Source organism: Polypterus senegalus, chromosome 13, assembly GCF_016835505.1.
Source record: "Polypterus senegalus isolate Bchr_013 chromosome 13, ASM1683550v1, whole genome shotgun sequence".
Classification (NCBI taxonomy): domain Eukaryota; kingdom Metazoa; phylum Chordata; class Cladistia; order Polypteriformes; family Polypteridae; genus Polypterus; species Polypterus senegalus.
In genome coordinates, this window is record NC_053166.1 from 125,402,264 (window position 1) to 125,546,442 (window position 144,179).

At 37.8% G+C, this 144,179-nt stretch overlaps 4 protein-coding genes across 9 annotated transcripts; 2 read left to right on the top strand and 2 right to left on the bottom strand.

Moving 5' to 3' along the window:
• Positions 1 to 8,622: 8,622 nt before the first annotated feature.
• Positions 8,623 to 50,770, bottom strand: LOC120542280 (RNA exonuclease 5-like). The gene is made up of 19 exons (XM_039774617.1): positions 50,001 to 50,770; positions 49,765 to 49,880; positions 47,830 to 47,956; positions 45,897 to 46,008; positions 45,637 to 45,792; positions 41,608 to 41,696; positions 37,829 to 37,944; positions 36,575 to 36,713; positions 35,956 to 36,050; positions 29,230 to 29,332; positions 22,322 to 22,464; positions 22,107 to 22,230; positions 20,829 to 20,912; positions 20,157 to 20,294; positions 16,077 to 16,169; positions 13,953 to 14,172; positions 13,310 to 13,518; positions 10,348 to 10,457; positions 8,623 to 9,095 (listed from the first exon to the last, which is right to left on the bottom strand). Exons 1-19 carry the CDS (start codon positions 50,133 to 50,135, stop codon positions 9,020 to 9,022), a joined length of 2,385 nt encoding a protein of 794 aa, XP_039630551.1. The 5' UTR covers positions 50,136 to 50,770; the 3' UTR covers positions 8,623 to 9,019.
• A 103-nt stretch (positions 50,771 to 50,873) lies between these two features.
• eri2 (ERI1 exoribonuclease family member 2) lies at positions 50,874 to 58,968 on the top strand. The gene is made up of 9 exons (XM_039774618.1): positions 50,874 to 51,040; positions 52,471 to 52,538; positions 52,637 to 52,717; positions 52,990 to 53,117; positions 53,226 to 53,376; positions 55,005 to 55,105; positions 56,178 to 56,259; positions 56,663 to 56,751; positions 56,971 to 58,968. Exons 1-9 carry the CDS (start codon positions 51,018 to 51,020, stop codon positions 58,258 to 58,260), a joined length of 2,013 nt encoding a protein of 670 aa, XP_039630552.1. The 5' UTR covers positions 50,874 to 51,017; the 3' UTR covers positions 58,261 to 58,968.
• A 6,121-nt stretch (positions 58,969 to 65,089) lies between these two features.
• Positions 65,090 to 95,743, bottom strand: acsm3 (acyl-CoA synthetase medium chain family member 3). Of its 5 annotated transcripts, none has more exons than XM_039776539.1 (14): positions 95,697 to 95,743; positions 89,092 to 89,322; positions 88,075 to 88,285; positions 87,754 to 87,961; positions 84,005 to 84,148; positions 79,080 to 79,236; positions 78,876 to 78,955; positions 77,281 to 77,404; positions 74,958 to 75,038; positions 73,673 to 73,774; positions 73,005 to 73,132; positions 71,858 to 71,957; positions 71,646 to 71,765; positions 65,090 to 65,653 (listed from the first exon to the last, which is right to left on the bottom strand). In XM_039776539.1, the coding sequence occupies exons 2-14, from the start codon at positions 89,314 to 89,316 to the stop codon at positions 65,555 to 65,557; spliced, it is 1,779 nt and encodes a 592-aa protein (XP_039632473.1). In that variant the 5' UTR covers positions 89,317 to 89,322; positions 95,697 to 95,743; the 3' UTR covers positions 65,090 to 65,554. The 5 variants fall into 5 exon arrangements, with proteins under 5 accessions (XP_039632473.1, XP_039632476.1, XP_039632474.1 ...); XM_039776542.1 differs by lacking the exon at positions 95,697 to 95,743 and adding an exon at positions 92,524 to 92,590 and having other exon boundaries at positions 88,237 to 88,285; positions 89,101 to 89,322; XM_039776540.1 differs by lacking the exon at positions 95,697 to 95,743 and adding an exon at positions 92,524 to 92,590 and having other exon boundaries at positions 89,101 to 89,322.
• Positions 94,803 to 112,431, top strand: thumpd1 (THUMP domain containing 1). Of its 2 annotated transcripts, none has more exons than XM_039776543.1 (5): positions 94,803 to 94,913; positions 97,793 to 98,009; positions 100,563 to 100,743; positions 103,101 to 103,349; positions 111,470 to 112,431. In XM_039776543.1, the coding sequence occupies exons 2-5, from the start codon at positions 97,812 to 97,814 to the stop codon at positions 111,787 to 111,789; spliced, it is 948 nt and encodes a 315-aa protein (XP_039632477.1). In that variant the 5' UTR covers positions 94,803 to 94,913; positions 97,793 to 97,811; the 3' UTR covers positions 111,790 to 112,431. The 2 variants fall into 2 exon arrangements, with proteins under 2 accessions (XP_039632477.1, XP_039632478.1); XM_039776544.1 differs by having other exon boundaries at positions 97,811 to 98,009.
• The last annotated feature ends 31,748 nt before the right edge of the window (positions 112,432 to 144,179 follow it).

The window sequence follows — 144,179 nt, forward strand, 5'->3', positions numbered from 1 at the left end:
CCTACTTAATTTTTGTCAAGTGTTGTGAGAATTACTTATATCATTTCATAATAGCCCTTTGCCATTTCATTAAGCAGGTATAAGAATGTTAGAAATATTATCAAACCTGCTTAATTTGAATTAGTGTCATAAGAATAATATATCAGGCATGTGCCACCCTGAACTCCTGTTTGAAAATATTGTGCATATTATACACTCAAACTTGCTTAATTCTAATCAGTGTTAAGACAATCATGTAATATATTGTCTATTGGGCCTCAGCCATCCTGAATTGCCCTATGCAGGGCTGAGAAGGTTATGCATATTATATTATCCAACCTACTTAACTATCATGAGAATGATAAAAAAAAATACAATATTCATTTCTGGATTCCACTGAGCAGGTTTGAGTGTTCCCTTATCCATATTTCATGATATCACCCTCCTGTCTTTTTTTCTGGTTTCAAGTCACCGCACAAGCCTGCTGATTACTGCAAGAGCAATAAGGATTTTTAGGGGCATTATGATGGTGTACCTGAAACACAACTGCCCCTAAAAGTCCCTCATTTTCCCTGCTGAATGTGAAGGCACACCCTTGCCCCCAGAAATGAAAGGGTGTGATTTACTTTTTAACGAAGTAAAGCGATTCTTTTTTCCAACACGATCAAATTAACGCGCGTTGCCTCGAGGCTAAAAGGCAGATCAAACTGCACTTCCCGACCGTGTGAGATGTCAGGGCGCTGCGCTGCGCTACTCTACCCGCCGAGTCGGCCGCCCGTGCCGGAGTGCCCTGCGCTGCGCTGCGCTGCCCTCCTGTCGGCGCACCACTTAGCCGGCGAGCCTCGGGATATCTTTCAGTTTTGTCAAGCAGCGGCCACCAAGACAAATTGTGAGCTAAAAAGTCCTTTAGAAGACTTGAAAAAGGGACGATACCCTTTACAATCTCGTACTCTGAAGAGAGCCAGATGGTCCTGGTTATATTTAAGTGAACAACCGTAGTGCGCGCCTTGGGGGGGTTGCGCAGCAACAACTTGACTGACCAAAAAAAAAAAAGCAAAACCTAATTTAATACATAAAATTGAACTTGACAAAGACTCACTAAGTTCAATGCCGGAGATGAACTTATAATAAAATGGTAAGTATCATAATCAAGTTGCCTAATACGGACAAACGGTGGACATTCTTACATACTTTAAAACGACTTTACAAGCTGGTCCTATTCACTAATAAATACTGCCTGTACTTACATCGTTAATAAAAAAAAGAACGATTCTCTAATCGGGAAACGTCGAACTAGGCGCCCTCGCGTGTCCCGATCCCCAGTACGGCGCTTCATCTTCCGCGGGACATTGGCCAGGTACGAGCGCTCCACAACGAGCGGGTCGATCGCCTCTCGTGGATCATCGTGAGCACCAGAAGCGGGACTTTGCGGGCCAGTTGGATTTGGATGCAAACTCATCTCGCCCCCAAAATCCCGAGCCTGAAATCACAAGAACGTGTAACGAACTCCAAGATGGGCCACGGTTTCTAGATCTGAGGTGCGAAGTCCGGCTTGGAATACAAGAAGAAGAAGCAGCAGCAGCAAGAGCAACCACCGAGCCGCACCCCACCCTCCCATCCAGCGGTGCTCCGGGGCTTTTGAGGGGCAGCGTACGAACAAGTCGCCTGGTATCGGGCAGGCGTTCATTTTAAAGTGACACGGTCGAGTGTGGAACATTTCCAGAAATGCCAGCCATCTCCGAGCAGCCTTCAGATCTCTCACACAACTGTTAATGAAGACATGTGAGATAGCGCGAATGATGCTGCTCAAGTAAATGAGGATTAAGGGTCGCAGTTTGTCACTGCAGGCCGTTTATAGTCCCTTCGATTGAACTTTAAGAAAACGTCTTCCATTTAAAAAAAAAATAATAATTTGGAGAATTTAGGTGGTAAAGCAATACACTACAGGAGCCGCCAAGCCCCGCACGTGAACAACGAGGGAGCGCCACAAAGATGTTAAGAGTGAGCACAGTTGGAAGGACATTTTTAGATGGCTACTGAACAACACTTTGTATATTAGAAAATGTATATTTTTTACCTTGCGATAAACATAAGATTAAAGTGCGATCTGCTAGATGACGAAGAAGCGTCCGGAAATCGAGACGTCCCGAACTTGCCGCCGCGCAGAGGCTCAAACCAAACCCTAAACGAACGAGTAAGCAACCCCTCCCAGAAAAGCACCGGGCGACGCGTCCCGCGTAACGTCTCCTCGCCAATACGCCAACGATGACTTCAGGCACCCGCCGTGGGCATAGACGGGTGCGTGACGATCCACCCGAAATCTTCAAACCTGGTGGGAAGGGATTTCTTCCAGGGGTTCAAGCGAGACACGGAACAGTTTGGTGCGGGTGCGAATCGTATCAAATTCCAACAGGTTTGCAAGTTCCATTTTGTAATTAACAGGCGTCGCCTTTACTAAAACGCACGTAGGAGCTCGTGCTTGCCTGGTGTTGGAGCGGCGTCCCGGCCGGGATTGACACCGGTGAACGTGAATAGGAGCTTTGGAAATGGGTCGTTGGATGTTGACGATTTTAGAAGTATCTATTTTGGCTTAAAGTCTCTAAATTATAAAGACGTAGTAGACTCAAATAGCTGCCAATGCTTGCATATAAAAAAAAAATATGTAGCTGCCCCTAACCAGTTTAGGCCTCGTCAGAGCTGATGAGTTTGATCCACTCACGTGATTATCGCTCATCGTTTGCGGTGTCCTCACATTAATCCAGCCTTATTCAGGGCAGCCGCTTGGCAGCCTAACCAGGCGGCATTTGGGGCGAAGCAGAAACCTGCTGCCTTATTTATTAATTGTTCATTCATTTTCAGGTGAGCATGGTGAAAGGTGAAGTACAGGGTGTGCCAGTTCAGCAGTGGGCACACATCCACATACTCCTTGTACTGGGGCCAATCTAGAGTCCTCTCTCAAGCTGACCTCCATAATGTTACGACAGAGGTGGAACTGGACCACAAGGAAAACGTGCCTACAGCGGAGAGACAGTGGCCAGGTTGGGATTTGGGACAAGATAATTACATGTTTTACAGTGGATTGCAGTTTTCTGTTCCTTACATGCATGGTGCCCACTCACATTCGCCCACATCGGGGCAAATTTTGGAATAAACAGTTCATGGAACGAGCCGGGGGACTATGTGGTAAGACATTGGGAGAATGTGGAGGGAGACCACAATAAAATATAACATTGTAACAAGAGCTGCTCGGGCCACAAGGCACCCACACTGCCCACTTGTAAGAACTATGGAATGGTTTTACTTCTGCTGACAGTTCATTGTTAGTCTCATAAGTTGTAGTCAGAACAGACAGATATGAAAAAAAGAGAGACAATGAAAGGTGCCAACTGATAAATACAAAACATTATAAAAGATAGACAATTAAAGGCACTATATAATACAAATAGTTGAACAAATACATAGAAATATGAAAGGCACCATATAATATAGACAATATGTGAGAAATATAACACCTTGAAAGGAAATATATAATACAGGTAGTAGCTAGAAAGACATATGATTGATACTGCATGAAAGACACCATAAAAGATACTGAAAGGAGATACAAAATAAAAAACTGGAATAGACAGATAGACAATGAAAGGCACTATATAATACAAAGATATGAAAGGTGCTATGTAATAGATACTGTATGAAGGGCACTACTAAAGATAGACAATGCAAAGAGTTGAACAGAAAGATAAGAAAGGCACTATATAATAGACATTACAAGCTGTATTAAAGACAACAGAGGTACTGTATGTACTAGAAGGAGGCCCACAGTGAAGTCGGCCCGATTGTATTTCAAGCTCCTCCTGACTTTGAGTTGTCCACCTTACAGTCTGCTGTCGCTAACTCACTTGGATGTGTTACTGTGGTGCTAACCTAGTGATCCGGAGTCCATTTTGATTGATTGCTAAACTGCAGCGGCCTTGATGATTCTAATCAGCCAGCACTGACTAAATAGTTCATTTCTCTGCTCTTGTCGACTTTATGCTCCCACCTTTCAAAGACGGTGGTCACTGTCCAAAACACACTTTCACTTATTGCTTTTCTTTGTCTAACCGGCAGCAAGTTGCCACATTTTCAGGGTTTTCTAATCACCATTGACACATTCTTCTGCCATGTCTATCATCTTTGGTAATTGGTATAACCTTCCATTCGTGTTTTAGTGTTTCCAGAAGCTGGAGTCCATACTGGCAGCATTGAGCACACAACTGGTCGCCAGTCCTTTGAAGCGCCCAATCCCACACTCGCCCAGAGCCACTTACTCCATTTGGAGTTGTCAACCTGCCCTCATGGGACTCCTGTGCGAGTCTCCACGTTGAGCTCCACACTCATGATGGTGTCCAGCCAGCTGTGGCCACCTCTTCTAACCATCCTGGGAGGAAATGTTGGCGTCACTGTGAGAGAGCGAAGACTTCCTGCAGCCGTCTCTCACCTGCTTTTAAGGACTGCCACAGCAGCATCCAAGAAGCTTTGCTAAATGCCAGTTGGCTCTCACTGGGCTGCCATCTCTAATGAGCCGTGATGTGGTCTCATTCTGTAACTGCAAAAGCACCAGGCAACATTAAACAGAGAAGGCTGCAGCCATCTTGAATGCCTAATGGAGCTTCCAACTGCTGCCTTGAGTGACAGGGACAGTGACAGGAGTCTGACGTTAAGAGGGGGATGGATAGTGTAGGTAGGCAGAAAGAGTGGCACTTTAGGAAAGACACTATAAAAACCATATAATGCCAAGAGTTGAATTGACAGACTGATGGACAGAGTGAAGATAATATTTAATACAGATATGAAATGCACTATACAATAGATAGTGTATGAAAAACATGATAAACGATAGTGAAAGGCACTATACAAGATAAACGGGCAGAATATCCAATGAAAAGTTCGACAGATTGACAAGAGTGCTATAAAAGTAAAACAATGAAAGGCACCATGCAATACAAACAGTTAAGACAGATGTGAAAGGCACTATATACTAAATAGATACTGTATGAAAGGTGGCTAGCACAGTGGTGTCACTTCTGTCTTGTAACAAGCAGGCCAGGGTTCACGTGCTGGGTCCTCTCCGTGTCTGCGGAGTCCAAAGACTTACAGGTTAGGTGAACTGGCGATGCTAAATTGGCCGTGTGTGTGTGTTCACCCTGCTGGCACCCTGTTCAAGGATTATTAATGCCTTTGTGCCCGATGCTTGCTGGGTTCAGCTTAGTTTCCACACAACCCAGCTCTGGATAAAGCGGGTTTAGGAAATGGATGGATGAAAGGCACTTTAAAAGATAATAAATGGAAGGCACTGTATAATTACAAGTAGTTGAATAAAGAGCTAGACAGAAGGATAGGAAAAGAGCTATAAAATACAGACAATGAAAGACAGTATGTAACACACATATGGAAAACATAGAAATAGACAATGAAAGGCACAATATAATATAGATAAAGATAGGCACTAAACATTGCAAATATTTGAACAGATCGTGGCATGAAGGGTGCAGTACAGTATATTACAGATAAATATGAAAAACATTATAGATGAAGCATATAATATAGGTAAGGTAACTAGAAAGCTAAAAAAGGAAGTATATGATACATACGGTATGAAAGATGCTATAAAAGGTAACCCATGAAAGACACTATAAAAATGGATAAGAAAAGCACTGTAAAAGACAAGGACATTTACAACATATTACAAACAGATATGAAAGACACTAAATAATAGATAGTGTGGGAAAGGCACTATATAATAAAAATAGGTCAATGCATAGATTTTAAAGGCATAAAAGATAAAGAATGAAAGGTGCTATATATTGAAATGTTTGTATTAATGGCTTGAATTCAGTATCTTAAATAATGACTGAAAGGCACTATATATCTATTCAACTATTGTATTTGTATCACATTGTGACTTCCATTATCATTTATACTGCCTTTAATATCTATGTATTCACCTTTTTGCATTATATATGCAAGGCACTAAATAACAGAATCAAATGAAAGGCGCTATATAATACAAAAAGGTGAATTGAGATATGAAACTTGCTATATGATAGTAAGATATGAAGAGCACCATAAAACATGGCCAATGGAAGACGATATCTATTATACTTACTGTGGACAGAACTTACAAATATACCGCGGTCCTTTAGCCGTCCGTAACATTCACTGATGGACGAGTTTATTTCTGTTATCTTTAAGATTAACACTAAGAGACACACAGCGAAACAGATGAATAGACAGATGTGAAAGGTGCCAAGACAATAAAAAGAACCACACGGTACACTGAGACAAACATGAAAGACTCTATAATCTTAAATCGGAGAGCTACTGTGCAATGAAAGGCGCTATATAACACAGATAGATTGTATTCATGGACACACACACATACAGCTCATCCTAGCCGTCGCCGGCACATCGTTTCATTCGCGTGGCTCTCTAACCTGCACACAGTGACAGCTACTGAGACGGGCACAGGAGTCGGACCTTCCAGGCCAGACGCCACCGTCTCCTCCGACATGACCAGCGAGCCCCAGGATTCCGAGAGATTCCTACTGCCGTCCCTAACATTCGGGCAGGTTCTGAAGTGTCTCATGCGAATGGCACAGAGTGCCAGTCGTCACCGCCGCCGCCGCCGGTGGCTCCCAGGAGTTCTCAGACACAAGCTGTCTGACTACAGCAGCGGCGCACAAGGCTCGCTCTTCTAATTGGATTACGGAGTCGGCAGCCCGTTCTGTAGAACGAAACACGGAACACGCCCTGGCCCAAAAAGGCATCGCTTGAAATGACTGCCAGACGTTAACGTGCCGTGCCGCACACACACACACGCGCGCGCGTGCGTTTTCCGGTCATGCCAGGTGCAGCGGCAGACGCGGCTCTGCTGAGCGCGGTCCTTTTCTAATAACCGTAATTCACATCGCTAAGAAGCTCCAGGGAGATCGCGGCCAACTCACCGTGCTGCTGCGCTCAGTGTCCCCCTTCCAGTGAGGCTGCGCGTCTTCATTTCGTCTTTTGTTTCTTTAAGGGGCTCTGCGTGCTCCTACTGGTTTGGGCTGTCTTGTCTGGCAACCCTGACTCATTGCAATGTAAGGATCTTCAAATATTTCTTCATGGTCACGCCACAGGCTATCAAGAGGCCAGCAGAGGGATGGGGGGGTAGAGGGGTGTGTGCCGGGAGGAGGCGGGGGCACTGGGGGGGGTTCCACATCCAAATATCGGTCATGCAAGTGCACCGCACTGCAAGAAAGAGAAAAGCGAAGCGAAAGGAACAGAGCCCTCAGGAGGGGCGTACAGCCAGCCAGTTGCAACTTGGCGATCCTCACACAGGTCCCCACACTGGCAGTAAATCTCATGACAAGGGTGACTGCCAGGCGCCAAGGCTGAAAAGAATCGTTAAAAAAAGAAAGAAAAACTCCCAGAACCGTCGGCGCGTGGCGACAGCGTTTTTCTCGCGCGCATAAATGAAAACTTTACAGCGTATGCCTCGCTCTGTATATGGAGGCACACGGTCCTGACCAGCACTATTTTCCTAGAAATCACCTCCAAATATAGCAACGGGGAAGGGACATTCCTAGAAATCCAGGGAACGTCAGAGCGGTGCTCATCTCACAGAGCTGCCGAGTTCTACCAGGCGGGGGCGCTGCCGGCACTCGGAACGCTGACTGAGCCTAACGTTGTAATGCCTTTCATTCCAACAGCATCAGATAATGGTCAGTCATGAAACTGAATCACTTCGGAAAAATGTTTCTGGAACCCCGCGGAACTTTCTTTTATGCGACGTGCGTTTCCTAATTGAATATCTTTACCATTTTAAGCTCAGTGTGGCTGGAGGAGTGCCATTATTAAAGCGCAGGTCCGCGTCACATTGACCAGAAGTTACGGTGTGGATCACACCGGCTGAAATAAACAATCCCAACTTTCTTACTGACATCATACAAGCACAGAATACTTTACGGGGTGGGGTTACGTTAAAAAATAAAAACGACAATTCTTCTTCGATTCGTACAATTAGGCGACTTGCGCTCAAGCTGTCCACTTAAAACAAACCCATCGATACGTTTTCCTCACTCTCTTATCGGAAGTAACAGCCATGAAAAAATATCAGACTTTCCCCAAAGTCGTCTGGATTTCATTTTAAGAACACAAAGCAGTAAAACATAAGTGTATTAGAAGTTTAAACTTTGAAGGAGTTTAGAACAGATTGACTTCCTAACGCCACTGTTTATCTAAATTAAAGCGAGTATGCGATCCTTCAAGTTAAAGAAAAACATTTTTACAGTCTCCACAGGCTGCATGTGTTAAATGCCCATTAAAACACCCATTTATCGCGGCTCACAATTGCCTACGCATACGCCAAAATATGAACCCCCCCATTTCGTAATAAGGACCTTAAATGACCTGCAGTCAGCGTCACGGGCTGGAGCGGAGTTTGCTGCCACCTGCTGGTCACGAGGCCGACACGACGTCAGCGATGAAGAGGGAACACGACAAGCGAAACGAGGCTCACATTGTGATCTCTTCGCACTTATCGAAGGTAGCACATTTCAAAGGTAACAATCTGTCAGCAATGCAAAATGAAAACTAAACAGAAGTCCGTTATTGAGTTTTCTTTTTAATTCTAATTCGATTCTTCCACACCGACCACAAGAATTCCTCTCCGAGAGTGAACTTGATAGCTGATGGCTGGGCGCTCGCTCGCGCACGCACGCACACACACCTCAGCATCTCCGGGTTGGCTGCGCCTACAGTGGCTCGACACACTTTTATGACCTTCTCTCCGTGCTCTGCCTTCTGACTTTCCACAAAGATTGGAGGAGGAGGTTGACCTCAGTTGTTTTTCCTTTTATTATTTGTAGTCAAATATAAAAAAAATGTTGCATAATTGAATAAAAGCAATTTTGGCAATAATTCCGACATGCACAATAAAGTTAAACTAAATAAATAGTTGATCATAAAAGTTTTGTCCTCTAAGCCGAAGGTCCCATGATGTAACAACCAAAAGTCTTCTTCATGACGTCCCTAATGCATTGGACGGGAAGCGCTTTATTGAAGTCATACAAAGGCCAGGCAGACTTCCATTAGATCTGCGAAAAAAATAGGCGAATTAATATGCAATCACCAATGGATACATCTGAAAACAATAAGGCGAAAATGGGGGTGGTTGGAGGGCTGTGATAATCAGACATTTAAGTTCATGTTCGTCCTGGCCATGGTTCAACAAAGAGTTTGCATATTCACCAATAGAGATTTTGACAGTGTGCTGACCTTACAATATCTCAACCATATATTTGACTTGCGCTTAGTTCTGTAAAAGCTAACTTGCTTGTATGGAATGTTATTTGCTTTTAATAAATTCAATAAAATGCTAAAAAGAAATCTCAATGAAAACTGAACTTTCAGGACAAATTTCCTGAAGTGTAAATGTGACAAATTTCCTGAAGTGTAAATGTGACAAATTTCCTTTATCAAAATTGGTCCCCTGTTTCATGTGCACATATACACAGGAGGACATGACTTATCAGTGTGGCTAAATACACCTAAAAATTATAATATGTGCATGTTTTTGTACGTTTGGAAATTACAGAGAACCATCAGATAAGGTCACAGGTGTCACTGGGACAGACATATGTGCCTCATGAAATATTTACCTTCTCTTCTCCAGTTTACTGTAATAATGAGCCCCAGATGCTAGAGAAGAAAAGTCCCCCTTAACCCTTTATATACAAAATATGGAGTCTGTTTCAACCTAACTGTATTGTTTATGCATAACCAAGAAGCTACCTTGTAGTTTTATGAGCACGTGGTGAATACACAAAATGTTGAGGACCAAATGCCCATCACTTTCAATCATGTAGGGGCTGCAGGGAAACTGCCATCGAGTTCAATCAGGATACAAATGGTTAAGTTTGTTTTTCCTGTGTAGCTTTGGGATGGCAGCAGCAATCAGACAGAGATTTAGAAAAGTGCATTTGGTTCTTCATTATGCATGTACAAACACAAATGGGCTCTTCTTTATACAGTGTTTTTATACACTGAATATCATCCCAAGGGTTTGATCCATTGACTTATTTATACAAATAGGTATAATTTACATTTTTTGAATAACTTTCGCACAAGACGGTTGAGTTTCTCATGGTTTGTACAGTGAGTCAGGCAGTTAGCCACTAGGCCACAGTCTGAAGTTTAGAACTTTCACAACAGCAAAAAAATAAAAAAAAAAAACAAACAAAAAAAACAACAACTAATAAATGAATTCCAGCAAGGAGTAACCAGCTGCAACCAGGGAAAAAATACATATAGGAGTGAACTACAAAAATACACAATATACTGCATTACCTGTCATGCCCTGGAAATAGCAGCAGACAAAATGTTTTGATGGGAAGCGACTTGAAAATTTTCCCCACCTTCTTGTCGATTTTTTTCATTTGCCTAGGAATGTTTTCCTCCTGTAGAGAAACATCAGCTTCTGTCAAGACTGAGAAAAAGTGCACAAATCTGTTCAAATAATTAGTCCAGCCACTACCTTTCACACTATGTTTTCACAACATCTGTGAACACCTTTAAGGGCAGCCACTTACCAGTGACAACGATGAATGACCGATGGTGTCTGAAGAGCTGCAGATCTTCCACATATGTAACATAGGAATCTCATACCTGCTTGACGGGCCATTGTCAGGGTGCAGTTGGCACGTTATTGCCATGTCCTTTGTCATAGACAAATGTTTGTGTGTGTGTCAGGTTGACGGGCCATTCTAAACTGGTCCTGTAGGAGTGCACGTGTGTGAACCATGTGATGGACCAGTGCCCTGTGTACTGTAGAGGTGGTCAATGGGATAAGCTCAGACCACCCCACAACACTGAACTGGATTAAGTGCTTTCATAATGTCACGTGGTATAACACCAAAGAACAAATTTGAGGTGTACTGTGAAGAACTGAAGCTGCAAGAATAATTCTAAGTACATCAAAGCGCTTCTGAATAATGATGTCTGTCATAACACACTATTTTATACACTTACTGTACACTACCACATTTATAAAACAAATTAGTAAAAATAACATCTGTAAGTATTTCATACCTATCTTCTGTACCTTTTCCCTTGTTTTAATCATTTGAAAATGTCACGTTTTCACTAATTTGCTAGCTATGGTTATCACTTTGAAAAGCAATAGAAGGATATTTTCCACTTCAATGTTTATTAAAGAAAGGACTTCTTTCTTGGTCATTATGGCTTCTCATTCTTATATTGTTTAAAAACTGTCTGCTTTTAAAACGGTCCGGCACTGGTGAGACCCAGACAGACTGATAAGGCGCTATAGGGCAGATTGATGGACAGTAAAGGCACTATATGACAGAAAGTTATGGAGGTCACTATAAATGACAGAGAAACAAGCAGGGCCTTGCAAATGTATTTAGCTCCGTGACCAATTCTTGTAATTTTACGACATCACAAATCCTTCAGTGAAATGTTGATCTCCATGCTATTCTAATTTCAAAGCATTGTAAACTCAAAATTTGTTAATTTAAGCTAATAGATGCTTGTGCAATTTTTAAATACTGCCTCAGTTTCCTAATCAAACTGATATCACGGCTTGGGATGTTTTAGGACATTCATCTTGTTATATTCTTGAGCCACTCAAAGGTTACCATGATGCCAAAGCACAAGGATGAAGATGAATTCTTGCACATGCTTCTGTTCCTAACAGACTCTCTTGTCGTGTTTGCACCATTCACTCTTCTCTCTGTTGTGCCCAGATGTCCAGTCCTTGCTGACAAACTGCAGCCCCACAACATATTGGTGTTTTCTGAGGTGTAGGCAATGTTACACTTGTGCCAGACATATTTCCTTCAAGTTTGGTCAAAGGGCTCCAACTTGCTCCAATGACACCACAGACCCATTTCCCACATTACAACTGGGTTGCTTCCACGCTTTTTGGCAGACTCCAGCCATGGCTTTGCACATTTTTTTTTTTTATTTGTAATGGCTTCTTCTTCATTTCCCTCACATACAGGCCTGTCTTATGTAGAACTCTTGCTATGGCCGCTGGTGCTCTTGTACTCCATTTTCAGCTACTGAACTCTGTGGCTCTTACAAAGTGACTGCTGGCCTTTCTGTGGATTTTCTCAGAGTCTTTTGAGGAGTAGTGTTTTCTAAGCAGCACGTCAGCGGCTTCACATACCTTCTATTGCTGGACAACTAGAGCATCTGAGCATTTGGATTTTGCTTTTCTGCATTTTTTTTAATGTATGCAGTTGTTTTATTTTGTGTAACCTTTTGAATTCTCTTTTGTCTGCATCTTCACAGCTGTCTTTCAAATACACAACATGAATCCCATAACTGTGGGGTTTTATCCAGAATATTTTAACGATACACTGGTACTGTAAGGCAATTGTGTCAGCATTAGCAACTGTTTTTAAGCTGTGTAAAGTCAAGAACTTCCACAGTACAGAGATTGGAAACTTATGCAACATATTATTTTTCTAACATAAAGTAATGTCACGTTAAAAAAAAAAACCAAACTAATTTTGAGTTTTGCCACTTTGCAATTAAAATATCATACTGGAGGCGGCACGGTGGCGCAGTGGTAGCACTGCTGCCTCGCAGTTAGGAGACCCGGGTTCGCTTCCCGGGTCCTCCCTGTGTTGAGTTTGCATGTTCTCCCCGTGTCTGCGTGGGTTTCCTCCCACAATCCAAAGACATGCAGGTTAGGTGGATTGGCGATTCTAAATTGGCCCTAGTGTGTGCTTGGTGTGTGGGTGTGTTTGTGTGTGTCCTGCGGTGGGTTGGCACCCTGCCCAGGATTGGTTCCTGCCTTGTGCCCTGTGTTGGCTGGGATTGGCTCCAGCAGACCCCCGTGACCCTATTCGGATTCAGCGGGTTAGAAAATGGATGGATGGATATCATACTGATCAAAATAGTATAAGATTTGTTATTCAGTAAAATTACAGTCTGGAAACATTTGAAAGGCACTATAAAATTATAGCAACCACTTAATACCCTTCAAGGAATAAGAGAATAGGACCACCCCAGCAGTAAGAAGGCTCATCAGAGGATGCACTGTAGACATTCAGTGATGAGAGTGTACCTCAGTGTTACCTGCACAATGCCAGGTCTACAAGTGCAATCTAAACTTTTCCTTCCCTCTGTGCCTACTGTCAAAAGACTGGCAGGTTCCACTGGATGCACTGTACCTTCAAAGTAAGCTAATCAGGGAACTGCATTTTTGCACTTTTAAACTCTCAGTATAGGAATCTATTCAAATGTTTTTCTTATCTTTTTTTTTTTTAAGTAAACCCACCAGATGGAGCTTTTGATCATTGAATCTTGATATCACATTTGGCAGCAATGTTCTTGTAGTACTGGAGATCTGTAAAGTATCATGGGAATTATGGTTGGTCCAAGTGTGCAAGTAGAAAGGTGTGTAGGCCCAGCACTTCTTTATTTTCCTTTTGTGCAGAAACACCTCAGATGAAAGAGCTGAAGTTGACCCCAATGCTGTCTGGTACTCTGGAGAGAGAACACAATAAAAGAGCAGGTAAAATGGAGTACTAGAGAGTACTAGAGCAAGTGCAGGTTCTGGGATGTTTCGGTTATGCCAGATGTGTAACTCTACTGGCTCTAGTGTAAAACACTGGAATGGTTTGTGTAAGCCTGACTGTACAATGTATGTTTCTATGCTTGTGTCTTTGGCTGCCAAGTGGATTTTCAAATTGTTCTAAGAGTGTGGTGTAAATGGCACAGATTCAGACTGCATATGCGTTTAATTAAATATTAGCAAAAATTCAAAGTGGAATACAGAGTTGATTTCAGGTTAAGTGTTCATGACACAAAGGTGTTTTTAACAGTAGAAATAATCATTTTTGCAGATTCGTATTTAGCCAAAGAACTGATATACTGTGGTTCTGCACTACTGGCATGAGCAATGTGGCTCTGCTACTTACTTATAAGGCCATACTTCCGATGCTTCCCTGTTAACTGGTCCCTTGGTAGAAAGACACCTTCAATCTGTCCAAATGTGCTGAATTTATGGTGAAGGTCAGATTCAGTTAATTTCTTGGATACTCCAGACACAAAGATGACATTTTCATTTCTTGCCTCCGACTCCAGCTCTTTCAGGACAAGGTCATAATCTAGTGTTGCGGTTGTTACTGGCCTCACTACCTGCAGCAGACAAAGAAATGTAAAGTGAAACGGAGGTGACATGGGGATCTGCAGCAATGGGGGAGAAGCTGATAGTATGATACTGGTATAACAGAATATCCAATTTGCTGGCCTATAAATCAGTGCCTACCATGGCTCTAAGAGCTGTACATTTAGGAGAGATCTTATAATCATTAAAGGTAAATGATAACTAAATTTCTTTTATTTCTGTTTGTTGCAGGCACAAAATCTGATTAAGACATAGTCATGAAAACCATCATCCATAAAAGGACTAACAATAGCTCAGAAATATAGTTTGCAAACTTCTTTCGACTTAAAAGCTTCATGTCTATAATTTAAAAACATAATTCCCAGAAAGTCAAAGTTAAATGTAACCTTACTAAAAACCGACAGCCACTATCACTGAAAATTTATAGTCATTTTGTTTATATGTCAATTTGATAAATCTCTGGCAGTGCTTGCTGTTTAATGATTGGCAGAATTTCAGATGCAACAAAACTAACTCAGATTTTTTTGTGGTGAAGACTAAAGCACATATGGACAATGTTAAGTAGTTTATTTTTTATAAAATGCTTAATTCATTAACCAGTTATGTATGTCCAAGCCAGGGGTTGAAGTCACCGAGATCTTTGCATACCAGCAGGTATTAGCTTATAATTTCAGAAGCCAAGTAAAATAATACTGGATTTGCCTAGATTATAAATCTGCTGTACATCATATTCTGTAACCATGCCATTTACAATAATTTAAAATACAACAAGAGATTACTGTGTGTCACATATATCGTATCATATATGACAACTACTGTATAGCTGTTACATTAACGCCTGCTCTGGCATGATTTATTAAGACTAAAAAATCTAGCTCATTGGCTCCCAGAATTGTTTTCATAATGTGAACACTATTGATGCTCCAGGATCCAGATTTACACGTAACAAAACCATCAAGAATGAACAGTGAATAGATATAAATAAGGTTTAGACATCTGTTACATGTTGGAAACCGATGCAAAATGGATATGACCAAGTGGACAGTCTTCTGCTTGGTGATTTTATTAATTTTTTTTCTTAAAAATGGCTGGCAAACACTTTCATTTGTAACATTTCTCTGGAAAAAATGTTAGTACTGTACCATTTATGATATAGCACCATTCCATCCATCCATTACCCAACCCGCTATATCCTAACTACAGGGTCACGGGGGGTCTGCTGGAGCCAATCCAAGCCAAGGCAAGGCAGGAAACAAACCCTGGGCAGGGCGTCAGCCCCCCTCAGGGCGATATAGCACCATTCTCCGTGGTAAATGTTTCACCACAATGGACCAGAAATATAAGTACGCATTAAAAATAACATTATTCTTCAAATAAAACGTGCTGATCTGTTGTACTTTGTAATACCATTGTCGTGTCACTTTACTGCACACTGTCTTAATTATTTGCATCTAACGGTACACATTTTCTTGCTGCATGACATGTTGTGTATTTGCAATGTGGTCCTGAAGACTCACAAATTCATCTCATGCTGTACTATTTAGTTGGATGGGATGGCAATAAAGACACTTAAACCTGAACTTGAAATTTTTAGGCTTGGGGGCCCTTCTTTAATTGATATTATAACATGCCTTCTAATTTGTTACCAATTCAACTATTAAGGAATATATAGTCCTGGATTTAGAAGAAAAAAGTAGTTTAAATGTTTCATTATCCTTAGTGTAACACAATGCAACATTATATCTAGCAAACAGAGAATAACTAAAATGATCCATGAACTGGGAATTGCTATAATACAGCACATATTATGAATAGATATCTAATTGAAAAGGAGCCTGTATATTTTGAAGCATGCATTTTCTTATTTCCACATTTTTGGGAAACTGAAAAATCAACACACCAAGTGGGTCAGTACCTTTATAGTGCTGCCATCCAATTCATAGCCATTCAGAAACTCCATTGCTAGATGTGCTCCTTCTAGCACTTCATACTCGACACACACAAAAGGCTGAAGAATAAAGAAGCATACAATAAAATTGCCATTTAACATTCATTATCTAGCAAGTCAATCCTATGTGGACTATGGCCAGCCAGTCATCCTGGCCAATTCACCCAGGTGGAGCTCTCCCTGCAGCATGGAGGTGCCCCGAATGCCAGCAGGGAATTCTGGACATTGAAGTTTTCATTCACAGACCTCCTGGATACCACAGGGTGGCCCAGAGAATCATATGTGCCCTATAACCTGGAAGTACTTCTTAGTCACAGCGACAGGGGAGATGACGTACTTCCGGGATGAAGAAGAGGACTTTTTATCTGACCCGGAAGTGATAGGAGGTCACGTGGACTGAAGGATCGAAACACTTCCGGGTCAGGCAATATAAAAGGACAATGGGAAATCCCATATGTCGAGCTAAGCTGGGTGGAAGGGTGGCAACGCATCTGGGAGTGGTGGAGTGTTATTGATTATTGTATTGGAGATTTACTTGTATGAGTATTGTGGAGAGGAGGGTGCTTTGTACACTGTTAATTAATAAAAAGTCAACATATTGGACTTTTACCTGGTGTCTGGCATATAGTCTGAGGGTTCAAGAGGACGATAGCGCCCTTTATCTGTCACACCTATAAAAATATATTACGTTTTGCTTTGAAGCATAACAACACCTTTACCTCTCAGACAGAAACTAACACCCATGCTATGCTACCCATTTACCAATGGCATAGCCACCATTAAGGGCCAGATGTGCAAAATAAGTAATAAGCTTCCCCCAGTAATTTAACTTATTATTAAAATGCTTCTAACAACCATCAACTTTGTTTTCTTAAGCAATTCCTTTTCAAACGCTCTATCATATGCTCAGTGTAATTACTTATTTAGAAAAATATTGCTTCTTGAAGTCTGAGAAGTTGTTTTTGTTCCAGGAACTGCCAGGCTGTTTCTGGTCAAGGGTCCTTTAGACTGTTGGGTGAACTTTCCAGGTTAGTGATGAGGCTTGAAGATCATCGCCCATACTAAAATGAAGACCACCTGTCATTTTTGATTACCATTACTTTCCCTTAAAAGTAGCCACCACACTAAAAAAATAATAAAAGAAAATGTATTGTTTTATAAAGCATTGCACTGCATATTGATTTTCACCCACTGCTAAGGATGACCCCACTAAATTCAAAAAAACCTCCAAAGAAGCTTAAATGTGCTGCATGCACTTCACAAAAAAGAAGCCAGCAGTACGATGCCTCTGTTTCAAAGAAGAGCTTGTGCAGAAAGAACAGGCATGTATCTAGAAGATCACTTCTTCAGCTCTTTGCTGTCCAGAAAACACCTGGCTGCATGGTAGTTAGCGCTGCTGCCCGTGGTTTGTTCTTTTTCACGTGAAAGCCGTTTGATTCCAAACTTGTGGTGTGGCCATTTCACTGTTCATAGCCAAAGGAGTTTCCTGAGCAGCAGGTGGTTGTAAGGCTCCTCACTTAACTTGAGAATTTAAATCTGTATTGCTGTATTTTGGCAAATATCAGAGGGTATCACAACAATCTGAAGCCAAATGAGACAGACCAAGCACCACCATACCAGTGTTTGATTGATTTCTTTTGTGTTATTACTAAAACAAGTGCTGACATTATTGGTTAGGTAAGTTAATGTTTATGTTAAAGACATCTGCACACATATACAAACATTGTAGTATGGCTCCACCATACTTTTCATGCCAAAAACACTACTGGTAGCCACAGAGCAACAAATTGAATTTGTGAGAGATAAATGTCCAATATGAACAAGTGCAATTTTGTTATAATAATAATAATTTTATGATATTAATAATAGTGACTCTGTAGTAAAGTTGCTTTAATAGACATAATCTCCAACTGTAAATATCAAATAGACTGAAGACAGATTTTTTTTGTCATATGCATCAGTATATTTTCATTATACAATTTAACAGTATAGTGGACACTTATTTCTACCTGTAAGCTTGGATCCACCCAAAATATTTCTAAAGCCTTTTTATGTCATTATGTCATTCCAGCATTGCGGTCATTATACTGGTGACACTGGCTCATTTGAACAGGGAAACAGGATACGAAATGTAGCATGTACCCTAACTTGTTATTACAGATTAGAATATGGGTGAGATTTAAAACTATAGAATAAAAACTTATATTTCTGAATATTTATTTATTTACTGTTTAAGTGAAACAGACTATAAATGCTTTAGTTTTGCCTCCCTCTGCACCAGTTTGAGGATGCGCTTGAGCACAGAGAGAAATATGTGTTTTAAGCTGCAATAAATCTGTAGAGGCAAAGGTGCAACCACAGACTTGATTATTTTGCTTTTAGATGTGTCTCTTTAGGCAGAAATATGAAATCAAAATCTATTAAGAAAATGCATATAGCTTTGAAGATGACATGAGAAAAGAATCAGTTAAACAGACTGAAGATAGACTGGTCAATGTAAAATCAAATATGGAGGTGTTCAAGTTAAAGACCTTGCAAAAGGAGCAAGCAATCACAAATGGCCAATTCACCCAAGTATCATCAATGCTGCAAGAAAAAACATAAATCAGTAAAACAGCAGCAAAAGAGATTATGATGGGCAATCTTCAGAATACAATCATGAAAGTATCAAAATTACTGGGAGACACCAATGCTCACATGGGGAATGATGGATATGCAGCAGCTAGAGGGTATAACTGGGAACAATTTTCAGCGTGGTCAGAATCCAAAATGTTAACTCTGTGTTACTGAATTACTATTATTGGCATAGAATATATTATACAATTGGGATCATAGGAATACATTCTGGAATTCTTGTGTAAACAGAGTCCAAATAACAGACCTGGAGGACCCCAACAGGTACTGAATGTCTGCATATATACAGCACTGAAACATACATATGTCAAAACATCAGAGCATTTTAGTAATGCAAGCATTACTATTAATAAACACAGGCTTATTTTGTAACCTCTACTGTACTGATACTGTTAAAAGATAATAGCATTCTTAAATGTTTATATTACATTAATGTAAGAATTTTTTAGAATTAGAAAAACCTAAGACAAAGAATATTCAGTTAAAAAGATGTCTGCTAGCTAAAATCGAAATAAAATCACAAAATTAAAAGGATGATTTTCTTCTGTGGGTCTTTTTAAGTAATCACAGTTCTTTCACAGATACAACACTTTATTAGCAAGTTGTCAGTTGACTACTTTACAGCCGAGAAGGCAGGACATGGATTATTATCACCTGATCTTTATTTTTTATAGTACTACTCTTAAAAAGAACAGTTATTTGTCCTAATTACTCACAAATGCCATCTTAAAAGATGCGTCAATTAATACAGAAGAATGTTATTCCCCTGTGTGTTTAGTTTGTTTGACTAATTGTTAAAAAAAGCATTTTCTCATGGTTGGCTGCAGTCATGTTCTGCTGGTAAACTGATGCAAGTACGCATGCGTTACACAGTAAATACTGCATATGTGTATTAATATTGTTTTTTGTGTAATTTACTCTAACATGTGTTAACAGCTTTTCAGAAATGGAATCCATTCATTTTATATAGTGCCAATGAAGTGAAAAGCCAACCAAATCACTTCCACAATGCAGTCTTAAAAGTTTTCATATTTACAAAACAGGATAGTATGTTTTGAATTTAGACAAAAAAAATAGTTTAAAGCAGTACTTTCCTAGTTGTTGTTACTTTATTTACTCTATTCAGTCTGCAGTTACAGCTCTCACACTACATTTACCCAAAAATTACTGAGACAGAAGGCCATGAGAGATGTAAATGATAACACTGTTTAAGAATGGATATGCTCTGTTTTAAAGGTGAAGATTTAAAACATGAATATACTGCAGTTTTTTGAGTTTCAATGACCTAAAGTACAAGTTTTTAAGTTATCTAATGATTTAGCCCAAATGTACATATTTCTTAATATATTTTTATTACACACCTTTAATGTAAAAGAAAATGTAAAGTTGATATAAATAAAACTATTACCATACCATAAGAGTCCCATGAATTATATTAATGGAGGTTATTGGACCACAGGACAGAAAGAGCTTCTTCACATGTTTCATTTCAAAATCCTTACCAAAGGGTCCTGCATAAACTGTGCACATCTGTGCTACTTTGTCCACCATCTGCAAGTTAAAGAAGAGGTAACATTAAAACAAAGTTAAGCCAGATATATATCATTGCCTGATTCCTCTTAGGTAACTTGGCCACACTGTTGTTCAATAACATTTTAGGTTTCCCCTTCTCGTTTGTCAGTGTGCCAGACTTCACATTTATACTACAATTCATCCTTTTTTAGCACAAGAGTGTTCAAAGGTTGGAGAAGCAACTTATTCAACTGCAGTTCTGTTTGCACTGTATATCAAATCAAACTGAGGGACTAAAGTTTGTGGAGTTGCAATCTTCTGTATTAAAATGCTCTCCAACAGGACTTTAGCCAAGTACAAAATTAAAAAATTAAGAACTATACAGTACATTCCAAAATAAAACAGTGAACAGAAAAGTGAAAATTAACAACTGTGCTGCCTGCAATATAATAGCAAAACAGGAGTCATTGTTAAGTGACTAAACCATCCTTCCATCCAAAGCAATGAATCTTTGCTTTATTAAAGAAAAAAGCAATATTTAAAAAATATTTTGCAAATGCTTATTCTGCTTACCATTTGCTGAGACTTCTCATAAGAGGAAAAATTCACAATGCTAAAAAATCTTGATGGGATTTCTTTCATGGCTTCTTGCAAAACCTGTTAATGAAAGCATCTTTACTGCTGCGTTATTTTGTATAAAATAAGAAACTACACAAATGGTGGAGTATTATACAGCCATTTTCTAGGCCAATTAATTTTCAGTTAATTCAGATGTAACATTTCAACCAAAATACAAATTTTCTATTTACAAGATCAGAGAAATAAACTAACTAAGTCCTTGTGCTCTATGAGTCTGATTTTTGGTCTAAAGGGTGTTTCCTGCCTTGCACCCATTGCTGCTGGCATAGGTTGGGTCTTGTTACACCTCATAACTGGAAAAAACAGGTTAGAAAATGAGTAGATGAAATATTGGAAAAAAAGATAGAAGTAGAGTTTGCCAATTTACTTATTGATTTATAGCTTTACCAAGTGAAAGTCCTAATTACACAAGCACAGGTATTTCAATGAACCTATTGTCAGCAAATCCTGACTAAGCCAAAGGGAGGGTTTACCTTTTTTAAGGCAGAGGGAGGTGGTTTGGCATTAGGACATTTTCCAACCACATCACAGGTATAAAACCACTGTCTTTTCTCATTGCATTCTTTTAAAGGAACACTTTATTTAGACCATATGCCAGACACAGATGTACAGGATGCATGGTAGTTGCATGCTCAAATATTGTTATAATGCTTAGTGTCATAACATCATCAAACCTACTTCATCCAATTCAGGGTAACAAGGGTCTGAAGCCTACCCTGGCAGCACTGTGTGCAATGCAAGAAACAGCCCTGGGCATTGGAAAGCTCAGTCAAGCACCCACTCTTACACTTGCATAGGACCAATTAGGAGTCTTCATGTATTTGTTCAAGCTTAAGCTTATTGTATATTATGTTTGCATGCTTGCAAGTTTACATATTTTATACATACAGAGAGCAAGTCTGTGGATATGTCATCCACAAAGGATGCTTTGTTTTTTATTTTTTTCACTTTCACCTAGAATGTATTATACTGAAACAATACCAAAGCCACTTTACATTATTGTTTTAGCTGCAAGGAACCATTCAGGGTTCCAAGGAGAAATCATGCCTTAGTGAACATGGGACTCTGGTAAGACAGGGAAAAGCTTGCATTGGGGTAGTTGAGCAGACCAATAAATTGTTAACTTTCTTTTTTATCATGGCAAGAGCATTAGTGTGTTTACCAATGGCCATAATATTTTGGTGTTTTTACATATTTATTTAAATGTCTTACCTCCTTTTCAGATGTGCACTCAATTCTGTCCAATTTTCCCTCCTGGCAAGGTAGCTTATTACCGTGACCTTTTTTAACAATATAAATTCCTGGCAAATTCACTTTGTGGAGAGAATCTAGGAGGCTAAGCCAAAACAAAACAAAATTGTAATTTGACAGTATTAATAAATGCATATTTCTACATAGCAGCTACAGTATTTTGTATAATATCATACCTGTTACTTTCAAGCCCATTGTCAAGTGTTTTTTGATGTCTACTGAAAACTTCTGGCTGAACTGCTTCTGTGTACACAAAGGATGGGTCGTGTTCAGAGTTCTGATATTTTCTTAGCAAGTCATCTAGCATTAGTTCTGCCACCTATAGTAATAACGAAAATTACTGCTCTTGTTCAAATGTTCAGGCAATATTATATACTTATATTTTTTCAGGTGTATAGTTGCTTAAATAATACACATTACATTCATCCTGCATTTAAAACTGTTCTAGAGAAGCTGTTGGAGTTTTGTCAGAAGAATCAGAAAAAAAATAGTGAACAGAAAAAGATTCAATCATTCTGGCTATTGATCAGATTTGTGTGATTCTATTTTCTAACCCTGCGTTAAGTAGCACACGCATGTGGATACCTGAAGTGTATTCTGCTAACATTGATCACAAAAGGAAAAATAGACCTGGCCAGTCACACTCATGTGCTCATGCACATACTGGCATTATTTAAAGTCACTGATCAAATCTTTAAATTTTGATGAAAAAAACGGAATGCATGTACAGCACAAACCACATTTTATTTTAGTGAGAAATTATTTTCTTTCCCTATCACATAGGGTTATAATAAAGTCACAGTCCCTTGTGTGAGTGTGTAAAACATGACAAAAAGAGTTGGGCATCTGGAAGTGCAACTGGTCATAAAAATGTTTTACCGCAAACCTCCCAAACAGTAGCTTGCAACCATCCTACCTGGAGAAACCCAGAAAATGGCTGTTGAACCAGCAGAGAATTTCTTTAAAAAGAAATCATACTATCACAATGCAGGTCTCCCACTGTAACTGCACCTTTCATTTTTTTTGTATTTGGTATTTTCTGAGAAGAAATTGTCTTTTTGCATGACCTTTGGAGGTCAGAGTGCAAGGTCAGACATTGTACTGTACATCACCCTGGAGCAACTTTCAGGTTAAGGACCTTGTTCAAGGGACCAATGGTTCATGTTACACACTACAACAAATGAAATTATAAAGCACATAAGAATAAAAAAAAAACAATACCTCAGAAGAAGAACTTTTGTAAATTTATGCCTTCAAACATTATGGAAAAATCAGACTTTTTTTAGTGAGCTGCTGATAAAAACATTCAAGTCACATTATATAACCACTTTATGAAAATCAAACACACAATGAAGGGTTTTGTTGAATATCTCATGATTGGAAAAGTGGTTAAAGATAGATTAATCAATCTACTCAAATATGGCTCTATCTTTCATTTTGTATCATTCAGGTGTTATAAGGAAGAACATTAGCATATTCAAGTCGACTGAAATGAAAATGTTGTATGATTTCCAATTGCTTTTGCATGCTTGTAAAGCTGGCATAAATCTCATGTCGATGAAAACACACTGCCACACCAAAAGCGTGTCAGTGGAAATTAATGTAAATGTAGATTTTGTGCAGAGGAACAGTAATCTGTAAATCTGTAGGTACTAACATCATCCAAAAGGAAAAGTAATTTTACAACAAAAACTGTAAAAATTTTAAAACAAAGAAAATCAGAAATTAATTGTTGAAACCGCAACTCCTACAGTCATTAGTTGTTTAACTCAGTCAACTGGCCGTTTTACCTTAAACAACTCCAACTGTAGACACTGATCAGCGAGGTACTGCAGCAGTTACTTTTGAAAATGAAACGGAGTGCCAGCAATATGAACTGATGAGGGGGTTATTACAGAAAAAGGTGACACAAAATAAGTCAATTAACCTGGAAATATATACAGGTTGTACCTAAACATGCTCTCTGGTATAAAGGCAGAGGATTAAAATTAATGTTAAATCATTTTCTGCTTTTGGAAGCAGTACTATTTTCACACAACTATTTGCCCTATCAGAAATGAACCTAAAAATGCTCATTACTCTCTGTTTCTATTTGCCTTTAGTACTTTGTTTGTTTAAATAATTGAAATTGTTTTAATTGTCACATACCAAAAGTGTGCTTTTTATGTGTTTGGTATATTTGCACATCTTTTTATCATTTAAACTTCTTTTGTTTTAGGACTAAGCACAACAAATGCTTAATGTAAAATCTGTTTATTCAAAACAGATTAATGAAAGCAAAGCATGTGTGTTTAGCATTTTAAAGAAAAAAATCTAAGCACAATCCAGTTTGCTATTAAAGAATAGACTAAAAAGTGATTTTTTTTAGAGACAGAAAGAAATCTGTATATAAAATCATCTGCCAAAAAGCTTTACACTGTGTAAATGATTAAGATAGTATTTTTTTTAAATGCACAGCAAGTACTTATTGTTCATAAAAGATTATTAATGAAAACATTATTTCCCCACCCTCAATAAGACAAACAAGTAATATGTATAAAATGATGAAGGTCTTGCAGTTTTTGTTAGGTATCCATCCATTTTGAAAACCCACTTATCCAGGTCGGGGTCTTGGAGAGCTAGCGCCTATCCCTGCAATCATGGGGAGCAAGGCAGGAATAACACTGAGAGAGGGTGCCAGTCCACCACAGAGAGAGTAAGGTGTTTCTTCTTTAATATGTAAAGCATCGTTTTGATGCTGCATAGGATAAAACGTGTTTTGCATAACTGAAGTAAAGTAAAATTAACATGGTGTGGTTTATTTGTACAGCTGCCGTTCTCTGTATGTAAAGCGCAATGATACAATTCAAATTTACATAAAAGTCTAATCTAAATGTAAACAGTGTCCACCTTTGGTAATTTAGAGCATTTCAAATAAATTATCTATTCTTTACTAATTATATAAACTTGCGCATAATCTACTATAGTAGTTTAATTAGCTCAGTGTTACCCGGCATCTATCCAGTGTACCATGCTATGCAAAATATATAATTAAGTTTAATTCAATATAGCAGTTGTGAAGTGTATGTAAGAAAATACTTATCTAAAGTATCCAAACAACTGGAAATAGATCAAGAATAAATTTGGGTGTTGATAAAACAGAACAAAAAAGGAAATCTTCTTAGCAAATTTCTTTAACATGCCATAGACAGGAAGGAAGGGGTGGAAAGATAAGAAACACAGATTTAAGCTCACACTGGAAATATAGATGAGGGTGCATTTTCATTTTTTGAAGTCTAGGTAATCAAATGGTCCATCATGAAGGAAATGCATCATAACTTTACTTGGTGTGGAAGACAAAGCAAAATAAACTTGCTCGACTCTCTAAAAGGAAAGAGCTAGGCAGGAAAAAAGATACAATATTTTTCTGTTACATTGGAAGAAATATATGATTCATTTTAAAAAGCAGTTAACACTTTGAAAGTATGTAGCTCTATCAATGGCAAAATTAACCAAAGCAATATATCAAAGTACATTTTATTAGTTGTTGCATTAGTGCTTTGTGACGCTTGTTGTTAATTCTCAGCATACTGCAGGAAAACTATTGCTACTGCTCATTGCCATATTTTCTTTTTTTAAAGGGATGTGTTTTGACAATGGATGGATGGATGGATGTGTACTTAGTAAGTGGTTACACACCTAGTGCACATTTTCTGATTTTTTACACAGTAATATACGACTACAGGACAAGTTTTGAAGTACTTCAGTCTAGTGCAGCTCATCATTTACTACAGGCTTTGTCTTCTTTAATAAAATTGCTTAATTATTTTTTGCAAAATAATTTTGTTTATATTCATATGACCATTACTTCACAAGGCAAGAGCTACAGTGCTACAGTTCAGCTTGCATGACTATGCAAGAGTTAAAAGCTATTTGTATTATTTCTGCTTGCACGTATCCCAGTTATGTTCTCTTAGGGGTGCATTAATTGTCATTGGCCATTACTTACACATTTTTGTTTTGTTAAGGTGTCAAGGTGTCCTGTGGTATCTGACACCAAGATGTTAGCAGCAGATGTTTTAAGTTGTAAGGTGGAGCCTCCATGGATTTGCCTTGTTTTGTCCAGAACATCTTACAGATACTCGATTGGCCTAAGATCTGGGGAATTTGGAGGCCTAGTGAACACTTCGAGCCTTTTCAAACAATTCCTGAACGATTTCTGCTGAAAGAGACAGCTGCCATAATGGAATACTATTGTCATGAAGGGGTTTACGTTGGTGTGCAAAAATCTGTAGGTAGGTGGTACGTGTCAAAGTAACATCCACATGAATGCCAGGACCCAAGGTCTCTCAGAAGAACATTGCCCAGAGCATCAGACTGTCTCCATTAGCTTGTCTTCTTCTCACAGTGCATCCTGCTGCCAACTTTTCCTCTGGTAAAATAAGCACACTCACCCGGTCATCCACGCTAAAATAAAATATGATTCATCAGACCAGGCCACCTTCTCCCATTGCTCAATGGTCCAGTTCTGATGCTTGTGCTCATTGTAGGTGCTTTCAGCAGTGGACAGGGGTCAGCAAAGGCACTGTGTGATGCACTGTGTGTTCTGATACCTTTCTCTCATGGCTAGCATTATGTTTTTCAGCAATTTTTGCCACAGTAGCTCTTTTGTGGGATCTGACCAGTGTGGCTAGACTTTGCTTCGCATGTGCATCAATGAGCCCTGAGTGCCCATGACCCCTGTCATCATTTCACTGGTTGTCCTTCCTTGGACCACTTTTGGTAGGTACTAACCATTGCATTTCGGGAAAACCCATAAGACCTACCATTTTGGAAATGCTCCTCCCCAGTCGTCAAACCATCACAATTTAGCCCTTGTCGAAGTTGCTCAGATCCTAATACTTTTTCTGCTTCTAACAAATCAGGGATTGGTCATTTGCTGTCTAATATTTCCCCACCCTTAACTGGTGCCATTGTAACGAGATAATCAATGTTATTTACTTCACCTGTCAGTGTTTTTTTTTTTTTTTTTTAAAAGTTGTAGCTGATTGATGTACCTTTTAGTATATCTCAATTTAGGTTAAAAATTATGTGCGCTATGTGCAAGCTTGTACTGTATGTGCTTTTTTTTCCCCAACATTTCATTAATATTTTTACTTTTTTGCTCTAGGTGTGTGTGTTCAGCATGAAGTGCTATCAACTCATCTACTGCTCTCTAAAAGAGTGTTTCTCGAGCACTGAGTTGTGGGCTGTTGCTGGTCGGTCATGAGCTGATATTATTTATGTTAGTGAGTAGCTTTGGAATCACACTCTATCTCCCCCCTCCTGCTCTCATGATCACGGTCGATTCAACAAAGGGGCCAATCCCTGTTGAAGATACTTGAAAATAGTGGGTCATGACACCAGAAAGGTTGAGGAACATTGTCCTAAAAGATGTAAATGACAAAGGCATTTTTAAACGAATAGGAAAATTGAAAACACTACCCTTTACAAAATCAGGGTTCACTGTGAGTGCTCAGTGATGTAATTAAAGAAAAAGTGAAGCTGGACATACTGCCTCTTTTCTACCACTGACTGCCTCCAACAAAAGTCATTAAATGTGACATGGCTTTAAGAAACTGCAAAAAACACAGAAAAGAACCCAACACTTAAAGTGAGACAAGGAATGCAATGACATAGCGCTGACACAGACAAAAAAGACCACGTGGCAAAGACAATGAGTACACTCCAAGTTAAGCAAAGCTCTCTAATTAAATCCAGACCATGGAGCCCACACAGCATTGGTATTGTAAAGCTGCCTTATCTTTGTCAGGATAAAGGAAAACTATAAGTACAGTAGCATGTAAGCAGGAAGTTAATAACCCAGTTTTTCATATTTAACTGGTACTGTATAACAAGCTCATGAATAACCATGTCAGGTAATCTTCCATCTTTAACAAGTTTTCAAATAATTTAGTAACAAAAGGGCGTTGAGTTGCACACTTGTGGTTCAGTCTTCTCTCACCAACTGCTGTGCATTAGAGCAAGGCCAAGCTGACCGCGATCTCACACTAAAATTCCAGGAAAGAAATAATAAACAAAAGCACTTGTAAAAATCAGGGAACTCGAGAGAGCCTGTAAATAAACTAAGAGCTGCCTCTTCAGTGGTAAAGTTTGTCTGTCCTGTGCCTCTTCTTTTATGTCAATATATACATGAGGTTGCAATATTCTATAATCTTTGTGTTTATAAATAAATTGTACTGTTCTGTTTCTTAAAATAAGGGTAATTTATCTACCTCATAGCAAGTTTTTAACAGCTGAAAACTCCCACCTGTACAGAAAATTAAAGAAAGTAAACTTGGAGCCAATAATGAATGAATTGATTAACCACAATTATTCCATTGCTTTTTCCTATATGAGAGTCTAATTGTGGCACTCTGCACAACCATCTTTAGGCATTATGCAGCAAGTAAGTAAACTAAGGGACTTCATTGTCAGCTGTTAAATTCTATCAATACTCTGTGTATCTGTTTTTTAGAGTGCTCTGTCCTATGCTCAATGTACATGTCTTAAAACATGCACAATCAAGACAATATGTGACTAAAGAAGTAAACAAAGCAGTTGGGGGTCAATTAAACATTTGTGCAGCAGGTTTATTCAGACTTTGTCATTAAAAAAAAAAAAAAACACTTTATAAGATCCTTAATCTTAGTCTGATGTTATTCGTTTTTTTATTATCATATATACTGTATAACCAATTTCCTGGCACCACAGCTTTGCAGATATTAACGTCAAGAATACACAAATCCCGTAGCTGGTCACTACCAGTTTGGAGTTTACATATCTAAGGAGGTATTCAAATTGTTTCCTTTTACATCACCAAAGACATGTAGGTTACAGTAATTGGCGTTTCCAAACTGGACCCAAATTAGTGCGCATGGGTGTGTGTGAATGAGTCTTGTGAAGGACTAGCATCCTCTCTATGACTATTTATGGCCTTGTGCCCAGTGCAGCTGAGATTGGCTATGCTACACCCAAACTCCTGATTTGGGTAATTCAGGTTTGAGAATGTTATGTTGTAACTAATTTACAATTTAGACATAATAAAATTAACATTTTGACATACCTTTTTGGGTCCTTCTCTTATAAAATACTGAGCCAATCCAAGTGCTGCCATAGCATCCTCACATGGATCATGACCAGTTCTTGCTTCACACTGAATTCTCCATCTGCCATAATATATAAATAAACCAACAACTTACAAACCACATACATAATTCATATATGATCCTGACATTTGTAAGAATACTGAAAAATCCTTCCGTATTCTCATAAATACGCACGTACAAAAGTGAACACAAAAATTATATACCTACTTAGTAGGGGGTTCTTTTATAATTATACATTAAATATACAGTAATCATCAATTGCGGTATTGAGATTCAAAATATAATTAATACTCCTCTAAATTAAATTTTCTACATTTGTAGCACAGATTTTGTGAATGTATTTAACTAATTAATTGATAAATGAAGACTCTAGATTTCAAAGTTACGTTGAAAAGTTAGTATTGTGGTGTAAAGTCCTACCTCACCTTGTACACACTGCCTTAGCATAGAAGACAAACAGATAAATGAACAGACTGACATATAGCACTTTATTAATTCCCAGCGGGAAATGTGGCTTTCTACAAAGAGTCAATTAAGTAAATAAATAAATTGACTTAAATGATTTATAATGACTTATAGATTAACAACAACATAAAATCATAATATTAATAACTAAAATAAAACCAACAACCCACCCCTTAAACAAAGTCCTAAAAAACTAGTAAAAGGCTCAATCACTGTATTGGTAACAACCATTATTAACACAACGAATAGTTCTTAATTGACTGGAACAGTTCAATGTAGTAAACCTGTTGACTGTCAGACTATTATTACAAAAATGTGCTTAATAACTATTCAAAATTGCAACTTACTACTAAAGTTTCAGTCCTTTCACACTGGCCACTGTACAGAGACAGTGTTAACTTGTTTTGTCAATGACATTCTAATATCATCTCAGAAAGAAAAATCTGTACGTTTTATGCTGTTAATTTTAAATGCAATGGCTAATACTCTTCACCATTGTATTCTGGTTAAATATCATTGAAAATCATGCACTTCCCTCCACTAACCGACCGAATGTATGTACAGAAATACAATGTTAGTAGTTCATTGTTAAATATGTTGTCCCCATAAGAGACAATTACATGCTGCTGCCTGAAGATCTTTTTAGTAAACATAATATCTGCATTTATATGCAGATGATGTTCAACTCCATCCTTCCTTTAATTCAAATTATTTTTCCTGTTTTGTCCTTAATTAACTGTGTAAATTATATCAAAGATGGGGCATGCAATAACCTTTTGTTTTTTAATATTCACAACATAGAATGTTATCAATTGGTGCAAATTATACAGATTATTGATTGTTACTTTAGTTAGCAAGCTTGGCAAGTACTGCCCCGTGTTTCTTTAAACAAAAAACATTCAGTTAGGATGTAAGACGCTGTGAGGACCTTGATATCACATTGTGTGTTTGTTTCTGTGGGAAAAAAGCAATTGTGTGCTCAAAACAATCCCTCAAATGCTAAAAGGGAGAGCAAAGCATTACCTCTCTATGAGGAAAATAAAAAACTTAGCTCTTTTGAAAAGTCAGCATGTCACATGCTGACATCTTTATTTCTTAATACAGTACCGTATAACAACTATTTACATCGCATTTACATTTTAGGTATTTAAAGTAACCTAAAGATGATTTAAAGTGTACAGGAATATGTGTGTAGGTTGTATGCAAATACTATGCCATTATATATAAGGGACTTCCATGGATTTTTATGCACGCCACTTAGATAATTTTACCTAAGTTTAAATCTGTGCCCTAACCAGGTGTCTACATTCTGCTGGATGGATTTCACTTTTATTGGATTGGGGAGTGAAATGGTTTAAGGAAGACTGATTTTAGTTTATCTTTTAGTTTAGTGATTGTTTAGTCATCTTTATTCGAGTATCTTTGTGTTCCAGAATATGTGTATGTTTTTTGTGTTTTGTTTAAGAGCTGCAGTACCGTTTGGAGTTTAAAGATAAAAAAACATTTCCTAAACTGGTAGTCAGTAGTGCTCAGAAGAGATCGGGGTCGATCAATCTACCGTGTTGAACAAAAGTGCTTCATGTGAGCAGAGCTAGCCAACTGAAGTGCAGTGGGGTGGCTCAGCGATTACCTGCTATAAAGGAGCAATAACTTTATCTCCTACGAGCCATTTTATTCAACTCCTATGGTGGGAAACTACAGCAGGTTATAACTACAGATCACTTAATTCATGTAGATTCAATATATTACTCAGCACACAATAAATTCAAGTTTTTCTTATTGGAACTTTCTGGACAGGGAAGACCATTTGTACATTCATTCCTAGTAGAATTGCCTGCAATGACTATTAATTAAATCATTCCAATTGTAGTCATCAATTAATTCACAATTAAACTGAGGGATTCATAAGTGGAACTCTGAAGTACAACCACACAACATCTGTTCTTAAATCATTACATTGGCTCCTAGGAATGTTTTGCGGTTGATTTAAAATACTGTACTTCTAACATACAGTGCATCCGGAAAGTATTCACAGCGCATCACTTTTTCCACATTTTGTTATGTTACAGCCTTATTCCAAAATGGATTAAATTCATTTTTTTCCTCACAATTCTACACACAACACCCCATTAATGACAACGTGAAAAAAGTTTACTTGAGGTTTTTGCAAATTTATTACAAATAAAAAAACTGAGAAATCACATGTACATAAGTATTCACAGCCTTTGCTCAAAACTTTGACAATGCACCTTTGGCAGCAATTACAGCCTCAAGTCTTTTGGAATATGATGCCACAAGCTTGGCACACCTATCCTTGGCCAGTTTCACTCATTCCTCTTTGCAGCACCTCTCAAGCTCCAGCAGGTTGGATGGGAAGCATCAGTGCACAGCCATTTTAAGATCTCTCCAGAGATGTTCAATCGGATTCAAGTCTGGGCTCTGGCTGGGCCACTGAAGGACATTCACAGAGTTGTCCTGAAGCCATTCCTTTGATATCTTGGCTGTATGCTTAGGGTTGTTGTCCTGCTAAAAGATGAACCATCGCCCCAGTCTGAGGTTAAGAGCGCTACGGAGCAGGTTTTCATCCAGGATGTCTCTGTACATTGCTGCAGTCATCTTTCCCTTTATCCTGACTAGTCTCCCAGTTCCTGCCGCTGAAAACCATCCCCACAGCATGATGCTGCCACCACTATGCTTCACTGTAGGGATGGTATTGGCCTGGTGATGAGCGGTGCCTGGTTTCCTCCAAACGTGACACCTGGCATTCACACCAAAGAGTTCAATCTTTGTCTCATCAGACCAGATAATTTGGTTTCTCATTGTCTGAGAGTCCTTCAGGTACCTTTTGGCAAACTCCAGGTGGGCTGCCATGTGCCTTTTACTAAGGAGTGGCTTCTATCTGGCCACTCTACCATACAGGCCTGATTGGTGGATTGCTGCAGAGATGATTGTCCTTCTGGAAGGTTCTCCTTTCTCCACAGAGGACCTCTGACAGAGTAACCATTGGGTTCTTGGTCACCTCCCTGACTAAGGCCCTTCTCCCCTGATCACTCAGTTTAGATGGCCGGCCAGCTCTAGGAAGAGTCCTGGTGGTTTCGAACTTCTTCCACTTACAGATGATGGAGACCACTGTGCTCATTGGGACATTCAAAACAGCAGAAATTTTTCTGTAACCTTCCCCAGATTTGTGCCTCGAGACAATCCTGTCTCAGAGGTGTACAGACAGTTCCTTTGACTTCATGCTTGGTTTGTGCTCTGACATGAACTGTCAACTGTGGGACCTTATATAGACAGGTGTGTGCCTTTCCAAATCATGTCCAATCAACTGAATTTACCACAGGTGAACTCCAATTAAGCTGCAGAAACATCTTAAGGATGATCAGGGGAACAGGATGCACCTGAGCTCAATTTTGAGCTTCATGACAAAGGCTGTGAATACTTATGTACATGTGCTTTCTCAATTTTTTTATTTTTAATAAATTTGCAAAAATCTCAAGTAAACTTTTTTCACGTTGTCATTATGGGGTGTAGTGTGTAGAATTCTGAGGAAAAAAATGAATTTAATCCATTTTGGAATAAGGCTGTAACAACAAAATGTGGAAAAAGTGATGCGCTGTGAATACTTTCCGAATGCACTGTATGAAGCTGCAAACAGCTTGGGCAAAAATATACTTGTAATCACCTACCATTTTGAGTCAGGAATGCCACAATGGTCTTAGCATTCAAATCCAAGCCAAAGATTCATTATTCTAGGTTAGAAAGTGCTCATTTGAGCTGCCAATCAGCTGTTCAAAACTCTGCTTGTTAGTCATTTGCACACAAATAAAAGTTTGGCAATCACAATGAACTGTTACTGACTTCTTGTTTTGTTTGCTTTCTTAATTTCCTAATGTGGTACTTGGTGTCACTATTACATTGCCAAGCTACTTCCTCTGCCAATGGAAAGTGATAGTTGAAATACTAAAAGCTTGAGAATCTAATGATATAAGGATTTAAACCGTTTTTTATTGCACTGACTAGCACATACTTATAAAATTGCAGAATAGTCGTGCGGGGGAGACTGGGAAATGGTTATTCTTGATCTGCAAAACTGTGACTATGAATGTTACAACTGATTGTGAATTCCCTAGATTTATTTTGTCTAGGAATATTGTAAAGCAGTGTTTAGGGTTTCCTCTCTTGCAATGTTAACTGTCCATATCTCAATTATAATATTAATATACTTTACATTGTAATTATTTGTTTATATTATTAATTGAATTTACATTAAATACACATTAAGAGAGACTCATTTGTGCAGAAACCATCTGATTCTCTTCACCCAAACCTCTGAAAATTCGTTTTTTACAATTAGGTAATTTTGGAACTCTTTGTATACTGGATTAACAGGTCATGCAGTACTACTACCAACAAGTGGTCAGCTGCCTCTGGGTTAGTGAGGGATTGCCCAAGCATGGTTCAGTGATTTTTTTCTCTTTTTATGGTTAATGTTGGGGTCTATGTTTTGCTTTGCCCTTTTAGCCCAACTAGGCACCTCTTTTCTCTTTCACTATCTCTTTCCTTTAAACTATTCATGGTGCTATTTGTGTATTTTTATTTTTTTTTCTGATTTAGGTTCCATTTGACTTGTTTATTTAACTATTTTTTGTAAAAATGTAATTGCAAAAAATGTGTTTATGTGCTGTTAATGTTGTATGGTTTGTACTGTTAATACATTACAAATCGAAATAATTGAAAGCCCTCTGAGCCTATTTTCAGCGAAGAGTGATATGCAAAAATTCACTATATATATATATACATATATATATACATATACATATATATATATATATACACATATATATATACACACACATACATATATACACATATATACATATATATATACATATATATATATATATATATATATATATACACACACACACATATATATATATATATATATACACATACACACATATATATATATATATATATATATATACACATACACTGCAGTTTTTCATCTAACCATTTTTTTAAATTTTCCTGCTAATCAACTTATTTTGCCTTAATTATAATTGCCCTGCTTTTAAAACTCAGACTCAATTGTTTAGTTCTTTTCTTAATTAGCTGCCAGACAATAACGAGATACAAAATGAGCCAAAAGAAGACCAGCTAACTTGTGTCTATCATACAATACCCAAAAATAAGGTGAAGTTCTTAGTAATGTTGATCTTCTCAGGTCTACAAAATATTTTGACAGTTTTCTTAGAAAGAAGAAAATCAACTGTTTTGGAAATGCCTGCTGTGTCAGAATGAGAGCACAAACAAACCACAGAATCAAATAACAGCTTTAATGAACAACAAGAATCAGGTTCTTCTTAAGAAAGTGGTTAGAGTTTGAGGCCCCGACCAAGCTGGTCATCTGTTGGCTAACTTCACATCTCATTTCTACTTAGCTGTAATTTAAGGAAAAAAGAATCAAGTCAAAAAACCAAGTCTTAAAAAACTCTGCAATTAAAATGAAGGGAAAAATAAGTCAATTAACAGCAGATACTGGTCAATGATAAAGATGGAAGAAAGTAAGACCCGCAGCTATGGTAGCCCTCTAGGATCAGAGTTGGACACCTCTGGTATATTGCTGTCATAACTGTAAGAAAAAGGCATTTAACAAAGGAGACAGACATACCATTATAGGCCTTAAAAGTATGTATGCTTTAAAGAAACTGTAAAGAAAGTCAAGGTGTCAGCGAGAACAGCTTCCGAAACATTCAAATAGAACTTAGAAACTGAAGGAAACTCTGACAGGAACAGGTCTGGCAGCTTGTCCAGTGAGACACCTATTACACAGAGTTTTGACTCTCAGAAACTTTTCCTCTAATTCTGTTTTGGCTGTAAGAGACCTGTTCCTTTCGAGTTTCCTCTGGTTTGGGATGGATGGAAACTTTTAACTGGTAATATGTATTTTGAACATAATACTGTATATAGCCAGTTCATCTGTCCATTTTGAACTCTACCACTGAAGCCTCTATACTACAATATAGAATTATATATAAACTATTATTTCTTTTTAGAGCTTGAGGCTCATTGGTCAAAGTAATTGATGCAGTGTACTCATATATGCTAGTTCAAACCTAATGTACAAAAAATAAAGGATGGGTAAAGAAAAGTTAGGTTAAATATTAAACCAAGGAATGCACTACATTACTTTGTCTAAATGCTATCTTTCTTACCCCAGCACAGCTCCTGCCAAGAACTTCAGCTTGAATTTTCTGCCAAAATTACGAATAAAAAGCAACGAGGTATCAAGGATATAAGGATGAGTCATCTGCAAATTAAAATAAATTCTTTAATAATTAGGATTTATCTCTACATCTGTGTACAATAAATATTACTACTAAACAAACTGGACAGCTTACATTGCTTCCAGTTATTTGCAATGAAATACTGAAATGCTCCCATCATTAATACAAAATTGATTTATTTACCAACAGTAAACTACAATTAGCTTTTAATACATGTGGAAACACAAGGCATACTGTTTAGTAAAACTTAAAATATCTAGTTCCTCAGAACTGCCTCAATTGTTCTGCCTTGGTTCACCCTCAGGACCGTAACATTTAACATTATTTTTTAAAGAGAACAAGATGAACAAAACTTTTAATCAAGACCCACATCTACAACAAGAATGAACAGTATTCTGTTCAAGCCTTCTGAATCAGAAGGAAAACCTAAGGGGCTATGGCAAACAGGATTAATTAAAAAGAACATTGCAGCATATGTGTATAGTTCTACCAACTATCTTTGGAAAAGCACACTTAAAACAAATCATGCAGTATGTGACTTACATACCTCCAAAGCCTGCAAATCAAAATTTAGGGAATGACCAACAAGAACAGCATTGCTGGGCAGAAGCTTCTTTAATTGTTTTTGCACATCCTGGAGAGTTGTTGTTATTGGCTCCAGTAGAGCTTCAGTTACTCCAGAAAACCTGTGAATACTTATTAGTTATTTACAGTACATTTCAACATTTTTTTTCCAATAAAGTGCAATGTCTGTAGGTGGGAAGTAGCTTAATATTTGGAAATAACCCTTCTTAAAAACAATAAAATAATCATTAAGCAGTTAATATGTTTGTTGTGTGTCACAGAGCAAACATTGCAAATATTATTATCATTGTTGTTGAAAAATATTCTACCATCTCCCTCCCTCTGTCTCTCCTTTCTCTTTTACTTCACCGGTCACATCTTTTACCTATACTGTACAACTAAAATTGCTCAGTTAGCTTGGGTAAAATTTTCTCATCAATTCAGAAAGAGAGAGATGGTAGAGATTATTGTTCAGGTTGATGTGCGAAAAATTTATAAAAGTGCAGACTCACTAAAGGCAGCAAGGGTGAACAGAAAAAGTCAAGGTTGCTGACTCCCATCATGCCTTTAAAGGGAGTCTTTAGAAAAGAAAAACAAAAGCAGAGATAACAAGATTTACATAATGGTAATAATTTCTGAGATAAAGGATAAAATGGGAACAAACAATCTCATGGAGTAAGGGAAAAAGAGGACAAGAAGGGGAGCCCAAAGAAGATGAGGATGAAAATGGTAATGAGTGACAACAGAAGAATCTACCAGAAAGCCAAAAATAGGCATATGGAAGAAGTGTAATATGTTAGAATTCTTTGTGGGAAAGGGCCATTGCTTCTACATAGAACTTTGAACATTTTGGGATTCAATAAATCTGCTATTCCTCAAACGTTTTAGGATGTTTACTCACAATATAATAATGTTCATCTGATATCAGACTTTTGCAGCACACATCTACTTAAACTCTCAGAGCAGAATTAACCCATTAATAACTAGTTATTTCATTCCATAATATGCTGTTTCCATAAAATGATTATGACAGTTGTTAGTGTTTTGCATATGACTTAAGTATTAACACATCTAAATGAATAATTAAAAAATGTAAAGATTCTGACTGAGACATTTTACAATAAATATTTTTGTGTTTATAATGAGTACTGTTTTGTAATGCTTTGTCTACAGTGGATAAACTCAGTTAATGTTAATTATTATCATCAATTTAAGTTATCATAATTTACTGACATACTTTGTGAGATAGTCAACAATCTTTTCCTTTGGTTTCACAAGTTCATCCATTATGCACTGTCCATTGTTGTCCACCAATGAGACACGTGTCAACTTCATTCCCTTGTCTGTTGCACACTAAAAAAAACAAACATTAAGGCACCAATATTACTACTACTAATTCGAAAGTAACAGAAAATGTACAAGACAAAGGCATATCAAAATAATGTTTGGTGGCAGCCTCTAATTATTTTCAGATAGAATATCTAATTATGAATTTTACACTACTTAACACAAGGATTTTGATGCAACAAGACAAGCACCACAGTAAGAAACATGTCAAACGACTAAAAGTGTGTGGAATCTGTCAGCAGACACTGATAGCAAATGTTCAACATTCTAATGTTTTCTGAAATCATTGATATTTCTGATCACTTCTTATACTGTGACATGTAAAAGTCTGGGTAACCATGATCAAATTTTCTGCTGATTTCCAAAAGGCAAAAGTTAAAGATGAAAGTTTTTTTCAGCATTTTAAGCAAGATTAGTGCATTATTTTTATTTTGTACAATTGTAGAGTGAAAAGGAGCACCATGCAAAGTTTTGGCACTTAAAAATCTTAGAGTTCTCAGATACCTTTTACCAAGGCCTCAGACCTTACTTAGTTTGTTAGAGCTACGGCTTGCTCACATTCATGGTTAAGAAAGGCTATGTGATGCAAATTTCTAAGCTATATAAATTCTCTGACTCCTCAAACCGTGCCGCAACAACTGGCAGCCATGGGCTCCTCTAAGTGCTGCCTAGTACTCAGAAAAATAAAATAATTGATACCCACAAAGTTGGCGAAGGGTATAAGAAGATACTAAAGCGTTTTCAGGTAGCCATTTCCTCAGTTTGTAATGTAATTAAGAAATGGTAGTTAACAGGAATGGTGGAGGTCAGGAAGACCGAAGAAACTTTCTGAGAGAACTGCATATAGGAGTGCTAAAAAACTAACAAACACTCTCCTTTGATTATAAAAGTCCATCAGGAAGATTTAGCAGACTCTAGAGTGGTGGTGTGCTGTGGTAACTATGCAGTGACAGCTCTTCATAAGTTTGCAAATGATAAGCATGCCGGATGCATTTTGAAAACAAGACCGGTAGGGTTGATGAAGTCAAAATAGAAATTTTTGGTTGCAATATGCAAAGCTATGTTTTGTGTTTGGAGAAAAAAGGCCACAGAATTTCATGAAAAAAACACCACTCTAATTGTTAAACATGGGTGTGAAATGATCATGCTTTGGGCTAGTATTGAAGTTAGTGGCATGTGGGAAATTTCCCTGGTAGAGAGAAATGTCTGTAAAAAAAAGCTGAAGACAGAAAAAAGGTGGCTTCTGCAACAGAATAATGAACCAAAACATACCTCAAAATCCAAAATGTATCATTTCATGAGGCACAAGCTGAGGGTTTTGGCATAACCCTCACAGTCCCCCAGCCTAAACATCATTGAAAATCTGTGGATAGACCTCAAAAGAGCAGTTCATGCAAGAAAGCCCAAGAATTCCACAGAACTGGAAACCTTTTTAGAGGATGAATGGGCAAAAATTTCACAAATAAGAATTTAAAGACGCTTAGCTGGTCTACAAAAAGTGTTCACAAACTGTGATAATTGATTTGGGTCCTTTTCCTTTTTTGTTATTTTAAAACTGTAAATGATCTTTCTTAAAATGTTAAAGAAATGTGTCATTTTATTACTTTTGGAATTTAGGTCATCTTTCACTTCTGTAGCTATTCACAGTAACAGAAATTTTGACCAGGGGTGCCCAAAGGTTTGCATGCCACTGTAACTGACAATGTGCTATTGGTTTTGAAAAAATGAACAAACATTTTTAAAGGTGCATAATTGGAATTTACACCAAGTTTGATGTGCATTAAGCATTTAGATGTTGTAAAGAAAAATTCACTCATGTATTTTATTGCTGATGTCAGGATACATACAAAACTAAAGAAACCAGGAGTAGGAACAGTATAAAATTAAGCAGGGACACAAAATTACTGTCTCAATATTTCAAAATTTAAAATAAAAAATATCAACAAGCAGAAAACAAAAAGCCTAGAAAAATCAACAGAATGATAAACCAGTGACACATCTAGTGTTAAGTTGGTGGAAGAACTCAAATCCAAAAAATGAATGTGGTGGCATGAACTACTGGGCATGACCAGTCCATCTCCTAACCCGCCATTTAATACTACCAGGAAGTACAAGAAAAGTATGGGCGATACCACTGAATTTGTTTTCAGTCCAATACCAAGGGCAATATGAACAATAACAATACTGACACCAGTACTTTTAGAAGACTCCTTTTGTAATTTTCATCCAGCTTTTATGAGTTGGAATTTAAAAAGCTTGGATCCAGAATTTTGACAAATGAATTAAAAACTTTCTTTTCTGTATTTCAGATTGGTTGGTGATACCTCGCAATGATTTCTCCTAGGCTTCTCGTCTGCTGAAAGTCAACTATGAAAAATTAAAAACTTGTATACAAGCTACATTACATGTAGTCTTTATGTTGGCAGTATAACTCAATTAGTTCAGATAAGTATTCATAACTGAAGCATACACTTTGATTAATGTATAAAGTGTTTAATTGAAAAAAGTATACTCTACCATTTGTCAACAATAATATCTAATTGTGATAAAATTGCTTCATTAGCAAAAAGTGAACATATTAAAAACTTAATATTTACCTACTGCGGCCATAACCATCACTCTTTCCAGCACCCATTAATAATAAATGTTCTACAAATAATGCACCATATAAACAGAAAAATTGGCTTTCAGCGTGCAGACATGTCTTCTGATTAAAACAAAACCTTTGCAAAAATTGGTTGAGAAATATAAAAATTACAGCTGATTTTAACATGAAAGGCTACTGTATTTCAGTACATATGTATGTGTTTAAAGCAGACTTATATAGCTCAAATATGGCAGACACATACTGTATTTATCACTGGCGTCTTGTTAATAAGAGTATGGTTCTGGTCACATGATTACAAGTCTTCTACTTCCTTTTAGTTTAAAGGGGCATATCAGAAGAGGGGCTTTTTCAAAGTTCACACTATTAAAAGATTAAAAAAAATGTCACTGTTCCTCTTTAAGTGCAATAAATCATGAATAATTCATCCATATACTGTAATATTTGCATCAAGTGAAGACTCTTTGTAAAAGGTGCATTGTAAATGATAAAAGGAAGACTGGTGGACAATACGGTAAAACACAAAGTAAAATCAGTATCATGATTTTAATGTTTAGTGCTGTTCCAGTGTATAGACAACATACAAAAAACATTCACTTACCTAGTCTTGGTTAATTTTAATTTGTCTTTAGAATAAAGAGATAAAAATTTTTTATCTGTTCTTTACTATATTTTCTTATTACTCACGCTTAAAGCATATTGGATATCTGTATTGCAGTGACTATAAGGAACAATGAGATACACATACTTTAATCTCCATACTTGGGTCAAGTCTAGAAGTAGCACAATAGTGAGAAGAGAATAACATAATACTCTCAAACAAACTTAATTCAAAGATATTCTACAGTAAAGAAGCAAGGAAGAGACACATTTTGACAGTAGATTGTCAAGCAACAGTTGAGTTCCTGTACTGTTGAACAAAAATCTGAAAGTTTTTCTTTTACTCTGATGTATTACAGTCTATATTACCGTAATATGAAGCCACGAACAGATACAATAATTAAATCTAACTGCTTCAGTTAAAGGAACAAAAGCCAGATTTAAAAACAAAAGCCAATACATACCATTTCACAATCAAGACCGAAGAGTGGGCTGTCATCTGTAACTGGGCCAGTGCAATTTGTAGTTACATAGTCTTTATAATCAGGATAACCTGTGTAGAAAATAATGTTGTAGGAATAATATGATCTGCTGTGTTATCTGTATACCTGCATATTAAACAGAAATATATTACTACAGTTTTACCTAGTGGTTCTACACGAGCAACACCTGGCCTATCCTCCAGATGTTTTCAGGCTATTAATTTTCATAGTTGTAGAATTACTCCCTGCAGCTATATCTCATGCACAGAAACAGATTAAAAACAATTTGAATAGAAAATTATGCATCACTTCATATAGTATTAGCTGATGACAGTTTTTATAGGTGGACAGACCTTTTCATGAGTCATAAAATAAAAAATAAAACTTGACATTGAAGTATGATAGATAGAAAAAAACTGCAACATATCACTATAAGAAGTCAAGAAGAAAATCATTCACAATAAATTATTCCTTGTATCATTAAAGTATAGAATCAAGGATTGTACATGCACATTTAAAATTAAATGTATAATTGTAATATAACAAAATATGAAAACATCTAGATTTTGAATAATCTCTACAAGAATGGAACACAAAGAATGAAGATGCTACAATGCATACACAACTGAACTATGACTGAACTGTGACTAAGCCTACGGTGTGGAAAACGCATCATTTTCGTTAATATATCAAGTGCCCAACTCATCAGAGCACTCAATAGAATACTAAATGCGCCTATAAATCTAGAGCTAAACCTCTGCTGGGTACATAAGAGCACTTAATTCCTGTAAAAAAAAACAGTCTTTAAAAAGACACAAAATGCAGTTCAAAATATAAAAGTCTGACATGAGAAGTCTGTTCAAAGCCTCTAACATGTTTTTACACAGTAAGTAGACAATCTGTAATTAATTTTATAGTCAACTGAAGTATATTCAAACAAACACTTCTGCATCAGCTGTATAAGTATTTATTGTTTTTTAACTGCTTTAAACACAACCATTATTATAGGCACTTTTTAGGGAGTGAATCTGGAGGTGATACACTGCTAGAAATACTTGGAGGTCCACATCATTGACAAGCTGGACAGGTCTAGTAACAAAGAGAAACTATATAAGAAAAGGCAGAGCAGACTGTTTTTTGTTCCTTTAATGTAGGCAGTAATATCCTTTATATCTTCTATAACCCTGTGATGGCCAGTGCGATTTTCTATGATGTGGTGTACTGGGCTACTAACATCACTTCAAGAGAGGCCCATCGAAAAAACAAGTTGATTAAGGGGGAATCACATTTCACATTTTTCACTGTGCAAACTGCTACATTTGGTGATACAGCAATAATAATGGCTTCTCAAACACCACAAAAAAATTTAACAAGTCCAAAATCTGACATTTACATGGCAAAAAAGGGTCAAAACCAATTGAAGACAGTAATCTTGCTTTCGTTTGCCTGTATTAACTTCGAGAAAGTTAAATACCCTTGGAAGTCAGTTATTGACCAGGTTAATAAAATGTCCACACAAACTGAACCACCAATACTACAGTCCTGCATGATATAAAGCAAAACACTAATGACCTAATTGTCTAACACTACATATACTCAATGGTGTCTATGTTTAGTTGTAGTACAGGAGTAAACACACTAATTTTATTCACTTTTAAAACCAATTATATTTCCTCAAACTCTGAAATGAGCATGCACCTGATATTTCTAAGTTGGAGAAAGGTTTTAAACGGCACAGAAATCTTACTTACAACATTAGTTAATTGCTTTATTGATGCGAAACAGTGGATAATTGTTAGTAATAAAATTCAGAAAAAGACGCAGTTTAACTCTTTCAGGGCTGATGTTGACTTTTGTCAAAAGGAGGAGTTGACGATGGTAATCAACTGTAAACTTTGACAAAACCAACCGTTATGTTTTAGTTGGTTTCTCGTTGCTAGAAGGAAAGTTAGCTTCATTGGTTTGACCAAGATTTCTGAGTAGTAAGGCACAGGTAAGGGCAAAAATGGCACTGATATAATGGCGAGAGCTCAAAGTGAATACGTAAAGCAAAATGCCCCATGGATGACATTTTGCCCATTATCTCTGAACTAGGACTATGACCTGCCGGACTCTGATTTTGATACAAGTGATCGAAAACGAATGTGAGGTTCCAGCTTCAGCTGACCGGTCCCCAGCTAATTGTGGTGCTGAATGGGTTCATGTAGCTAATATGCCTACAGCCATGTTTGCCAGGAGGACTGCCACTTAACAATGATAAGAGGTAGAAACCAGATTGGAATGCACTGTGACTGTGATGCGAAGACAGCCTGGCAGCAAGCCTGCTGCTCATTCTTGGCAAAGTGGCAGCCGCAGAATGCAGCAACAGACATTTTATATTGATTTCTTTGTGAAACCATTGCTTTTTAGAAACTATGTTTTTTGGAAAGAATATTCAGCCCTCAGAGAGTTACTGGCCGACAGTTCTGTGAACAGTAGGGCATCACATTTAGTTCTCAAGACTAGCTGTGCTGTCTAAAACGGGTTGTAATCTAAGTAATCAATGTCCTCTGTGTTAATGTTTGCAGCGTACCATGCAAAGCCTATGTCTGCGTTATATGCCATTTGGTATTAGATTTATAAAATCGGTGTTAACGTTTGTGATGCAGATCTATTGGAGCGTTAAATGCAATGCATTGTATTACTAAAAATGATTGTAATGTGCCATCTGTTGGAATGACAACAGACATAGCAAACAGATAGTCACACAAACAGAAACAGACATTTATCCTTTTATTAAGGTGAATATCTGTGGAAAGTGTGAGTATATGTGAATGCAATGCATTGCAACTAGCGGTTTTACATTCTGGCATGGCACTTTCTTAGTTAATGACTGTGAAGAAATATACAGGGTGGGGAATTGAGCAAACAATATTACTGACCTCTCTCTCCAGGACATTCATACATCCATATATACAGAGGTATATCACACGTTGCATTAGAAAGTACAGTATTATTAAAGACCTTCAATTCTCCATTCTAACAAATGGTTCAGGTCTATTAGGACTCACATAACTAGATTCAGGGAGAGTTTTAAACCACAGGTGATAAGATTACTCTTCAACCGTTCACACTGACAAATTCTTCTTGGACAGATGCTCTGATATTACATTTAATGTATGATACTATATTCACTGTCTATGCTTATAGTATGCTATGTATACTATATAATAAATTTAACCTTGTGCTTTTTAGAATGTAGCTGACCTAGTACAGTTGCTATTTACACTTAATATGGACCCTGTATACTGTATACAGGAATTCAGACACTAAACTCATAACTGTCTTTTATCTTATTGTACTGTGTCTTTGGGAAATTTTTTTGTTTGAATATTCCTGCTACAGACAGACTTTCTTCTGGGATAATACATTCTGCCTTAACCAAAACCAAACATTTCCATTTAGTTTACAGGCCTGGCTTTTGTGCAGCTTAGCTGTTTGTATTATTGGGTTGCTGCTGTTATGTTTAGAATAAGCCTTATTTTTATACTTGATATTTATATTTCAAATCTGAAACAACTACATCTTTACTGGTAATTATTACTATTGTTTAGTGTCACTATTATGTATCTGTTTAGCTGCATTATTGTTTTGTGTATTGTATTGTCGCTCTGTGTTTGATGGTTCTTCTCCAGTGGGACAACCATACTGTAAAGTAAAAAGATTATATGTAATTGTACATTAGCTGAACTGAAATTCATCAACCACATCATATGAATCAAAGACTAATGAAGGCAGAAACATTTTTAATGTAAGAAGTAAACTGTTCATTCTGGATAGGTAAACACTATGTAGCAAAACGCAGTAAAATGTACTTCTATATAGATTCCTCAGAACTCTACACAGGCTACAATTAACCAATATAGAAATTCACATAAACTAAATACAATATACTAAATAAAAAAACATGGCAAGTTGTGGGAGAAAGCCTAGAAACATAAACAAATTCATGCAAATTTCAAATTGCCTTACCATCCATTGGATAATCATTCTTTTTCATTTCTTTTTTGCTTAGTAAATATTTGGTAAGCCCTCCTTTCTCTGCTCCATACCTCTTTATTATTGGATCAACATTTAGGTCTAAAGCTGAAGCAGCACTAACATGCTTGGAAGAATGAGATGAAGTTTCTGGATGGGGTATCAAACAAAATTATTTTATGTATTGGTGATACATGTAAGTGTTAATACATTAAATTACCAGTAAATAAAAGCATATACAGTATTATCACTACCTTTTGAAAAATGTGTTTCAATATCTGTAGGTGTCTTGGTTTCTTCAAATCTCATGTTTAATATTCTGCACAGAAAATCATCAGGAGGTGGCAGTGTTGACAAGCTAAATTTCTGTGGGTAAAATTATTGTAATTAAAATCACCACATACAATTTCCACATGTTTATTAGCACATTAAAAAGCCTATACTATTTTTCAACTCCTTAAAAACACACTATACAAATATTTTTTTTTTCTGACAAATAACAGGAACTATTCAGTCCATCAGGCTCCTTTGGTTATCTAATTGCTAGGTTGTCCCAATACCTCATCAGGATACTTTTAAAAGGTTGCTAAGGTTTCCATTTCTAATAGATGCATTAGGAAGTATGCTTCAGATTCCATTATAATTTGTGTAAAAAAGTGTCACCTGGCTATTCCATGGGCACCGATTTTAAAATGTATTAGTTTTGGGAATGTCACTAATTTGTAAAATTACAAATTCAAAATTACTGTGGCATGCAAAAGTTTGGGCACCCTTGCTTAAAATGTCTCTTACTGCGAATAGTTAAGTGAGCAGAAGAAGAACTGATCACCAGGAGGCATAAAGTTAAAGATGACCCATTTCTTTTCAGCATTTTATGAAAGATTAGAGTATTGCCTTTGTTAAGTACAACTGTACAGTGAAAGAAGGAAAGGAGTACCATGCAAATGTTTGGGCGCCCCAAGATATTTTAGGTCTCAGATAACTTTTACCAAGGCCTCAGACTTTAATTAGTCTGTTAGGGCTATGGCTTGTTCACAGTCACCGTTAGGAAACCCCAGGTAATGCAAATTGCAAAGCTGTATAAATTCTCTGACTCCTCAAAACTTGTCCCAACAATCAGTAGCCATGGGTTCCTCTAAGCAGCTGCCTAACACTCTGAAAAATAAAATAATTGATGCTCACAAAGCAGGAGACGGCTACAGGGAGTAAAAATATTTAAACGCTGTGATACTTGCCAAAGGGGGCGTTACTAAGCATTGACCATGTCGGATGCCCAAAGTTTTGCTTCAGGCCCTTTAAATTTTTTTGGTATTTTGTACCTATGAATAATGGAAATAAAATGTAATCTTGCTTAAAATATCAAAGAAATGTGTCACCTTTAACTTTACACATTTTAGTGATCAATTCATCTTCTGTTCATTTAACTATTTACAGTAACAAACATTTTAAGCAAGACTGTCCAAATGTTTGCATACCACTGTATATATTAACTAGGAGATAGCTTTGAAAGTTACCACATGTAACCAAGTAAACAGTGCATATTTAATGCTTGTAACAGTGATCTGCAAAGCTAAAACTCCAACAAGTGGTGTACTTTCATTTGTGTTAAATATACATTACTGCTGTACTTAGAAATAATACCTTATCATATTATTGTAGAACCTTCAGTGTTAAGCATAACAGTGTTGTAAACTGTGTTCTGAGACTCTGCAGGTAAGGAAGACAGATGTTTTAAGGTAAGGAGGTTCTTATCACTAATTATGATGCCAAAGAGTAGCAATATGTTGCATGTTGGTTAGCACATGCAAATAAGAATTTTACTGTATTTCTAAAGATCTTATAAACCCATACATGTATTAAGTACTTGTGTATCATTTGTTAGGTCTGCTAAAGCAGAAGTGTCTTAAGTTGTTTGTGTTTTCAAACTTAAGGGAAAAGTAAGAATACAATATAATTAAACATCAGTGTTAAGTAAGCATCAGTGTAAATCTATAAGAGTTGTACTGCTAATGCTGTGGTTCCAAAACCTTATCAAAATATAATGAGAAAAGCACATTCAGAAAGTCACTGGCTGAATAAACTGCTATTGCTTGGTTTGGATGTAAGAACTTACTTTAATTAGAAAGTTAATACTTAATTACTGTATTATATCTGATTATTACTACTTCACAGTATTGAATTACTTACATGGCTGTATATCCTTCTGATGTTTTTAAAGTGGAGGAAGTATCTATAAAAGTGCAACTGGCTCACACCTTGAACAATGATCACATTAACACCAGTAAGCTTCCTCTGATGATGAAGACGGCACCAACTAAAATGGACAACAATCCAAAAAAGCAACATTGTAAATAAAAGCATCAACAAACTTTAAATTAATGATAAAGTTCTCAAATCTGTAATAAAACATAATCAAGTTATCAAATATATTTTCATCTAATATTTATGAATCTACAGGTGCAACTATTTAAACAAAGACAGCAATACAAATTCCATCCATCCATCCATTATCCAACCTGCTGAATCCGAACACAGGGGCCTGCTGGAGCCAATCCCAGCCAACACAGGGCACGGCATGAACCAGTCCTGGGCAGGACACACACAAACACACCAAGCACAGACTAGGGCCAATTTAGAATCGCCAATCCAACTAACCTGCATGTGTTTGGACTGTGGGAGGAAACCGGAGCACCCGGAGGAAACCCACGCAGACACGGGGAGAACATGCAAACTCCATGCAGGGAGGACCCAGGAAGCGAACCCGGGTCTCCTAACTGTGAGGCAGCAGTGCTACCACTGCGCCACCGTGCCGTCCGCAATACAAATTACCTAAGCTACATTATTTAACTGATATCTACCTTCATCTCATTTAATTTTTATACCTACAGTATTTTCCCTGTTGAAGGTTACTTTAGTAAAAGACTAAGCAGGACAGAGCGCATTTTCCATTAACAGACTCTAATGGTTATCTCCTGATGCTGCAAGACTGGCCAATTACAAAATATATGATTCCACTAGTCTGTTTAGGATTTCCACTCAGTGCACCATGTGTAATACACCTCAAATGGTTTCTCATACATTTGGAGTTGCACAAGGTTTCCCTATATTGTTGAGAGCTTCCATGAATATTTCCTGAAAAGTGTACCCTACATCTTGGCAATGGAACTTGCTTTGGCTGAAGTAGCTATATAGATATGCCATTAAAACCACTTTATCTGTAACATATGGATACATACATAGATTGACTGGGAAAGTGCAAACTCACTAGTTCACTACTACTAACATAACGGTACAACTACTGCTGAACCAAACTGGGGGTCAATGTCACAGTCTCCACTCTTTTGTAAGGAAGGTCTCAGGGTTTCCAAAAGGGGAATGTTCCTCCATTGCACTTGTAGGGAGCAAAGAATCCTTTTCAGAAGCATTGAGTCTCACTTCTAAAATGATACAGTCAGTTGCCAACTCCACTGTGTACTGAAAATCTCAGTCAGAAAAGACAAAGAGGACATCATCTGAAAGTAAAAGTGAGATTCAACCTTTGGATCCCCAAACCAGGCACTCTCTAAGTCTTTGTAGTGCCTTAACGTGTTATCCATGACACTCAGAAACAGAAAGTGACACACCTTTTGTGGAGTTGTATTTTAACCTTAATTTACAGACAAATTCTTAACAAGAATGAGCACACATCTGTTTTACCATAAATACATGGCTCAAGTGGCCCACAACTGCAGCCACAAAATAAAACATTTGTAGCATACCCACACAATGCTGCAAAGTGAAGAGTAACATGCATTTTCAAAATCCACTAAACTAAAACAAACTGACACAGGACCAAACTCCCATGAGCTCTCAAATATTAATTTAGTGAGAAAAGGTGGTACCAATGTTCAACAAAACAAAATTTGCTTTGCTCCTTCTAAATATTGGTTTGTTTGATTCCAACATGAGAGCACAGGAGGCTAAAAATATAATCTAAAGCTTGCCAGGATTCAAAGCTTTTCTTCTAGGACTGTAACGGAGAAGAGCCAACCACTCTGGCACAATATCAACATTTACTATAAATATATGAGTATAAGAATTCATATATTGGCTTAATATACATGTTTGATATTGGTAGCTCACCTTGGTTTCTTTGCACCATGCAATTTGCCCAAAGCAGCAAACTGCAACAGTTCTGACACTTGCTCAATGCTAATTGGATTCTGGATACTGCTGAATGGCACAGACAATCTAGGAATCTGCTTAGAAGAAAATTAAACATGCAGTTGTTAGGATGAGTAAAAACATTATACCGGTACAGTATATTGTTTAACAGGAAACATAATACATATCATAAACAATGATTAATTATCGCTCACCTTTGCTTCATCTGGGACAGAGCAGTTGCTTGCATTTAAGATTTTAGTTTTCTTTATCAATAAATCTTCTTGGCCATTTGAAATACTGCAATTTTTTCTCTTCCGTTTACACTCACCATTAACTTCACTTCCCATGTTTCAATTTTAGGGAACGTGTGTACAGCCAAAACACATTCAAGGTGTATACTGGCACAAAATTGATTAGTGTAATACTTTTTACTTAGACCGATAAAAAGATTAAATAATCTATAAAAAACATTTCAGAATGCCTAACCTTCCTGATGGGCTATTAAAGAAAAGATTAACTTTATTGTCCCAAATTAATTTTGAACCCTTAGTGCCTATTCCAATAATACGACGTGACACGGAGAATACATTAAACAGGTAAGCTAATAAAAACTATTTATCTGAAAATGAAGTACTGAATTAAGTTTTGCTTGGAAGTCATGCCTAAAATGTGTTGAATAACAGGTAATGATAACCGTCTGCATCAACAGTTCTCCTCTTGAATTTATTCTACTAAACGAAAATCATTCTTAATATGACAAATTACGTTTGTCTCTTGATTAAACTACACCAGTAACTTCCACAAAAGGAAATCTTGACAAAATACAATTCCAATATTAAAAGATTTTTAAACGTCTTCAGTTTTTTCTGCATTAATTAGCATGTTATTACATGTAGACTAATAACTCTAAAACCACAGGGATATTTACGTACTGCTGTATACTAAATGCATTCCTACAGCCTAACTTTTCGTTCCACATTGCAGTCAAAGGAATGAAACACATGGTTTTCCGAATCGATCAATTCTGATAGATTACATTTACTGCAAAGACAGACTTACGAATACAACGTTCGAATAATCGATACCGGAAGTGACGCGAAAATCGTCAGACGCGAGGCCAATTCAAAATTGAAATGGGACATTACCTTTTTTTAAAAGCCTTTTGTTGATTTTAATCATTGTACCACTTTCTTCAGTAATTCATAAATGTGTAATCCAGAAGCAAAGAAATGGCGACTAAGCTGCTGGCCAGGTAGGAAGTATTGTAACTTCGTTCGTGTAGTACATTTAATATACTTTCTTTCTTATCAATCTGTTTTAATATATCGCCACTTTGAACTTGTTTGAAGAGTTCAGTAATTGATGACTTTACGATAACTTTCTCTGTTTTCGGTGGTTATGCTTTTTTATTCCATTTGTAGTCGAAATGTAATTAATTAATGAAAGTAGTGCACCGATTTTACCTCCTCCGTAATAAGTGTGGCTATCCCATGGGAATCTGAAGTATGAGTTCATAATCTAAATGAGCATAAAGTTCTTGACGGACATGAATGGATAGTAGCTGAAGAAAAATGAATCTAAGACGAGACGCGGGCATAGCCTCCATATAAACGAATTAAAGCCCACAATATTTTCAACCATGAAACTAAAATCGAATGTCGAGTAAAACCCATCAGTCTTATGGAAAAACAATGTTTGTCCACACACCACATCATCTTTTTACTACATGGTAACAGTCGTATTTCATTGCGTGTACATTTCGTGCATCAGTTATATCTTTATTTTATTGTGCTCATAAGAATAACTTGGGAACGCTTTGAAATCACTTCAGTTGTTTGGACGGATGTTTTGTGCAGAAGATTACAACCTTATGATAACGAATAAACCAGCAGTTGTCTTCAGGTCTGATGTTGTGCATTTCACATTAACCGACCTCAGGGGTTTCCCCTAATGGTATACAAAGGGTTAAAGGTCCTCCTCGCAAAACTTTGAAAAAAATCAAGTACTATAGGAGCACGTGGTGTGTCGTTTTATGCTATTTCGAGGTTGCTGATCACGAGATAATTTGTTTGCTATTTGATTCTTTATCGGTAGCCCTGCTCTATACGAGCCTTTTCAAGATGGTTAAAAATGACAAACCTCAAATATGTTTTAGAATTCTACAAAGTCAATAACCACGAATATGATATTATTGTTGAGTTTTGGTCCTGTCCTAATGATCTAGCACCCTAAGATCTCGGGGTGAAAACTGAGAAATTTATATTGTAGTTGAGAATATTTAGACTTTAATCATTTTTAAGATTTCTAATATTTGATGCAACTGTTCTTGTTTATTATGCACATCTATAACATGAAATAAATCATAACATTTCTTATGAACACCCCAAATTACAGCAGCCTATGCTAATTCAGACTTTCATTTGTAAATTACAGTGAACATGACATACATAATTGAAGGGTACAATAAGTACTGCTTCCCGCACATTTATGTTTGAGGACAATCTCAAATATATTCATTTTAACACTAACCATTGCTTATTTTGAGGACTCTTGTTTTCCTTTCGATAGTCAAAAGACATGTTCTTAGATTGACTGTACTAGTGTGAGTGTACCCTTCAAAGGCTAGACATTTGCGCCTATTTCTTCTTTTACATTTCTAATTTTTTCATTCTTTAACATCAGGGAATTAGGATTGATAAGGAAGCGTTCCCAAGTCTCCGAGGACAACAACCAAAAGAAGTTTGGCTCAAGTAGGTAGCCTGCCCATTGTTTTGAAGTAAGCACACTATTTTCTTTGTAGAACAAATGCATTTAACATTTACATGTGTACATTTTTTTTCTTCTTCAGATCAATTTTTTGCCTACCTTATTGTCATAGATTTTGAATCAACTTGCTGGAGAGAGAAAAACCATCACACCCAAGAAATTAGTTAAGTATCATTCAGTGTTAAAATGAGTTCATATTTAACATCAGTGTTTACCAAAGCATTGATTAAATGTTGCTTGCTACTAAAATTAGAGGAACTGATACTGAAGTCTTAAAATTTCTGAAAATTGCATAATGCTTAGTTATAGTTCAAATTCATATTTTTAAAAGTAATACACATGTACAAAGTTTTATTCTCTGCTTGTATGCTTTCCGAAGGTTATAAATATGTCAAATCCATTACCTTTTGCAACAATGCTAACTTTTTTTATTAGTTGAATTTCCTGCAGTTTTGATGAATGCAACCAGTGGCCAAATTGAGTCAGAATTCCAAACATATGTCCAGCCTCAAGAACATCCAATATTGTCTGAGTTTTGTACTGAACTCACAGGAATTAAACAGGTATACACTATTCAGGATTTCTTAATTTATATCGAAATGCACAAATGTTATGTAAACATCTCAGCCTTAAAGCAAACATTATTCTAATTCCCTTCTCCTGTTGATTAGAATCAAGTAGAGGCTGGAGTTCCTCTTAGGATCTGCTTATCTCAGTTTTCTCGATGGCTGCAGGATCTTCAAAGAGAAAAGAATATTGTGTTTCCTAATCAGTCCAAGTTATCTGCAGCTGATAAGCCTTGTGCTTTTATCACCTGGTCAGGTACTGTCTGTTGTATACAAGTGTCTTATTCTGTGCATGACGTCGTCTAATATTGTTTGACTAGGGTCTAGCTCCTCATATGACAGGTAACTCCATGGACTACTTGCCTTGCATTTGACTGTTTTGTCATTTCCCCTTTGACAGTGGCAGAGTGCATCTGTCCAGCAGACATAAATAAACAATGACTTATTTTTCATACTGAAACACAGATTTGTATGTTATACTAGTACAGTGTGTTGGGAAAACTGTAATATCGCATATTTACATTTTGCATCACAATACTCTAAACTGTTTTTCCTGATTAAGTAATATTGGTGTGCTCATTCAGCAGTATACATTAACCTCCTTGTGAATCCAGACAGGAAGGGATGGTAGCTTGAAGATTGCCTGTCACTATTTCACAGAACAAGAATCTCCTTGACTCCAGTAAATCCAGTGTGGCCATTGCTGATATTTTGGAATTATCTATTCTTTAAATTAATGGAAGATGTGCATTAAATCTTGGTCAGTTTTAATAGGAAAACAAACTAAATTATTTAGAGATTTTAATACGATATGTATAGAAAATCTATTAGTGCATCATCCTCACATTTTATTATTTATTTATGTGGTTTGATTTTCAGAGATGTTCACAGAAATTTATAAAAATGAATGCTTTTTCTTTGACGGGTCTTGTAAGTGGTTTTACTGCAAGACTTTGAATAGTAAAGGGATGGATGTGGTGCAGGCCCTCATTTTCTGTTCCCTAATATACTTTCCAGACACTTTCCATATAAACTTTTTCTTTTTTTTTTTTTGAATGAAAGAAAGAAAGAGAAAAGAGTCTGGAGTGAAAGCTGAAGTTTTATGGAAACACAGACAGGCAGTGTGGTATTGCGGTTAAGGCTTTGGACTTCAAACCCAGAGGCTGTGGGTTTAAATACTGCTACTGCCACTGTGTGACCAAATGACCCATGAGAAACTCATTTGACCTGCGTGTGCTCCAACTGGAAAACTAAAAAAGAAATGTAACCAATTTTATCATAAAAAAGGGCATTAACCAAATTAAGTAAATGTAAATGTCTTATTTATGGTCCTTTTCTTTCCTGGCTAACAACAGAGAGAGTTGCATGAGTGTAACAGCACAAAAGGCTAAGCTGCAGAGGCTTTTTATATCTGAATTAAATATACATATTGCGCTCATTATTTCACTTTACAAAACTATAAAACATGTTGGACTCTAGCACCTTTATATTTTTTGTTTAATGTTCTAGTTTGTATGACGTATAATGAAGGCAATTAGTAGCAGGTGAAGGGATGATGTTGTGTTTTAGTAGGTTCATGTGGCATTTGAAATTTTGCCTGCTCTCATGGTGATCAGTCTATTTATGAGGCTACCGACATTTAGGAGAGACTAAACCAAATTCATATTAATGAATACGCATGCACACACAGAAAATCCTCACTTTAGTAAATGAAAAGCTGAATGCTATTTTTACATCCACTGACAGGCTAGTTACAGTTTTGTGAATGCCTAGGACTTTTTTGCAGAATCAGTAATTAAAGTAATTCCTGCCAGTATTTCCAATTTTAGAAAGAAAATAATGCATTTCTGACTGTCAAATATGGTTTCTTCTTAATTCTTACAGATTGGGATTTGGGTGTTTGTTTACAGTATGAATGCAAACGAAAGCAGCTTCGTAAACCTGAGGTTTTAAACAGCTGGATAGATCTCCGGGCAACATACAAGGCAAGTGTTAATAGGTCTGCATATTCGTTTTTAATTTATTTAAATAAATCACTTTCTAATGTTAACATGTTCTAACTTCACTTGTAAATCTTTATATAAGGTTAACCCTTCTGCAAGCTGTATTTTGAAATTTTTAATAATGGAGATATTGTGTATATATGTGTGTGTGTGTATATATATATATATATATATATATATATATTGTGGTCCCGGCCGGACGCCAGGAGGACGTGAGGAGGGCTTGTGCCTCCTCCAGACCGAGGGGCATCCGTCCTGGTTCTGTTGGGAGCCACGGGTCGAGGGCATGGAAGCCCTACCCTGTAGGGGCCCGTGGCCACCGCCAGGCGGCGCCCAATGCCGGTTCATCCCGGTGGCCCTCGGCCGGGATGGAGCCCGCCGGGACACCTTAGAGGATCGGAGGAGGGCGTGTGCCTACTCCAGACCGAGTGGGGCGCCCGTCCTGGTTAGACAGGGGCCTCAGGTACAGGGCTTGGAAGCCCAGCCCTGTAGGGCCCCATGGCCACCGCCAGGCGGCCCCAGTGCCTGTTTATTCGGGAGCCAGCACTTCCGCCACACCAGGAAGTGCCGGGGAAGACGACCGGGAGACATGGACGGCTTCCGGTGCACAGCCGGCACTTCCGCCACACAGGGTGTGGCCACCGTTAAGTGCCGGAAGCAGCTGGAGCCCATCCGCTCCCCATAGGGCGCCTCCCTCCAGTCAGCGGTGGAAGTCGGGAGGCAGTAAGACGGAGCTTGTGGAAGGACTGAGGCGGCCAGGAAGGCACAAGGACTGTGGGCCCTGGACTTGGGGGAATCAGTGCTGGAGGCACTGGGGTTCGTGAGTGCACGTGACTTTATATTGTGTATATAGTGTAAATAAACAGTGTGATGGGTTAGAAAATGTTGTCAGTCTGTCTGTGCGGGCCAGCGTTCACATATATATATATATATATATATATATATATATATATATATATATATAAATATATATACACACACACACACACACTAAGAAGCAGAATTGAGGATAACATTGTAACAACTTGTTTTGTTTGTGTATCAATTATTGTAGCAATTTTATAATCGCAAACCAAAGGGATTAAATGGAGCATTACAAGATCTAGGAATTGAATTTACTGGACGAGAACATTCAGGTATTTATATTTTGATGTATTTTGCTGTTAAGTTCATTAGGTTGCAGTTGCAGGGTAACTCGAGTTTTATGTTGAGCCGTAGTTGCTTAAACACAAAGGACATGGCGATGATTTAAAGTATTCTGAAATACTGTTCTGTAATCACTGTTTGTAGTTTTTATAGTAGAACTTTTTTGACTAGTGTGACTTTATAAAATATACACTGCTATTTTTTTTGATGTGAAAAGTTCCACTGATTACTTAAAAGATAATCTTTCTTACTCTTAGTACAATTTCAGGTTGGTTGTGTTTTTTACTTCTGATTTTTTTTTTCCTCATTCTTTTTGAGTATTTTTACTTTTTTGAAATTAGAAATGTATGCTCTCTTTTATTAAGTTTTCTGTTTTAACATTTTTTTCCATAGGCTTGGATGATGCCCGCAACACTGCTTATTTGGCTTGGAGAATGATAACTGATGGATGTGTTATGAAAATTACCAAGAGTCTGGACAGGGTGAGTTGCTTAGCCTACACGTGAACCCTGCCTTCAGGAAAATTCTCAAAAAAAAAATGAACCAATAGCAGACGGAAAGATTGTCACAGACATTATTTTTTAAACATACTTGATTATCTTTGAATGGGTCCTTAATTTATAAATGACTTTCATAAGAAATAAAGAAATTAAGCATCCTTATTTTTTTTTTTTAGTTTTTAAATGGCATTGTTATAACAGGTACCTCGACACTTGAACGCTACTGTAAAAGCTTCACTGCAAAACAATGAAGATTGTTCGAGCAAAAACACAGCAGAGATGGCACCTGGGGAGAAGATGTGCACTGCTAACTGCATTCCAAGTGCAAACCAAAACCTATATGAAAAGTGCTCAATTCCATGCAATGGTATAATAGAGAAGACCGAATCCATTGTATATGGGAATATTTCTCCAGTGGGAGTCACTGAACAAATTGGCAGACATGAAAATGAAGTAATTTGTCAGAGTATTTTGCCAACAAAGACATTACTGAATGGACTTTCTTCTTCAGTTCTTAATGGAAGCTTTTATAACTCTAATTCTATCAAACACACTTCTGCACTGGGAAGTCTCTCCTTTGATTCTACAGTAAATACAAGTCTTGTGCTTGTCTCAACTATTGTGAATTCGGTTATAGATGTGCCAGTTCAGTGCTCAAATGTAGAAGCTGAAGGCACAGTTGATATGGAAGAGTCTATTGTAGTGCCAGAACTGGATGAACCTATTGCATATGATGCTATCATTCTGGAGGATGATGATCTTACTTCTGAGAATTTAGTTTTAGATTTTAGAAATGAGAGAGAATGCTGTACGTCTTCACAAAATATAACCACTTCTAATACAGTAGTTTACAGAAACAGTGATAGCTCACGCGCTACACTTTGTTCAGTTTCTGACAAAGGTTCAGCAAATAGTAGTTCATTTAAGGTTCCACATATAATGGATGGACCAGTTTTGTCAAGGAGAAATCCTGAAAGTTCATTATTCTCAAAGTCATTTGCTGCTAGAAAAGTCAATAATGTACTGGAGACTAAAAATGTACCTTCCAGCTGTAATTTACCAAAAAAAAGTTGCTCATTTAAAGTCTATGAAGAAAGTGGGATCTTTACCCGGCCTACTCCATTATCAGATTTTACTGGAATGTCTATACTGTCATCCAGCGTTAACATGAAGTCTGCATCTATCCGCTTGCCTGCCAAAATTACCCCACCATTGTGCAAATGTGGTTGTAGAGCCAAAAGGCTTTATGTTTCCAATGGAGGTCCAAATCATGGAAAAGCATTTTACTGTTGTCCAGGTGGTAAGCAGAAAAGCACTGTGAGCCGAAAAAGATGCGAGTTTTTCAAATGGGAGTCAGCACTGTTGAAAGAAAACGTTTCTATGAAAGGTTCCATGTCTTTATGCACACCGGGGGTTAGGGATATTAGTAACAAAAGCAATGTAACTCCTCAACACAAGGGTCTGGTCCTTAGGCCATCGCTGAGAAATTAATGAGCATATTCATAAAAAAGTTCAAATGAAGTATACTCCTGTTTAGGTGAAATTGCCATTATGAGGTTTAGATGAAGGAATGTAAATGACATCATCGTTTTTAACATTCATTTTAACGTGTTGCTCCTGCTACCTCAAATTTTCATCTAAATATACTATAAAAACTTAAAAGATATTAATTATGTTAATAATAAGCAATAATCATGGTAAGACTTTTTTTCTGTTAAGATTTATTTTTGTTAAAAGTTTTACTTTGCTTCAACAGTTTGGGGAAGAATGTGTCTTCCCCTTTTTTCTTCAAAATTAAGCTGCTATCATGATTTGTTATCATGACTTTACTAATAGTACAGTACTCGTTTATTATTGTTTACTCTGTGTACTTATTTTAACTGATCTGAAAATATTTTGTGCTGCGATGCATAGTTATATCAAAAGACCAAAAATATGTGGCTTGGGTATAATTGTATGTGTTTTAAAATCACTGTATTAATACCATATTTTGTATTTTTACTCAAATGTATTTATAAATTTTTTAATAAATAAATTACTGTCATCTTCATTTTTAGCTGTAATTTTACTGTACATACAGTATAAGATGAACTTTGTGCAGAACAATTTTTGTATTTTGGCAGCAATGTAACTATTTTAAAGATGTGTGAAACATTACTGAAAGTAAGGATTCATTAAATGATTTTAAAAACATATAAAGTCATATTCCTGTTTTATATTAAGTATACATTGAATTTTGTTTTTGTTGGTGAAGAAAATTTAAAGGGTGCCCTTCTGTATTATGCCTGAAAATTACTACATGACTAACCCTCTTGTTCTATATTTATGGTTCACTATATTTAACAGGCAGAAAAATAAATTATCTTTTGATCTTCACTAGCAAAATAATTTTTTTAATAATCCAATGTGAAAGATCAGCCTCGGCACAGAAAGACACGGACTCCAAATGTACAAAACACACACCGTTTATTTACTGACCAAACACACAATACCAACACAGTGCACAAAAATACCACACTCTACTCAGTCCTTTCTGTTTCTTCAGGCCGCCTCCACTCCTCACTGATAAGCGCTCCATCCTCTTCCACCCAACTCGGGCTGTCGAATGGAGTGAGGCGACCCCTTTTATCATGCCCCGGATGTGCTCAGTGATGGTCTTCCGGCTGCACTCCAGGTGTACACAGTTCTTGGTTCAGCAGCACTTCTGGTGTGGTGGAAGTGCTGTTCTCCAGGGCTCTAGGACTGTCCAGGTGCACCCTTGTGGTGGCCACGGGTCTCCACGGGGTTGAGCTTCCCAGCTCCATTTCCGTGGCCCTGATGAAATTCAGGGGGGTTGCCCTCTTGTGCCCAGGGAAACATAGTGCCCCTCTCCTGGGGCCTCATGTATAAACGGTGCGTATGCACAGAAATGTTGTGTAAGAATGTTTCCATGTTCAAATCGTGATGTATAAAACCTAAACTTGGTGTAAAGCCACGCACATTTCCACGGTATCTCATACCCTGTTGTACGCAACTTCTCTGCTCGGTTTTGCAGACTAGTGGCACCCAGCGTCAAAGCAGTGCTACTGTTCCTGTGTGGTTATCCTTTCTTTTCCTGACGTGGCTTCACAAACACTGAAATTAACAGCATATTGTTTATTAGTTTAATGCATCTGATTGTAATTAACCAGTAACAATATACCTGTAATGGTCCATGGAATGGTCAAACTATTCTAAATACCATAGCTGCTTTAGCGTTATTACTCACACTGCACTTTCTTTTTCTACTTTCAGCTGATCCCGTTAGGGGTTGCCACAGCGGATCATTTTCCATATTACTCTCACTGCACCACTTGGAGAAGCTGATCTTAAAGAGAATTATCAGTATACAGCATCAAGCACACGCTGCCTCAGCCATGCTTCCTATTTGAACTGCTGCTCATATGACAACCTTTTTAAACCTTTTTCTATACGGACCTCGCGGTTCAGAAACGGTTTAATCCCAAGAACTCTAAACACACACTCTCAATCAGTCCATCAACTGCTCCTTGTAGAACTGTTAGGATTTATTAGTACAGATACCTCACTGTAAACTTGCAGTACAGTTATAATATTGCACAACCTGAGCCACTTTATAAAGAGTGTATTTACATACGATGACGACATTGATATTATTTTTAAGATAAAATGCAGCAAAATATGTTTATTATATTATATAGATAAAACTTTAACTTCATTTAAATAATCTATATCTATACTAAGAAAAGGCAAAGCCCTCACTGACTGGCTGACTCACTCACTCACTCACTGACTCCTCACTAATTCTCCAACTTCCCTTGTAGGTAGAAGGCTGAAATTTGGCAGGCTTATTCCTTACAGCTTACTTACAAAAGTTGGGCAGGTTTTATTTCGAAATTCTACGCGTAACGGTCAATAACGGTCGACAACGTCCGCCATGTTGAACTTTCTTATTTATGGCCCCATCTTCACGAAATTTGGTAGGTGGCTTCCCTGAACTTTCCAACGTCACTAATTTTCCAACTTCCCGTGTAGGTAGAAGGCTGATCCCATCTTCACAAAATTTGGTAGGTGGCTTCCCTGCACTAACCAAAACCGATGTACGTACTTATTTCGGTGGTATGACACCACTGTCGGCCGCCATATTGAATTTTCCAAACGTCACTAATTCTCCAACTTCCTGTGTAGGTAGAAGGCTGAAATTTCGCAGGCTCATTCCTTACAGCTTACTTACAAAAGTTAAGCAGGTTTCATTTCGAAATTCTATGCATAACGGTCAAAACGGTCAACAACGTCCGCTATGTTGAAATTTCTTATTCATGGCCCAATCTTCACGAAATTTGGTAGGCGGCTTCCCTGCGCTAACCGAAACCAATGTAAATACTTATTTTGGTGGTATGACGCCACTGTCAGCTGCCATATTGAACTTTCCAACGTCACTAATTCTCCAACTTCCTGTGTAGGTAGAAGGCTGAAATTTGGAAGGCTCATTCCTTACGGCTTACTTACAAAAGTTAAGCAGGTTTCATTTCGAAATTCTACAGTCTAACGGTCATAACGGTTGTTGGTTGCCTGCCTATATAAGACCATCCGTCGCTCCAGTCTCTTCATTACCTTCCTTGCTTCACCACGGGATTCACGTCTCCCTCTGATAACTACAGTCTTTTTATTTAATCCACGGCTTCTCCGCTGTTTTATTGTTCATTTATTACGATTATAGTTATTGTGTAGGTATTTTAGACTTACTTTACATTGTTCAGGTACCCATTTCCTTTATCATTCCAACCGTACCCGCATTAACATGTCTATCGAGGTGATCACCATCGATCATGAACTGTCATTTACTTAGTGGTTTCCATGCCCGGAGATGGCACCTATCTTTTCCATTCTCTGTGTTACATATTGCACGACCATATCAGGCTCACTCTTGATATCTGGAGAAACATTGTGTCTTATGTATTGAATGACTGGGACAGGTTCAAGGTGTGAAATGCTTAAGCCCTTCACCTATGGTTCTGCATGTGAGTTGATGGCTGCCGCTGAATTGTTCAGTTGTCGCTTTCAAGTGTACCGAAATGGCCAAATATTTGACACCTTTGGACAACCGCCAATGCCTCTTAAACATCTTAGATTCACAGGTGACGATTTCAGTAGTGGACACTTTGATGTTTATGAATGTTTAAACTCTCAAAAGCTGGATGTGAAGTTATCAATGAAACTGGTTGTATACTTACAACGCTTGACAGATGCCGAATGTCACTTCAACACAAGTCCTACAAATACTATCGTAATTGAAACAAACCATGAAACTCAAACCGATTATGACAGCAGCAATCCAAGCTGTGAGATTTGAAACAAGATTACTGTTCACTTGGCCAACTGTACGTTGCATGCTGAAGAGTAAGCTCAGTGCACAGCTTGGTCATATTACAACCGGAGGGCCAAATAATTATTGGTATATTTTCCCTCAGTTTAAAAAGGTTTAATTTTCTTCTTAATAAAAATTTTAAGGCAGTACTTCGATGCTGCAAAGCGCGGGTATTTTGCTATATAGATATATATATAGATATAGATAAAATGTGTGTGTGTGTATGTATGTACAGTATGTATGTGTATATAGAGAGAGAGATATAGATATATATACTGTATATATAATATGTATATATATATATATATATATGACAGCAACACTCATAACAGTGACAAAACAATTACATTGACAATCATGTTACGTTATTTTCAAAATGTTTCCTTTAATTTTTCACTACTTCTCCGCTGCGAAGCGCGGGTATTTTGCTATTGTTAATAATTAAAGGACCCGGTGTTGCTACGCTAGCAAGGATCTGGTGCTCCGCTCACGATTGTTCCTGCCTCGCACTGTATGCTTCACGATAGAATAATTAAACATGTACTACGAAGATATTTCAATGTTCCTTAAAAGTTTTGAAGAATCGGCGTTATAAGCTTACAGATGGCTTAACGTCCATTACAGAGCTGATTGTGTGGTTATCGGAGAAAGAAAAAGAAGGTCAGGAATTGGAGGTTAGTATGTTTGAGACAGTACTGCAGGGGTGGCCTTAGGCATGTGCAAACTGTGCACCTGCACAGGGCCGCCAAATCGCAGGGGCCGCCACACCAATATATATTGAATATAAAACAGAAAGAGAAAATAACGACACAGCGGCAAATTTTAGCAAAAGTTAAACGCTAGTGTCATGAGCATGAGGCGGCTATGCAGTGTCCACAACGGACGGGGCATCCGCTGTGCATAAGATACCATATTGACATTGGCGGGTGAAGGAGCCACTGATTCGTCCTCTGCCCAGGGCTGCCATGAGCCTCGAGCCACCCCCGAGTACTGCTGCAATCAATTATTTCATCGAAGGTCGCGCACAATCACTGGGCCACCGTGTTCCCATGTTTAATAACGTGCTTTAACTCCCATCATCATGAAAATGATATTATGTATACATCTCAGTATTTTAGTTATTCAGACAGCTGTAATATCACGAATGTAATGGATTCTGTGTCCTGTCGGAGGAAGAGAAAGCCAGTTTAAGAAGCATGTAGTGATTCACACACACATAGAGCACATAGAAGAACAAATACAAAACAAAGCATTTAACGTGCTACTTTAATTACGATGTGATTTGAGAAACAGGTTAATTAAACAATTTTAAGATGAAGTTTATGATGTTCTACTTTAATGACAAAATAAATTACGTGATTAAAGTGGAAATTTTGAGATTGAAGTTGACATTTCGTGCTTTTTCCCCACTGTGTGCCTTTTTTTTTTATTACTCTGTACCCTAATAAGCTTTCATATGACACTCAGACAGTGGGCTACGACTCGCCTTTTCACGGCGACTTTGATATTTGACAACTTCTTTTTTATTTCGGGCACTGTGTGACTTTGAACTTGAGCTTTCAAATTTCTCTGACACGCTATGTCACTCGATCAGCTTCCTTTTGTTGTTTATACCACTGTTTAAACCAACAAATAGTAGTAAGGAAATAGTTTTTCCTTGCCTTCACTTGGTATTCGCTGAAATTCTTCCATTTTCCCTCTTGCTTTTCCCATTTTCTTTTCACAGAACGCTCAGCTTAAGGGCTATTTATATTGATTTGCATATTCAAAGAGGCATACTTCTGGGTGGAGTTGGGGTGGGACAGCAGGTGTGTGCAAGAGTGTTACTTTTCACGCTGACCGGGATTTATGTAGTGGAAGAACGCGGAAGTTGGCGAACGCACAGATTCCTGCATCTGGATTTTTCCGTGCGTAAGCACATTTTGGCTTTTGTGCTTACATCATATTATAGTGTGAGTTCTACACACGGCATCATGCATGAGGCCCCTGGTCCATCCGTCTTCCGGTGAGGCAGGATCCCTGGCCGTCTGCCACACCAAGTATATATAAACTACTAGCTGTCCCCCTCAGCTCCACCGGCATAGTAGTGAAACAGGACAGTGAGGAGTACAGGACTACAGGCTTGACAAAGGCACCTTGGCTGCCATTTGGTATCAGGATGAAATCCTTGGACCCATTGTCAGACCCTATGCTGGTACAGTGGCTCCTGGTGCACGACAATTCCTGGCTTCATGTGGTGAGAGTATGCAGGCAGTTCCTGGAGGATGAAGGAATTGATACCATTGACTGGCCACCACACTTTCCTGACCTAAATCAAATAGTACACCTCTGGGACATTATGTTTTGGTCCATCCAATGCCACCAGGTTGCACCTCAGACTGTCCAGGAGCTCAGTGATGCCCTGGTCCAGATCTGGGAGGAGATCCCCCACAACAACATCTGTCATCTCATTAGAAGCATGCACCGATGTTCTCAGGTATGTACACAAGAACACAGGGGCCATACAAAGTGCTGCGTGCAATTTTGAGTTGAAGCAATTAAATTTTGGCAAAATGGACTAGCCTGCCACATAATTTTTTCACTCTGATTTTTGGGGCGTCTTTGAATTCAGGGCTCTGTAGGTTGATCATTTTCATTTCCATCAAACGATGTGGCATCCTTTTGTCCCTAACACATTACCCAGTCTATATCAGTATAGATATCCAGGAGGATTTCTTTTTCCCATTGTGATCTGATGTGTTTTCAAAGTGTTCCTTTAATTTTTTGAGTAGTTTTATATATATATATATATATATATATATATATATAGATAGATAGATAGATAGATAGATAGATAGATAGAGAGAGAGAGAACTCTTAGAAATAGTTTTTGTTTCTTTACAAACCTTAAATTTAATTATGGGCTTTTGTAAATGCTAGGTGGATGGACTGAATAGTACAAAAAGCTATATAAAATATATTGGAGATATTTTTTAATTACATGTAATTCTGTTTAATCACAGTTTTGAAGAATATACAGTAGGTTAAGTATAAAATCAGTACGTTTTATAGTTCATCAAGACAAGGATTAGTTCAACAGTAACCATGAAATACTCAACCTATTCATGATAAGACATTAGTAGCCCTTTTCAATGAATGTTCAGCTATGTTTTTATATGTGTTATAAAATGATAAGTATTTTTATGAGAAATTTATGATACAGAAGAAAAGGAATGCATTAGTGTATCACTCAACAGTAAAAAAAAAAAAAAACACACAAAATCAAACTGTAAAATACTGAATTCAAAGCTATTTGTGAGTTTTGTACTTTAAGCATGTAGTTGTGTATGCCATGTAGAATACTAAATATATTTAAACAGCAAAGTCACATTTTTCAATAAACTTAATTCCAAAAAAAACCAGGATCTTAAAATATGAAAATCACACATGATTGCTGTTTTTCCCCCATTCCTTATTCCGAAGTTTTGCTCTAATGATTTTGCCACTTATGGTCTTTGGCAGTTGGTCCACAAATTCAATCTGAAAAAAACAAAAATTACAAAAGTTACTTCAAATTTTCCAATGTTGATAGAATACAGTATTGTAATCAGTTCATTAAAGATATATGAATAATTAATCCTTTTTAAGTAAATCCTAACAAATCCATGGTGTCTCACATGCACTCTGTGGAACTGCTTGTTTCATTACTTTAAAAACTATAGACTAGAAATATGCTCATATTTATTTCTTTAGAACATTAGAACACTCTAGACGAGAACAGGCCATTCAGCCCAACAAAGCTCGCCAGTCCTATCCACTTATTTCTTCCAAGAAAACATCAAGTCGAGTTTCGAAAGTCCCTAACGTCTTAATGTCTACCACACTACTTGGTAGCTTATTCCAAGTGTCTATTGTTCTTTGTGTAAAGAAAAACTTCCTAATGTTTGTGCAAAATTTACCCTTAACAAGTTTCCAACTGTGTCCCCGTGTTCTTGATGAACTCATTTTAAAATACAAGTCTCGATCCACTGTACTAATTCCCTTAAGAATTTTAAACACTTCAATCATGTCACCTCTTAATCTTCTTTTGCTTAAACTGTAAAGGCTCAGCTCTTTTAATCTTTCCTCATAATTTAACCCCTGTAGCCCTGGAATCAGCCTAGTCGCTCTTCTCTGGACCTTTCTAGTGCTGCCATGTCCTTTTTGTAGCCTGGAGACCAAAACTGCACACAGTACTCAAGATGAGGCTTCACCAGTGCATTTTAAAGGTTGAGCAGGACCTCCTTGGCCTTGTACTCCACAGATTGTGCTATATAACCTGACATTCTGTTAGCCTTCTTAATGGCTTCTGAACACTATCGGGAAGTTAATAGCATGGAGTCCACTATGACTCCTAAATCCTTCTCATAAGGTGTACTCTTGATTTTCCAACCACCCATTGTGTATTCAAACCTAACATTTTTATTTCCTATGTGTAATACTTTACATTTACTGACATTAAATTTCATCTGCCCAAGCCTGTATGCTATCCAAGTCCTTCTGTAATGATATAACGGATTCCAAATTCTCTGCTAATCCACCTATCTTGGTATCATCTGCAAACAAAACCAGCTTGTTACTTATATCCCTATCTAAATCATTTATATATATTAAAAATAGCAGCGGCCCTAGCACTGACCCCTGTGGATCACCACTCTTAACATCGGCCAGTTCTGATGAGGTTCCTCGCACCATCACCCTCTGCTTCCTGTGTCTGAGCCAGTTCTGCACCCATCTAAAAACATCACCCTGAACTCCCACTTCTTTTAATTTGATGCCCAACCTCTCATGTGGCACCTTATCAAATGCTTTCTGAAAGTCCAGATAAATAATATCATACGCTCCACTTTGATTGTATCCTTTTGTTGCCTCCTCATAGAATTCAAACATGTTAGTAAAACATGACCTCCCTCTTCTGAACCCATGCTGACTGTTCAGAATAACTCCTGTCCTTGCCATGTGTTGCTCAATCTTATCCTTAATAATTCCTGCCATTAATTTTCCTGTGATGCATGTTAAGCTTACTGGCCTATAGTTGCTTGGATCTTCCCTGTCACCCTTTTTATATAATGGGATGATATTTGCCATTTTCGAGTCCTTCGGAATCTCTCCAGTGCGCAGTGACTTCCTAAAAATATGTGTCAAGGTTTTATATATGTACTCACTAGCCTCCTTAACAACAACAACATTTATTTATATAGCACATTTTCATACAAAAAATGTAGCTCAAAATGCTTTACAAAATGGAGAATAGAAAAATAGAAGACACAGTAAAAAATAAAAATAAGTCAACATTAATTACCATAGAATAAGTAAGGTCCGATGGCCAGAAAAAAAAAAAACTCCAGAAAAAAAAAAAATCTGTAGGGATTCCAGACCATGAGACCGCCCAGTCCCCTCTGGGCAATAAGAACAATTAGAACTCAAGGGTAAATATTATTTGGGCCTGGTGATTTGTTTGATTTCATCTTATTTAATCTGAGCAGCACTTCTCCCCCTACAATTTCCAAATCCTTCAGTACCTCCTTAGTAGTTGTTTACCTCTGGCAGGTTATCCACTTGTTCACTTGTAAACACCTCATAAAAATGTAAGTTTAGGGCATCTGCTATTTCACTGTCTGTATCTTTTAATTCCCCTTTACTATTCCTGATGAACTTGACCTCCTCCTTAACTGTTCTTTTACTACTAAAATACTGAAAGAATCTCTTGGGGTCTTCTTTCGCCTTATCTGCTATATTCCTCTCCAACTGTCTTTTAGCCTCCCTGATATCCTTCTTAATGGTTGCCCTCATGTTCTCATACGCTCACGATTCTCTTTGCAGTCATTAGTCTTATATGCCTTATACAGCAGTTTTTCCTTTGCAACTTCTTTTTAAATCTTTATTAATCCATCGTGGAGTTTTTTAGTTTCCTATTACTTCCAAATTTAGGTATGTATCTGTCCTGCATTACATGTAAAACATTTTTAAACCTGTTCCACTGCTCCTCGACTGTCTCCACATTTAAAAGCTTATCCCAGTCTATCCTACTTAGACTTTGTCGCATCTGCTCAAAATTAGCCCTACTAAAGTTCAACTTAACAATTTTAGTCTTTGCATCTGTACTCTTACAAAATACTGAGAATTGTATTACATTATGGTCACTTGACCCTAGTGGTTCAATCACCTCTACACCCTCAATTCTATCCTGATTATTACAGAATACTAAATCCAGACAGGCTTCACCCCTTGTTGGTGCTTTAACATGCTGTGTTAAAAACAGTCACTGATTACTTCTAAAACTCCTGCTCTTGTGCTCCTCCATCTGTAAGGTTATCCCAGTTAATATTTGGATAATTAAAGTCCCCATGACTATAATATCCCCTGTAAACTTGCCTTTTGATATTACTAAAAGATGTGTGTTGAAATTACTGTCTGAATTGGGTGGTCTATAACACACTCCTAAAATGAGACCTTTTCCCTAATATTTTCCAGGCGAAGCCACATGTCCTCACTAAGATGGGGCTCATCATCCAACTGAAGATGACTTACATTTAATTCCTGTTTGGCATAAACAGCAACCCCACCTCCTTTTCTGTTCTGTCTATCCTTCCTAAAAATGTGTATCCCTCTATGTTACACTCATCCCCATCTTTGTTATTTAGCCAGGTTTCCGTTATTGCTATAATATCATAATTATGCTCTGCTACATACAACTCCAACTCACTTACCTTATTTTTGATACTTCTAGCATTAAGGCAAGCTATTTTTAATGTGTTAATCCTTCTACTTTACGTGTTTGCTTAAAATTTACATTACTATGCATTTTTATTTCTACACCATTGTTTGTTCTTCCATGTATAGATCTAAATCTGGCCTGTCCTAAACTCCCTGCCCTCCCATTCCCTAGTTTAAACAATCCTCGACTAGCCTACACATACGCCTCCCCAATACATTGGTGCCCCTCCGTTCAGATGTAACCGTCACGGGGAACAGGTCCCATCTGTTCCAAAAGGAGTCCCAATGCCCCATAAACCTATACCCTTCTACCCTGCACCAAGATTTGAGCCACGCGTTAAGCCTTCTAATCTCCTCAATCTTACCTGGACTGGGCGTGGCACAGGCAGAACTTGGAGAAGACTACCTTGTCAGTTCTGCTCCTCAGCTTGGTACCTAACTCTTTGAATTTGGATCGCAGAACTGACAGACTACCCTTATGTATGTCATTTGTTCCAACGTGGACAATGACAACTGGATCCACCCCGCTCTGGCCAAGAGCCTATCCACCCTTCCAGGAGGTCTCCCACCTGTGCTCCCGGAAGGCAACACACCGTGAGACTCTCTCTCTCTGGAGCACACCTGCGCTTCAATCCCCTAATGATTGAGTCCCCAACTATCACTACCTCTCTCTTTTGGGAACTGGTTTTGAGGTGGCCCGTTGGGGCTCCTCAACCCTGCCTACCACCTCAGAATTATCAGAGGCACCGTCCAGCTCCGCAGGACATGATAAGGTTAGACACTTCTAATTCTGGGGTTGATGCCCCCAGACAGTGTGCACCCTTTACCTTACGCCTTGTGACCGTGACCCACCTATTCCTACCTGTCTGGTCTGGAATCTCCTCCGCGCCACCTTGGGGTGCACACTATCTCTAAAGGACACCTGGGCCAAGTCCGCCAATTCTCTATTACAACGCAGGTCAGCCAACTCCTCCTCCAGTTCAGCGACCCTGAGCTCGAGGTGCTGGATCAGCTGGCATCTCTTGCAGATGTAGCCCTCATAGACAACTGGCTCTTCCAAACCATCATCTAAAAAGTCCAACATCCAACAGGACTTGCATTGCACTGGCCTCATTATTAAAATTTGATTTGGGATTACTAAGCTGCCTTAACTATATTTTTTTTTCTTAAAATTAAATTTCTTCTTCTTTCAGCTGCTCCTTAAATGGTAACACTAAGATCTGCTACAGATATTTTACACCATTTCCCCTTAAGCTCCTGTACTGTTCTCCCTCTCAGCTGCCTGCTATTTGCCTTTCTATGAGGTTAACTTTACTTTTCTCAGTCTCTTCTAACTTTGCGCTCTCTTACTTATAAGCTCTTCACTCGCACTGTTTGTATTATCTGTATTAATGAACCAATACGCTGTTGCCCACTTAACTGTTCTACCTCTGGGCTGCTAAGGACAGTTTAATCTAAAATAAACAAATAAATAAAACTTTACTACCTTATTTGCTCCTACTGCCCTTGTGCCTGATCGGTGTCTTAACGCAGGCCGCTTACCTGCGCACTACTGAGTTTCCACCTTTTACTGCTTTGAAGTCAGCCGCGGCCTTTTTTTCTTTTCCTTTAAACTAAGGAATCGCTGTTACGATGACGCGGTTATTTATTTACAAATGCCGATATCAGTTACTGCTGCTTTCTACCCTGCCGCCTCGATGCTAATTCAAATACAGATAACAAGAAAAAACAAGTACAAATAACTTTTCCAAGCGCACTTCCAAACACCCAGCTACTTTTGCTCTTGTGCAGGCGAAAAAAGAGCAAAAAAACCCTTCTAAAGGGAAAAAAGCTTTAAAAATTCCTACACGGTTCCTTAGTGGCAACCAAAGCCCAAGTTTTTAAGAGCAAAATGTATTTTTTTAAATTTAAATCTCACACCACAGAACAAACCAAAACCTCCCAACAGACTCTATCGTTTGCAAAGCACACGTCAGCACTTGATGTATTAAACATTATTTCATTATATAGAATATATAGTCTGTGAAATGTCTGCAGTAATATTATAGCAGGAGTATTAATTCATAACTTTTATAGTTAAATGTTTTAATCAAATATACCTGTATACAGTATTCAGTTAACAAGTATGCATATTTACAAATATATGTGACACATGCTGGATAAACTGGCAACTCTGTGCCAGATCATTGACCTATGCTGGATTATTTTTAGCCTTTCACCTAATGCTGTCAATATACACACTAGCTGGATTTTTGTATACATTGTGTGTACAATGTATTATGCAATGGCTTACAATTGTTGCCTATCATAGGAAAATTTAAAACTGTTTGTAAATGTTTAATTATTACTAAATAATTATTCAGATGTTCCACCACATCTATTACATTTAGTTCTGAGGGCACAGAATTATTAAACTCTTTCAAATGTATTACATTTTTGACTATGGTCAAGAATGTTACTAAACTTCTTTACTTCCATGTTAGGCTTCTAAGATTAAGTTAAAAATAAAAGCATAATTAAAGATTCTTCATTAAACTTTGACCTTCAAAAATTCAATTTGTGTTCATAGTACAATACATTACTTGTTTAACCTTAATGAAATCCAACAACAGTGCATCACAGTGCTCATAATGTACACAGGGTCTTAATAATTTAAACATCTTAATTTCCAACATACAGTATGCATTATAGTTGGAACTTTTATTTAAACAGCAACACTCAACAATAAATCAATGTTAAATTCCTATTTTTTCCATTTATAATGCAAGATTGTTACCTTTCTTGGATATTTGTAAGGAGCAGTGACCTTCTTCACGTGATTCTGTAATTCAGTTGTTAACAGTTTTGGATCATGTAATTTGTACTCTGGTGTCAGCACAACATATGCCTTCACAACCTTAAAATAGATAATATCGTTCATCTTTTATTCATCTAATCAAATTAAAAAGATTTCAACATGCACAAAGGTAATGCGGAAAAGTGCAGTACTTCTCCTCTGACTGGATCTGGGCTGCTAACTACAGCCGACTCTGCAACAGATGGATGTTCAATAAGTGCATTTTCCACTTCAAATGGGCCAATACGATAGCTGTGATTACAAGAAGAAATATTTAAAGTACTAGATTTTGAAGTTTCTAACAAATGTGTGTACGTTTTTAAAAAAAAAACCAAAACAGAAATATACAGTATATCAATTCATGTGCAATTCTTCTGTTTCATTACCTGTAAAACTTAATTAGGGAATAGTAAAACACATTATTTGCATTATATATACTTAAGTAATGTTGCGTTTAAGAGGGTATTTCCTTAAGACAAGCTACATCGTCTGATATTTGACTTCATTTCATTTTGACATATATGTTTAAACAACCTATGTTTTTAACTACAGGATATTTTGTTACTGTGGAATCCTGACCTTGTTTACAACATAGTAACTTAGTAATTTAATCAAGGGCACAAATAATATAACAGTTTTAAAGCACTTAGAAATACCTATTAAAATTTTTATTATTGGCCTTATCAAAATTTAAAGGTAAATCACAACAGTTATTACAATATTAAGACATTAATATGATAAACAGACCACAAAAATATTTAAAAAAATTATAAAGTATAAGCAGAATTATAGATATGTGGGGTAATGATGGTAGCTATTATAAACTATACAGTATTTCCATCTTATTACACAAACTGTAAAATGTTTTGGTACATTGATATATTTAAAGAGAAATTAGAATGCTTTCTTTTTTGATACTGGAATATCCTTGGAATTAGAATATACTGTTTGTTACTTAAACACTCAAGATTTGTTTTACAATATGTCATTTGGTACAGTGCAGGAACAAGTTCTGGATGTGGTGCTACTCCACTACAGAGCATACTTGTGCACATATGTATGATTTTACTAGATTAATGTGCAGTTTGAATTCAAAGTCCTTATCTTTGGAATAAGGGAGAAAATCAAACAAAGGTTTGGGATTTGAATCCAGGACTTTGGAGCTTTGAGACAGCAGCACTAACACCAGAAAAAAACTTTCTCACTTATACTATAGACACAAATGTAATGTTAGTTAAGATGTTGTGTTATGATAAGGTAAATGTTATATTTTTTGTTCTTGAATATTAAATTTGTTACCCTGAGCTTAAGATCACATCGTCTGATCTTCCCACAAACCAAATGTAGCCATCCTTGTCCATTTTCCCTCGATCGCCTGTCAGGTAATAGTCTCCACGATAGCAAAGTAAGGCACGTTCAGGATCATCCTGTTTGGCAATATCAACACTGATTATTTCCTTTGTACATTTTGTACAATTTTGCTTTAAAATACAAAAATCAAAATCTACATACAGCCTGTAAAACTATACAGATTGTCAAACATTTTCAGGCCAATTCTGTAATAGAATCTCCAGTAATAAAAAATGGTTATTGCATAAGTACTTTGCTTATTACATAGAGTTTTGAATTAGCCCACATGAACCAGCAGCAAACACATTAAATTATCTTGCATGAATGTAATATGGTCATGAATGCACACAATTTTAATTTTATACAAGGACACTTTTCAAGAGATTAGTTCACTAAGTTGCTGTAAATTGCAGAGTCTAATTTGTTACAAGAAGTGATGAAATAATAAAAATCTCCTGACACATCCCAAGATTTTGGATTCTCAATTGTAAAGAATGACATTTTCAAAAACTGCCAATTTATTAACCAAGCTTTCTGTCATAGGTCCATGTGTAGCAAGAACTTCTATGAAGAAACAAATGCAGTCTAATACATAAATAAAATATAAAGCCATTTACTATGTATCCTGAAAAAAGAGAAATGGGTCTAGTTGGCTTCACTCTAATTGCAATATCCCCTTCTTGCTCACAAGGCACTGGTTTTCCATTCTCGTCTATAATCTGAAACAAAGAATTAATGACATGCTTTCATTAATCAGGACTGCATGTGTAGACAAGCCACTCACACTGAATGACTTAACATTTAGAATTTGAATCACACATGGACATAACAATTTTGCTTATTCAGTTCTAGTAGATGCAAATAAACACACATTAAATTTAAAAAAAAGGTGCTCTTAAAACATTTTTGCTTTTTTGGCAAATACAAGTCAGCTGTAGAACCATTCCATGAACCACAGTACTGCCGTTTTCCCCACCTTCATTGTGATAACTGTGTTTTTAGTTAGTCCTTTAATATTTTTGCCTGTTTTTTGGTCTTTATCATATGTGAGAAGTTTGTTTGTGTGGCAGCTCTTATTGTTTTTCGTTATAACTTGGAGCTGCTGGATTAAGAGTGCAAAGTACAGCTGCTTTAGCTAGTTAGCTCTACTAACCAAATACAAGGAAATATTATTGCAGTTCAGCCTCACTACAGTCTTCCACATCTACAGCTGCCCCGAAGTTATCAAGTGACAGCTTTAGTGTTGTTAGTTGTTGATCCATACCTATCCGCTGCATTATATTGTGCACTTTGATTTACTTATTAATGTCTGTCTGCTATATGCCAAAAACATTTGTCAGGCACTTGTCTTTGAAGCATACACGAAAACTGTTTTGACATTAGAAATAAATGTTTATGTTATTCTCTTTCTAGAAAGCTTATTAGAGTGCCATATTAGTCATTTTTATATCTGTTTTATCAAAATCTTTGTGATGACCCAGATACTTACTAGCAGCTGCTGGTCAAATTCAGAAACCACCTTTGGACACAATGGCTCTTTATTCTCATTTACCATATTGATGCATTCATACAATGTATGTTTGCTGAATGACATGATATTGTGTATTTGTGTTGTGGAAGGAAATAAATCTCCCCAGTGGAAAACCATAAAATTTCACTTATAGAGGCATGCAATTCTATCATCCCACCCAAATTACAGTTATTGTGATATTTTTTATATATTTATGCATATAATTATTTTGGCAATCACCTTCTGTCTATAAAAGCAGTTGCTGAAAAGGAGGACTGTAGAAAATATTAAAAGTAGGATGGGCTACAAAAATGCTAAAAAAAAAAAATCTAAAACGGAATTCATAGTCTGACAAGAAAAATCCAATTTATTCACATTAAAGAAATGTTTACCTTAACATCATATGCAGGGGATGGCTTTCCCATGGATCCTGGCTTGATTTTCATGCCTTTAAATGTACCGCAAATCAGCACCTTTAACAATTTCAAATTCAAACGTGCATTATTGCTTGGCCTGAAAGAATATAAAATATTTGACTTGAAAGTGTACAAAATGTTACTTTTCACAAAGAGAAGTGCTTTTTTAACTGTCCATTTATAGTTGTGTCTGTGGTCATGTCATGACTGACCTAAATGGCATGTGCACAGCTTGGATGATGTGCATCCAGTTACTCGGGTCCTCAAGTACAGATGATCTGTGGACCTAGGCTCTTCAACAGAAGTTTATGACTGAGGAACAATATATCCCCAGGAGACCAGGAGGCAATAAATCTTGGTGACTGCTGAAGTTTGAAAATCACATTAAACAGGAAATTTGCACCAGAGAGATGTACAGATATTGTTTTTGCTGACAGGATAGACTAAAGCTAGAAAAAATGTAAAATGGTACTTTAGATGTTAATTGATTGTAGGTGAACAGGAAGTTCAGGCCATGTAGTGTGTATTGAGAAGCAGCATCCAGCCCCCATAGTTAAAATACAAGTCCCTCAAAGTAAGGCATAGGTAAGGTAAGGCCAGTCAGGTGTTGCTTATTGTATCAAAACTCTCTTTGTATTAAATGTGTCTTGTGAATAATAAAGTCCTTGTGTCTATACATTTTGGTGCAGCGTTTTGTTTTTAGCATCCTGAGAACAGCAAGAGGTGATGTAGTGATAATGGCCGCATCCCTCTACCTGTTCAATTTAGGCATGTTTGTTGGTTAACACTTGAAATATTTTACAATTGCCAAGGACCAAGTATTGTTCTTATTCTGAATGTTGTACATTGAGAATGCGGAAAGAATAAAATATCAATGAACTAATACCTGCTTGGGTATGCTGTGGAAAATCTGTACTCCCTTTACCTCTAGATACCTGAGCTGTTAAACAACTGCCACCAGCTCCTAATATCCTATGCTTCAGTACTCTTTTTGGATATGGGAATATAAAGATATGAGAGTGACACTTTTACAAAATAATAATATTTATGACAACACCAAAATATAAAAAACTTAGAATATGGAATACACTTGTTTTTTTGGACATTTAGAAAATTGAATTTTGAAACTATATTTGCAACCGTGAATAACTACAACCTTCAATCAGCATTTGTCTTCTGTTATTGATGAGAGTTTTTGTAAAAAGCAAACTTGCTGACAATCCTGCTTGTCCTCCACTTTCAGTCAGAGATGTTTTAAACATAGCAATTAGATGAATTCTATATAATGTAATGCAGTGTTACAGTGTATGTTTTTTGAATCTATAGTAGCAACATAAAAAAAAAACTCTTAAGTTATTAAAATGAAACTAAAAAAAATGTCTTCACAAGTACTTATAAAAACATCTATCCAGGATGGTTTCCTAAGAAACTACTTGGGGGGTCCTGTGATAAATGGAGACTTCCTGTCCTACACAGAGAGGGGGACTGAAGAGCGTGCAGGGGCTCAAAACATGAATACCTATTAAAGATCCAAAAAGGATAGGAAGTCCTGCATTCTTCTATCAATTTTCTAGGCCACTCATCCTTTTCAGGGATGTAGCAAAACACTGCCTATTCTGGAAGCATTGAATGCAAGGTGGGAACCAAATCTGTGCAATACTCCTGTTTTCTGCTTTATCTCAAACACACACATTAGAACTGGCCAGATGCAACGTACAGGTTGTGCCTGCAAAGGACCATTTTTAGGTCTTTCAAGTGGTAGGAAAAGAAAAGCACAAACATATGGCATTGCTGCCAGGAAAACAGCTGTGGTGTTCTGCTCACAGTGAAGCACATAGCACTGGCTGATCATTTTCATCGTAAACACATTCACTCTGAGCACAACAAATAGTCATACACAAGCAAATTATTGGGCTTCAGGTCCTTAACATGGTGAGCAGCAGCACAGCCACACAGTGTGGTTGACAAGATAACAAAGGCCATTCAAGCATGTGGCATGTCTGTCAGGAAAAAGTCATGGCAACATTGGCTGGCTGTGGACGGCATTGCAGAAACCTTAGTGGTGTAACCTGGTGTGCTGTATTTTGTGGGAAGTGCTTCTTCAAGGAACAGAGATATAAGTATTACTAGTGGTTTTTAATTGTCTTTATTGTTTTAAGGCATATTTACATTTGCAGTCTTACATCTAGTATCTGACATACTGTATATTTCTTAGTAAATATTTTTGAAACATTGATTACTGACAGCTATAAAATTTGACAGAATGCATTTGTAATATATTTAATTTTTAAACTGATACCGTTTCAGTTTGTCCATAGCCATCGTAGATATCAAGCCCAGTCTTTTTTTTCCAGCATGCCATCACCTCCGGGTTGATAGGTTCACCAGCGCTCACACAATGCTTGAGACTTTTAAAGGAATACCTGAAATAAGGAAATGCAATAATAATTCAATCAAGATTTAGAAGGTTTCTAATGACTTTGACTAGGCAACTTACAAAAATATTAATAATTTATTATAGTTACGTATCAGCTTTCAGGATAATCACTAGTAATAATAAATAGCTTGTCTATTTAAATATTATGCAGCTATGAAAGTTTTATTTCTCCTACTTTAAATACAGTCTTGCTCTTATGTTTTCAAAAGTGACTCTGGCCTCCTTTTTATTTTGAAGGATCTGTTGTATACAACCTAATCAGTTGTTAAACACGCATTATTGAGGGGCCTTCAAGATTCTACGTAGGTAAGCACAGCAATAAAGGGGGAGAGGGGGGTTTGCCGTTTGGTTTTTTCCCTCACAGAGTGGAGGACGATTTCAGGGAGAAGCAATAACATAATTTCCAGTTCTGTTATGGAAAATCCATTCCTTCCACTGTGGGAGCTAAATAAACAACCAAGAACATGGAAGATGGAGTTCATTGCTGACCCAGTGACTGATGGTGACAGACCTTGTCCCACAAAAGCACTTATACATAAACCTCATTGCTTCCAATTCTCATTTCTGGTTTTTGTTTTGTATAGGCCTAGAGACAACAGTAATTGGAGCCACAAGTTGAATCCCAAACCTTTATATTGTTCTGCTGTCTTTTCTTTACACAGTATTTGTTTTCTGCAAAGAAAAAGAACCTGACTGATGTAAAGAAACCCAGACTTAAAAAGCAGTACTGAATGACAGTCATTGTGGCAACATGTTGATTTATACAGTTCAGGATACCTGATTTCTAGTTAGATTCTTCAGGTCTTTCTGGATTTCCAGGTGCCCAAACCTAGCCCAAAGATCTAATACACGCAACAGGTGGTGGTATTTGCCCTTTGTTTTATTCCAATATGCATTTCTTAGTAAAATTGGCCACAGGAGGTGCCCAGGAGGCATTCTTACAAGTTGTATAAACTGTTTCAATTGACTTTTCTCAATACAAAAAAAGACATGGCAATATTGTACAGTTCTGTGGTTTTCCTGAGCTTCTCACTATGTAATGAAGTTTAAGCTCAGCAAACCTTTTTGGACATATTATTTCAGCTGCTTCTATCCACAAGCTCATTCTGTTGGTCACAGAACTTGTGACTTAACGGTAAATAAGCAAACACAACTGTCAAATCACAATTTTAAAAGCCCAGTAAGAAAAATAATTGGAGAGATTAAATAACACGCTGTAGAAGAATGCCTCTGGAAGCACTTACTAATAGCAAGCAGTGGAATAAAAAAACAAGAAAAAAAAATAACTATAAATAAATTATATTTAGTTTACATTGCTCACTCAACAGGTTACACAATAGAAATTGGGACTCTTATTTAATTACAGTTTTACCTTATAGTGCTAGTCCTGGCTCAAAATAGTCTTTTGGAATAAAATTTGCTAAATAAAATTTACAGAGAAATCAAAAATGGCTTACCCATTGAGATCATGTTGCACAAGCATTCGGTAAGCAGTTGGAGCAGAGCAGAATGTAGTGATATTAAATCTAGATAATGTCTGAAAGGAACAATACAAAACCCTAATTTGATATACTGTACTATAACATACAGCAATCATAATTTTTATAAATACTATTTTTGATTTTTGTGCATTTATACATACACATGCATATATAATTTACCTCTAGAATGGTCTTGCTGTCAAAACGAGGCATTTGATGAACAAAAACACAAGCTCCCTGAATCCATGGGGCAAAGATGCTACTCCAAGCAGATTTAGCCCATCCAGTATCTGAGGTATTCCACATTACGTCTTCTGGTGTTAGGTCAAGCCAAAACCTAATTATTAAGGATAATATGATTGAACAGCACAACTAAGTAATTCTCTCTGTGTGTCTGTTTAAACATCTTTAAAATTCTACTTTAATTTTAAGTTATGTTCATTTATTAAATGATTGATTAGTACCATATCGTAACACTTTAGTTTAGGTGTCCATTATAAACAGCTGTTTATGTTCTGCATGTAATAAAACATTTCATTAACTTTTAAAATACATTAAACAACAATAAAATATGACAACAATATATTTCAAGAGTCTTGTTGTTTTTAATGAAAATTTACTATTGCTAATAACATAGTTAATAAAGTATTTATAGACTGCTAATAGCTGGTTTATAAAAGATACCCAATCTAAAATGTGATCCATATATCTGTATTACTAAAGTTAAATATTTTTTCAGTTAAAATAGTGGGTAAGTGAAAATTAATTACTGGGAAATATAGAAGAAACAGAAGGTGGGTTATAATTCTGTAAATAACAAGTAGACATCACCAGTCACTAGTCTAAAGTGCTCAATCTTACATTTTCTTGGTTACACACAGATTTTAGTTGTTACCAAAAGTTTACAGTCATATAAAATGTAAATATCTTTAAAACTCACACTTTTGTTTTAAAGTCTGCTTGTTCTGCTTTACAAATATTTTGCAAGTAAGACAGCTTCTTAAAATGCAGGTTAAAGGAAATATAGTTATAACAGCTAAAGAAAAGCTGTTTTATTTATTTGTGTCTTGTGGAATTACTTATCATGTTATGCTGTATAGTGAAAGTGTTCAAATAATTTCATTACATTACTACAGTAATTTCAAAATACAGCAGCAAAAATCATAACTACAGTTAGGAGAGAAGTTAGACTGACTCTAGTTCTTTTCTTTCTTTAATCTTTATTTTGAATTCCAGGTAAGTTTAGAGGCATATTTAACATGTCATGTCATAAATAGCACTAGCACCGCATAGACCCACCCCAAGACACAAACAAACACCCAATTACTTTACATGACTCAATTACTATCTAAAGTTCAGAGACTGAACTGCACAAAATGTATGGGATACGTAACACTACTGTATAAGGTAAAGTCATTAACTTGAAACACTCTCTCTGCCAATATAAGCCTCTCTAGTTACCTACTTAGTTCCTTTAACATTTTAATTAAGACAAAGTAAGTTAACATAATGTACTGCTATATTACATTGTCATATACTGTAGATACATTGTTTTGAATATACAGTACATACTGTTTACTTAGTATGGCAATGAATTCCAATCAGCAAGTATTAAGATTTTCTTACTTTTCTTTATTAGTGACTTTGACCTTGGAACAAAACCTCAGAGTGGAAGGCAGACATTAGACCACCTCAAGCACATTCAGTAGAGAGAAAAAAACAGCACCCTTCTGGCATTTTCCACACCAAGTAAATGCTAAGAAGTCAAAGATCTCAAAACTAAATGTTTCTTAAATAAACAAGAGAGGTAAAATCAGAAAGTGTGCAAAGTATATAGTAAAGCAAAACAAGAAAAATAACTTGTGACCCCCGTGGGCAATTCCACAGTTGCTTCTATCCTTGATTAAGAGTTTCATGGAATGGCCAGTTACCCATCTCCCAGGTACCACAGCAAAGCACTCCCTTCTCTTCTCTCTTCTTCTCTTTAATCATTTCTATTCTTTCTGTTTCAGATTCATAGAAGCATTGGCATCTGGTGGCCAGAGGTCACAGCTACATGGGATATCAGGCTAGAATGTTCTGTAGCTCTTCCCAGTGTATTTGCATCATTGAACCTTCAGTAGGCTTTTACGGGCCATGTCTTGAATACAGCTCTCCAGCTGCATGTTTGAAAAAGTTCACATAATGGCTCCAATCATGTGCTGCCCCTAGCAATTTGGTGGGAACTTACTGACCTTCTTTTTGTTCTTCTTGTCTTTTCTCTTTCAAACCTCACTCATCACAGATGTTATACGTTGCTCCTGACATCTGCTTGGTTATCTGCCCTTTAATATCTTTTGGGGAATACTGAATGTTCTTTCCAGGGTGTCACTAACCTGTCTCTTATACTGATGCTCTTGAAGATTTCAGTTCAGGGGAACCATACATGGCAGTGTCTGATGTTTCTTAGTGGCTTCTCTTTTTAATCTATCACTCATATCTCCTTCCTTCTTACCACTGATGTATTATCTCCCTCTTTCAGTATATCAGCGATACTTTACCTTGGCTGTGCCATTCTGGTGGTGCCCTTACCTCTGTACTTAGAAATCTGTGTAGATTCATCTCACTCTAGCTGGAAGAATTAACATTGTTAAGATGAATATTCTTCCTAAGGTTCTTTTTTATTTCAAAACATTCCAATATACATCAATAAATCATTTTTTAAGCAATTAGATTCAACAATAACCTCATTTATTAGAAACTCAAAACATCCATGTATCCAAAGAGTGACCCTACAAAGACCAAAGGCAGAAGGTGGCATGGCTCTACCTAACTTTCAGTTTTATTACTGGGCAGCAAATATACAAGCTATAAAAACCTGGACACAAATAGATGAACATACACAATCATGGTCCGCAACTGAAGTAAAATCCTGCAGTACTTCTTTATATTCCCTGCTTTGTGCCCCAATAAATGCAAGTTATCGGCAATATACTGATAACCCAATTGTGCTTCACTCACTCAGAATATGGAACCAATGTAGAAAGCATTTTAAGATGGAGAAGCTTTTATCTGTGGCACCTCTGCAAGAGAACCACCTCTTTCAACCTTCGCAAACATATGCAGTTTTTAATATCTGGAAAAATTTGGGATTAACTTGCTTAGAGATCTTTATATAGACAACATCTTTGCATCCTATGAACAATTACATTGCAAATTTAACATTCCAGCAACACATTTCTTTCACTATCTTCAAATTAGGAACTTTGTTAAACAGAACCTGCCTGATTTTCCTCGTCTTGCACCCTCGTCCATGCTGGAAAAAATATTGCTCAATTTCAAGGACTTAGACACCATCTCCACAATATATAAAATTATTTTACAGTCCCTCCCTTTCAAAGATCCAAGAGGACACTGGGAAAAAGATCTCTTAATCAATATATCAGAAAAGGAGTGGAAAATAGCAATGCAGAGAATTTACTTGAGCTTCATATGCGCAAAGCATACAATTATTCAACTCAAAATTATATATCGAGCACATCTGACTCGCCTAAAACTCTCCAAAATGTTTCCAGGGCATGATCCAACCTGTGAACGCTGCAATCAAGTCCCAGCCTCACTGGGTCACATGTTTTGGTCCTGCACCAAATTAACATCATTCTGGACAAAAAATTTGAATTACATTTCAGACAGCCTTGGACTCACAATCCCTCCTAACCCATTAACAGCTGTGTTTAGGGTTCTTCCAGATGGGTTTAAAGTGGAGAAGGACAAACAAATTGTGATTACACTCACTACACTTTTGGCACGTAGACCTATTCTGCTAAACTAGAAGAATCCTAACTCTCCTCTTTTAAGTCAGTGGGAAACTGATGTTTTATACTATTTGAAATTGAAAAAAATCAAATACTCAGTTAGAGGATATGTACAGATATTTTTCAAAATATGGTAGGATCTAATCAATAATATTTTAGAATAAGCTCTTAAAGCACCGAGGAAGCAATTATTTCCGCATTTCTTTTTCTTATCCATTCATTTTTATTGCTTATCAAACTCATCAATTTAGGTATGTTTACAAGCCTTAAGTTTTAACATGTTGGCCATGCTCTCTCTCTCATGGGTGGGGGTCGACTTGTTCTCAATTCTACTTTTTGTAAAAACTGATTGATTTGTATGGAATGATTACAATAAAATTAGTAATAAAAAAAGAAATCTGTGTAGAACTTTAAAATGTAAATGGCAGATGCTTAACAGTATAAAAACAAACCAGTTTAAAAATACTCATTTTCATTATTGGTTTATTATTATAAAATTAAATACAGTAAGCACTTCTGATTTAAAAATGATGTTTGTTAATATTACTAATGTAGCACAGTTTAATCTAGTTCACTGTTATGTCTAAACTGACTAACACTAGCATACAAATTTTGCTATTTTTTTCTGAAAGAAGTAAATGGCCTTAAATTGTGATCTCACGGAGTCCTTATAGATTACCTACAGAACTCCTCTTGAATAAAGGGCAGAAGGTGACAGTGTCAGGAGCTAGTAGTCATTTATGTTTACACTAGATAATATTAGCTTAAAGACAACAGTGTGTGACTGAAGTTTCAGATTGGCCAAAATGAGAAAACAATGAAAGTCATAAGAAATAAACTAAAATTCAATGATACGGCACATTTAATTGCAGAAACATAAATACTTAAATGGTATTTAGAATCACTAATGTGAAAAAATGCAGTATTTTAAAAAAATGTTTATTGTCCAGTAAAAATCAATATGTGAGCAGAGCACAGACACTTACAGTTCACTTGCATACAATTAATATATTGTATGAGAGTAGGAAACAGCACTTTAGAAATACATATAGGAAATATGAATGGTGATTTAAGTAAAGTAAAAATGTGTACATGGTGAACAGTATTTAGGCTTATCGCTTAATAAGTTTACATTAAAAATTATATCCTACATCAGCTTTTCATTTGGATGTGTTAATTGTAGAATTTTTACTGTTAACTTTAAATGATCTAAATGTTTCTCACATTGGAATTTTAGTGGTCTTTGTTAAAACAAATCATCTATCATAGATACTGTGCCTCCTTAGAAAGCTTCTGTTTGTTATCTTATACCTGCCATTGACCTCAAGCCCAATTCCGAAGCTGCTGTGAGTATGCTGAGTCATTTTTGGAGAACCTGTCGTACCACTGGTAAAAAATATAGTCATTGGATCACTGCTTTTTGTTGCCACACAGGTATGCTCATGTGATACGGACCTAAAATAATAAATAATACAAAAATAAAGCTTTTAAAATCAGTTTTAAAAGTATAAAATAAAATTTATTTTAGCCAAAAACTATTCATTCTGTGAGTTTCCTATTAAAAGACAAAACAAATTATTACAAAATTAATTAGAATGTCATAAAAAATGAATGTACACTTTTGTAGTCAACAGAACATAAGACCATAAAAATGTCTACAGTTAAATGAATATCATGGAGTTCATTTTAATGTTTTACTCAGCTAGATATTAGAATCTTATCCAGTTATTCCACAATGATAACACCAACCCAGCAGAACTTTTTTTTTTCACCAAATCAATGGTTAATTTGGGGAGAATCTGTAAACAGATACAATAATAAACAAAGGTGCAATTTTCAGTACCTAAAAATAGAGAAATCAAATAAATATAAATAATACTTTATAAATACAGTAATGTTTAGACATTTGCATGAACATTAAAATGTATAATACTGATTTCTATACCTCACCTACACATAATTTAATTGTTAACATTTTGTCAGTAGTTTTAGTGATATATACAATGTGTCTTTCTTTGAGGAATTCTTAGACTTGGTGTCAATTATAATTACGAACCATGACATGTTCCTAATAGTTGGTGACTTTAATTTTCATATCGATAAAGTGTGACCCGAAAGTAAAAGAATTCATTAATTTCCTGGACTCTTGATTTCAGCCAGCACATTAGTCAGCCTACACACAAAGCAGGGTATACGTTAGATTTAGTAATTACTAAAGGACTAAAAGTTGATGTGAAGCAGATTGTTGATATTGGTTTATCAGATCATTTTCTCTTACTATTTAATATAGACATACTGATAGAAAAAATTCACGAGAAGCATTAAAAAAACACTTCTTTGATTCATCAGCAGCTTCAAAGTTTACAAACATTCTAAGCAACCAGTCTGTTTGTAATGCTTAGTACAATAGCGAAGATACTGTAAATAGTAGGGTGGAAAATTTTAATACTAAAGTAAGAGCTGCTGCTGAAAAAGACAGTTAAAAAATCTTCTAGCACTATTATACCATGGAAGACTCAAAGAATGTGTGATCTAAAGAGAACATACCGGAGAGCTGAGTGTAAATGGAGAAAAACTAAACTGATTATCCATTATGAGATATTGAAGACTAAAATAACAGAATACAACAACATAGTCCATCTTGAGAGGCGGAGTTATTTCTCTTAAACTATAAATAACAGTGCTAGTAATCCCAGAATAATCTTCTCTACAATTGATCGTCTGATAAACCCAGGTCACAGTAAAACTTGTGAGGCTTTTGCTGTATTTTTTAATTACAAAATTAATGATAATAAAAATAGTATATAGTACATCTCTCCAATACTGATCCTCTTAAACCCCAGTACTCCATTTTAAACAAATTAAATTCCTTCACCAGGATAGATTTACCTGATTTATATAAAATAATTTCTCAACTGAGACTCTCCACCTGCGTCCTTGATCCAATATCAACAATTTTTTTCAAAGAAGTTTTTTGCATGCTAATTGATAGTATTCTTGACATAGTAAACTCTTCATTAGATATGGGGGTCTTCCCAGACTGTCTTAAGACTACTGTAGTTAAACCCCTGCTCAAGAAAAATAATCTTGGTTCCTCTGCTTTTGAAAATTTTAGACCCATCTCTAACCTGCTTTTCTTAAGTAAAATCTTAGAGCAGTCTGTCATTATGCAGCTAAATCACCACCTCAATAAACATGCTATTCTCGATAAGTTTTAGTCAGGTTTCAGAACAAATCACAGTACAGAAACTGCACTCGTTAAAGTAGTAAATGTCTTGCGGGTAAATGCAGACAGAGGCTGTTTATCTGTTCTCGTCCTCTTAGATCTGAGTGCTGCATTTGGTGACATTGACCACAATATTCTTAGAAATCGCCTTAGTCAGTGGGCAGGCCTCTCTGGCAGTGCCTTAAATTGGTTTGAATCCTACCTGGCAGGTAGAAAATTCTTTGTTAGTTGTGGTAATTATACTTCAAACACACAAGATATTCTATATGGTGTTCCACAAGGATCTATTCTGGGCCCACTGCTCTTTTTGATCTACTGTACATGCTTCCGTTAGGTCAGATTATCTCAGGGCATAAGGTAAGCTACCACAGCTATGCTGATGACACACATCTGTATTTATCAATAGTGCCTGATGATCCTAACTCTCTTGATTCACTGACAAAATGTCTTCCTTGTTTATCTGAATGGATGAGTAGTAATTTTCTCAAACTATATAAGGAGAAAACATAAATTTTAGTGATTGGCAAAAATGGATATAATTAGGATATTAGAAATAAACTTGATTCATTAGGATTAAAATTCAAGACGGGGGTAAAGAATTTAGGGGTAACTATTGACTCTGACCTGAATTTTAAATCACATATTAATCAGATTACTAGGACAGCATTTTTTCACTTAAGAAATATAGCAAAAGTTTGACTTCGTATAACATCGCAAGATGCTGAGAAATTAGTTCACGCTTTTGTTTTCAGTGGGCTAGATTACTGTAATGCACTCCTTTCAGGACTACCCAAAAAAGTCATTATCGATTGTAACAAGTGCAGAATGCAGCTGCTAGAATCTTAACTAGGAAAAGTAAATCTGAACACATCTCTTGACTTTAAAATACTGCTTATGGTTTACAAAGCCTTAAATATTCTCGCTCCATCCTATATTTCAGAATGTCTTTCACCTTACACTCCTAATCGTAACCTTAGATCTTCAAATGAGTGTCTGCTTATAATTCCAAGAGCTAAACTTAAAAGAAGTGATAAGGCAGCCTTCTGGTGTTATGCACCTAAAATCTGGAATAGCTTACCAATAGAAATTCGCCAGGCTAATACAGTGGAGCACTTTAAAAAACTGCTAAAACACATTATTTTAACATGGCTTTCTTATAGCTTCATTTTAGCTTAATCCTGATACCTTGCTATATATGCATTTAATTATCATTATCATTTATGGTGGCTCCGAAATCCGTATTAACCCCTACTTTCTCTGCTGTTCTTTTTCCGGTTTTCTGTGGTGGCGATCTGCGCCACCACCACCCAATCAAAGCACCATGCTGTCCCTACATTGATGGATCAAAGGCCAGAGGGCCACATGACCATCATCATCAAGTTCTTCCATGTGAACCCTGAATATCATGAGGACTGATTGAGGTCAATTATGTTAGGTAGAATGCCTAGAGAGGGCAGGGTGGTCTTGTGGCCTCGGAACACCTGCAGATTTTATTTTTTTCTCCAGCCATTTGGAGTTTTTGTTTTGTTTTGATATGTGATATGAATCAAATTCTGTATTGTGTATCTATAGTACATATAACTCACTTTTGAAATCACATTTAAAGAGTATCTTTTAAATATGTTTAATATGTTATGACTTGGAATATCCAAAATAATATATATAACACATATGTCATGCTTCTTTTTTTTGAGCTTGCTAGGTGAACAAAAATACACTTTATAGTCTCATCAACCTAATGTAAGCAATTTATGCATAGCCTTTCAGTACGGTGAAATTTTTGCATTTGCTATTTCTATTGCTATAGTTATTAATGTAATAAGTTGAACTTTACTTTGAAACCTCCTTAATGTTTATCCATCCAAGTCTCTTTTTGTCTGATACCAGTAGCTTGGCTTTGAGGAATTCACACTCTGAAGCAACAGCATCAACAAGTGAAGCCAAACTGACATCTGTGACAATGCACTTAGCCTTTGAAGACTGCAGTCGATAAAGAATATCTTTCGCTGTGAGTTGAGAAGTTCCAGGTATCAGGATAGTTCCTATTGAAAATAGCTTACAGTTAGTGAAAAAATAGTGGAGTGTCTACACCTAGAAGAATATATATAATGACAATATTTACAGCAAACACCATTTTTACTTTTTTTTTGTCTACCTGTCCTAAAGCATGCTATATTCACAAACCACCACTCTGGAATTCTGGGTAAAATCAGAAGAACCCTGTCCCCTATCTGAAGATCACAAGCCTCTGATAGGATGTTAGCCACAATCTTTGACTGGACTCCCAGCTCTTGAAAACTCCATTTAATTTCCTCACCAGACTCATTTACCCACCACAGGGCTGGATTTAAAGGTCTATGCCCATTCTGTGAAAAATAAAAAACAGAGTTTTAAAAATTGATTAAAAAAAAAACACAGTTTGTTTCACTTATAAAAACTATGGCGAGATTTTCAGCTTTTTCTTGACTGGTAATCCACTTTAATTAAAGTAATTAAAAAATACAGATTTCAGATAAAATATATACAAAATACAAAATTGTAAAATCCAAATAATTCCCTGTGGTTTACAAAACTATCCACCTTAATAAAAGGATGTCTGTGTGTACGTCTGGTTGCTATGTCCCTGTTATTCCAACAGATGGTGCATTACACACATTTGTAGTAATAAAATGCATTGCATTTGTCATTCCAATAGATGACAAGCTACAAACACTAACATTGCTTTCATGAATCACATACCAAATGGCATATAACAGCGACATAATGCATTGCAGGGGCGGCATGGTGGCGCAGTGGGTAGCACTGCTGCCTCGCAGTTAGGAGACCCCGGTTCGCTTCCCAGGTCATCTCTGCGTGGAGTTTGCATGTTCTCCCCGTGTCTGCATGGGTTTCCTCCCACAGTCCAAAGACATGCAGGTTAGGTGCATTGCCGATTCTAAATTGTCCCTAGTGTGCGGTGGGCTGGCTCCCTACCCGGGGTTTGTTTCCTGCCTTGCGTCCTGTGTTGGCCGGGATTGGCTCCAGCAGACCCCCGTGACCCTGTAGTTAGGATATAGCGGGTTGGATAATGGATGTATATTGTAACTTTGATTCATGTACTGAAAAACACTAAAGTGTGACTAATAACATCATACACTACAAGATGTATTTTTCTAAGAGTGTTACAGCTTACAAACTTAACCTTTTCTTTTTCAGACCATGAATCCAACACATCTCTTGCAAAGTTAAAATATTCTGGCACATGTGGATTATAGAGCTGACGAAGGTCTTCATATTTCTTGAAATTTTTTGGGATAGAAACTTGGAGTTTGGAATGTTCATGAAATTTTCTTTTCAGTGATATGTAATAATGTCTTAAACTCGGAGAAGTCACTTGGATCCATTTTGAATGGTTCATTGCAACCTATGGACAAGGGAAAATAAACTTGAATAATTACTTAAAACAAACCATTAGAATAAAAACTACAGAAAATTGATAGACAGCACAGAACTTGAAAAAGATTAGATTTAATGTGCTCGATGTTAATGATGTCATACATGATTTATTTTTCCTCTGTTCTCTTCGTTATCAATTTTATATTCTCCCCTCGGGGATTAATAAAATATATCAGATCAAATCAAATGACATAGGTGTTGCAATTTTGCCAAATATGAAACTAATCGCACATAATAATAGAAAAAGGCCTTCTTATATCATTTGCTTCTTGAACACATAACTTTTTTGTGAAATACTACAAACATTTCTACATCATGTATATTGCTACATAAAAAATCTTCTTACATTCCACTTATATTTCTGTAACCTTTTGAACATCTACCCATGTTTATAATATAACATTGTAGGGTGAATATAGAGTCCACTTGGCTAAAAATAAAAAAACACAAGGCTGCCAGATCAGTCATCAATTTCTGATGTACTGTGTGACCCTGAGAAAGTAACTTCTTCTGCCCATACTCAGTCTGTGAATATGCATGTCATTCTGCATAAAAACCAAGCGTCTTCACTTGGGTCTCATATATGTAAAGGACACTGTTTCAAAACACTTATGGCTCTATCAGATGCACTTTGCATACCTACGCTGTCTGCGAATTTTATTTTTTTTTCTCCTGCCCCTGGATTTTTGTTCCTTTTTTGGATTTTCCTGTCCTCCTGGCCATTGGACCTTACTTTATTCTTTGTTACTTAGTACTGCCTAATCTTATTTTTATATATTTTTTTCTTCATCTTGTAAAGCACTTTTAGCTACATAATTTGTATGAAAATGTGCTACATAAATAAATGATGTTGTACAGAGACTGGTGTTTCTCATGGCAATCATTTCTTAAAAGCCTTACTTGCTCAGTCTTCCAAGAACTATAACATTTACTATGTTGAAAGGGGTCAGCTGATCCAGTAATACAGCTTTTAGATTCTTTGCAGTTTCTAACAGCAACATATAATCAGATCTTTTGGCAAATTTACTCTGATGATCACTCCTAGAAATATTGTCAGCTGTCTTGAGCAGTCTCCATTTGTATATAATCTTCTCACTATGATCATTCTCAAGCAGCTGACCAGGCAATGGAGTATACTGGCTAAAACACTGCACATTACCTTAAGGATGCTGGTTCAATTCTTATCTTAGCCTCACAATGTAATGATGCTAAGCAAGTCACTTATTGTACCTTTGATCCAACTGTAAAAAATAATTAGTAAAGTGTTTGAATATTTACATTGCCTTGGATAAATCCACTGACAGACTGAGGAGATTGTTCCTCCCCCACACTATACAACTCTTTAGTTCCACATGGGGAAGTAAATGCTAACATTATTAGCGGGATTATTATTATTAGTCTGTTTTTACATTCATTTTTATTACTCTTTAATATTGTTTTTTGTATCAGTATACTGCTGCTGGAGTATATGAATTTCCCCTTGGGATTAATAAAGTATCTATCTATCTATCTAAAGGAGTCATCTACATGTAAAATAATAATGAGCAGCAAGTATTACTTCTCTGAGATCTCTGCAGATGTCCTTTATCCCTGAAACTGTGATGCCACAAACGTGAATACTCCAGACCAAACCTCTGATTATCAAGTGCACTTGTTTACCAGCACCAGACTATAAGTACCTTCTTATGTAATATGGAAGCAGTAAGGTTGTACTAACTTTTCCACCAGTTGTTGTCCATGCAGAGCTAGAACATTCTCCTGGTGACTGAACAAGTTTCCCTTCCATATCCTTGAAAATGTGCATGTTACTTTGGCAACACAACAAAAAAGATCTTTTTGGAGTGGGCTCTTTGATAGACTACTGCCTTGCATTAATTATGTTTTATATAGATTTATGTATTGAATGAAAAATGAACATTGTTAAAACATTAATAAACTGCAAATGTATTCAATGTTAGCGTAATTATGTTCATTGTAAGTTGGTGATTAAGGTAATTGACTGGAAATCACAAGTTTTCCAGTGCACTGTATAAATATGCGTTATAGGTGTTATATTGGATGGTGCAATCTTTAACAGTACTATATCATAGCTTGCTGAACCTGGGGTCAATGTAGTCTGCACATTCTCTTTGTGTTTGTGTATGCTTTCTCTGGTGCTCTGGTTTCCTCTCACATTCCAAAGGTATACATGCTGAGCTCACTGGCAAGTCATCATTCATCTGGAACATTAGCCATAGAAGGGACACTCACCAAGTCAATCTTCTGCCTTGGTTAAAGTGCTGTTAGGATCAGCTTTGGCTCCCCCTAATCAAAACTGTATTAACTGATGGTGTATGCTGTTAAAACACTTTAAAATCTTGTAAGGATATTGTTCACCATGAATAGGTTTGGTTATTGTAAAAGTGAATGCCTTGTATTGCATTGATCACTGACACCTAGAGTTCTACACTAAACAATCTGGAAAAGTAGGGGCTGGATGAAATGAAATTATAAAGTCACAGCACAACATTTTAACAACTTTTCAACCCATGCATTATTTTCCAAAAGACTACTATTGGCAAGAATAGTTGTTTTTCTTCCTGGTGGACTTTGAAAATGTTGACTCTGACATTCAGTGAGTGAATGAGGTCTGGTGTTTGGGTAGCAGTGGTCGTTTCAAAGGTTCTGCACAAAATTGTACGAATTGTTCCTATGCTGACCCTAAAGGCAAATGCAAGTACTCTTTACCTGTTAAGTTAGTAACACCTTTCCCCGTCTTTAGTGGAATATTTACCAGTTCAGCTTCTTAGCTAATTTAATGAAGTGGTTGCAAATTCGTTTTGGCAGAATTTATTCTGAGGCGCCGCCCTCTTATCTCATCGTGTATACACTATTACAAATGCAATGGAGTTAAATACAAACACCACAGTACATACGAAAAAAACAAACGATTTTCCATCCATCCATCCATTATCCAACCCGCTATATCCTAACTACAGGGTCACGGGGGTTTAATTCACTTTTTTGTTTTTAAAAAAGTAAACAAATGCATCACACAGCAGCACACTGCTGAGAATATAAAAATGTGTACGAAAAAGATCGATGCAAATTTTTCACTTTTTTACGAATTTCTTTAGTTTTGGTACTTGTTAGTTAGTAAAACATACAAAACACGTCGAAGTTCGCTCACCTCTCGCTTGTGCAGCTGTGTAGTAAAAAAAAAAAAACATCTGAGCGGAGAGCGCTGGGCGCATAGCTGAAGGTGGGTGGTGCCAAAAAGGCCATTAAAAAAGGGATAGCTTTGGGCCTTTAAACCGCGTTAGTTCATCACTGCTGTTTTTCGAATTTGCAAAATGCGTACATTTGTTAATCTGTCCAATTTCCTAACATTAGAAGTTCAATTAAGTGCGAAAAAGTCCAGGTAGTACTGTACTAATAGCACGTAAGTGTTTTGAAAATGTTAACTCCCCTTCAACGAAGTATTTTAAAACTGACTTAACGCAAGGGTTCATTTTCCCAACTCACTAACTCCAGGAATGACACAATTTTTGCACAAGTTTTCTCGAAACTCGTGGAGAAGCAATTGCTAAATTTTGTAACATATAGCCTACTATAACCCACGTATTAAACAGTGTCACTTCATTCCATATGAGTTATGCGTCACCGTTTAAGGTGTCGCGTGACAGTTCAATTAAGAAAAGCGCGCATGAAGCAAAATGAAAAACTTGCTTAAGTGGGAAAGCAAATTTATTTACTCAGAAGTTAATGGACTATGTGGACTCAATAGAATCTACGCGTCGGTCACACTCAAGCGCAAACTACACTGTGTTCCAAATTATCATGCAAATTATATTTTTCTCTGATTTTCCTAAATAGTCGATACAAGTGGCAGTCAGCAGAATTTTTGAGTCATCAACCATTAGCGTATAATTCGAATGTTACTGAACAAACCTCCTAATATTGCGGTATGTTTTTCAAAAATAAAAAACAAAATGCACTATTCCAAATTATTACGCACAACGGAGTTTCAAAACATATTACAGGGTGTAAAGAACTGAAAATTGTCATTTGTTGAATTTGCAGCATTATGAGGTCATATTTATTGAAATCAAAAGCTATTTCAATCAAAAACATCTTAACTGGTCAAGTTACATATTAACATAGGACCCCTAATTTGATAGCAGCTTCACAATTCTTGCATCCATTGAACTTGTGAGTTTTTGGAGAGTTTCTGCTTGAATTTCATTTTAGGATGTCAGAATAGCCTCCCAGAGCTGCTGCTTGAATGTAAACTGCCTCCCACCCTCATAGATCTTTTGCTCGAGGATGCTCCAAAAGCTCTCAATAAGATTGAGGTAAGGGGAGGATGGGGGCCACACCATGAGTTTCTCTCCTTTTATGCCGATAGCAGCCAATGATGCAGAGGTATTCCTTGCAGCATGTGGTGGTGCATTGTCATGCATGAAGATGATTTTGTTACGGAAAGCGCGGTCCTTTTTTTGTACGATGGAAGACAGTGGTCAGTCAGAAATTCCACATACTTTTCAGAAGTCATTTTCACACCTTCAGGAACCCTAAAGGGGCCGACCAACTCTCTCCGCATGATTCCGGCCCAAAACATGACTCCGCCACCTCCTTGCTGATGTCACAGCCTTGTTGGGACATGGGGCCGTCCACCAACCGATCCATCTGGACTATTCAGGGTTGCATGGCACTCATCTGTAAACAAGACTGTTTGAAAATTAGTCTTCATGTAGGTCTGTGCCCACTGCAGCCGTTTATGCTTGTGAGCAATGGTTAGAGGTGGCCGAATAGAAGGTTTATGCATAACTGCAATCCTCCGGAGGATCCTGCTCCTTGATGTTCGCGGGACTCCAGAGGCACCAGCAGCTTCAAATACCTGTTTGCTGCTTTGTAATGGCATTTTAGCAGCTGCTCTCTTAATCCGATGCATTTGTCTGACAGAAACCTTCCTCATTTTGCCTTTATCTGCACGAACCCGTGTGTGCTCTGAATCAGCCATAAATCTTTTAACAGTACGATGATCACGCTTAAGTTTCCGTGAAATATCTATGGTTTTCATACCTTGTCCAAGGCATTCAACTATTTCACGCTTTTCGGCGGTAGAGAGATCCTTTTTCTTTCCCATATTGCTTGAAAATGGTGGTCTGCTTAATAATATGGAACATCCTTCTTTAGTAGTTTTTCCTCTAATTGGGCTAACCTGGCAAACTAATATCACAGGTGTCCGAGATTGATTTCAGTGATCAAAAGAGCCCTGAGACACAATACCATCCATGACTTTAATTGAAAAACAAAATATTTAATCATTACGAAACTTAAATACAATTTGTATAATAATTTGGAACGCGGTGTAGTGCGTCTGGTTAGTAGATAGTGTATGATTGACAAAGTCCTACTTATAAGTGATTGGTTAAACTTTTGATCGGCAGCTTCACCGCCCACATTCAAGTGTTGCGGGTGGAGACTAACCTTCGACTTTGTCGCGTCTAGGTTGCGTCATTTGAGCGACGCGGTCCATGTGTTTAGTGTTAAAACAGTCGAAAGTGTTCCTTACAGGTAATTAACGGCTTTTACTGAACTTATTTGGAAATGAATGATAGTAAAGGCAGTTTCTTGTCATTGATGTAAATGATTTGTTTGTCTGGTAGCAATTTGAATGATGTGCTGTCAGACAGCAAAATTTAAAGGTACATGTGGAATAAATTTGTTTCCTTTCAGTTCAACTAGAAAACTGGCACGTGTGCTATGTAATTAGTATGATTACAGTTTTTGGTATGCCGCTGTATCAAAACTTGTTTGAATAATACTACGTAAGATATTTCATAGTGAGACTATATATTATATATCAGGCTGCAGGTTCAGCGCACCTAAAATAGGATAATACTACATAAATTGCGATATCAATAAAAATCAGGTAAAAGTAGTATTTAAAGGAGAAAAAAAATCGTAAAATGTAATTTTTCTAATGAGTTTTATTAATAAAACTAACTGTGTTACCTTGTTTAGTGCGGGAAATTTTCAGAGTCAACGGGCCTCGGTTATAGTGGCATTTGTTAATCAGATTTATCAGACGTGTTATGCAACAAAGGACATATGTACACAAATATAAGTTGCTTACCGTTGAATATGCTACATACAGTGTTGGTGGGAAAGAGAGTGCCGCAGAGCATAGTACCAAAGCGGTATTCGGTAATGTTATAAAGATGATTTGAAATTCATTAATTCAAAGGTAAGAACTGTAAAAAATCTCCACTCTTCATTTGCATCAAAGCCTAAAATTAGTATTGTCTCAGTATACCGTGGATTTGAATAAATGTCTACCAAAAAAATTTTACTTACTCAAAAGCGCAGTCCAGTTCTCTTAGCACATTCTGAAAAGCAGCATCTCCATCTGCTATAGAAAAAATTGCACTTGATTGTATTCAATCGTGGTTTGGCGCCGTCAGTTAATTAGCGGTTTTATTTTTGCTTTTTTAACTTCAAAAAGCGCCAAACACTGATTGTTAATTGGTATTATGAACTTAATGACGAGATGCAGGTGGACAACAGTGTTAGCTTTTTCAAAAGCAGAAGGCTGTGCACTGATAGAAAAATGTAGTGTAATCAGAGGTGATTCAAGGGATTCTGCAGGCCCCAGGCCAAAAACTACATGGAACCCTCCATCTCATTCTCCCCTGACTCTCGACATGGTGAAGTTTATTACCATTACTGTAGTGCAAAGTCTAAAATAATAAAAATCATCAGGGAGAATTTAATAAGCGCAATCCTTTTTGTTCTCTATAAAAACAGATTATATAAAACAACACAATAGAAACATTTCTAGAAACTAGAAAAGCAATAAAAATAGAATAAGGTAAATTTTAAAAATCTATATAAGTTAAGAAAAATGCAAAATATAAGGTGCACATGGTAGTTGTAATAAAAATAAATACAAATTCCACATTGTAAAATTAAAAAAAAAATAGATGTAGTGCGTCTAATGGAAATTAAAAGAAAACATGGTTCGTAAAGGTATTACTGTAACTTTCAAAATCGTTGTTTGTGGGCCTAAAACCTAAGGTGTAAATGCTGCATGACTTGGAACATGCAACATATAGGTTTGCCCTCGACAAGCAGAATCCATCATTATCTAGGTGTTTTCAGCTGCTTCTGTTCCTTCAGAGTTTAGCTGGTTTGCTATGAGACACATTCAAGCTTTCATGGATCGACTTTGGGTCATTAAATGCTTCTCTTATTCGGATGTTGGCTTTTAACTTGCTGTCATTTTTCACGTATGTGTTTTCATCTTAAAGCAGGGCTATTCAGTTAGCAGCCCCTCAGCCAAATTTGGCCCATGAGTAGGTGTTTGCAGGTCCTTTGATTGGTTTCTCTCTTAGTTAAAAAAGAAAAATAATTTAGAATTTTCATAGCCACTTTGAAGGTCTAGAAAATGTTTAATTTATTCTTACTTGTCCCGCCCAATCAGTGGCTGCAGTCAATTTTAACCTTTCTCTCAAAAGAAACAATGTCCTGAAGCACAGAACAAAAAGATACTTGTTTGTTTCAATTAGAATTAAGCTGTGTGTTTGTTTATTGTGAAATGAGGGCTTTTTGTTGATGAAGGGATACTCAAGTTCTGCAATTTCTAAATGTTTTAACCCCTTTGCAATTACAAAAGTAACTAAAAATACTCAAAGGATAAGTTTTTTTTATTTTTTTATTTTTTTGTTTGCTTCTTGATAAAAAAAATAATGGGTGTCTTGTCTGGTATCATTTTCAAAAAATGGTCCCTACTCAGAACTAATTGAATATCCCTGTCTTAAAGTACCTGTCTCACAGAAAAAAATAATGGAAAACTGATAAACTGAAAATGAAATATAAATTCGCTACAGACTTCAAAGTACAGCAGTACAGTATCAAACATTGTATAATGTACTATTAAAAATGTTTAACATGGTAGATCAATTGTGCTAACAGGCCATAGAAACAACACACTTTGTTAAAAGCAAGGATTGACTTTTGATCAATTAGCTTTCCAGGAGGTAAGTTTGACACTTGTGGTGTAGAAAAACATCAAAATGAATCACTATCAATGTTAAGTAGACAGGTGGTAAGGCTTTGGACTTCAAACCCTGAGGTTAAGGGTTTTAGTCCCACTACAATCCCACATTCTGTGACCGTAAGCAAGTCACTTTAATTGCTCCCACCGGAAAAACTAAAGAAACGTAACCAATTTTATCGCAAAGGTTGTAAGTTACCTTTGATAAATGTAAGTATATTCAGTCACGATTAATACTTAGACATTCAATTAACAATCCACTTTAAGATTTTAGATTGTAGTTATAAGACCATATATTATAATCCAATAATATGTTCAGGGTAGAGTTTTTTTTTTATACTTGCACAATGATTTTAGAGCTGAATTGTTTTTATTAAATAGTTTTCTCTTTCTAAAGATTACTTGATTTTACAAGGATGGCTGCTGTGGAGGAATCCAAGAAAAGAAAAAAGAAGCAGTATACAAATTGTGCTAAGAAGTATAAGAACTACGATGAGCTTACTGTTGGAATGCAGGGAATATTGATCACATGCAATATGAAAGAGAAGAAATGCACAGCCGAGGCTTACAGCCTGCTGAATGAATATGCTGATAAAATATATGGACCTGAAAAGGTACGTACGCTCAGAGACTTGGATACACTTAAGACATTAAACACTACTTTAATGGAATTTTCAGTGTTTTTAAGAGAAGCAGAATCTATACTTAGTTTTCTGAGCAATATTAATAAAGACAAAAGCACAGTTGATCTTCTCCCATCAGTGATTATTCACTTTTGCCTGTGGTAGTATCAGAAAGACAATATTTTGTCTTTATATTTTAACCACTGTACATAAACATTACACTTGTACAATATTCTGCTGATGTGCCTGTTCTTTGTGCAGGTTATATTTTTGTACCTAACAGTTTACAGTGCCTGGTATTTGAACCGTGGAGGTCTGTTGTGTACAGTGCTGCATATCTTACCTTTTCACACATTCCCTAACATTCTGAAACATGTTTAACCCAAGTATTAAATATTTCAAACACAATAAACATTGTTAATTGTATGTATTATCATTTAATGTCCATATTTGCCTTTGTAGTTTGATAAAATATTAATCTACCTGTTTTTACATACTAGGGTAACAGTTGAATGGACACAGTTTTAATTTTACATGTATAAAAGATGAAGGATAGTATTGAGATTTTCAAACATTCATGCTTTCAACTTTCTACGTTTTTATTAATGTGCAACTATTTATCAGCCTTTATTTCATTCATTGAAAATACAACAGTCCTGATGTGGAATTTTAAAGTAAAATGATATAATAATCTGATCTAGGTAAGATGTAGTACCGTACCATATGTCTAACTGATCAGTAGTATATTAATTTTAACAAGGCTTTGAAATCAATAAAAAATGTAAAAGGAAAGAAATATTTCAAATCAGCTGTTTGTGGCTGTTTAATTGTATGCAGAGAACTTCCAGACTGTAAATAAAAATAATTTTTAATGAATATATTCTTAAACCTTCAGTTAAAACAAAAATGAAAAGAAGTTTTCTACCACATAGCATGCCCACATCATGACAGTTCAATGGATAGAATTTAACACAACATTTTTGGCATAGTGAAGGACTAATATAATTAAATATTTACTAGTCCTGACAAATCTGTACTAGTCTTTTATATGAAAAAAACATCTTCCAGAATGAACAAAAATTCAGTTTTGCAGTTAGCATTACAAATATTCTTGCAGATCTTAGAATTAAAAGAGCACTCTGTTAATAAAATTTGGATTCCCAAACTGGATTAGCATTTAAAGCCTCACAGGCACACATACGGGTAATAAGTATTTTAACATTTAATGTTTTATGCTGACTCTTGTATTTATTATCTACATTTGAAAGTCTGACTTGTTAGACTTAAACACTCTATAAAACACTCTATAATTAGAATGTCTGTTGATTAAAAATGAAATTTGCACTATTAGATAATGGACATGTGGTTTACATAGCACAAATTACTTGTAGAATTAAAAAATAAAAAAATCTATGGATGTCTTCACGTTGTTTGTCACTGGACAGAACTGGTCATCATTACGTCAGAAATGTTTCTATTATTCTGCATGAAAACATGATATTAAAAATTGTACTCCACTCTCTGTACAAAGCACATGGAATATGTAACAGTTCCACAAAGTACTGTTTCTTGTTGGAGATTTCATTTAAGAAACACTGCCTTAGATCTATGGATCACAAAGTGCTTTATAAATAGCTCTAAATCACATTTTGATTTGTCATTTCTGAATTGCAGATATCTTGTATTCTTTTTTTGACTATTCAACAATATAGTGCAGGTATTTAACTTATCATTTTAGAATTAAAAAAATCTAATATTTAAATGATATGTTTTTTACTTGTTAGATTGCAATTATGACTAGTCAAAGGAAAGCATTTTCTTGTTAATACAGTTTGCTATACAATGTGATCTTCCCATCTGTGCTCAAAGGGAAAGAAGAAATGCTAAAGTGCAGTAAATGACAGTTAAGTGCCATAGTTTTCAAGTGAAACTGCAGGCATTAAAGTCATTAAGAGAAGGGTGCGTGGAAATTGCAGTAAATTTGAAAGTGTAAAAATGTTTTGTGGTTTTTTTTTTTTTTTGTGATTCAAGACTGGTATTCCTGGACCAAAAAAAAACTTAAAATTGCACAGCACAATTAAAAAATCTCTGGTACTTATGGGTTAATATTTTGTATCTTCTCTTTCTATGGTACAGCTGGAATATCAAAAATCAGTCTCCAGTAAGCTATCTCAACAAGGTTACAGGTTTGCTTTTAGAATGCAATGCTCTGAAATTGTAAGAGGGGAGGCAACAATATTAGCTAGTATTGTGGGCACACAGTTCAAGAGACCACAGCCTATGTGATGTTTACTCTTTTTTTTTTTTCTTCTCCTTTAATATGCTCTGGTTTTAATTCTGTGTCCAAAAGACATGCCTGTTAGGTAAACAGGCCACTCTAAATTGGCATGATATGAGGGTGGGTGAGTGAGTGCATGAGTGTGTCCTATGGTAAACTGCTTTCCAGTCCAGTATTTATTGCCACCTTGTGCCAGTGCTACTGGAAACTTTTTTTTTTTTATGGATAGATGGAGTTTGTAACAGTTGCATTGCATACACTTGCAGTTCACTGAAGGTGAAGAAAAGAAATCCAGTGAAGATGAAGAGGAGGAAGATGATGATGCTGAAAGTTCTTTGAAAGAAGAAGTAAAACAGATTAATTTGTCCATATCTAAGAAGCAGAGAAGATTTCAGGCTATGGATAGTGGAGCGAACAATGTGGTGTTTGTCAGAACTCAAAATATAGGTAACTAGTATTTTTTTTTTTAATCCAAAGATTTATCGAAAAAATATATTAAAACCTGAAAAGCATTCCCAGGTTCCTAGTTTTTTTTTATTTTTCCCTTGTTGGTAGCTATTTGTTTTGTTTTCATCCAGACAATTTGTGTTTTTTAAGATGTTTGCATAAAATGTGAAAAGCACCTACTGTCTCATCATGTCTCAACTCCTAGTGGAACAATTATGTTGTAACCTGATACACTTACTCCAAGGAAATTTGTCATGAAGGTTCAGTTTCTTTTAAGATGTCTCAGAGCATTGCTTGTACACATTTATGAAACCTGAAAAACTCAAACTTAAAAACTTTTGGTGAATTTTCACAATTGTGTTAAAGTTGGTGACTAATTTACTCTTTCAAATATACCTAGACTGGTTACTTCAGTGTGTATATACTGGATTTTTAAATGTTCCTGTTTACGTATTCAGTAGCTGCTCCAAAAGGTAAAACAAATCCTCAGTATAAATTAGTTCAACTTCAGCAGGGTTACGCATGCAGCAAATAACTTTTTGTCACTTCAGTAGCTTGTGCAAGCCTCTTTCACACTGCTCCCTGAAGTGGTTTCATGTATTTAAGTTATCTTTGTAAACGTCCATCCATCCATCCATTATCCAACCCACTATATCCTAACTACAGGGTCATGGGGTTCCGTTGGAGCCAATTACAGCCAACACAGGGCGCAAGGCAGGAAACAAACACCGGGCAGGGCGCACACACACACCCACACACTAAGCACACACTACGGACAATTTAGAATCGCCAGTGCACCTAACCTGCATGTCTTTGGACTGTGGGAGGAAACCGGAGTATCTGGAGGAAACCCACACAGACACGGAGAGAACATGCAAACTCCACACAGGGAGGACCCAGGAAGAGAGTTCGGGTCTCCTAACTGCGAGGCAGCAGCGCTACCCACTGCGCCACCATGACACCCTCTTTGTAAACATAAAAGTTAAAAAAATGCAAGCATGGAAGTCATTAAATTTAGGAATACATTGAAGAGGAAACCACCTCCTTAAGTGTTGCTGTGTAAGCCTTTGTAATGTACATGCAATGAATAAACATCTGCTCAGTATTTGCACTAAAGCAACCTTGTGGTTTTCTTATTTGCAGATTATACTCACTGGGTATGTCTCTAACAGTGTATGTTATTGTCGAAATGCCACAATGACCTGCTATTTATTATGGCCCATTGGAAACAATGATTTTAGGTTTTATATACAATACAATACAATTTATTTTTGTACAGTATAGCCCAAAATCACACAAGGAATGCCGCAATGGGCTTTAACAGGCCCTGCCTCTTGACAGCCCCCCAGCCTTGACTATCTAAGAAGACAAGGAAAAACTCCCAAAAAAACCCCAGTAGGGAAAAAATGGAAGAAATCTCAGGAAAGGCAGCTCAAAGAGAGACCCCTTTCCAGGTAGGTTGGGCGTGCAGTGGGTGTCAAAAAGAAGGGGGATTTTATATCTACATTTGCTTCTTTTTTTTTTTTTTTTTATTTATTTATTTATTAATTTTATTACAATCAATACATAGCAATCAAGTTTTTACAAAAAAAAAAAAAAAGAAGAATTATGCTAAGAACAGATCGATCCCCACCCTTGTCTACTTTTAATACTTTTATGTTTAAGAAATATAAACTACACTTAGCCATGGAACCTCCACAACCAACAGTTAACAATAGCAATTTTGACATCAGTTGGGTTGGTGTCTACAAGTACAGTATGTGTCTGTGAAGGCTGTTTCAGCCTCCACAGGCCTATTTGGGCTCTGTTTTCAACTACATGATTTTGTAAAATGATATTAAAACATGTATTTTAATATATCTGCTAATACTCATAATTACATTGTGTTATTTCAGATATTCTTAATATCACACGTAATGTATTTAATCAAGAAAAATGTGATATCTTTGTTTTTATATAGTAAAACAAAAATTAAAATTACTTCAAGATTGAAAACACTTAACCACGTCCCTGATTGCACCAGAATGTCATGGTGTGCGTGTGTGTGTGTGTGTTAGAGCAGTGCAAGAGGCCTCAGGAGCATAAATAATGAGTATTAGAGCTATGTGGCCTAAAATGCTTTCTCATCTCATATCCATGTATTTTCAAACTACCTCTCAGAATACTTAGTGGAACACCTTCTGAATTTCTTTTGTTTGATTTTGTTATAGTAGGCTAGTAGCTATAATGTATAGTGTATAATGTTTTAATCTCATCTAAGTAAGTGGGCTTTCTGTTTAATTCTTCAGATAAAAATAAAAGATGAAATTGTTAACAGTAGCTTTAAGTTGGCTTAACTATCAGATCTTTATTTTTAGATCCTGAGAAACTTGTGCACCATATACTTCAAGAACTCCACACAACAAAGAAGAGAAAATCCCGGGTTATTTACCGAATGCTGCCAGTGAGTGGGACCTGCAAAGCTTTTCTTGTGGATATGGAAAAATATATGTCCACCTTTCTGGAGCCTTGGTTCAAAGCTCCCAACCAGACAACATTCCAGATTGTCTTTAAAGCTCGAAATAACAACCATGTGAAAAGGGACGAGGTGATCAAGACATTAGCAGGTTGGTATTAGCTCTGCTTTTTGTATATATAAACCTTGCTTTATATTCATTCATTTTTGGATATAATCATATAACACTTTTTTTTTTTTTTGTTTATTTCGCCTTATACAATTTCTTGTATTAAGAATTTGTTAGTTTTCGCATACCCCTTGGGGTCAGAGCGCAGGGTCAGACATTGTACAGAGCAATTGAAGGTTAAGGGCCTTGCTCAAGGGCCCAGCAGAGTAGGATCTCTTATGGCAGTGACGGGGATTCGAACCAGCAACCTTTGGGATGCAAAGGCAGATCCTTAGCCTCAGAGCCACCACTCCGCCCTATTTAACATACATGTTAACAGTATTACTTTTTGGTGTATTTGTATAAGGAAAATGCTGTCAAAGTATTATTTTTTGAGTCCTTTTTATCATCTTCTTTGAAAACGTGACTGAACAATAAAAAGATGTAGAATGAAAGACCATGATAAGGGAGGAGCTTTTGATGAAGGATAAAATGTGAAAAGTAAATGGGACTGAAAGTGTTTTCTCCCAAATAATTATAGACAAACTTGAAAAAATGATTTTATGCTAAGCTTCTGTGGTGGGTTGGCACCCTGCCCAGGATTGGTTCCTGCCTTGTGCCCTGTGTTGGCTGGGATTGGCTCCAGCAGACCCCCGTGGCCCTGTGTTCAGATTCAGCGGGTTGGAAAATGGATGGATGGATGTTAAGCTTATTCTTAGAAATACTTTGTAATTTAAAACATTTCTTTATGAAGTAGTCTCCAAATTAAAAAAGTAGATTTTTATTTATCTCTATATTATATATATACTATATACTATATCTCTATTATAAAAAAAATCCTGGAAAGGAAAAGCAGGTTAATGAGGCGTGATCTTCTCAGAAGTTCTCGGAAGACACTTGAAAGACCCGCGAGATGCAAACAATATCAAATAAGAGCACGGCCAGCAAAACACTCCGTTGTGTGAAGGCACGTAGCACACACAGATCCTGTGCTCTCAGCACATATAAAGCGCATAAGGACAATACGTTCTAGATGAAACATCAATGCCTAAGCAAATAAGAAAGAGCAGCATGGAGAAAAGAGACCCAAAAGTGTCGGAGAGAAAAAAAGGCAGATAAGAGATTATGAAAGCAGTGGAATTTGAAAGGCTCAAAGAAATGATTGCGTGATACACATGCAGAGAAAGGTAAAGAATATCAAAGCAGTAAAATTCGAAAGTATTGTAGCGTCCCAGCCAGGTTGAAGCCTTTTTGGTTTTAAGTGACTGTTAGGTCCAATTGAGGGAGGGCGGAGTACAGCACGGAAGACTGATAGGGGGTATTGATTGATGCAGTAAGGGGGGGTTGGGGGTTGAGACCCGGGGCATGAGGGGTTGGAGAGTGTGCCGGAAAGTTGTGTTTGGGGTTACAAAGTTGGCGCTTGTTCAAGCAAAACTTTTGTGATACTTTATTACATGTGACAGATAGGGATCTCTGTCGCTCCCTTGAACCCTCGGACAATACATCAGACACCAGATAAAAGTCCAATAGTTGACTTTATTAATTAACAACAATGCACAAAGCAACCTCCTCCCCACAATACAATACAATCCAACACAAATACTCAGTATTCCTTCACACTCCCAGACGCGTTACCACCCTTCCACCCAGCTCAGCTCAACACTCTGGTGTTTCTCAGTCTCTTGCCTCCACTTCCGGTTGAGTGGACGCTGGCGCGTTTGGCTGCCGCTGCTCACCGGTAAAACTTTGTTTGTTTGCAACTCTGTTTGATCGTCTTGGGTCTGCTTACCCTGACGCCGACAAATATGTGGACTACTGCCTGGTTTATGATCATCTGGGCTCTCCTACTGCCTGTACATCGGTTTGCGTTGGGATTGCTCCAGTATTCTGCTGTTGAACTTCTCCGGCCGCGTCCCTCCATGTCAACGCCTCCTCCTGCTTCTCTGCATCTCCATCCGGACATCATCTTCCAACCACGCCGGAGATACATTCATCGTGGATCCCGACGAACGGTCCACCAGGATCCTTCGTCTGCAATAAAGTCTTTCTGGTCCAACTCTCACCGTCCTCCTCGCCACGCTGATCGGGCTGTCGACCATAGTGTGCTTGCCAGCCTAACTAGGTCGGCTAACGCCTCTACTACCCGTGGGACTACCACCTTCAACTTCGGACTACTGAACATTCGCTCACTTACGAACAAGGGGTCTCTTGTTCGGGATCTCCTCGTTGATCGTGGGTTTGATTTCCTCTGTTTAGTTGAGACTTGGAAAAACCTAATGACTTTTCTGAACTCAATGAATCCACTCCGCCGGGATTTGTTTACATCTGTCAACCTCGCGGAACTGGCCGCGGAGGAGGTCTCGCGATGTTATACCGCGAGAAGTGGAACGTTTTGCCGATGTCTGTCCCTGCTTTCAACTCGTTTGAATGTACTGTATGCAAGTTACCTGGATCTTTGCCTACCGTCATCGCTGCTGTTTATCGTCCACCTAAACCGAATAGTGACTTTTTAAATGACTTTGCTGCTTTCCTTGCTCAGCTTGTCATTGTCTCCCCTAATATTATTTTGCTGGGTGACTTCAATATTCATATGGACAATGTAAATAACCCTCTTACTAGAGACTTTATGTCCTGCCTGGAGAACTTTGGGCTCCAACAGTTCACCAAGGTCCCCACTCATTCAAAAGGACACATTTTGGACTTAATTTGTTGCTCTGGTGTCTCTTCTCTCGATCATACAACTGATGAACTGCCTTTCTCTGACCACTCTCTCCTCTCTTTTAATCTTCAACTCTCTATATCTATCCCGAAGCTACCCCGCACAATAACTTTTCGCAATATTAAGAACATTAATTTGGACTCTGTTCGATCCAGTATTGAATCACATATTGCCACTCCTAATTTAACTACCGCTGATGAGTTGATTTTGCATTATAACACCAGCCTTCATCATATTCTGTATTCTCTTGCCCCTTTTAAAACAAAGTCTGTTTCATTTTCCCTCTGTGCCCCCTGGTTTACGACAGAACTTCGTCTCATGAAAGCGAAAGGCCGGCAATTAGAGCGACTTTATAAAAAAACTGGGCTCGCGGTTCACAAAGATATGTATTTCCACCATCTTTCACATTATAAGGATTGTATTAATCAAACTAAATCTGCCTACTATTCTAATATAATCAGCATGAATGAAGGCAACACTAAATCATTGTTCTCACTCCTCAAACGTGTCACCCAACCCCCTGATTTGTGGCCATCACATCTCTACTCTTATGCCTTTTGTAATTCTCTGATGTCATTTTTTATGAACAAAATCGAGAGTATCCACCACTACCTTGCTTTGCAATCCGCTCACACTACTCCTTCTGAATTCTTCCCATCTACTCACCCTTTTTCTTTCTTTCAACTTCCCTCCACCTTAGAAATATCAGATATAATCCTTCATTCTAAGTCATCCACCTGTCTGCTTGACCCCTTACCTACATCACTTGTCAAAGCCTGCCTTCCATCTCTGCTCCATATTATATCTGCTATTATCCATTCTTCTCTTTCAACTGGAATTGTTCCTGCTTCATTCAAAACTGCTGTAGTAACCCCAATTTAAAAAAATCGGGCCGATCCATCTAATTTTAACAACCTGCGTCCGATCTCTAACCTACCTTTCTTATCCAAAATCCTAGAAAAAGTGGTAGCCAAACAGCTCCACTCTCACTTATCCCTGAATAACCTGTATGAACAATTCCAGTCTGGTTTCCGCCCACTCCATAGTACAGAAACTGCATTAATCAAAATAACTAACGATCTTCTCATGGCAGCAGACTCCGGCTTACTCTCTATCCTCATACTACTTGATTTGAGTGCGGCTTTTGACTCCATTTCTCATTCCATTCTTCTCAATAGACTATCTTCCATTGGTGTCACCCACAATGTCTATAACTGGTTCACATCCTACCTTTCTGGCGCTCCCAATTCATACAGCTCAAATCATTTTCATCTCACTCTGTATCCGTTACCTCAGGAGTGCCTCAAGGCTCTGTCCTGGGCCCCCTTCTGTTCACCATCTATCTCCTTCCTCTGGGCAATATTTTCAGGAAATATAATATCCATTTCCACTGTTATGCAGATGACACCCAGCTTTATTTTTCAACTTCACCCACAATCACCCTCCCACCTACCACCCTTACTGACTGTCTGGCGAAATCAAAAACTGGTTTACATTTAATTTTCTTAAACTCAACAGTGATAAAACAGAGATCCTTCTTATTGGTACAAAATCCACATTATCCAAATCCCATAACTTCCCTATTATAATTGATAACTGTACTCTATCCCTCCTCTCGGCCAGAAGTTTGGTGTCATCTTGGATAATAACCTCTCCTTTCTTTCACACATCAATACTATTACACGATCTGCCTACTTCCACCTACGTAATATCAACCGTCTCTGCCCCTCTCTCACCCCTCACTCTGCTGCAGTTCTTGTTCATAGCCTTGTCACCTCTCGCCTTGACTATTGTAACTCTCTTCTTTTTGGTCTCCCTCAAAAAACTCTTCACAAACTTCAATTAGTCCAGAACTCAGCCGCCCGTATTATCACGAGATCTCCTTCTACTCACCACATCACTCCTGTTCTGCATCAACTTCACTGGCTCCCTGTCAAGTTCCGCATCGAGTTTAAAATCCTTCTGCTAACCTTTAAAGCTATTCATGATTTAGCCCCCCCATACCTGTCTAACCTCCTCCACATCGTCACCCCTTCCCGTATTCTTAGATCATCCTCCTCAATTAAATTGACTGTTCCTTTCGCTCGTCTTTCCACAATGGGGAACAGAGCTTTCAGTCGTTCTGCCCCCCGACTTTGGAATGCACTGCCTCCTGAGATTAGAAACATTAATTCATTCTCTCTGTTTAAGTCTTCAGTTAAAACTCATCTTTTTAAACTTGCCTTCTCTATGTAAACACTGTACTGTATTGTGTGTTGGGTGTTGTGTAAAGTGTACAGTGTCCTTGAGTGTTTGAAAGGCGCCTATAAATAAAATGTATTATTATTATTATTATTATAGTCCCTGACCCGGAAGTGTTTCCAATCCCTCAGTCCATGTGATCTCCTATCACTTCCGGGTCAGATAAAAATCCTCTTCTTCATCCCGGAAGTACGTCATTCCTCTTGTCCATGTGACTCGGACGTACTTCCGGGGCGTAGGGCAAATAGTCACTGCTCCTCCCTGCAGCACCTTCTAGCAGCCCCTGTGGTATCCAGCAGGGCTGTAAAGGAAAACTCCAACATTCATAATTCCCTGCTGGCATTCGGGGCACCTCCATGCTGCAGGGAGGGGTCCACCTGGCGGCCTGGGGGTATTGGCCAGGATGAATGGCCGGCCATATTCCACAGCAGCTGCCCCCCCTTCACAATGCGAGCAGCGTTATACAGTTAAGTCCATAAATATTTGAACAGAGACAACTTTTTTCTAATTTTGGTTCTGTACATTACCACAATGACTTTAAAATGAAACAACTCAGATGCAGTTGAAGTGCAGAGTTTCAGCTTTAATTCAGTGGATTGAACAAAACGATTGCATAAAAATGTGAGGCAACTAAAACATTTTTTTAACACAATCCCTTTATTTCAGGGGCTCAAAAATAATTGGACAAATTAAATAACTAGAAATAAAATGTTAATTTCTAGTACTTGTTTGAAAACCCTTTGCTGGCAATGACAGCCTGAAGTCTTGAACTCATGGACATCACCAGATGCTGGGTTTCCTCCTTTTTAATGCTCTGCCAGGCCTTTACTGCAGCGGCTTTCAGTTGCTGTTTGTTTGTGGGCCTTTCTGTCCGAAATTTAGTCTTCAACAAGTGAAATGCATGCTCAATTGGGTTAAGATCAGGTGACTGACTTGGCCATTCAAGAATTTTCCACTTCTTTGCTTTAATAAACTCCTGGGTTGCTTTGGCTGTATGTTTTGGGTCATTGTCCATCTGTATCATGAAACGGCGCCCAATCAATTTGACTGCATTTAGCTGGATTTGAGCAGACAGCATGTCTCTGAACACCTCAGAATTAATTTTACATTCAATCCATCACACTGCCTCCACCGTATTTTACAAATGACGTGGTATACTTTGGATAATGAGCTGTTCCACCCCTTCTCCATACTTTTTTCTTGCCATCATTCTGGTAGAGGTTGATCTTGGTTTCATCTGTCCAAAGAATGTTTTTCCAGAACTGTGCTGGCTTTTTTAGATGTTCTTTAGTAAAGTCCAATCTAGCCTTTCTATTCTTGAGGCTTATGAGTGGCTTGCACCTTGCAGTGCACCCTCTGTATTTACTTTCATGCAGTCTTCTCTTTATGGTAGACTTGGATATCGATATGCCTACCCCCTGGAGAGTGTTGTTCATTTGGTTGGCTGTTGTTGTTGGCTTCACCATGGAAATGATTCTGTGATCATCCTCCATTGTTGTCTTCCGTGGACGTCCAGGTCTTTTTGCGTTGCTGAGTTCACCAGTGCTTGCTTTCTTTCTCAGGATGTACCAAACTGTAGATTTTGCCACTCGTAATATTGTAGCAATTTCTCGGATGGGTTTTTCTGTTTTCGCAGCTTAAGGATGGCTTCTTTCACCTGCATAGAGAGCTCCTTTGACCGCATGTTGTCTGTTCACAGCAAAATCTTCCACATACAAGCACCACACCTCAAATCAACTCCAGGCCTTTTATCTGCTTAATTGATAATGACATAATGATGGACTTGAACACACCTGCCCATGAAATAGCCTTTGAGTCAATTGTCCAATTACTTTTGAGCCCCTGAAATGAAGGGATTGTGTTAACAAAATGCTTTAGTTGCCTCACATTTTTATGCAACCTTTTTGTTCAACCCGCTGAATTAAAGCTGAAAGTCTGCACTTCAACTGCATCTGAGTTGTTTCATTTAAAATTTACTGTGGTAATGTACAGAACCAAAATTAGAAAAAAGTCGTCTCTGTCCAAATATGTATGGACCTAACTGTATGTCCTGCGAGAAAGAGATGTAACCACACCTGGGGCCGGAAATAAAGGACAAGTTTTATTTTTACAGAAGTTTTTAAAGTAGAAGTGAAAATAATGCATATGTAAAGGTAAACCAAACACTGGGGTGGGCAAGCAGGGGGCAGAGCCCCCTAGTTATGTTAAAGATAGTGTTTTTGAAAAAGAGACTTCTACAGTATTTCATTATGCAAAACAGATTTACAAGAATCAGCATTTTATATATTATTTCCAATGTTTAATTTTCCCACTTCTTATTGCTAAAAGGAGACTGCATTAAACAACAACATTAGAATTTTTAGTAATCCACATGTTACCCTGTGTATCTTTTGTGGATGGAAAACCTGTAACTTCTATTTTAGTCTGGCATTTGTCATTTTTCTATCCTTTGTTTTACTCATTCATTTATAAAGGATTTAGTGTAAGGTACAGATCCTACATAGGGGTTCACTTCACACGCTTGCACTAAGCCAATTTGGATTTTCAGGTTAACCTTACACATGTCTTTAAGATGTTGGAGGAAAACTGTGGATGTCTGGAAAAAAATCTTTTCAAATACAGGAAGAACAAACAATCTCCACATAGGCTATGTCCAGTCCAGTATTCAAACCTCATCTACTGGGGTTGTATGGCAGCTGCATCACCATACTTTTGTCATAACATTTATTCAAGATAAAACACCGAAATTATTAAATTGCAAAGTTTTTTAACATACCACTACAACACACTGGTGTCCTGTCCAGCATTGGTTTCTGGCAGATAGCCAGTACTGCTGGGAGACACTCCAGCTCCCAGGAACTTCCCTCTGTTTAACTAAGTGGGTGAAGGAAATGGTTGATAGAGAAAATCTGCTAAAGATAAGGAAAAATAGGAAGGAGAACACAAGATAATACCCCTTCTTTCCCTAAAAATCAGTTTTAAGAGAGTAGGCTTGTGCAGGTGCAAAATAATTTTTTTATGCTTTCTTATCTAAGTGTACAGTTTCATTTTGTCAAATGTTTAGTACATTAATATAGTTTTTAAATTTCAATTTATCAGTGTTATGTCAGTTTTCAAGGTTTTTTTCCTTTCTATTTAATACCACTGTTCTTTTTTTTTATAGCACTTGTGAGTAACATGAATCCCAAAAACAAAGTAGACCTAACTAATCCAGAATATTCCATCGTTATTGAGATAATCAAGAATGTCTGCTGTGTAAGTGTTGTGCGGGACTATATGTTGTTCAGAAAGTTTAACCTACAAGAGATTGTCAAGTCTGATACAAACCAAAACCACAAAGAACAGATGGGTTCAGTCACCAGCACAGAGAGCTGCAAACAGCAAGCAAAACAGGAAGAAATAAGTGTTACAGAAGAGGAGAAAGAAGAGGCAACTGACCAGAAAACGGATCCTAACGGGTCAGCAACAGAAGATAAAGTGTGACAAAGTACTGTTAAAACTATACAAACAAAATGCATCTGCTTTTATGCAGGACTGTGACTTGTTAGGGACGCTCATACTGATTATGGCTGGGATTAAGAAGCAAGTTTCTACATTCTCCAAATCGTGATGAAGGTTTTCAATGAGTAAAATATTTTTGTGCAAGTGAAATTCCGGAACAAGGGACATTTTGATTGTTTTTCTCATCATTGATACCAATTACACTTGACATTTACACTGCTTTACTGTTGATGTAATTTCAGCATTTTGTTGATCTTGATGAGTGGGTTTCCATATAAGGGAGATGTATTGTAGATATAATGAGTGACATGCTAGGATAAGACATACCATGCTTGTCTTTTAGGTTCTTAAGATTATATGTGGGTTGAAAAGTTTTTATATTTCTAAATACAGTGTGCAGCATACTTTTTTTTTTTTTATTGTGATTATTAAATATTTTACTTTTATTATTTTTTGAGGTATGTGTGAAGGAGAACCATAAACTGAAAATGATGAGCTTGTGTCATGATATTTACCTGACCAGCATATATTTAAAAATGTTTTTCTTTTTCCTTTTCCTCTTTTGTGAAGGCAAATGTGGATTAAAACATTTTGACACAATAAATGAAATGGATTCTCACAAACGGGCATTGAAGGTTACTGATTTCTAAAGAGAAATATTTTGTTTACTTTTTGCAATAATCAAAATTATATTTTGATAATCCTGTAAGTGCCAGGATGTAACACTGCTTAGTGTTGTAAGTATGCAGTGTTCATAATTTATGTATTACAGGTGGCAACATGTTTTGTGAACTTCTTTATAATTTGTTTTTACCGAATGTGTCAGACTTTGAGCAACCAAAAAGGGTCTTTAGTTTGTAGTTTTATTTCTATACGGAATTTAATAAGCAAAATTTTACAAAATACACTGCGAAATCAAGATCTTAATAGGAAATATGTGCTGAATTTCTAAAGTTGACAAATCACTGAAACAGTCTTTTCTTTTAATAAGCCCTAAGAAAGTAACTGCTTGATTTTTGTTGTAGTATATTTACTATAAAACAGAGTACATATGAGATTTGAATTCACAAGATATTCTCTATTTTGTCACTTCATATAATTCACTTGTTCTAGGGTTATTTACTGGAGCATTATTTGTTTAGTTACTTCCACTCCTCTTCTGTCACTGCATAAGGCAAGACATTTTTTTCTGTCTGATATGGTCATTTGGTATTATGTTCCTGAGCCAGATTTACAGCATGGCCACATCAGTTCTAGCTTTCATTAAAACCAGGAACATAGACTTAACTTTAAAGTGAACTGCTTGGGTAACTTATCTCCTTTTAAAGTGCCCATATAGTACCAGCTTTCAAGAAACCAACAAACATACATTTTTCTCAGAGTACTAAATATTGGATAAGGAATGTTGTTACCCTAACTTTAATATAACATTTTCAGTTTATCAGGGGTGATATCTATCCATGCAGCTTTGGGAGCAGGGCAGAATCAATGATGCCTGTCCTTTTGAAGAGCCTATTCTCTCTCTCACACACACATTACCCTATAAATATTTGTAAATAGTGTTCATTTAGGAATGTTTGATTAACATTTACAAATTACTATATGTTAAAATTATTATGGAGGATTGTTTATACCAAAATTAAATGCAAACTAATGTGTTAATCACATTGAAATGTAATGCATATGGTGCATTTAATTTTTGCCATGGTTTTATTGTCCTAATTAAAAATGGATCAACCAAATGATTGATTGCTTATTGACCATGGAACACAATATTCATATCAGTTTGAAATGTAATACAAATAAGTAGATTGTGTATCATAATTAAAAGCAAAGCAAATGTATTACATTTTGCTTAGTGGCTGTGCCAAGTGTATTGCAACACGACACATTAATTGTACCAAAACTGAATGTAATCTAATGACCAATCGGCATCAAAATGTGAGGCTAACAGGTTAATTTTACACCGAGGTAGCTTCTTCCCTTTAGTATTTAATGTTATTTGAACCTGTGTCTGCACTGCTCATCAGTAATCCTCAGTATTTGGATACAATTAATAGAGCAAATGCCACAGGAAAATGTTAATTAAAAAGAATACAGTAAAAAAAAAAAAGAAAATTAAGGCAAAAATGCAAATTTCCGAATTTTGTTTATATATAAATGCACTAGCACATATTTCTGAATGCAAAATAAGAGGAAAAAGTCTAATTAAACATTTAGATCATTAAGAAGTAATACAGAACCATTTATTTATGAAACTGGTTGAAATGAAAATCTACAGCCACAATGATAGCCAACTTGGGAACCCCTGGCTTAGAAGACCCCCTTGCCAGTTCTATGTTTAAAGTTTTAAACAGCTTTAAATTGGCCCTGCAGAACTGCTTGTTTAATAATATCAAAACTTTTTAAAGCCCAGAATTTAATATTTAAGTGTAACATATAGAGGAGCCACTTTGTAAACCACTTATGAAGCCTAAGTCAGTGAGGAGAGGTCGTCTTTGGAAAGTTCCACCTGTTCATTCCTATCTGAGCTTTCTTATTCAAGTTTAGAGCAGTGTTGCCTATAATGGCAGCATCAGGTCCACCGTAGGATCAAATCCTGTCCCAGTTACCAGTCCCATAACGTTCAGCGCAGGTGAAAGTTATTCAACATATAAAACAATGAGACAAAGACATTGAAAAAAAACAGATTTTGCTAAATGCAGTAGCTTATGGCATTATTAATGCCCAGTATCCACATTTTCTTATTTTCCATTACTGAACTTTTAATTATAAAGTGCAAGTTCATGTAAATGCTGCCAACGTCACGTGTTTGCAAAGAAAAACAACAAAAAAGTGCATATAAAATGTAAATGTAAGATAGATTTTATTATAGGAATGGTAACTGTGTAGGTTTTCATTCCCCTGCTCAGGGTTTAATAGGGTCATTATGGTCACAGCCCTGCGGTGGGCTGGCGCCCTGCCCGGTGTTTGTTTCCTGCCTTGCGCCCTTTGTTGGCTGGGATTGGCTCCAGCAGACCCTGTGACCCTGTAGTTAGGATATAGCGGGTTGGATAATGGATGGATGGATTATGGTCACATGTACAGAGTAGTTCGTCCATTTTCTAAACCTTGTTCTCCATGACTGTGTTGCAGAGAGCTGGAGTATAGTTTAGGGTACAGTGGAGAACCATCTATGGCTCCAGTCCATCAGAGGACGTTCCTGCGCATGCTGACTCGTTCATAGTGGGCCAATTTAGAGGTACTTCTTTGGGATTTGGGTGGAAGGTGGAGTGAGCACATGCAAGCATCAGACTCCACGCTGACAGTAGCTGAGCTGAGAAATTGTTCCCAGGACTGGTGAGGTGGCACATATAAGCAATGTCAACAATAAAAGCTAAGCCATACAGTAAGGTGACTGGCCTTTGACTATGTGCTGTAATTTCATAATAAGAATATCTTTGAGAATCATTAATCAGGAAAGACTCTTAACAACAACAACATTTATTTATATAGCACATTTTCATACAAACAGTAGCTCAAAGTGCTTTACATATTAAAGGATAGAAAAATGAAAGACACAATTATAAAACAAAATAAATCAACATTAATTAACATCGAATAAGAGTAAGGTTCAATGGCCAGGGGGGACAGAAAAACAAAAACTCCAGACGGCTGGAGAAAAAATAAAATCTGTAGGGATTTCAGACCATGAGACCGCCCAGTCCCCTCTGGGCATTCTGCCTAATTCTACTTAAGACAATACCATATGAGAAATACTGTATAAAGCAGACAAATGATGAGCAAGGTGTGGTCTTGATTGAACATGACAGGATCAAGAATAAATGGAAAGGGTACTCTGAAAACCTGTTAAGTGAATAAACTCCAAGAGTAGTTTGGGGGGGATGGAGTCCACCCCAAAGAATAAGCAGGGAGGTAGTAAAGAAGGCACTGAAAAATAATGGAAAGACAACAAGAAACCGGATGAAAGAAGTGAAGCAGTAGTGAAAAAAGAGTGAGTAGATGTGTTGTAAAGATCTAATGCAGATGATCTATGAAAAGGAGAGAGGAATGGTGTGGTTTTACTTTTATATAAAGAGAAGGGAGATTTTCAAGATTATGGAAACTATAGAGGAATACAGATGATCAAAATTTAGGAAATGGTTATAGAGAAGAAATTTCAGGGAGAGGAACAACTGATACAGTCTTTGCATTAGGATAGATTGTAGAGAAGCTGCAAGGAAAAAAAGGAAGGTTTGCATGTGGTGTTTATTGATTTGGAGAAGGCTTAGGAGATATTACAACAGGGAGAAGTCTGGAGGTGCATGAGATATAAAAGAGTACCGGAGAAACATGAGGATTGTCCAGAATATGTATGAGGGAGTGAGGACTCGGGTTAAAAGCAGTGTAGGGGTAACAGAAAAGATCCCAATTAGTGAAGGTCTGCATCAGGGATCTTCTTGAAGTCATTACTTCTCTGGTTATGGATGAGTTGACTCATTAGATAAAAGACCAATTCCCCATGTGCATTATTTTTGCTGATGACACTGAAGAATATCTTGGGTTTAATTATGATCTCAATATCAGAGAAAGCTACTGAAAAGAGTGGATAAGCTTAAGTACAGTATCTACTGTAGAATCACTGGTATCCTGAGATGGAGAATTAAATGTAGAGATAACCTACAGAGTGCAGTGTGCATAGAACAATAGGCAGAAGGTATCAGGAGTATTGTGTGATTAACGAATTAAAGAGAAGGTTAAAGGTAAGGTTTTTAAGGCAGGGGTAAGACCATCAATGATGTACAGTATGGAGCAGAGATATGGGTAGTAAAGGGTATGCTGAAGAAGAAGAAGTTGGATGTGGTAAAAATGACAGTCTTGAAGTGAATGTGTGGAGTTACAAAAAGGACAGAATATGAAATAAGACAATCAGAAGTACAATAAAAATGGGAGCGATATCGAAGAAAGCACAGGAAAGTAGGTGGAACAGTTATGAATGTGATGAGGCGAGACAAGAAATATGTGGACAAAAGAGTCATAGTAATGGAAGTAGAGAGGAGGAGAAAGCGAGGGAGGCCAAAGTGGAGGTGGCTAGATAAACAAAGATCTGAAAGAAAAGGGTTTGACCGGGGAGGAGGTTGATCAGGCACATCAATCCCACACACAAGTGGGAAAAGAAGAAGAAAAATAAGATATCAGAAGGCGTAGGTTACATTTTTAAAAATATGCAAAATGTTGCATGTCCTAGTGAATATTGCTGCCATCTATTATTAAGAAGGAGCTATATCACACCTTAAAGAACCAGTCTTTGAGCATCCATTTTTATCCAACACAGCATCCAAACAAGAAGCTGACTTGTGGAGGCCGTGATGACTTTGAAAGAGGACGAGGTTGGACAGGAGTAGACGTGGGAGTAAAGAGTGCTCTGTAATACGAGGGTGTGCTGAATGTCGGACAAGGAGAAAAGGAAACAAATCCGAGCCCATGCACAGTTTAAATTCAGCAGGCTTGTGGGTACCTTTGCGAAATATTTCAAATTAGCAGGTCATTTAGGGACAAGCAATGACTGGAGTAAACACTATGAAAAAGCGACAGTTTTAATATTTTTTTTGCTTTTTGGAAAAGTAAAGCCTTAAAAGTAAGACCTCTAAAAAAACGTATTAAATGATCACCAGAACGGATGTCTTTGTGCAAGCGCAGAGCTTCACTTTAATTTGCAGCCACTAGAGGGTGTGCCGAAATCACCTTTCTTTTCTTTAGTGTTCAGAGTCTTGTTATGAAGAGCACGTTGGCAGCCTTTAATAATGAAACTCTCTGATACTGTTTAATTTTTTTTTTATGTTAAGTCCTTTTTGATGATTCACCTTTTGTCTGAATTCTTGCAACCATCTGGGTATAGCAGTTGCATCAAGAGTGAATAATAGCAATCATCATAAGCAGCTCGATGAAAGACAAGCTTTTAAAATGCAGGCACTTTAATACCTTATTATTTTTAATGAATGGCTCATGTCAGAAGAGTTACGTATAAAAAGCAAATCATTACTATTAGACATAGTAAATGCTTATACTGTAGACTGGTTTTGTAGTATCAAGGCTTCTTTTCTTGCTATTCATTCAATTCCGTTTATTCCAGGCAGTGGCCTCGAGGCTTGGGCACCCCCGCCTCTGACTCACTGTGCGACCTTGAGCTAGTCACTTAGCCTCCAACTGTGAGAAGATGCAGGAACACAACAAATGTCAGTCAGTTAACTGCCTGAGATTACCGACTGATGCTCATCCTGTTAGCCTTTCGTGGTATCCACAGTGTTGGATTTCCCATTAGGCACTGCAAGGGCAGCGCCTCCGGCCTACAAAAGCAGAAAAAATGAAGACAAAACAGTCAGAAATATAATGAAAGCAAAACTTTCAGATTATGCTATTAATCGAATGCACCAGAAAGTGCATTTCATCTAAGCCAGTGGCTTCTCATACTGTGGGATGGGCCACAGAACTCTACCGGTGAGCCACTCCATAATTTGTTTGGTTTGAAAACTCCAGGAGCTGAAAGTGATAGTCTTGAGAGATATAAGGACCTCAAGTTCATGGAATACAAAAATAAGCTACCCTTTAATCTCCTTTCCTCGTAGTGTTCCCTCTATTCTTCCTTGGGGTTCCCTGATTTTTTCGTAGAGGAAGGTGTCCTTTCATTTTTCGCTTTGCTAAAAGCGGTTCTTAGTCTCAGTACAAAAGTGAATCAAAGTGTTTGAAGTGCTACTCGGACTGGATTCGTTTTGCACCAGGCTGACTGCCAACCCCAAAAAATTTTTATCATTTTGTTTTCCTTTAAGTTTAATGTATTTGGAGGAGAAGAGGTCCTTGGGAGAAAATAGTTTGAAAAGCACTGATCTAAGTATATGGGATATGGAAGGAACAGAGGAAGACGTAGTAAGAAATTTATTTAAACCATCACACTTAAATAATGACTAGCTAGTATTATACACAAATTAAAGTGCAACGCTGCAGTATCAGTATATTATTTAAAATTTACATTGAGAAGAGATAGCCACCAGCCATCTGTATTATTATCATTATCCTCATTATAATTATTATTGAATTTAAATTAGTCTATTTTATCAACATGCTTTAGAAGATCCACTGTTGTCCCTTTACCTAAGAAATCACGTCCAGCCTGTATAAATGGCTATTGTCCATTTGCACTAAAGCCTATAACAATGAAGTGTTTCGAGAGGTAAGACATGAATTACACCTTCTCTTCATTGCTTAAAGAACTGCACCCATTACAGTTTGCATGTTGCTCCAGAAGATCCACAGATGATGCCATCAACTAGATCCTACATACAGTACTGGCCCAGCTGGACAACAGGACAGGGAATTATGTGCGAATGTTGTTTATAAACTATAATTCAGCATTTAACACAGCAAACCCCTCTAAACTCATCACCAAGCTCAGGGGCCTGTGTCTGAACACTTCACTGTGCAGCTGGGTTTTTAACTTTCGATTGGATGGTTCGATTGGACTGCCACAGTTTACCCTCAATACATTCGCTCCACAGGGCTACATTCTGAGTCCTCTGCTGTACTCCCATCATGCATGTGACTGCATGGCTGCACATGACTCTAATATCATTGTCAAGTTTCCTGATGACACAGCTGTGGTAGGCCTTATATCTAACAAAAATGAGTGGGCTTATCTGGATGAAGTATAGGGTCTGTCACACTGGTGTCAGGACAAGTCAGCAAGACAAAGAAGATGATTGTGGAGTTAGGCAAAAAAAAACAACAGAGACACTACCACCCCCTCAGTATTGACAGCACTCAACCGGAGCAGAGAGGGTGGACAGTTTCAGATAGTCGCAGAGAGAGATACATCACAGAGAACCTAACCTGGACACCATGTCTTTGCTAACCTTGGATGCCTCAGGGATTTTAGGCTGCCCTCCCAGTTAATAAAGAATTTCTACAAGTCCACCGGTATAAGTATCCTGACAGGAAAGTATTATCTCCTGACTTGGGAACAGCATGCAGCAGGATAGCAAGGCTCTGCAGAGAGAGGTTGGTCAGCTGAACGCCTCACTTAGTATGCACTCTCTTACTGTAACTTCCAGAACATCTACACCAAGCGATGTCAGACCATAGCAAAGAAAATCCTCAGTGATAACAGCCATCCCAACCAATGGCCTCTTCTCTGTGCTGCAGTTAGAGAAAGGCTACTGGGACCTGAAGACCATTTGACAGAGCCTTCTATAGTCCACCTGTATACTAAATGAAGACACTGTCTAAAGCTACGTGGTGCTCTATTGTTCATTTTCATGATTTAAGCTGGTAACTTACTGGCTTATATATATTTTTATAATATTAATATAATGCTGTCAGTTGTACATATTGATATCTATTGATATTTATACAGTTTGGCATTTATTGTTTATTGTCTTTTACATTCTCCTATATGCACAGTCTTAAGAGTTTTGCTCCGAAAAATTTCATTACATTTTGGACTATGTGTATAATTATATGTGACAAATACAATTTGATTTGACTTAATTACAAATGTTTAAAAAACATGGGTGGCATGGGGCTGCAGTGGTAGCACTGCTGCCTCGTAGTTAGGAGACCTGAGTTTGCTTCCCGGGTCCTCCCTGTGTGGAGTTTGCATGTTCTCCGCGTGGCTGTGTGGGTTTCCTCCCGCAGTCCAAAGACATGCAGGTTAGGCGCACTGGCGATCCGAAATTGTCCCTGGGGTGTGTGTGTGCCCTGTGGTGGGCTGGCGCCCTGCCCAGGGTTTGTTTTCTGCCTTGCGCTCTGTGTTGTCTGGGATTGACCCTACATGACCCTGTAGTTAGGATATAGCGGGTTGAATAATGGATGGATGGATGTTTAAGAAGCATGAAGTTGAGAACAGTGGCTTCCAGGATTTTATATCGAAGCACACAGGCTTGCATATTACAGACATATTTCACTTTTAAATTAATAAATGTCTTAAGTAATCCATATATACTGTATAATATGCTACCGTGGCTGTCCATTTGTCTGTCCAGGATTTTAAATCACCTGTTGCTCACAACCATTTGACGTATTGACCTGAAATTTGAAACACATATACTACATGACGTCTACTATCCGATTTTCAGGGTGATGATTGACCTCCAAGGTTATTCGTCTTTTAATTTTATTGTAGAATCAACTCTCAGCAGTGGGCAGCAGGTAGAAGGGTGGCCGTGTGGCGCATGTGTATGGGCGCCGTTCTCATCCCTACCACCTTCACCATCATTTCCTCTACCTCTTCATATCATAAATCATTCCTGAGGCAGATTGAAGACTTAAGTGTCAGCTTAAGTGAAAAAGTAAGGAAAACGTACTAAGTAATTGTAACACAAACACTGACTTAATCAGTTTTAATGTGAAAAGATGCCAATGTAAGAAGAGAAGAAACAGGCTGCTAGGTTGGAGAAAAGAAGAGCTGCTCAGGAAGCAGCAAGCTCATCAACCTCTGAGCAAACGAATGCTAAGCGTACTGAGAAAGAGAATGAAAACAAGGAATGCTCAAGTCGAGCGTATTCACTGCATGTTATCATGCAGTGTGCCGTTACTGGTTGTTCATAATTCCATTATAATGCTCTATCTCCAAGTATCAAACAAGTATAAAGCCACAATGTCAACAGGATTACAAATTTTAAGTGGTGTAAGATTTATGTATTTATTTTACGTCTTCATGCCTGGCAATGTTGAAAGTACGATAAGTTCAAAATGAGAGACATGAGAAAGAGAAGTTCAGAGTTCACCTTTTAACCGATTCCTGTTGACATTGTTTCTTTGCACATGTTTGATACTTGGAGACAGAGCATCATAATGGAATTATAATTACAGTACCTAAGCCATTAATTGTTTCAAATGTGGAATAAATATATAACATGACAGCCTGAGTGCTCAGATATAAAATTGTTGGAAGCCTTTGTGCTCGAGGTAATCTTTATGTTATATTTGCAATAATACAGACCAGCGGTCTTCAATCGCAGTCCTACAGAGTCCACACAGTGCAGTTGCTGTAGGTTTTCACTTCACCCAATTTCTTAATTAAAACTTGTCAATTTACCACTAAAGCAATATACGTTTGGGGTTAATTTTAGTTACCTCATTTGTTACTAATCAGAAATCTTAATTGCCTATTGTAGTTTTAAGCAGCTACATTCAGGTTTTAATTGTTTCCTGTTTTCTTAAAAAGATAATTCAGAAATGCAAAGAACAAAGAAACCACCAGCTCTCCGGCTAACTTGGGTCCATTTACAATGGTGAATATGCATCATGAAGAATCTGTGCTAATAAAATGTTTAGAAATAAATGAGTCTAAAAAGGATGGACTGTGAAGGGTGAATTTGTCCATGAAACATATGGGTGATGTTCTCAGAAGAGGAAACTCTACAATGTAATTAAGATTTGTCTTGGATGAATGAAAGCACATACAAGCAGTATAGTTAAATACCATGTTGGATAGAAACCCTGCAGCCCTTCAGGACTATGGAAGAGGTCTCCTGATATAGAGGGGGAGTAGATGGTCTTTCTCAATATAAAGAAACATTATCAACTGATACTGCTGTTCTGTACTTTGATGTGCAAAATATTAGCAGACACGGGGAGATTGTATGAACAAAATACACACAAACCCCCTGCTGGGATTTCATTAGCGTGAATTATTACGCCACAGTTTTGCCCCATTTTAATTAGGGCAGTGTCGGTCCTGGAGAGCCACAGTGGCTACAGGTTTTCATTCCAACCCAATTGCTTAATTAGAAACCAATCCTTCCCAATCTCAGACCTTATTTAATTCTATGGCTTGCTAGTCTGCAATATAAGGCTCTTATATCGTAGATGATCCTTTCCAAAGATGTCACTCAAATGATTTGAAGCCTAAAATGTTTAATTTTCAGTCAGTCACATTTTTTATATTAAGTGACCCTGTATTCAGATTCAGCGGGTTAGAAAATGGATGGATGGATGGATGTTTTATTAAGTCAAACAATGCATGATGAACCCACACATATATAATGGGGAAAAAAGCTAGCTGGAGAACTGCTGGCTGCTTTGTCATTTACAACTTATTGCTAATAAGGAGCCATTAAAACAGTGAATGCAGCAGTTTAAGATTGAAATAAGCTATTAAGGGTGGAGAACCTTAACAAGCTAACACTAAAATGAAACATCAAAATGTCATTTAAGCAATACAGGTGCCAGTCATAAAATTAGAATATCATGACAAAGTTGATTTATTTCAGTAATTCCATTGAAAAAGTGAAACTTGTATATTAGATTAATTCATTACAGACAGACTGATGTATTTCAAATGTTTATTTCTTTTAATTTTTATGATTATAACTCACAACTAATGAAAGTCCCAAATTCAGTATCTCAGAAAATTAGAATATTGTGAAAAGGTTCAATATTGAAGACACCTGGTGCCACACTCTAATCAGCTAATTAACACAAAACACCTGCAAAAAACTTTAAATGGTCTCTCAGTCGAGTTCTGTAGGCTACACAATCATGGGGAAGACTGCTGACTTGACAGTTGTCCAAAAGACGACCATTGACACCTTGCACAAGGAGGGCAAGACACAAAAGGTCATTGCTAAAGAGGCTGGCTGTTCACAGAGCTCTGTGTCCAAGCACATTAATAGAGAGGCGAAGGGAAGGACAAGATGTGGTAGAAAAAAGTGTACAAGCAATAGAGATAACCACACCCTGGAGAGGATTGTGAAATAAAACCCATTCAAAACTGTGGGGGAGATTCACAAAGAGTGGACTGCAGCTGGAGTCGGTGCTTCAAGAACCACCACACACAGACGTATGCAAGACATGGGCTTCAGCTGTCGCATTCCTTGTGTCAAGCCCCTCTTGAACAAGAGACAGCGTCAGAAGTGTCTCAACTGGACTGCTGCTGAGTGGTCCAAAGTTATGTTCTCTCATGAAAGTAAATTTTGCATTTCCTTTGGAAATCAAGGTCCCAGAGTCTGGAGGAAGAGAGGAGAGGCACAGAATCCATGTTGCTTGAGGTCCAGTGTAAAGTTTCCACAGTCAGTGATGGTTTGGGATGCCATGTCATCTGCTGGTGTTGGTCCATTGTGTTTTCTGAGGTCCAAGGTCAATGTAACCATCTACCAGGAAGTTTTAGAGCACTTCATGCTTCCTGCTGCTGATGAACTTTATGGAGATGCAGATTTCATTTTCCAACAGGACCTGGCACCTGCACACAGTGCCAAAACTACCAGTACCTGGTTTAAGAACAATGGTATCCCTGTTCTTGATTGGCCAGCAAACTCGCCTGACCTTAACCCCATAGAAAATCTATGGGGTATTGTGAACAGGAAGATGCAATACACCAGACCCAACAATTCAGAACAGCTGAAGGCCACTATCAGAGCAACATGGGCTCTCATAACACCTGAGCAGTGCCACAGACTGATCGACTCCAAGCTACGCCGCATTGCTTCGGTAATCCAGGCCAAAGGAGCCCCAACTAAATATTGAGTGCTGTACTTGTTCATACTTTTCATGTTCATACCTTTCAGTTGGTCAACATTTCTAGAAATCCTTTTTTTGCATTGATATTCTAATTTTCCGAGATACTGAAATTGGGACTTTCATTAGTTATCAGTTATAATCATCAAAATTAAAAGAAAAACATTTGAAATACATCAGTCTGTGTGTAACGAATGAATCTAATATACAAGTTTCATTTTTTGAATGGAATTACTGAAATAAATCAAATTTGTCATGATATTCTAATTTTATGACCAGCACCTGTAAGTGCTTCATCAGCAATAATTGACTTCTCATAAAGATACTTGGCAGGAACAAAAACCTGCAGCCACTGCAGCTCTCCAGGACCGACATTGCCCACCCCTGAATTAGAAACCTTATACAGGAATTTTGACAGCATCACCATCATAACACGCCTTACAAATGAAAAGATAACCAACGAAGTATATGTGTACCCTCAATAACATGAACATAAGGAGATGTTTTCTGAAAAGTTAATTAAGCTTTATATTATATAAAGGGTAATCAAAATACAGTTTTGTAACACCATAATAAATACAGTACAAGAAAAATTTTAAGTAATGTTTTTCATACAGTAACTTTCAAAATGATCATGCACATAATATTCTTCAAAGGTTATTATGCTTAAAGCTCTGAAATCTTAAAACGCATCAATCTATCTAACTTAATTATCCAGTTCAGGGTCGTGGGAAAATTTAAATGCAGAAAAATCAAAACAGTGATGAAGTGATTAGCTCCATTGCATCTCAGCTCCAGAGTTTTAATTCTGAATCCTGTCTGCGTGAGGTTTGCATGTTCTTGCCAGCCTCTGTTAGTCTTCCTTCCTCATCCCTAAAGACATGCAGGTTGAATTAACTTTCAACCCATATAAGAGAGTATAACCGAGTGTGTGTATGTCCTCAGGAGCACCCAGTGCCACCAGGATTGTTCCCAATAACTGAATGAATAAACAGGTTAAAAAATTGATGGCTGGAATCTTCTGACATACTTTATTTTGCAGTCAGTCACACACAGTAGTAACCTTTAATTATGGCATTTGACCCCATTGATCTGCAGCTACTGCTGGTCCTTCTAACTGCAATGTGAATACTTTTTAAGATTTTGTGCACAAAAAGTATTATATAGCCTACAACAGAGTGAGCTTAATTGGAATACATTAGTGGTACTTTTTAAATGGGGTTGCTGTTTGTTATAATGCAATTTTTTTAATTTCCTTTTTGGGACAAATGGAATTCTATCTATCTATCTATCTATCTATCTATCTATCTATCTATCTATCTATCTATCTATCTATCTATCTATCTATCTATCTATCTATCTATCTATCTATCTATCTTTATTTTGTCTACATCCTTTCACATTAACTAAAATCATGAAGTGATAACAAAGCAATCTAAAAAAAATCCTTTACCTCTGCATCCTGTTCCCTCTAACATGCCATTCCGTATTTGGTTTGCAAAGTGAACTCTGTTAAAGGTGCTCTTTAAAATGAGTTGACTATTATTTGATTTCCTAGCCCATGTTGCAGATGACACTGCCTCTAAATCATCTTGGAAGCCTCTCTAATCAAGCTAGTCACCTATTTTCTTTGCAGGCAGTGTTCAGCGTACAGTAACTTATTATTACAGATACAGAATTATTTCCATGTGTTGCTTTATCGTAAGGAAAAGTTGATTTATCCAAAATCAGTATATTCCTTGATAATGCTGCATTTACACATTCATAACCTTTTAGTCACATTTGGCAGATTAATCTTTTAAATGCAGATCCTTCTGCGTGTCTGTATTTTGGCAACTCTTAAGGGTGTGAACATATACAGTATGAAATATTTCTATGATTTGATTCTTTTTGAGCTCTTGGCATTGTGGATTAATGGTTCAAGTGTTCCCAACCTCAAGAAATGTCTGTCTTTCACCAGATATGTGGGTAGTTGGATGCCTGGCAATTGTTGATGACCAGAGCTGAACTTAGTATTTTCTTTCTTCTACGTTCATTGAAGACCTATGCCCTCCACTATGCTGTTAGATAGGCCTTTCCATTTTTTCCTGTTCACCATTGCACCTCCCAGGATAGGATGGAATGCTATTCTTTCATATTTTACACTTAAACACTATTGTTTGGTCATTTCTATATATGTATTGGTTATAGTTAACAATTTGATCACAAAATAATCTCTATGGATTTGGTTTATAAATGTGTGCTGACAATATTCTGTTTGCACTTTAGCAACTATGAAATAAGGGATTGATGTAAATCAGAAAGAAAACCTGCTAAACAAGGATGAGTAATTAAATTTCTTGCTTCAACGTGTGTGTAAGCACTCAAGTACCAATGAAGAAGATGCCAGGATGCTGCTTCAACTCCCTAGGCTGCAAGAGCTAAGGGATTGACAAGAAGTGCCAGGAGAGAATCCCTAAGTGTACTTGGAGTATTAGGGTTTAATGTTCTCTCAATGGCAGAAAATGATCTTATTGTCTGGTGGTAAGCAGGGCAATGACATACTGGTAAGGTGAATGGAGGCCAGCATAAAAGAAGGAAAATTTACTGTCATACTGAAGACGGAAGTGAGTGATCCCCCCACTCCACCCTTAATAGAGCCCATTCAATGGTCATAGGGGGCCCTCAGAGGCAACATTAGGTTTATTTGCTGATCCTGTGCAGATCATTTTAATGAGCTACACCATTGTTTAAACTGACCAAGGCATGCTGTTGTTTCTATCTTGCATTATCTCAGGGCTTGAAAAGGGTGGGTACACCGTTCAGGCGTCTTTCTGTTTTGTGCTATGTGAACCGGAGCATAGCAGCACATTATCATTTGACCTCCAAGATGATACTGTTTTTCTCTTCAATATTGCATGTATTTTACCACCAAGGGCCACCACCTGTTTCTGAAGCATTTGTAAACTATATAGGCACACTCAACAATCTAGCTCCTCAGGTGCTGACGACTGAGGTTCGATCCCCATAAGGGTAAGCAAAGGTGTTGTCACAAAAGCCACGATGAGACAAAGCAAGGTTTGGGGCAGCCACCCGTATAATTTGTTTTCCTGGCTGCAAATTGTTCTTTTCAAATGATAGCACTGCTGTGCACAAAACCGAGTCCAATACAGAACTGAGGGCATAGGGAAAAGGAGGAGGTTTTTAAAGGGGAAGACAGGAAGTGAGATCATAGAGGTCGGGCTCATTGAGGTCTTCAGCCATTAGTTCGAGCCCGGATGTGACATCACAGGGGCCGGAGCCAGCAAGGTCTCCTTCGATAGGCTTGGTCCTGCAAGTGACGTCAGGAGAGCCAGGCGGAATCCCCCGGGAATGGCCTGCAGGCAAGGAAGAAAAAGAGTCAGTGCACTCTGCCACATCCTGGTATGTCTCAGAACTGTCCTTACCTGAGCCCTTTAGCTGCCTCCCATGCGCACGTGTGTGACAGTGTGTACACCTGATGAGCCCCAATTAGAGCAAAACACGTGTTGTGTACTCTTTGTATTATTTGGCAGGTACCATTTCACATGTCTGTGATCTGCTTTTTGCAACTGAGAGGGCGTGGAAGATGTTTGCCAACTGGCTGACCAACCACAAGCGTTACCTGGTAGGTAACCATCCAAATAGTCAGATTATGATGCAGACCTATGAATATATATATATATATATATATATATATATATATATATATATATATATATATATATATATATATATATATATATATATATATTGTCACAAAAACGAGACATAAACAGATAAAGGTTTGGGGCAGCCACCCGTATAATATGGTATCCCAGCTGCAAAAGTCGTTTTTATCAGATAACCAGCACTGAAGTGCATACAACTGAGTCCAGAACAAGACTGAGAGAAAAGGGAAAAGGGACAGGTTTTTAAAGGGGAAGACAGGAAGTGAGGTCATAAAGATCGGGCACGTGTTCTTCATTCATTGGATCGAACCCGGACGTGACATCAGAGGGGCCGGAGCTGGTAAGGTCTACTTCCGTTGGCTCGGTCCCGGAAGTGACGTCAAGAGAGCCAGGTGGAATCTCCCGGGAATGGTCTGCAGGAAAGGGCGAAAAAGAGTCAGTGCACTCTGCCACATCCTGGCATGCCTCAGAACTGCCTTCACTCAAGCCCTTTAGCTGCCTCCCATGCGCACGTGTGTGACAATATATACAGTATACAGTATATATATATACTGTATATATATGTGTGTATATATATATATATATATATATATATATATATATATATATATATATTCATGCCATTCGTAGTATGAATCACAATCTGATTGTATGGGTGGTTACCTACCAGATAACGCTTGTGGTTGGTCGGCAAACATCCTCCACGGTGCCCTCTTCAGTTGCGAGAAGCAGATCATAGAATGTTGCATAGTTTTACTGTCAAATAATGCAAAGAGTACACGACACGTGTTTCGCCCTAATTCTGGGCTCATCAGGCGTACACACCCGCTGCACCCCTCTTGGGGATTAAACCTCGGACGTCTTGCCGACTTGCAGACCAACCACAAGCGTTACCTGGTAGGTAACCTCCCATACAATCAGATTGTGATTCAGACTACGAATGCCACGAATGTAATTACTCCGATCTACATGCTGTAAAATAAACAAACCACATACTGTGGCGCAACGTAAAGAGGCTTCACCTCTGACGCTGACGTCAGAGGTTTGATCCCCGAGTGGGGGTGCAGCGAGTGGAATGTGTACGCCTGATGAGCCCAGAATTAGGGCGAAACACATGTTGCATACTCTTTGCTACTTCGGAAACAAAGCACTGTGTAAACCTAAAGTTTAAATTAAGTTCATAGACAAGCTGCCGCTGGCGTTTGTCATGCCCATGACTAATACGATATTCGCGAGATACAAGTTTAATGAGAGGACGCAGGGTGTAAACAAGAGTTTTGATCACTTTGTAACTAAGTTAAAATTGCTGGTGAAGGACTGTGCTTATGCAAATTCCGAGAGACTGTGTTTGTGGGGGGGATTGACGTCATCATCTCCCCTTCCATTCACCTCATTTCATTCACTTCATTTCGCTCTGAGCTGAGTTCCACAGCTAACGTGGTCTTGCGGAAGCAACTTTGTGACGCTGCCACCAAATACTCACAGAAAAATCCACAAGTTAATACACACTCTGTCTCTAGGGTTTCTCCACACTCTGAATTATCCAGGCACTACTGAGCATAATCTAATTTTGAGGGTTGGGACACCACTAATATTACTGAAAACCTTACAGCCACCAAGACTTTGTAACAGCATGAGACTTCAGGTCACGTGTCTGCAAAAGAACCTAATTGAGGCAACTATTTTTACTGGCAGTTGCTCAGGGGTGAGAGTTTGTATTCCTCGCATCCCCGTTAAACTCTCTGATCTCCCATTTCAATTCAAATGCCTCCAATTTCCAGTAAGGCTCTGCTTCGCGATGACAATTAATAAGTCTCAGGGACAGACCCTACAAAAGTTTACATTGACAATCATGTTACGTTATTTTTAAAATGTTTCCTTTTCTTAGCATAAGCACAGCTGAGAGGCTTCGATGCATGTGCTCCATAACGCGTTAAAAAATAACACATTTAATCACACTTTGCATTCCAAGCAAAGGGGAACTTTTGTCAATGCATGATTTCCTGGTACATCGATTACATTGATGCACACATCAGAGCTACAAAAATGGAAGAGTCTGAAGAAAGCGCGTTGCTAGGACTGATCGGAGGCAAATTTCATTTCAAAAGACTACCAGACGGAAGCCTTGATAAAAGCGTGGTGTTGTGCAAACTGTGCAAAAAGGAGTTTGCATACCACCGAAGCACTTCAACCTTACGCTACCATCTAAATGCAAAACATGTTACAGCAAGCACAGAAACTATGTTTAATGTTAGCACTACCAGTACGAGTTCGAGTACCAACAAAAGGTGTCGGCAGCCCAAACCTGATGAAATGACTGGCTTCAGGACCAAAATTCGTAAGTCAACATCAGTCAAACTTACAAATTCTCTCGCAAAATGGATTGCTTTGGACTGTAGACCACTAACAGTGGTGGAAGATAGGGGGTTAGAAAATGTGCTACAGTTAGCGTCAGGTGATCCAACTTTCCAACTACCGTGCCGAGAGACTATTTCAAGTAAAGTTCAACAGCTTTATGACACTGAAAAGCAAGCAAAATTAGATGCATTACAGAAATCGGACTTTGTGGCTTTTACTGGGGATCATTGGACTTCTGTGACCGTTAGTAATTTTAATTACATCTAATTACAAAATGTTCAATGATCACACTGTTTTAACCTAATGTACAAAATAATTTTGGCTAAGGTTACTCAGAGTTTAAAGGTGAAGCTGGTCAAATTACCTTTTATGTTTCTGACTTATTTTATTAAGAAGAAAAACTGCACTTTATGTTAAAATTTTTCTTATTATTTAAAGACAATACCATTCTGAACATATACTTAAAGTGCTTAGAATACCACTTTATTTTTAAGTCTGCCCAATTTTAGCCAGGGATGATATTTTTGTTTCTGTTTTGAATTGAAATGCAGTTTAAATGCATTTTTTTTCAGAAATTAAAAGAGCTTGAGTTTACAATATTCATGTCCATGTCTATTATTTGATTCTGTCTCCCACTAAAACCCTTTTACAATAAAAAAACATTTGCGCTTCGGGGCAAATTTACTTGTGAGATTACATGTGATTAATCAAGATTAATTAATTACAAAGCCTCTAATTAATTAGATAATTTTTTTTAATCGAGTCCCACCCCTAATATATATATATGTAGATATGTATATATATATATATATGTGTATATATATGTAGATATGTATATGCATATATAGTTATATATATATGTGTGTGTGTGTGTGTATATATATATATATGTATTTATACGTGGATGTATGGTGTGGCGGAAGTGCTGGGGGGAAGATGACAGGGGACACCCGGACGGCTTCCGGGTGCGCAGCCGGCACTTCCGCCACATTGGGGTGTGGCTAGGACTGATTGCCGGGAAGCAGCTGGAGCCCATCTGGGTTCCTATAAAAGGGGCCGCCTCCCTCCAGTCAGCAGTGGATGTCGGGTGGAAGTGGACAGAGCTGGAGAAAGGACGGGAGGTGGTCAAGAGAGAAAGGCACAAAGGACTGTGTGGCCTGGACAATTGGGGAATCGGTGCAAGAGGCACTGGGGAGTGCACGTGGATTTGTAAATAATTATTGTAAATAAACAGTGTGTGGTGGAGCCAACGATGTCCGTCTGTCTGTGTCCGGGTCCAAGTTCACAATATATATATATATGCCAGCAACACTCATGACAATGACAAAACAATTACATTGACAATCATGTTACGTTATTTTCAAAATGTTTCCTTTTCTTTTTCATTACTTCTTTAACACACTACTTCTCCGCTGCGAAGCGCGGGTATTTTGCTAGTATATATATGTATATATGTGTTTATTGTGGAAGTACCGAGGACTCAGGACATTATCTCCCCTGGAACTCTTGAGGGCAGCCCCCATGGGTTGCTGTGGCACCACGGATTCCCACAAGGCATGCTGGGAGTTTGAGTTCGCTGCTACCCTGTTGGGTTCTGTGGTAGCCACCACCAGGGGGAGCTAAAGAGCCCTACTTTGGGCTACCACCACCACAGCTGGAATAGACACCCACACCCTAACGAGCCACCTGGAATACTCTCGTGTGTGGCTTATAAGGAGCCAGAGTCGGGAGGAAAAGGAATGAAGCTTGTGGAGTGAAGGAGACGAGGAACAAGAGAGAGAGAGAGAGAGAGAGAGAGAATAAAAGAAAGGAGAAAGAAAAGCAAATACTGTTATTTGTGCTTCATTAGTGCTTGTGTACTGTGCTGCTGTGGGGTGCGAGGGAGAAGCGCTTCCCCAGTTGTAATAAAAATGTGCTGTGGCCAAAACGTATGCTTGGTGTCTGATTATGTCAGGTATGGGCAGCTGGTACACCCCCTGCAGGCCACAATATATACTGTAGTCAATAAAATGTTTAATACAAGCAGTTGGTAATCAGCAAAAGAGGAAAAATAAAAAAATAGCACAAAAGAAAAGTGCAACAATAATACAAGATGTGCAGCAGCCTCTGTGGAGTCACATTCAGTTTTGCCCATTTCACTCCCCCGTAAATCATGGATAGTTGAACTTTGCTTAGGTGGTTACCATGGGGAAAATGAAGAACTGGAAGCACACTTCTGTCAGATTCAAAGTACAGCTTAGTATTTACTTTTTTTTGTTTGTTTAGAGCTCTTCAGCACTGCAGTCTTGTGATTTGTTTATTCACAGTGCAAAAGATTCAACTGCAAGTGCAGCCTTCTATTGCCTTATACAGCTAAACAAGTGGAGTGGAACAACTTGTATTGATTTATTTTAAATCAATCTAAATCAACCTTTCAGATACAGTCTGATGAAGGAACTGCTCACTCGGATTAACTTGTAAGCATTGTGGTTTATGTTTATTTTTTATTGTTGTTAAAATATCAATAAATTGGCCCTGAATTAATGTGTGCTTATATGAGCCAGGCAAAAGACTTGCACTGTGTATGCTATATATTATGTTTTATTATTTACTAGCAATTTTACCTCTCAAAGACAGGCAACAGAATTATTTAAAATATTTGACATCTCTTGCCCTATGTGAGCCTTCAGTGCCGTTCTTCTGTATGCTCAGTTGTGACTGAACCTCTCCTGCCTGTCAAGTGCTTTCCTGTAAAGCCTGCATCTCAGACTCTGTCATTTTGAGGTCTCTTGCACACCTCCTGTCCACTTTTATACCACTCACCTTTTAAGGTGAATCTCAGAGTGCATCCTACACCTTTACTCCTCCTTTCATGTCTCTCAATTACACTTCTTCTTTCGATCACATCACTAAAGCCAAACTGACCAATCAGACTGCTCTGAGGGACTGGAAACACACACACAGTGTTTTATTATGTAGTGTTGGATAGACGTCCTGAATGGGATAAAGTAACTATTTATGTCCAGCCAGGAGACCATAATGGAAGGAGCAGGAGAACGGGCTTGCTGAGAACAGTTCATTCCCCCACACAACAGGTGGCAGTGTTCTTCAAGGCTGGACCAGTTTATGAAATCCATTGAGTGGCATGGGATTTGGAGTCTGGAAACATTGCCCTGTCGGGGTCTTTGGTGATCGCCAGAGGGTGCTGCTGGAGGAGGACCACCCTGGTTTCCACATAACCCAGAAATACTCCTGACAACCTGGACAGGAGACCAAAAGCAGTTCCCGGGTCTAGTTTAAAAGGAAGCTCTTTTGGAGGAAGAAAAAGAATTATGAATGATGATTTTGCTGTTAATTGTATGTAGAAGGCATTGTGTCAAATAAAAATCATTTATCTGACTCTGGAATTGTGTTGGGTATTGCTGTGTCTGTGGTTTGGGGCTCAATGTCACCCCCTTGTGGTTACAGTGAATATATTACATCAGGGATGCCCACACTTTTTGGCTTGCAAGTTACTTTTAAAATGACCAGGACGAAATGATCTACCTACTTTAAAAATGCTATATATATATATATTGTGACAGAACCCTCAGACCAGACGCCAGACACCAGATAAAAGTCCAATAATTATTTTTATTTGGGCTAATGCACAAAGCACCCTCCACTCCACTATACTCATAAACACAATAACAATAAACAATAATCCAAATCAATAACCAATCCTCCATTCCCAGATGTGTTGTTCCCTTCCTCCCAACTAGCTCGTCCGTCTGGGATTTCCCAGAGTCCTTTATAGTCCTTGACCCGGAAATGCTTCTGAGCCCTCAGTCCATGTGATTATCCAGCACTTCCAGGTCAGGTAAAAACTCCTCTTCTTCAACCCGGAAGCACGTCATTTCCTCTGTCCATGTGACTGTAACGTACTTACGGGCTGTATGGAAAATACTCCTTATTCCTCCCTGCAGCGTCCTCTAGCGGCCCCCATGGTGTCCAGCATGGCTGTGGATAAAAACTCCATTGTTCAGGATTCCCTGCTGGCCTTTGGGGCACCTCCATGCTGCAGGGAGGGCTCCATCTGGCGTCCTGGGGGTATTGGCTGGGTATTGAACGACCGGCCATATGCCACTATATATATACTTAGTATACTTTATACATAAAATATATGTTGTCATACCTTGCATAACTGAATAACCTTTATGGCATAATAACAATTCAATACATTTATGGTCACTACAGTATTTGGATTTAATAATCTTCATGTGGGAAAAGGCTGACTTGCATAAATAAGTACAGCCGAATAATGCAGTCAAGGAGGTAGCTCTTGGAAGGACTTCTTATGCTTAAGGATCGAATGACTCACCCGGAACGATGCTTCGGTGTGTCTGCCTTTGCTTTTGAATTCAGCCGGCTGTCCGATTAACTGCGATTTTAGTTCCCTCTCCTTTCTCTTTCTCAGATCGCTTTTCGGAAGGAAGTCAGTTGCATAGTTTTTATGAACTGTTCGAAAGTGCCTTTCCACATTTTCCTTCTTTGGAATAGCAATGATAGACTGACAGATCAGACAAACACACTTCGATTGTGACTTTGTGAGAAAAAAAATCCAATTCCAATTCCACATCCAGCCCATACCCTCCCCAAACAATTTTTTTTTTAATCCCTTCTTTAGTCAATATAAATTGGAAGGCTAACTAGATCACAGCCAGAGTTTTGCAGTAGCTCATGCATTTGATCGTGTGTGTGGGATGACCGGTGTGTTAGAAGAGAAGAGATCTCAGACTGGCCGCCCTGTATGTCAATCAAGCGGCAAATGCCATAGGGAGGATATATGATAGACTAAAATTAAAAAAAAATGTTTTTGAATGCAGTGCAATCTACTCGATCGTGATCGACGCATTGGGCACCCCTGTATTACATGATGTTTTTATGAAAATGTATCATAACTATTTCTCTGTATACACACTGAATATTATTACTTGTGTGTTAAATGATTACATGATTTTTTGTGTTTATCCCTATGCCTGTAGCTTTATGTTAACTACACTATATTTCTAATACAGTTATCGTACAACTGTTCTCTAAAAGGCAGTGTGCCTTAGATAAATAAACTGAATTGTATTAAAGTATAGTGAAAACGGAGCTACTGCAGTAAACAAGCAACCCTGCGGAATTCATCATCTTTACAAAGGCAGATCAAAAGCACACATTCAAGCACACAATGGCCTAGCTTTATCTTTCCTAGAGAGTCTGCACAAATAGACTTAGGTCACCTTTCTGATTAAGGCAACATGAGGTAAAAATTTCTTCACAGAGGACTGATATTGCCATTCTTCCTCTTTCACTCTCCACAAAAGAGTGATCATAGCTGATTGAACAATCTTGTATCACCCAGAGCAGAATAGCTCAAAGACCTGAAAGTTATTCAGTACGGATTCTGTACATTATATCGACTTCAATAACAAGACAAGTGTCTGTGTGTCCATGTGGTGGCTATGTCTCTCTTATATGCCATTTCTTAAAGGATTCAAAAAAGCAATGCTAATGTTTGTGATGCACCATCTGTTGTAATGAAACATTCAATGTATTTTTTAAACACCTGCTTTACAAAATACATTCCAATAGATGCTGCACAGTAAACATACATAGATTTCAAAACATCTTAGATGGATAGCACAGGTAGTCTATATCTATCTATCATCTATATGCTTATTATCTATATGTTTATCTATATGTTTAATCTATTATCTATATGTTTATGCACACATCCACACTAAGGGCTCATTTATACTTCACGCTCAGAACGCGTATGCGCACGCATCATGGCTGCCACGCATTTCCAGCGTTCATTTGACGCGTTCTCTGAGCAGGTCCTCAGAAATTAACGCAACGCATTCGCGAGTTGCAGTACCAGCAAAAAGTCAGGGGCCACAGTGTGATAAAAGTTGGAATGTGACGTCAGAGTCTCTGTTTACTATCTAAATGTGACAGAAAGCCTCTATGCGGATCCTACGGGATCGATGTGCGCACTTCGATGTTTGATGAATGGTTCAGTGTGGTGAAGCAAAATGCTGACATACATATTTAAGTGTTGCATATTCCCCATCATATGGGCAGCATGGTGGTGCAGTGGGTAGCGCTGCTGCCTCGCAGTAAGGAGACCTGGGTTCACTTCCCTGGTCCTCCCTGCGTGGAGTTTGCATGTTCTCCCCATGTCTGTGTGGGTTTCCTCCTGGTGCTCCAGTTTCTTCCCACAGGCCAAAGACATACAGATTAGGTGCATTGGCGATCCTAAATTGTCCCTAGTGTGTGCTGTGTGTGTGTCCTGCAGTGGGCTGGCGCCCTGCCTGGGGATTTGTTCCTGTGTTGGCTGGGATTGGCTCCGGCAGACCCCATGACCCTGTGTTAGGATATAGTGGGTTGGAAAATGACTGACTGATATTCCCCATTATAATGACATGATACATTTTAAAAGTCTCACATACCATCTTTTATGCAGTCTTTTTTTTTTTGCAACTTCACAACAGCAACATAATGCACAGCGCTATATTTGAGTCACAGAGAAAAAACATTAAGGACATGGTGAAAAGGTGTATTTTGTGGTTAAAGTGGAAATTTCGGCTTTAATCTCAAAATGTCCACTTTAACCTTGTAGTTTACTTTATCATTAAAGCAGACCATTGTAAACGTTATCCTAGTTTTTAATCGCTACGAACTTCTGGGACTTCCTTCTGACCTGACAGCAGCGGCAAGCAGCAATAGATCACCACACAGAACACATTAAATGTATGATATTCCAACTCTCTGCAAATTTAGAATCCTAGATTTATACTTGATATCACATTCATGATGTTCATTTTACAGATAAATCGTTCATTTCATTTAAATAAGGAATACTCTTAATAATTTCAAACATGGGGGTGACGTGGTGGCGGAGCAGTAGCACTGCTGTCTCGCAGAGAGTCACATCGCTGAGATTCCCTACTTGGAGTTTGCATGTTTTCCTGCTGGGTTTCCTCAGTGTTCTCCGGTTTCCTTCCAACAATATGCAGATTTGGTGACACTAAAATAACGCCAGTGTATGTAAGTGCTTGTATTCATTTTGCAGTGAGCTGATGCCCTGTCTAGGAATCGTTTCTGCCTCGTGTCCAATGCTAGCTGGAATGGGCACATCCCTGGATTGATGGATTTAATCATTAAACATCCTTTTCAGAGATATTGCAGCAAGGTGTCATCAGAATTTAATGGGTGTTCCAGACAATTCACAACACAGTGAAGCCGAACCTGTTCTCACTATAATAATATTTCGCACTGCCACCTGGTGGATTCCTCCAGATTTACGTAAAGTACAAACACAAGTATAAACAGTAAAACGCTTGCGTAGCAGGAGCGTCTGCTGGAGCATGCATTGCGTTGTGTGAAGTATAAACCCAGCCTTAGACATTTAGGACTAATCTGGAGTGCCAAGCTCATGTAATATTATTGGTGTTACCTGTTTTGAAGCCAGTACTGCTGTTATAGAAGCCAAACCATGACCCTGAATTAGTTTAAAGAATTTAGTCCTTTGGCACCATAATAAAGAATGTTTTAAAATACACTATATGGTATATGGTACTAAAGGTACGTTGAGACCCCTCCAAATTATTGAGTTCAGGTAGTTTCTGCCTCACCTGAACTCAATAATTTGACAAACATTAGCATAAGAATGAGTTGTACTGAAGAGCTCAGTGACTTTAAACATGGCACTGTCATAGGATGAAAGCATGTGAAATTTCTGCAGTGCTAGATCTGCTCTGGTCAACTATATGTGCTATTGCAGCAAGTGGAAGTATCAGGAGAAACCACTCAGCCACAAAATGGTACCATACAAACCCAAAGTGCCAAGTGCTGAAGCATATAGGATGTAAAGATCGCCTATCCTGTGTTGCTTCACTCACAGCTTCTGTGAGCAACATCAGAGCAAGAATTGTGAGCTTCATGAAATGGGTTTCCATTGCTGAGTAGCTGCACACAAACGTAAGATTGCTATTCCCAATGCTAAATGCCAGCTGGAGTGAAGTTAAGCACGCTGCCATAGGACTCTGGAGAGCTGAATCACATATCACTATCTGGTAACCTGATGGACAAATCTAGATTTGGTGGATGCCAGAAGAACATTACCTTGTGGACTCCATAGTATCTACTGTAAAGGTTGGTGGAGGAGGGATACTAGTCTGAGGCTGTTTATCAGGGTCTGGGCCAAGCCGTTTTGTTCCAGTGAAGAGTACCATTAATGCTACAACATGCAAAAACATTTGCGACAATGCTGTGTTTCCAACTTTGTAGCAATTGTTTATGGAAGGCCCTTTTCTGTTTCAGCACGACCCTCTACACAAAGATATGGTTTGACGAGTTTGGTGTGGAACTTGAGTGGCCTGACCTTGAGTGGCCTTATTGAACACATTTGGGTTGAATTGGAAAAAACAATTGCAAGCCAGGTCTCCTCACCCAACATCCATACCTGATCTCACAAATGTTGTTTTGGCTGAATGGGCACAAAAAAGAGTGGAGGCTATACTGTTATATCCACAAAGGTGAAGACAACTCCATATTAATGCCCATGGTTTTGGAATAGAAAGTACAACAAGATCATACAGGTGCGATAGTCAGGTGTCCACAAATATCTGGCCTTTACAGTGTATAAAACTTTACTTTATTCATTAGAAAATCAAATCAGTTATGCTACTTGTGAAAAAAAAAATTCCAGTATAATAAATTTAAGCCTTATATGTTTGATGATGCCAGAGACAGCTGGCATTCTTACCCGGCTGGGATGCCCTCAGGATTGAATGACAGGGGGATAGCGCATGTACAGGGCATTATCTCCCCTGGCTCGCTAGATGGCATGCCCCCTGGAATGCACTGGTTCCTCAGATTCCCATAGGGCATCATGGGACATGGAGTTCTATGGCTCAGCCCTGTTGGATTCCGTGGGTACCACAGGGAGTTCTGCAGGGACTGGGGAGCCCTACTTCATGGGGCTTCTGCCTCACACGGAAGTGTTTTCACGCCACGTGTACGGAAGACCGGAAGTATTAACCTAGTGGTAGATGAAAGGAGCTGGCTGCCTCATCTCCAGAAGCCATAATCGGGATGAAGCTTGTGAGGAGGAGTGGAGGAGGCAGTGATAGCGAAAGCAGAGAGAAAAAAGCTGCTTTATTGTGCTTGTAATTGTACTTATTGTGCATACCTGTGGCTGTGGTGGGAAACGCTTGACAAAGAAGAGTTTCCCACAAACAAAGACTCTTTAGCCTTTTATGTCTGAGTCCTTGCCTACTTGTGTTGGGTGTTCAGGGAGATGGCCACAATTCTTACAGCTCTTCGAACATCCTAGAAGAAAGCTAGGTATCTGATGATATAATGGGGATAGCTCCTTCCTTGGTCCGGATTCTGGCAGGACAGGCATTGTAACCTTGACCTGGATTAAGCAAATCTGAAGATGAATGGATTTTGTTATTTTCAAGGTTTATAGAGTCATTAGTGTCACATGTGCTGAATAAAGTGAAGTTCTTACTTACATTTGCCATAATTAGTGAATATAAAACTATGTATAATATTTCTTCAGCATGTATTTAAGAAATGGGTTATATGCTCATCTTTTAGTGTGTTACTAATTATTCTGTAAAGTACATAATGAAAGATTGTACTGTAATGGGAGAGGTAAAAAATAACACGAATTTAAGAGCATTGTTAAGGATCAGAAATATTTAAATTCACAGATTCTGAACAAGTACCAGTCACACTACCCCAAAACAGATTATTGCTTAATGACAGAACACTGCACTTGTATTTTATGAAAGTGTCTAACCTGCTGTGTTTTGTGGTGTGAGAAGCAATTTAGTCTCTAATCCACTGAGCAGTTATTGAAATTCTGGTGATCTCACATGAAAATTAAAATAATTGCTCTGCAGATGGATTGCAACGGGTTGTCATGCTTTAATTATTCCTGATTACTGTATTGTAACTGACTGAAATAATAAATAGTTGCATATTGTTTTATTTTGATAAATTACACATAATTGCTTTTAATCTGTAGAGAGAAGCCATTTGTGGTTATGACTAACACATGGAAAAGAATATCCGTTAATATTTGTTCAGTAACTGTAACCGTTGAGCGACTCATTGCTGATATGCTGCATAAACACTAGTGAGTTGTGGACCGCTGTGCAATTACCGTACGCGATAAGGGAAAACACAACGCACAGCTGGGAGGTCCTCATCCCAATCATTCTAGATGTTTGGAGTAATAATTTCTGTTATTAAAAAAATTATAAAGCACAAAGCAGCCTTAATAAATAACACATTACACAAACAGTGAGGAGAGGGAATTCTTTGCTTGAATTCACCTGGTAGTTAATCTCAAAGTCATTTTTTGAAGCAATAATCAAATCCTCATTACTTTTAGCAAGCATCAGGGTCTTGGATGACAGTTGTGACTTATCAATTATCACGCAACTTGTTAGCTAAATAGATAATTTATGAACAATTTTAATGATAAAGAAAGCCATACCACACCTTTTTCTAACTCTGCTTAAACCTGGGCAGGGTCACGGGAGGCTGGAGCCTATCCTAGCAAGCACAGGGCACAAGGATCTGGACGCCAGTCCATCACAAAGCCAGCACATTCAAACTCTTGCACACACCATACACACGCTAGGGCTAATTAAGCCTGGACAATCCAACTAACCTGCACGTCTTGTGAGAGGAAAACCAGAGAACCCAAATATGTTTTATAAAACCTTGAATTGTGAAATATGTGTGAGGGTTTCTTCCAGTTGGTTGATATTGTTAATCCCCATTCAGGAAGAAATTATCAATAGACATAAAAAAATCTGTTCCTTTAGAATGCTGAATGCAATGCTGGGTCATGAGCTAAATGCTCAATTACCATTTGTTCAAGGTCAAGTGACAACCAACATGCACTCCTCGATGTGGTATATGGGATGGGGCAGGAATCAGATATCACAGCATTGAAATATGAAGAGGGTACAAAGTTATTGTCTCTTGTTATTGTCTATTCATTTACCTTACTGGCTAATTATTTTATATATTTAAGCACATGCATTACTAGACTGATCTTTATGTTATCCATCCATCCATTTTCCAACCTGCTGGATCTGAACACAGGGGTCTGCTGGAGCCAATCCCAGCCAACACAGGGCACAAGGCAGGAACAAATCCTGGGCAGGGTGCCAACCCACCGCAGGACACACACAAACACACCCACACACCAAGCACACACTAGGGCCAATTTAGAATCGCCAATCCACCTAACTGCATGTCTTTGGACGGAAACCGGAGTGCCCAGAGGGAACCCACGCAGACATAGGGAGAACATGCAAACTCCATGCAGGGAGGACCCGGGAAGCAAACCCAGGTCTCTTAACTGCGAGGCAGCAGCGCTATCACTGCACCACCGTGCCGCCCTCTTTATGTTATGCATAACTTTTTATGAAAACACTGCTTTTTAAACAAGCATACACAATTACATTTACTATTTTCTTATCCATCAATTTTCCAACCCGCTGAATCTGAACACAGGGGTCTGCTGGAGCCAATCCCAGCCAACACAGGGCACAAGGCAGGAACCAATCCCGGGTAGGGTGCCAACCCACTGCAGGACACACACTAGGGCCAATTTAGAATCGCCAGTCCACCTAACCTGCATGTCTTTGGACTGTGGGAGGAAACCGGAGCAAACCCACGCAGACACGGGGAGGACATGCAAACTCCACGCAGAGAGGGCCCGGGAAGCGAACCCAGGTCTCCTAACTGCAAGGCAGCAGCGCTACCACTGCACCACCGTGCCACCCATTTACTATTTTCTATTTCCACTTATTCATTTATAGTTTTAGACCATTTTGAGATTTTTCAGGTAAGGAAAAAACAAGTTTCAAGATAAGGTTGTTGTACTCTCTAATCATAATGGTGCTCAGCATATACATGATGTTGCTAGAATTAGCACACTGGCTTTCCACATCCCTAAACTGGCTTAAGGATCAATTAGAATGATTAATAGATCACTGGACTGACAGTATACATGAACCTAAAACATTCAGTTTTATTTAGTTTTTATTTTTCCTCTGCATTATTTTACAGCTCACATATTTGTATGCTCACAGAGTATTTAATCTTCTCAGCTCATAGCCCCCAACTAAAGCTGATTGTGACTTTCTGTGTTCTGAGTGTTCTTGATTACTTGGTACAAGTACTTCATAATAATAGGAACTATACATAAAATCTAAACAGATGAAAAAGATGTTTACCATATTTTCATTGATTGAATATGTTGCTCTATTCTGAATATGTTGCTGGATTCTGGAACCCCTGGCAATGAAACTCATGATTATTGTTTTTATGGTTGCTTTGAAGAGTCCATTTCTCATTATGAAGGTTTCATGAAAGGTTTTGCTCTTTGATTGAGCAGTTATTTGATTAAAAGTGGTGTAGATAATTTATGTGGCTTTCAACAAAGCCTTTGTGTTTCCCTCACTGAGGGCTTTGAGTCTGGACTTCTCAAGTTTGTGTTCTTTTATTTAGTGTGTTGAATTTGTGATAATCATTTGTGAAGGGCTCTCCACTTATTTAAAGGATTGGCAAGGAGAAGAAGATGGCACCACACAGGAAGGCCTTAGGATTAAGGGAAAAGAACACACTGACACTAGTAACACTTATCATCCTTCTAGTTCAAAACACTTGGCTTATTAATGGTGTGATAGGAAACATTTACTTGGAGAGCTCCTCAGATGGATATATCAAGGAAGCTCTGGCAAGATGACCCCAGGACTTTCAGTCGGGCCTGTTAGCCCTAGAAGGGTTTAGAGGCAATGTCATGAAAGTACCCCTGGTGAATGGTAAGGATCACTCCCAGCTAGTGGATAGTTCATGATTCATTGTGTGTGGAGTCAGCAGGGAAATTTGGGACTAAAGTTTGAATGGTAGGAGGAAGAGAGACCAGAGTCCAGACAAAAGAGAGAGAAGAGGAAAGTGGACAAGCAACCCCTTCTGTTAGACAGGCGTTCAACAGCCTTTTAGCAGACCCAAAGAGAGTAGAAGTACTCATTTTCTGTTATTTTTCTTCCCTGTGTTTCTGTGAAATAGCACATCTTAATGTTTTTTGACTGATATTTGTTGTGAATAAGAAAGAAACAGACAATAACCCTGGTCAGCCAAATTATATTTTTTTGCTTCTGTCAAATTTTAGATGTTCTTTAACTATCTGAGGATGCTGGATCCAAATCTGGCAACAGAATTGCTCTTTCACATCCAGTTTTGAGAGATGCAGGTTACACATTGTGGGGTACAGCCCGGACACAGACAGGTAGACATGATGTTTTGCACCAACACACGTTTATTTATACTAGATATATACCAAAAAGTGAGCACAACCCAGTGCCGCAGCACCAATCACCCCTTTAAGTCCAGGCCTTCTCACAATGCCTTTCTCTTCTCTGGTCTGCCTCCACTCCTCTCCTCTGAGCTCTGTCCTCTTCCACCCGACTCCAGCCATCGAATGGAGGGAGGTGGCCCCTTTTATACAAGCCTAGATGGGCTCCAGGTGCTTCCTGACACTCCTCCGCAGACACTCCCCTGGAAGCACTCCGGGTGTCCCCAGTCTTCGTGTGGCGGAAGTGCTGAGGTCCAGGGCTTCGAAGGCAGCAGGGCGCCCCCTGGCGGTGACCACGGGCCCCTGCAGGGTTGAGCTTCCAAGCTTACTACCCGTGGTCCCCAAAGCAACCAGGGTGGTTGCCCCCACATGGTCTGGGGAAGGTGCAAGCCCTTCTCCGGTCCTCCTGGGCATCCTGGCCAGGTCGCCTCCCCAGCCATCTCTGACAACATATAAAT

What these genes read in the sequence shown, in the direction of transcription:
- LOC120542280 (XM_039774617.1), bottom strand. Translation starts at nt 50,135, where the DNA reads ATGGGAAGTGAAGTTAATGGTGAGTGTAAACGGAAGAGAAAAAATTGC. An exon ending in CATGGTGCAAAGAAACCAAG is followed by an intron (nt 47,957 to 49,764) that starts GTGAGCTACCAA and finishes TGTCCATTTTAG; the next exon opens with TTGGTGCCGTCTTCATCATC. An exon ending in AATGGGCTTGAAAGTAACAG is followed by an intron (nt 22,231 to 22,321) that starts GTATGATATTAT and finishes GTTTTGGCTTAG; the next exon opens with CCTCCTAGATTCTCTCCACA.
- eri2 (XM_039774618.1), top strand. Translation starts at nt 51,018, where the DNA reads ATGGCGACTAAGCTGCTGGCCAG. An exon ending in AACTCACAGGAATTAAACAG is followed by an intron (nt 53,118 to 53,225) that starts GTATACACTATT and finishes CCTGTTGATTAG; the next exon opens with AATCAAGTAGAGGCTGGAGT. An exon ending in TACTGGACGAGAACATTCAG is followed by an intron (nt 56,260 to 56,662) that starts GTATTTATATTT and finishes TTTTTTCCATAG; the next exon opens with GCTTGGATGATGCCCGCAAC.
- acsm3 (XM_039776539.1), bottom strand. Translation starts at nt 89,316, where the DNA reads ATGAACCATTCAAAATGGATCCAAGTGACTTCTCCGAGTTTAAGACAT. An exon ending in AAAAAGAAAAGGTTAAGTTT is followed by an intron (nt 88,286 to 89,091) that starts GTAAGCTGTAAC and finishes TATTTTTCACAG; the next exon opens with AATGGGCATAGACCTTTAAA. An exon ending in GCTATGGACAAACTGAAACG is followed by an intron (nt 75,039 to 77,280) that starts GTATCAGTTTAA and finishes AAATTGTTAAAG; the next exon opens with GTGCTGATTTGCGGTACATT.
- thumpd1 (XM_039776543.1), top strand. Translation starts at nt 97,812, where the DNA reads ATGGCTGCTGTGGAGGAATCCAAGAAAAGAAAAAAGAAGCAGTATACA. An exon ending in AAATATATGGACCTGAAAAG is followed by an intron (nt 98,010 to 100,562) that starts GTACGTACGCTC and finishes ATACACTTGCAG; the next exon opens with TTCACTGAAGGTGAAGAAAA. An exon ending in GGTGATCAAGACATTAGCAG is followed by an intron (nt 103,350 to 111,469) that starts GTTGGTATTAGC and finishes TTTTTTTTATAG; the next exon opens with CACTTGTGAGTAACATGAAT.